At 39.7% G+C, this 144,179-nt stretch overlaps 1 protein-coding gene and 1 long non-coding RNA gene across 2 annotated transcripts; both read right to left on the reverse strand.

The window, feature by feature from the left end:
- Positions 1-4,679: 4,679 nt before the first annotated feature.
- On the reverse strand, positions 4,680-6,159 carry LOC139758419 (uncharacterized). Its single transcript, XR_011714819.1, has 3 exons — positions 6,054-6,159; positions 5,605-5,828; positions 4,680-4,797 (listed from the first exon to the last, which is right to left on the reverse strand). It is a non-coding gene; the product is annotated as an uncharacterized lncRNA (long non-coding RNA).
- A 66,141-nt stretch (positions 6,160-72,300) lies between these two features.
- Positions 72,301-118,006, reverse strand: LOC139758280 (ionotropic receptor 21a-like). The gene is made up of 11 exons (XM_071679490.1): positions 117,940-118,006; positions 111,124-111,248; positions 103,451-103,567; positions 101,923-102,155; positions 98,692-98,820; positions 97,902-98,088; positions 87,380-87,616; positions 83,919-84,235; positions 83,676-83,810; positions 75,748-75,934; positions 72,301-72,629 (listed from the first exon to the last, which is right to left on the reverse strand). The coding sequence occupies exons 1-11, from the start codon at positions 118,004-118,006 to the stop codon at positions 72,369-72,371; spliced, it is 1,995 nt and encodes a 664-aa protein (XP_071535591.1). The 3' UTR covers positions 72,301-72,368.
- Between the last annotated feature and the right edge of the window lie 26,173 nt (positions 118,007-144,179).

The raw sequence follows: 144,179 nt of genomic DNA on the forward strand, positions 1-144,179 counted from the left end.
GGAGCAAATCGAAACTTCAGTGAAGGGGGCTAATGGGGAGGTGATAACAAGTAGTGGTGATGTGAGAAGGAGATGGAGTGAGTATTTTGAAGGTCTGTTGAATGTGTTTGATGATAGAGTGGCAGATATAGGGTGTTTTGATCGAGGTGGTGTGCAAAGTGAGAGGGTTAGGGAAAATGATTTGGTAAACAGAGAAGAGGTAGTAAAAGCTTTGAGGAATATGAAAGCCGGCAAGGCAGTAGGTTTGGATGGTATTGCAGTGGAATCTATTAAAAAAGGGGGTGACTGTATTGTTGACTGGTTGGTAATGTTATTTAATGTATGTATGATTCATGGTGAGGTGCCTGAGGATTGGCGGAATGCGTGCATAGTGCCATTGTACAAAGGCAAAAGTGATATACAGAGGTATAAGTTTGTTGAGTATTCCTGGTAAATCATATGGGAGGGTATTGATTGAGAGGGTGAAGGCATGTACAGAGCATCAGATTGGGGAAGAGCAGTGTGGTTTCAGAAGTGGTAGAAGATGTGTGGATCAGGTGTTTGCTTTGAAGAATGTATGTGAGAAATACTTAGAAAAGGAAATGGATTTGTATGTAGCATTTATGGGTCTGGAGAAGGCATATGATTGAGTTGATAGAGATGCTCTGTGGAAGGTACTAGGAATATATGGTTTGGGAGACAAGTTTTTAAGAGCAGTGAAAAGTTTTTATCGAGGATGTAAGGCATGTGTACGTGTAGGAAGAGAGGAAAGTGATTAGTTCTCAGTGAATGTAGGTTTACGGCAGGGGTGTGTGATGTCTCCATGGTTGTTTAATTTGTTTATGGATGGGGTTGTTAGGGAGGTGAATGCAAGAGTTTTGGAAAGAGGGGCAAGTATGAAGTCTGTTGGGGATGAGAGAGCTTGGGAAGTGAGTCAGTTGTTGTTCGCTGATGATACAGCGCTGGTGGCTGATTCATGTGAGAAACTGCAGAAGCTGGTGACTGAGTTTGGTAAAGTGTGTGAAAGAAGAAAGTTAAGAGTAAATGTGAATAAGAGCAAGGTTATTAGGTACAGTAGGGTTGAGGGTCAAGTCAATTGGGAGGTAAGATTGAATGGAGAAAAACTGGAGGATGTAAAGTGTTTTAGATATCTGGGAGTGGATCTGGCAGCGGATGGATCCATGGAAGCGGAAGTGAATCATAGGGTGGGGGAGGGGGCGAAAATCCTGGGAGCCTTGAAGAATGTGTGGAAGTCGAGAACATTATCACCGAAAGCAAAAATGGGTATGTTTGAAGGAATAGTGGTTCCAACAATGTCGTATGGTTGCGAGGCGTGGGCTATGGATAGAGTTGTGCGCAGAAGGGTGGATGTGCTGGAAATAAGATGTTTAAGGACAATATGTGGTGTGAGGTGGTTTGATCGAGTAAGTAATGTAAGGGTAAGAGAGATGTGCGGAAATAAAAAGAGCGTGGTTGAGAGAGCAGAAGAGGGTGTTTTGAAATGGTTTGGGCACATGGAGAGAATGAGTGAGGAAAGATTGACCAAGTGGATATATGTGTCGGAGGTGGAGGGAACGAGGAGAAGTGGGAGACCAAATTGGAGGTAGAAATATGGAGTGAAAAAGATTTTGAGTGATCGCGGCCTGAACATGCAGGAGGGTGAAAGGCGGGCAAGGAATAGAGTGAATTGGATCGATATGGTATACCGGAGTCGACGTGCTGTCAATGGATGGAATCAGGGCATGTAAAGCGTCTGGGGTAAACCATGGAAAGTTCTGTGGGTCCTGGATGTGGAAAGGGAGCTGTGGTTCGGGCATTATTGCATGACAGCTACAGACTGAGTGTAAACGAATGGGGCCTTTGTTGTCTTTTCCTAGCGCTACCTCGCACACATGAGGGGGGAGGGGGATGTTGCTCCATGTGCGGCGAGGTGGCGATGGAAATGAATAAAGGCAGACAGTGTGAATTGTGTGCATGTGTATATATGTATGTGTCTGTGTGTGTATATATATATGTACATTGAGATGTATAGGCATGTATATTTGCGTGTGTGGACGTATATGTATATACATGTGTATGGGGGTGGGTTGGGCCATTTCTTTCGTCTGTTGCCTTGCGCTACCACGCAAACGCGGGAGACAGCGACAAAGCAAAATAAATAAATAAATAGATAAAAAATAAATATATATATATATATATATATATATATATATATATATATATATATATATATATATTTCTTCTTTTTTTTTGTCGCTGTCTCCCGCGTTTGCGAGGTAGCGCAAGGAAACAAACGAAGAAATGGCCCAACCCACCCCCATACACATGTATATACATACGTCCACACCCGCAAATATGCCTACCTACACAGCTTTCCATGGTTTACCCCAGACGCTTCACATGCCCTGATTCAATCCACTGACAGCATGTCAACCCCGGTATACCACATCAATGCAATCCACTCTATTCCTTGCCCTCCTTTCACCATCCTGCATGTTCAGGCCCCGATCACACAAAATCTTTTTCACTCCATCTTTCCACCTCCAGTTTGGTCTCCCACTTCTCGTTCCCTCCACCTCCGACACATATATCCTCTTGGTCAATCTTTCCTCACTCATTCTCTCCATGTGCCCAAACCATTTCAAAACACCCTCTTCTGCTCTCTCAACCACGCTCTTTTTATTTCCACACATCTCTCTTACGTTACTTACGTTACTTACTCGATCAAACCACCTCACACCATACATTGTCCTCAAACATCTCATTTCCGGCACATCCATCCTCCTGCGCACAACTCTATCCATAGCCCACGCCTCGCAACCATACAACATTGTTGGAACCACTATTCCTTCAAACATACCCATTTTTCCTTCCCGAGATAATGTTCTCGACTTCCACATATTCTTCAAGGCTCCCAGGATTTTCGCCCCCTCCCCCACCCTATGATCCACTTCCGCTTCCATGGTTCCATCCGCTGCCAGATCCACTCCCAGATATCTAAAACACTTTACTTCCTCCAGTTTTTCTCCATTCAAACTTACCTCCCAATTGACTTGACCCTCGACCCTACTGTACCTAATAACCTTGCTCTTATTCACATTTACTCTTAACTTTCTTCTTTCACACACTTTACCAAACTCAGTCACCAGCTTCTGCAGTTTCTCACATGAATCAGCCACCAGCGCTGTATCATCAGCGAACAACAACTGACTCACTTCCCAAGCTCTCTCATCCCCAACAGACTTCATACTTGCCCCTCTTTCCAAAACTCTTGCATTCACCTCCCTAACAACCCCATCCATAAACAAATTAAACAACCATGGAGACATCACACACCCCTGCCGCAAACCTACATTCACTGAGAACCAATCACTTTCCTCTCTTCCTACACGTACGCATGCCTTACATCCTCGATAAAAACTTTTCACTGCTTCTAACAACTTGCCTCCCACACCATATATTCTTAATACCTTCCACAGAGCATCTCTATCAACTCTGTCATATGCCTTCTCCAGATCCATAAATGCTACATACAAATCCATTTGCTTTTCTAAGTATTTCTCACATACATTCTTCAAAGCAAACACCTGATCCACACATCCTCTACCACTTCTGAAACCACACTGCTCTTCCCCAATCTGATGCTCTGTAATTGCCTTCACCCTCTCAATCAATACCCTCCCATATAATTATGTATATATATATATATATATATATATATATATATATATATATATATATATATATATATATATATATATATATATATATATATATATATATATATATATATATATATATATATATATATATATATATATATATATATATATATATATATATACATGTATATATATATATATATATATATATATATATATATATATATATATATATATATATATATATATATATATATATATATACATGTATATATATATATATATATATATATATATATATATATATATATATATATATATATATATATATATATATATTATGTATTTAAAGGGCGACCGAGGTCGAACTCCCATCGGTTCGACCTAGTATAATAGAGGGGATATTCATATCTTGTTGGGAGTTTATCCATGTGTCTCCATGTCTGAATGTTTTTTCCACCGCTTTTACAAGCACAGGAATCCTTATAGGTGATTAAAGACAAGAGAGGTTTCTATATATACAGCCTCAGCATCTATCCTTGTCCCCTTACCCTAACCTTTGAGGATTGTATGGGTTTTGCCACTCCGGTAAGCATCCACATTTATCAGTGAGTGGGACAAACAAGTTTTAAGTTCCATGCAAGCGTAAATCCGCATTTTGCTCCCACAGTTTCTTGTGCAACGCATGTCCCGACTAACCATAAGAGGCGGAATCCTGTATATATTGTTCAGTTTGCTGACAATATGTCTTGTCTTTCTCTCTTTCACCATAACGCCAGTTCATATTCCTGCCGCTACGTTTGAAGTCTGATATTGGAGTGAGCAGAAGTCTTAGACACAGTATTTTACATAGAACTATAACTGGAATAAGAGCGATGCGATTAAGTGTTCAAGCAAGGTCTTGTGGATCTCCTGGCTTTCCTTAAATTCGTATTATATTTTTGTACTTTGGGAGTGCATTTTTATGTAATGATTCAAGTAAGTTTCTGTTAGTATCTTAGTTCCATCAAGCATGATCATTACTCACTTGGAGAACTTGTCTGGGAAGAGCGGGAGGCGTGAGACGAGGGCGAGGCCCCGGTCGGGTGTCCAGGAAGCAACCAGCAACGGCTGAGACCCCGGGAGGCTGTATGGTAGGTGTATGTACATACTGCATCTGTTGAGAAGGTATTGGCTATCCATTATGTTCTCTCACTACGGTAGTCTTGTTTAAGTATTCTATTTGCGTAATGTACACTCGGCAGCAGGAGTTCGCAGGCACGTACCTAGTATGTTTATGTCAACAGAGCTGGTAACACTGCATTGGTGGGAGGGATGCATGGCAGAGTGAACTGTTAGATAGATGGCCACTGATATTACTGTCAAACTGATCTTGCATGTAGATAGGTGTGTTTGTGTTTTGTATAACCGGTAAAGAGCAGGTAAGAAAAATACCCATGAATGTTAATGAACGTAATATTTCTTGGTGCTGCTTAGAACTGCCGTTATCGTACAGAAACTGTTAACCATCAAGCAATAATCATGTTAGATGTCACTATATCAGTTAGTGTCTACTGTGATAGTCCACGCAGTATTTTGTATACTGTATAGCTAGATTTAAACATAGCACCTGTATCAAACAGGAACATGTAACATTTACGAGCAAACTGTCATGTCTTGTGACCTCAATACACTCACATTCTCCCTCTACTGCCCCTCCCAGGCCTCCTCACACCCACTACCCTGTCTTTACCCAACCTTCTCGGGCCAGTGATATAGCTATCTTCATGTATATGTAACTACCTCTGGTCGAATGATAAAGGTTATTATTGCTTACCCTGATAATAGTTATGTTAACAGTTCACCTCACTCTGTTATGTTCCATATATACCTACTCATCCTCCATTTAGTTTTACCAGCTCATACTAGTACGTGCTCGCGCACTTCTGTGGCAGAGTTTACTGAAAACCACAAGCTGAATGACCTATGAGAGCCTGGAGTGCCGTTTACAATGATGAACAGGGCATTCCTCTGAGCGAAGGTTCTGTGGAGGTCGTGCAAGGCCATGACAGGTAGACGGGTGACACCCAGGAGCCTGGTCGGCCACAGCAGGAGTTGGCTTCTGAAGGATCGTCTGGCAACAGCAGCGAGGAAGCTTGGGTCGTCGCTTACCACTACCACCGTCACGCACCATAACACTCGCCGAATCTATGGGATATGTTCTAATGGATGTTAGGTAAAAATGGTCTACTATCCTATGTATTAAGATGAAAACAAACTCTCATCATCTTAGTCGTTAGGTGAGAGTGATTATTATCCTAAATGTAACAGGAGTACACATTCCCTGCTTATCTCTAATATGTGAGAAATTTACCTATATCAATAATAACAGAGTAACTGACCTACATCGGCAGTAATAGGAGGAGAACAGACCTGCAGAGCCGTGTCGACCATGTAGGATATCCTCGCCTGGGTCATATTATCTTCCTGGACACCAGTTTCAACCTCGAAAATCCCAAACTCACAGGGGGTCTGTAACCCTCGTAACACCTATGGTGCAAGGGACAAAAGTTATAGTATCATACAATGTAAACATAATCCCGGCAATATCCAGCTATAGCATCTAAAACTAAAGTAACTTACCTCATAAACACCTGTGGCTGAAGTTCTGCCATCTGTAAAGAGGAGGACGGAACATCGGATGGGACACGCTGCTGACAGTACATCGTCCACTGCCCCCGACGCTAATACGAGGGTATTGCTATCATCTGAAGTGATGCAAACGAAAACTAAATGTTACATTTGCTCACATATTTTCTGGCCGTCAACAATCTCACAAACATTGTCAAGACAGATTCATCATAATGACCAAGACGCTTCCTACTGATGAATATGGACACTTAAATTTTCCTTTGCTCACCCTACAAAGACGCACAAAACGAAACCGCGCTTCACGATGAGTGATCTCGTCTGGTGGACGTGACTGGATTTCTGAGCACTGCAGAAACCCCAAAGAAGGAAATCTTTGGGTAAGGAGGTGGAGCTAAGCTATATGTGCATATGTATTTTCTTTTCTCATAATATTTTGGCCGTTTTTAGCTATAGCGAAGCAGTGCCAGCAACCGACGACAAATGCCTTTCTTCACACCCAATCTCTAATTTTCATGTATGCACCGAAACCAGGGTCCACTGTCCACAGCCATTACCCATGGACCACATCCTGTTTACTTTGCCCTCTTCACATGCACTGGTTCAGCCCACTGACGGCATGTCGTCCAATTCGCTCCATCACTTGTAAACGTAACACCTTCGTGCATGTTCAGGCCCCAAACCTTCAAAGCATCTTTCACTCCATCCATCTATCTTCTCAGCAATCCTCCTTTCCTTTGCCACATCCATTTCTGGTAAGTAGATTCGTCTTCATTGTTCATTTTCTCCATACCTCCAGACCCACTCAAGACATCCTGATCAGCTCTCTTGAATAGACTATGCTTACAGCCACACCTCGCTCTTAAGAAACCATTTCCCACACGATCATCCTTCCTAACTTCCTCGTTGTGCTCAGGAATTCTATTGATAAGAAGCTCATCCTTTTCCCGTTCTCTTACATTTAGTGCCCCAGATTCGCAACCATACAACACCGTCGGACCTACCTTGCCATCAAACATGCCCATCTTTGCCATTGCAAACGGTGACTTCTCCTTACACACTCCTTAATGCAGTCACTTTGCCTCATTTTATGTCCTGTAACTAACTTCATCTACAATCATGGCTCCACCATTGCAATGTCTATTCCTAGGTACTTAAAGCACTCCACTTCCTCCAGGTTCACCCCATTCAAACTCGAACCAAACTTTCTCGCCCTGCCGCAACTTTACTTTTGTTCATATCAACTCTCATCTTCCTCCTTTCGCACATTATCCCACACTCAGACACCAATTTTCTGAGTTTCATGAGCATACAGCGCTGTATCATCTGTAAGCTGTAGCTAGCTCAACTCCCAGGCCACCCCCATACCTTATCCACGTTGTAGACCTGATTCTCGTTTTAAGAACCTTGAATTTGCGTCTCTGGCAACCCTATCCATGAATATATTGAAGAGCCTTATTGACACCACATTCCCAAAGCGGCAGATGCACCTTCATTTGGAATAACTCATCTTCCTCCCTACCTACTCGCTCAAATTGTTTACTCCCCCAATAAAACTCACTGCATTTAATACCGTTAATCCCATAGCACATTTCGTAAAACTTCACCTAGGGATTTCTGTCAACCCTTTCTTACGGTAACTCTAAGTCCATAAATGCTACATGAACACCCATCTCTTCTTCCAAATATTTGTTAATTTTTTCAAGGCAAATACCTGGTCTCCATACCTACCACCACCGAGGCAACACTGTTCCTCCCAAGTCTGATGCTCAGTACATGCCACTATTATCTTAATTATCATTCTCCCTTACATTCTAGCAGGTGCTTTGATCTGAACTTATGATTTTGTAATTTGAACATTTATTTTCTTCTCCCTTGCGTTTATGCAAAGGCATTATGACCGCATTATATGAGTCTCACTTAGATCGCTTTAGGTCTTGCATACAGTGAAAAGCCTCACTAACCAATTAACATTATCATCCCCTTCCCCAAGAAATTTGATTGCAGTCCCTCTCGCACTTCTCTTTGACTCACTTCTTCTTACAAGGCTTTCACCATCTTCTCTCTTTTCGATAAGTCATTTGTCAAAACACTAACTCTCCACAAATCCCCTCGTCCTAAACACACCACATCTACAACCCCATCATCTAGCTATCTCCTTTTCACTTTTTCTTTACCTAACTCCATATCCCGTCTGTTACTCTCTCTCTCTCATAGCCATATTTATTATCTTGTTCGCTTCACACAACTCACTTCTTCCACATCATCTTCTTTATTCCTCTTAGCTTACACTGATACAATTTCACCCTGTATGATTTCAGGAGTTGTAGAGGATGTATGGATCAGGAGTTTGCTCTGAAGAATGTGCGTGAAAAATAATCAGACAGGGATTTGTATGTAGCAATTATGAATTTGGAGAAAGCATATGATAAGGTTGATAGAAATACTTTATGGAAGGTGTTACGAATACATGGTCTGAGAGGAGAGAAATTAGAAGCACTGAAGAGCTCTCATCAAGATTGTAACGCGTGTGTGCGAGTAAGTAGAGAGAAGGATGAATGGGTCTACATGAAGGTGGTTCTCCAGCAGCGGTGCGTGGTGTCATAATGGCTATTTCATTGGTTTTATGACGAGGTGACGAGGGAAGTAAATGCAAGGTTCTGGGAAAGTAGGGAAGGTATGCAGTCTGTAGGAAATGAGGGGAGCCTGCGAAGTGAGTCAATTGTTTGTTGATGACACAGCACTTGTAGTAGACTCGAAAACGAGCTGCAGAAGCTGGTGTCAAAGTTTGGGAGAGCGTGTAAAAGGAGGAAGTTCATCGTAAATGTAAATATAAGTAGTGCAGAAAGACTGGTTAGCTAGTTTCTGAATCTGAATGTGAATATTTGTTGTAAGTGGGATGTTCTAGATATCTGAAAGGTGAATATGGCAGCAATTGGAACGTGGAAGAGGAGGTGAGTCTTAAGTAGGGTGAATGGGTGAGGGCTCTATAAGCATTGAATAATGTGTGCAAAGAGAGCGCAAAAATGGTTATGTTTAAGGGTATAGTAGCTTCAACTATGTTGTATACATGGGTTGTATACATGGGTTATGCGACAGAATATACAAAGGAAGGTGGATGTTTTGGAAATAAAAAGTGTTAGAAAACATGCAGTGTAAGGAGGGTTGATGGATAATTGATAACAGAATAATAGAGATGTATAGTAATGAGAAGAGCATGGTAAAGACACCTGAAGAGATTATGCTGAAATGGTTGGGACATATGAATAAAATGAGCGAGGAGAGGTTGACAGAAAAAGGTAAATGTATCAGATGTGGAGAGGACAAGATGGTGGAGTCCAAACTGGAGATGGAAAGAAGAATGGAAAAAAATATTTCAGTGCTCGTGGCCTGAACAAGCAAAAGAGTAAAAGTTGTGAAAGGTAGAGAGTGAAACGAATTGCATCCATATGATAACCAGGTGACAAAAACCGTCTATGGATTTATTCAAGGAGCATAATGCAGCCTGGAACAATCCAAAGAAAGTTACAAGGGATAAATTTGTGGTCACGCAGCTGTGGTTTAGGTGAATTACGCATGACAGCTGGAGAATGGAGGTGAGAGAATGAGGCCATTTCGTATGATTCTTGCAATCTATTGCTATCGTTTTTAATGACGAACTAGTATGAAAGACAATGTATATATTATCTACATATATCAAAAATTGTCGTTGTCTCTCGCGTTAGCGAGATAACGCAAGGAAACAGACGAAAGAATGGCCGAACCCACCAATATACACATGTATATACATACTCGTCCACACACGAACATATACATACCTATACATCTGAACGTATACATATATATACATACACACACAGACATATACATATTTACACATGTACATAATTCATACTGTCTGCCCTTATTCATTCCCGTCACCACCCCGCCACACATGATATGACAACACCCCCCCCCCTAACCCCCACAAACACCCCCCCCCCCCGCAGGTGCGCGAGGTAGCACTGGGAAGAGACAACAAGGCAACATTCGTTCACACTCAGTCTCCAGCTGTCATGTATAGTGCACCGAAATCAAAGCTCCCTTTCCACATCCAGGCCCCGAAAACCTTTCCATGGTTTACCCCACACGTTTCATATGCCCTAGTTCATTCCACTGAAAGCACGTCGACCCCGGTATACCACATCGTTCCAAGTCACTCTATTCCTTACACGCCTTTCACCCTCCTGCATGTTCAGGCCCCAGACACTCAAAATCTTTTCCACTCCATCTTTCCACCTCCAGTTTGGTCTCCCACTTCTCCTCATTCCCTCCACCCCTGACACATATATCCTCTTTATCAATCTTTCCTCACTTATTCTTACCATGTGACCAAACCATTTCAAAACACACTCTTCTGCTCTCTCAACTACAATCTTTTTCTTACCACACATCTCTCTTACCCTTCCATTACTTACCCGATCAAACCACCTCACACCACATATTGTACTCAAACATCTCGTTTCCAGGATATCCAACCTCCTCCGCACAGCTGTAATTTGAGCACTCACCTTTATCTCCTTTGGCTTTGAACAATTGCATTATGCAAGCATTCCGGCAATCCAGAGACACCTCACCATGAGTCATACATACATTAAATAACCTTACCTACCAGTCAACAACACAGTCACTCCCTTTCCTTTTTTAATAAATTTCACTGCAATACCATCCAATATATATATATATATATATATATATATATATATATATATATATATATATATATATATATATATATATATATATATATATATATATATATATATATATATATATATATATATATATATATATATATATATATACCGAAACAGAAATATAAGAGTCACGCGAGGAGTGCTCATCCATCTCAAAGGCTCAGACTGGGGTGTCTAAATGTGTGTAGATGTAACCAAGATGAGAAAAAAGCAGAGATAGGTAATATGTTTGAGGAAAGAACACTGTATGTTTTGGGTTTAAGTGAAACAAAGCTCAGTGTTAAAGGGGAAGAGTCGTTTGGGAATGTCTTTGGAGTAAAGTCAGGGGTTAGTGAGAGGGCAAGAGCAAGGGAAGGAGTAGCACTATTTCTGAAACTGGAGTGGTGGAAATATTCGACAGAGTGTAAAAAAGTAAACTCTATATTGATATGGGTAAAACTGAAAGTGGATGGAGAGAGATGGGTGATTATTGGTGCATTTGCACCTGGGCATGAGAAGAAAGATCATGAGAGGCATGTGTTTTTGGAGCAGCTGACTGAGTGTGTTAGTAGTTTTGATGCACGAGACCAGGTTATAGTGATGGGTGATTTAAATGCAAAGGTGAGTAAGGTGGCAGTTGAGGAAATAATTGGTGTACATGGGTGTTCAATGTTGTAAATGGAAATGGTGAAGAGCTTGTAGATTTATGTGCTGAAAAAAGACTAGGGTGATTGGGAAAACCTGGTTTGAAAAGAGAGATATACATAAGTATACGTATACAAGTAGGAGAGATGGCAAGAGAGCGTTATTGGATCACGTGTTAATTGATAGGCGCGCGAAAGAGATACTTTTGGATGTTAATGTGCTGAGAGGTGCAACTGGAGGGATGTCTGATTATCATCTTGTGGAGGCGAAGGTGAAGATTTGCAGAGGTTTACAGAAAAGAAGAGAGAGTGTTTGGGTGAAGAAAGTGCTGAGAGTAAGTAAGTTTCGAAACGAGACTTGTGTGAGGAAGTACCAGGAGAGACTGAGTACAGAATGGAAAAGGGTGACAACAAAAGGACATAAGGGGAGTGGGGGAGGAATGAGATGTATTTAGGGAAGCAGTGATGGCTTGCGCAAAAGATGCTTGTGGCATGAGAAGAGTGGGAGGTGGGCAGATTATAAAGGGCAGTGAGTGGTGGGATGAAGAAGTAAGATTGTTTATAAAAGAGAAGAGAGAGGTATTTGGACGATTTTTGCAGGGAAATAATGCAAATGACTGGGTGACGTATGAAAGAAAGAGAAAGGAGGTCAAGAGAAATGTCCAAGAGGTGAAAAAGAGGGTAAATGAGAGTTGGGGTGAGAGAGTATCCTTAAATTTTAGGGAGAATAAAAAAATGTTATGGAAGGAGGTAAGTGCGTAAGACAAGGGAATCAATGGGAACTTCAGTGAAGGGGCTAATGGTGAGGTCATAACAAGTAGTGGTGATGTGAGAAGGAGATGGAGTGAGTATTTTGAAGGTTTGTTGAATGTGTTTGATGACAGAGTGGCAAATATAGGGTGTTTTCGTCGAGGTGGTGTGCAAAGTGAGAGGGTTATGAAGAATGATTTGGTAAACGGAGAAGAGGTAGTAAAAGCTTTACGGAAGATGAAAGCCGGCAAGGCAGTGGGTTTGGATGGTATTGCAGTGGAAATTACGAAAAAAAGGGGTGACTCTATTGTTGAGTGGTTGGTAAGGTTATTTAATGTATGTATGACTCATGGTGAGATGCCTGAGGATTGGCAGAATGACATTGTACAAAGGTAAAGTGGATAAAAGTGAGTGCTCCAATTACGAAGGTATACGTTTGTTGAGTAAACCTGGGAAATTATAAAGGAGGGTATTGATTGAGAGGGCGAAGGCATGTACAGAGCATCAGATAAGGGAAGAGCAGTGAGGTTTGAAAAGTGGTAGAGGATGTGTGGATCAGGTGTTTGCCTTGAAGAATATATGTGAAAAATACTTAGAAAAGCAAATGGATTTGCATGTAGCATTTATGGATCTGGAGAAAGCATATGATAGAGTTGATAGAGATATCCTTTGGAAGGTATTATGAATATATGGTGTGGGAAGCAAGTTGTTAGAAGCGGTAAAAAGCTTTTATCGAAAATGTAAGGCATGTGTACGTGTAGGAGGAGAGAAAAGTGATTGGTTCTTGGTGAATGTAGGTTTACGGCAGGGGTGTGTGATATCTCAATGGCTGTTTAATTGTATGTGGATGTGGTTAGGGAGGTGAATGCAAGAGTTTTGGAAAGAGGGGCAAATATGCAGTCTGTTGTGGATAAGAGAGCTTAGGATGTGTGTCATTTGTTTTTCGATGATGATAGAGCGCTGGTGGATTATTCGTGTGAGAAACTGTAGAAGCTGGTAACTAAGTTTGGTAAAGTGTTTGAAAGAAGAAAGCTGAGAGTAAATGTGAATGAGAGCGAGGTTATTAGGTACTCTAGGGTTGAGGGACAAGTCAATTGGGAGGTAAGTTTGAATGGAGAAAAACTGTAGGAGGTGAAGTGTTTTAGATATCTGGAAGTGAGTTTTGCGGCGGATGGAACCATTTAAGCGGAAGTGAATCATAGGGAGGGGAAGGGGGTGAAATATCTAGGAGCATTAAAGAATGTCTGGAAGTCGAGAACATTATCTCTGAAAGCAAAAATGGGTATGTTTGAAGGAATAGTGGTTCCAACAATGTTATATGGTTGAGAGGCGTAAGCTATAGATAGAGTTGTGCGAAGGAGGATGGAGGTACTGGAAATGATATATTTGAGGACAATATGTGGTGTGGGGTGGTTTTGATCGAGTTAGTAATGAAAGGGTAAGAGAGATGTGTAGTAATAAAAAGAGAGTGGTTGGGAGACCACAAGAGGGTGTTTTGAAATGGCTTGGTCACTTGGAGAGAATGAGTGAGGAAAGATTGACCAAGATGATATATGTGTCAAAGTGAGCTTGGGAAGAAGACTTGTGTGAGCAAGTACCAGGAGAGACTGAGTACAGAATGGAAAAAGGTGAGAACAAAGGACGTAAGGGGAGTGGGGGAGGAATGGGATGTATTTAGGGAAGCAGTGATAACTTGCGCAAAAAATTGGATGTGGCATGAGAAGTGTGGGAGGTGGGCATATTAGAAAGGGTTGTAAGTGGTGGGATGAAGAAGTAAGATCATTAGTGAAAGAGAAGAGAGAGGCATTTGGACGATTTTTGCAGGAAATAATGCAAATGTATGGGAGATGTATAAAAGAATGAGGCAGAGGTGAAGAGAAAGTGCAAGAGGTGAAAAAGAAGACAAATGAGAGTTGGGGTGAGAGAGTATCATTAAATTTTACTGAGAATAAAAAGAGGTTTTGGAAGGAGGTAAATAAAGTGCGTAAGACAAGGGAACAAATGGGAACTTCAGTGAAGGGGGCTAATGGGGAGGTGATAACAAGTAGTGGTGATGTGAGAAGGAGATGAAGTGAGTATTTTGAAGGTTTGTAGAATGTGTTTAATGATAGAGTGGCAGATATAGAGTGTTTTCGTCGAGGTGGTGTGCAAAGTAAGAGGGGTTAGGGAAAATGATTTGGTAAACAGAGAAGAAGTAGTAAAAGCTTTGCGGAAGATTAAAGAAGGCAAAGCAACGGGTTTGGATGGTGTTGCAGTGGAATTTACTAAAAAAGGAGGTGACTGTATTGTTAACTGGTTGGTAAGGTTATTTAATGTATGTATGATTCATGGTGAGGTGCCCGAGGATTGGCGGAATGCTTGCATAGTGCCACTGTACAAAGGCAAAGGGGATAGAGTGAGTGCTCAAATTACAGAGGTATAAGTTTGTTGAGTATTCCTGGTAAATTATATGGGAGGGTATTGATTGAGAGGGTGAAGGCATGTACAGAGCATCAGATTGGGGAAGAGCAGTGTGGTTCCAGAAGTGGTAGAGGATATGTGGATCAGGTGTTTGCTTTGAGGAATGTATGTGAGAAATGCTTAGAAAAGCAAATGGATTTGTATGTAGCATTTATGGATCTGGAGAATGCATATGATAGAGTTGACAGAGAGGCTCTGTGGATGTTATTAAGAATATATGGTGTGGGAGGCAAGTTGTTAGAAGCAGTGAAAACTTTTTATCGAAGATGTAAGGCATATGTACGTGTAGGAAGAGAGGAAGTGATTGGTTCTCAGTGAATGTAGGTTGTTTGATTTGTTTATGGATGGGGTGGTTAGGGAGGTGAATGCAAGAGTTTTGGAAAGAGGGGCAATTATTCAGTCTGTTGTGGATGAGAGAGCTAGGGAAGTGAGTCAGTTGTTGTTTGCTGATGATACAGCGATGGTGGCTGATTCATGTGAGAAACTGCAGAGGCCGATGACTGAGTTTGGTAAAGTGTGTGAAAGAAGAAAGTTAAGAGTAAATGTGAATAAGAGTAAGGTCATTAGGTACAGTAGGGTTGAGGGTCAAGTCAATTGGGAGGTAAGTTTGAATGGAGAAAAACTGGAGGAAGTGAAGTGCTTTAGATATCTGGGAGTGGATTTGGCAGCGGATGGAACCATTGAAGCGAAGTGAATCATAGGGTGGGGGAGGGGCGAAAATTCTGGGAGCCTTGAAGAATATGTGGAAGTCGAGAGCATTATCTCGGAAAGAAAAAATTGGTATGTTTAGAGGAATAGTGGTTCCAACAATGTTGTATGGTTGCGAGGCGTGGGCTATGGATAGAGTTGTGCGCAGGAGGGTGGATGTGCTGGAAATGAGATGTTTGAGGACAATATGTTGTGTGAGGTGGTTTGATCGAGTAAGTAATGTGAGGGTGAGAGAGATGTGTGGAAATAAAAAGATTATGGTTGAGAGAGCAGAAGAGGGTGTTTTGAAATGGTTTTGTCCTATGGAGAGAATGAGTGAGGAAAGATTGACCAAGAGGATATATATGTCAGAGGTGGAGGGAACGAGGAGAAGTGGGAGACCAAATTGGAGGTGGAAAGATGGAGTGAGAAAAATTTTGAGTGATCGGGGCCTGAACATGCAGGAGGTTTAAAGGCGTGCAAAGAATAGAGTGAATTGGAACGATGTGGTATACCAGGGTCGACGTGCTGTCAATGGATTGAACCAGGGCATGTGAAGTGTCTGGGGTAAACCATGGAAAGTTCTGTGGGGCCTTGATGTGGAAAGTGAGCTGTGGTTTCAGTGCATTCTTGCATGACAACTAGAGACTGAGTGTGAACGAATTGGGCCTTTGTTGACTTTTCCTAGCGCTACCCGGCACACATGAGGGGGAGGGTGTTGTTATTCCATGTGTGGCGGGGTGGCGATGTGAATAAATAAAGGCAGACAGTATGAATTATGTACATGGGTATGTATGCATATGTCTGTGTGGGTATATATATGTATACATTGAGATGTATAGGTATATATATTTGCGGGTGTGGAGGTGTATGTATATACATGTGTATGTGGGTAGGTTGGGCCATTCTATCGTCTGTTTCCTTGCGCTACCTCGCTAACGCGGGAGACAGTGACAAAGTAAAATGAATAAAAGAATAGATAAATATATATATATATATATATATATATATATATATATATATATATATATATATATATATATATATATATATATATATATATATATATATGTATATATATGTGTATATATATATATATATATATATATATATATATATATATATATATATATATATATATATATATATATATATATATATATATATATATATATATATATATATAGTGAAAAGTTTTTATCGAGGATGTAACGCATGTGTACGTGTAGGAAGAGAGGAAAGTGATTGGTTCTCAGTGAATGTAGGTTTGCGGCAGGGGTGTGTGATATCTCCATAATTGTATAATTTGTTTGTGGATGGGGTTGTTAGGGAGGTGAATGCAAGAGTTTTGGAAAGAGGGGCAAGTATGCAGTCTGTTGTGGATGAGAGAACTTGGGAATTGACTCAGTTGTTGTTCGCTGATGATACACCGCTGTTGGCTGATTCGGGTGAGAAACTGCAGAAGATGGTGATTGAGTTTGGTAAAGTGTGTGAAAGAAGAAAGCTGAGAGTAAATGTGAATAAGAGCAAGGTTATTAGGTACAGTAGGGTTGAGGGACAAGTCAATTGGGATGTATATTCGAATGAAGAAAAACTGGAGGAAGTGAAGTGCTTTCGATGTCTGGGAGTGGATTCGGCAGCGGATGGAACCATGGAAGAGGAAGTGAATCATAGGGTGGGGGAGGAGGCGAATGTTCTGAGAGCCTTGAAGAATGTGTGGAAGTCGAGAACATTATCTCGGAAAGTAAAAATGGGTATGTTTGAAGGAATAGTGGTTCCAACAATGTTATATGATTGTGAGGCGTGGGCTATAGATAGAGTTGTGCGCAGGAGGGTGGATGTGCTGGAAATGAGATGTTTGAGGACAATATGTAGTGTGAGGTGGTTTGATCGAGTAAGTAATACAGTGTAAGAGAGATGTGTGGTAATTAAAAGAGTGTGGTTGAGAGAGCAGAAGAGGGTGTTTTGAAATGTTTTGGTCACATGGAGAGAATGAGTGAGGAAAGATTTACCAATAGGATGTATGTGTCAGAGGTGGAGGGAATGATGAGAAGTTGGAGACCAAATTGAAGATTGAAAGATGGAGTGAAAAAATTTTGAATGAACGGGTCCTGAATATGTAGGAGGGTGAAAGGTGTGCAAGGAATAGATTGAATTGTAGCGATGTGGTGTACCGGGGTCGACGTGCTGTCAATGGATTGAACCAGGGCATGTGAATCATCTGGAGTAAACCATGGAAAATTCTGTGGGGCCTGGATGTGTAAGCGGAGCTGTGGTTTCGGTGCATTATTACATGACAGGTAGAGAATGAGTGTAAACGAATGTGGCCTTTGTTGTCATTTCTTAGCGCTACCTCGAACACATGAGGGGGGAGGGTTTTTTTATTTCATGTGTGGTGGGGTGGTGATGGGAATGAATAAAGGCAGCCAGTATGAATTATGTACATGTGTATATATGTATATGTCTGCGTGTGTATATATATGTATATTTTGAGATGTATAGGTACGTTATTTGCGTGTGTGGACGTGTATGTATATACATGTGTATGTGGGTGGGTTGGGCCATTCTTTTGTCTGTTTTACTTGGGCTACCTCGCTAACGCGGGAGACAGCGACAAAGCAAAATAAATCTATATATATATATATATATATATATATATATATATATATATATATATATATATATATATATATATATATATATATATATATATATATATATATTCTGAATAGATGAGGCTCTTTTCTTAAACAGAACCAAACTCCCTTTTACTCACCATAAGTACGAGTCAGGTGTGAGGTAACTGTGATTGTCTCAGCCAAGAACAGGATTATCGTCTTTGCTAGCGACATCTGTGTCTCTTAATCTACAATGAAAAATAGCCATTTCTTTACATAACAGTGATATCTTGAGAGAGTTCTACAGTTATTGCTAAAAGAGCATATATCATCTTTATCATATGCAATATAATGTAATTCAGATGCTTCTTTGTCAGTAAGAGTTATGAATATCTGGAAATTATCGTCTCCCTCATAACAAAGTGAAGGATTTCTCCATTAGAATTTACGTGTATTGATATTCATATCTGTGACTTTTTTCCTATATATGTTCCTATCATTTACCTTGATATGATCATTTTTATTATAAAAGTTAAACTAGAACCTCGTTCTAGAAAATTTCCTGGAGCTCTTCAGTAGCCCATGGTTACGCTACTTTCAGTAACAGGGAAATGTGTACTCCTCTCGCTTGAGGAGGTATCTATGTTACGTGATTTAACTTGAACTACTAATTTGGCAGAAACTAAGCTAGAGAGAATATCTTTAAAGCAAGATGGTGCTGCAAACTATAGAGAACAGCATAAAAAAAAAGAAACTACGATAAGGTCGGATCCGCAAAACCTCTCCATTTACACTGTTTCAAAAGCACTGAGAACCTGGAGAAAGAAAGCCCTTGACTTAACGACCTTGGAACCTGGCTGATATAAACAGCTAAAGACGAGAAAGCAGCCGGATTTCTATTTCAGCACCTCATCATAGCTAATCAACGAAGAAACGCAAATTGCATCAATTGCTCATTTCTCTCCTTGAAAATGAAGAGCTTATATACTTATGATTATAGTTAAAAAGTTTACAGTTGTGGTCTATTTATTTTGTTGTATGACTGCATATATGTTCATGTATTTCCCTTGAGTTGGAGAATTTATTCAACGTCTGTATTAGTACTTTGTAATCAAAAGAACCTCAAGGCTCAGGCAAAGCTCCATAAAAGCTCATTCTTTCAATCTCAACATAAAATTGCTTATTTCTTCTCAATAAGACTATTTCTTTAATTTTGGTATATTTTTGCTTTGTGTACTGCCACAAAGTTTAAGCATATCAAATCTTTGAAAAAGGCAGGCAAATAGGCAAGACAAATAGCCAAAGTAGACAAAACTAAGCTGCATAAAACCGAAAAAGGCACCTTTATCCCTCGAAAATTATTATACATACATATCGTATGCTTAATAATGCAACAATATTTGTAAATTAAGTCATATCTAATCACACTGACAACATATCTTGCCACTGCTAATCTGTTGTTTCGTCCATGGAAATCCAAATCATTTGTTTGTGACTTCAGCCTCTATCTTCTGAGTGAAGCCAACATAACAAGTGTCCACATACTTTTCCGTAACATAGCCTCGCTTGGTACACATTTCCCTTGGTGTATTCCTTCAGATAAAGACTTCTGAGACTCATTTTCAAGTCTCCACAAAGGAACGACCGGAAGCTGTAAATATGACGAATACATGCATTCTGTTGACCTTTTTTTGCGAGGGGTAGCAGCTTTGTATTTAAAAGTCTATAGATTTTGAGAAACAAAGATTGATTAATGCTAAAACTGAACATTTCTTACGTCACCAGTCTGGCGGGTACTGGGCAAGTGTACAGTACATCTGAGTATATCCGACAAGGTGCTCCTTCGTACTGTTTGAGTTGGTCAATGTGCTTACAGTAATTAGTTTTTCAAAATGTAACAATTTCTTCAGAGTTTCGCAGTAAAGTGTTATCTACAGATGGGTCAATAACATTTAGTAAGCTACAGGAAACGTCAGTGAACTACGAGAAATTTACTTCTTTTCTCTACAATATGAGACTTCTAAGCACATATCTGCCGCTGGTCTCAAAACTGGTTAACGCCGACATTCTTCTGTAGAAACTGGGAAATCAGTGTCTTCAATCTCTGGAAAAATACATGAAGGAAAATGTACCAATTGAGACTATGTTTCGGAAACATTATGTGACACTTGTTATGCCAGTGTTATCCAGATCATAGGGGATGAGATCACAAACAAAATTATTTAGATTTTCATTGACGAAACAACAGACTATGTAGCAAGGTACGTTGTTAACGTGATTATTGGAACCAGCAAAACTCTCTTTCAATATATGTAAAAAAAAAAAGAAACTGCCGGTCGGTTCCATATTTTCCAGAAGAAAGAGCGCTGAAATGGAAGAATTTGATAAGTTGATAGGGGATTAAGAATACTTCCCACGTATTCCCTGTGTGTCGTAGAAGGCGACTAAAAGGGGAGGGAGCGGGGGGCTGGAAATCCTCCCCTCTCGTTTTTTTTTTTTTCAATTTTCCAAAAGAAAGAACAGAGGGGGCCAGGTGAGGATATTCCAAAAAAGGCCCAGTCCTCTGTTCTTAACGCTACCTCGCTAACGCGGGAAATGGCGAATAGTTTAAAAGAAAAAAAAGAAAAGGTAACAAAAATGTTCTCCTGTGGTATCGCCTGTAAATGTAACTTTTTTTTACCCACGTTTTCCCTCTAAGAAGCAGCAAAGTTTCCAACGAGAAAAAAATCATATGAATCAGCAATTTCTATAAAATGTAAACGGATTAGATATAACTGACGTAATGTTAAGCATAATATATGCATGACTATTTTTGGAAGTAAGATGATTAATGACTCTTACAGTTTAATTTCGAATATTTTTGCCTCTTTTGGCTGCTCGTCTTGCGTACTTGAGTGTTCTTTTAAAGATTATAAGTGCCTGATCATCTGGGCTCTACTCATACCAAAATCACATATAAATCAAAGGTGTATCTAATAAGAATAGGCAAATTTATATTTTGATTACAAAGCTACTATTTACGGCATTTGCTAGAACATTTGTGTTCTAGTGATCCGAAGAAAGGAAATAGGATTCTGTATTGGAATGCGAGAAATAGGAGAGTTTTAAAGACTTTCGAGAATGCAGAGGTTAAAACAATGAGGTGATAGTTGAAAGGGTTAGAACACCATGGTATGTTTCCAAGAAAAAGGATAAGTCTGGGTTTTCAGACGGAGGCAGTAGAGGCGGGCAAGGAAATGAGCTAACTCAGAGGCTCACTCCCGTAGGGCTCATGAGGTATGCCACTTGGGCCATACGCCTATTCCATCTGGAGTTGGGATAGTGTTCAAGAGACCTTGCGCGAGGAAAATGTGGATGATTTAGGTTCGGTGGAAGGAAGTGATACTCGTGGATTAGATGGGAAACTGTCTAGAGTATGATTTTAGATGAATAACGTACAACAGGAGTGGCCTTGTCAGTTGGTGAGTAAGGTATGGATTGATTAGTTGGAAAGAGAAGGAGAAGGGTTCATATACGGAAACTATCTGAGATAATTTGGTTAACGTGCAGAAAGATTTCACAGTACAAGAATAAATCAAATCATAGACGCTTCATGAAGGTGTGACTGACTTATTAAAGAAAGACCTTGCACTACTCTCCAAAGAAGTGAATCTGGAGTAGGTTCAGGAGAAGAAAAGGGTTTCATGGCCTGATGTCTTCTGTTCCTGCTGCAGGGACTTATAACCGTAATCAAGAGAAAAAGATTGAATAGCAAACGGATGTAAGAATTTATTTCGGCCAAAGTAACCTCCGCTATACTTTTTGCACAAGATGAAGCATCCTGACAAGGCAAACAATAACCAGTCCAGAGAAAGTCAGAAAAGAGGCTGCTTCGGAATAACTGATGAGCTTTCCTTAAGTGGCAAAGTTGGCATTTCGAGGGAAGGATAGAAGGTAGATATTTTCCTCAATGAAAAGTGATACAGTTGTGGTGGAAAGACCCTAAAGTGGCAAAAAAAGGTGTATATAGTGCACAGGTCCAGAATGGAAAATCAAGTGTATTGGAAGTGTGATCGTAATGGTCGGGAACTCATACTGGGTCTTATTATTTTCTGTTTCAAATCGGTACGTAGAGAGTGAGAAGGGCCTCTGTTCTACAGGATCATCCTGGGTGGAACCCAGCCAGTTCTTGTTGATTGGCTGAAATGTCTTGCTTAGAGGATCTCAATGTGCTGATGTGTAAGGAGTAATGACACGTGGCAGTAAAACAAATAGTCAAAGATCTATTACATAGTTGGAATAACTTGGGTTTAGGTTAGGTTGTACGAAACAAAAGAAGAAATGCTTAAGGTACATAAACTTAATCCCAAATGATATCAACCTTAGGAGACCAAAGATCGAAGACGCTAGCAATGGGATTTTCTTTAATATCACAATAGACGCAAACGACATCATTAGAGCGGAAACGATGGTGGAGATTAAGTTAGAGATCTGGTATTGTAGAGCGGAAGCAGTTATGGACTGTGAAGTTTCTAAGATATGAAAAAAAAAATAGAGAAACAATATCTAGAAGTGGCAGACCGTACTTCATTCCCTCACATAATCTTCTAGCGCGCAGTCACTTTTTTTTTCTAAGTTGGAGGTTCAAATCATGGAAAAAAGTCCACATCAAGACCGGGCCTTAATCTACATATATAGAGATTCATCAAAGGGAAAAAAAGAAGAGACAAGGGGGAGTATTTAAGAATCTTGGAGGAGCTGAAAAACCTGCCTTTTTAAATGTACCAGGTTATAGTTATCAGGAAAGGCATAAGGTAGAGCCAACCCTTGAGGTGCCAACGACCACACAGTAATCATGTGACGCAATAACTTGCCGAGTATTGAGTGGTCAGGTGGGGGCACACAAGCAGCCAGATCTTGGAGGAGCAAAAAACAAAGTAATACCTATAGAAGAGGGATCCTGAGCCAGCATTGAAGATTTTATAAGTCTGACTGATTTCATCTCTCTCAAGTAAGGATGCAGAGCTAGAACCACTTCAGATGTGAAAGCAGTACTTCGTGCAAGGACGAATCAATCCTTTGCATAAACAGAGCAACTGTTCAAAAGAAAATGAATGTCGCCGTATGAACAAGACTCCCATTTTCATAGAGGCAGACAGCTATTTCCGTGACGTAGCTTTTCCTCGAAAGAGTGGATGTTACAGTGATACCAAGTGTTGTCGTAAAGTCAAGATGGTTGAATAAAGAACCGTCAAGTGGGAGAGGAAATTTGTAAGGAATTTTCCATACAAACATGGGTAGAAATTGGGTCTTAGGGGAATCAAAGTTAACCATATTTCGTCTACCCTATCGAGATATCATGTCCAAAGCTGAGTTTATTGAGGAAGCTGTGTCGAGACGAGATGCAGATGGAATGAGAGAAGAGCGAGCAGCATTGAAGGAAGTGGAAAAATGCAGTGTTGAGTCGTCAGCACATGAATGCATTTGGATATTTCTGGAAGAAGAGGCAATCGTTGAGCAAAGAGAGCGTTATTGGATTACGTGTTAATTGATAGGCGCGCGAAGGAGAGACTTTTGGATGTTAATGTGCTGAGAGGTGCAACTGGAGGGATGTCTGATCATTATCTTGTGGAGGCGAAGGTTAAGATTTGTAGGGGTTTTCAGAAGACAAGAGAGAATGTTGGGGTGAAGAAAGTGAGCTTGGGAAGGAGACTTGTGTGAGGAAGTACCAGGAGAGACTGAGTACAGAATGGAAAAAGGTGAGAACAAAGGAGGTAAGGGGAGTGGGGGAGTAATGGGATGTATTTAGGGAAGCAGTGATGGATTGCGCAAAAGATGCTTGGGGTGAAGAGTGGTGAGAGTAAGTGAGCTTGGGAAGGAGACCTGTGTGAGGAAGTACCAGGAGAGACTGAGTACAGAATGGAAAAAGGTGAGAACAAAGGAGGTAAGGGGAGTGGGGGAGTAATGGGATGTATTTAGGGAAGCAGTGATGGATTGCGCAAAAGATGCTTGTGGCATGAGAAGCGCGGGAGGTGGGTTGATTAGAAAGGGTAGTGAGTGGTTGGATCAAGAAGTAAGATTATTAGTGAAAGAGAAGAGAGAGGCATTTGGACGATTTTTGCAGGGAAAAAATGCGAATGAGTGGGAAATGTATAAAAGAAAGAGGCAAGAGGTCAAGAGAAAGGTGCAAGAGATGAAAAAGAGGGCAAATGAGAGCTGGGGTGAGAGTGTATCATCAAATTTTAGGAAGAATAAAAAGATGTTTTGGAAGGAGGTAAATAAAGTGCGCAAGACAAGGGAGCAAATGGAAACTTCAGTGAAGGGGGATAATGGGGAGGTGATAACAAGTAGTGGTGATGTGAGAAGGTGATGGAGTGAGTATTTTGAAGGTTTGTTGATTGTGTTTGATGATAGAATGGCAGATATAGGGTGTTTTGGTCGAGGTGGTGTGCAAAGTGAGAGGGCTAGGGAAAATGATTTGGTAAACAGAGAAGAGGTAGTAAAAGCTTTGCGGAAGATGAAAGCCGGCAAGGCAGTAGGTTTGGATGGTATTGCAGTGCAATTCATTAAAGAAGGGGGTGACTATATTGTTGACTGGTTGGTAAGTTTATTGAATGTATGTATGATTCATGGCGAGGTGCCTGAGGATTGGCGGAATGCTTGCATAGTGCCATTGTAAAAAGGCAAAGGGGATAAGAGTGAGTGCTCAAATTTCAGAGGTATAACTTTCTTGAGTATTCCTGGTAAATTATATGGGAGGGTATTCATTGAGAGGGTGAAGGCATGTACGGAGCATCAGACTGGGGAAGAGCAGGGTGGTTTCAAAGGTGGTAGAGGATGTGTGGATCAGGTGTTTGCTTTGAAGAATGTATGTGAGAAATACTTAGAAAAGCAAATGGATTTGTATGTATCATTTATGGATCTGGAGAAGGCATATGATAGAGTTGATAGAGATGCTCTGTGGAAGGTATTAGGAATATAAGGTGTGGGAGGCAAGTTCTTAGAAGCAGTGAAAAGTTTTTATCGAGGATGTAAGGCACGTGTACGTGTAGGAAGAGAGGAAAGTGATTGGTTCTCAGTGAATGTAGGTTTGCAACAAGGGTGTGTGATGTCTCCATGGTTGTTTAATTTGTTTATGGATGGGGTTGTTAGGGAGGTAATGCAAGAGTTTTGGAAAGAGGTGCAAGTATGCAGTCTGTTGTGGATGAGAGAGTTTGGGAAGTGAGTCAGTTGTTGTTCGCTGATGATACAGCGCTGGTGGCTGATTCATGTGAGAAACTGCAGAAGCTGGTGACTGAGTTTGGTAAAGTGTGTGAAAGAAGAAAGTTGAGAGTAAATGTGAATAAGAGCAAGGTTACTAGGTGCAGTAGGGTTGAGGGTCAAGTCAATTGGGAGGTAAGTTTGAATGGAGAAAAACTGGAGGAAGTAAAGTGTTTTAGATATCTGGGAGTGGATCTGGTAGCGGATGGAGCCATGGAAGCGGAAGTGAATAATAGGGTGGGGGAGTGGGCCAAAATTCTGGGAGCCTTGAAGAATGTTTGAAAGTCGAGAACATTATCTCGGAAAGCAAAAATGGGTATGTTTGAAGGAATAGTGGTTCGAACAATGTTGTATGGTTGTGAGGCGTGGGCTATAGAAAGAGTTGTGCGCAGGAGGGTGGATGTGCTGGAAATGAGATGTTTGAGGACAATTTGTGGTGTGAGTTGGTTTGATCGAGTAAGTAATGTAAGGGTAAGAGAGATGTGTGGAAATAGAAAGAGTGTGATTGAGAGAGCAGAAGAGGGTGTTTTGAAATGGTTTGGTCACATGGAGAGAATGAGTGAGGAAAGATTGACCAAGAGGATATATGTGTCAGAGATGGAGGGAACGAGGAGAAGTGGGAGACCAAATTGGAGGTGGAAAGATGAAATGAAAACGATTTTGAGTGATCAGGGCCTGAACATGAAGGAGGGTGATAGGCGTGCAAGTAATAGAGTGAATTGGAACGATGTGGTATACCGGGGTCGACGTGCTGTCAATGGATTGAACCAGGGCATGTGAAGCGTCTGGGGTAAACCATGGGAAGTTCTGTGGGGCCATGCCTTCACACTCTCAATCAATACCCTCCTATATAATATCCCAGGAATACTCAACAAACTAATACCTCTCTAATTTGAGCACTCAATTTTATCCCCTTTGCACTATGTAAGCATTCCTCCAATCCTCAAGCACTTCACCCTGAGTCATACATACATTAAATAACCTTGCGAACCAGTCAACAATATAGTCTCCTCCTTTTTTAATAAATTCCACTGCAGTACCATCCAAACCCGCTCCCTTGCCGGCTTTAATCTTCCGCTAAGCTTTTACTACCTCTTCTCTGTTTACCAAATCATTCTCCCGAAACATCTCACTTTGCACACCACTTCGACCATAACACCCTATATCTGCCTTCTATTACTAAACACATTCAACAAACATTCACAATACTCACTCCATCTCCTCATATCACCACTACTTGTTATCACCTCCCATTAGCCCCCTTCACTGAATTTCCCATTTGTTCCTTTGCTTTACACACTATATTTACCTTCTTCAAAAACATCTTTTTATCCTCCCTAAAATTTAATGGTACTCCCTCACCCTAACTCTCATTTGACCTCTTTTTCACCTCTTTTGCCTTTCTCTTTACCTCCTACCTCTTTCTTTTATACACCTATTAATCATTTGCATTATTTCCCTGCAAAAATCGTCCAAATTCCTCTCTCTTCTCTTTCACTAATAATTTTACATCTTCATCGCACCACTCACTACCCTTTGTAATCTACCCACCTCCCACGCTTCTAATGCCACAAGCATCTTTTGCGCAAGCCATCACTACTTCCCTAAATACATCCTATTCCTCCCCCACTCTCCTTACCTCCTTTGTTCTAACCTTTTTCTATTCTATACTTAGTCTCTACTGGTACTTCCTCACACAAGTATCCTTCCCAAGATCAATTACTCTCACCACTCTCTTCACTCCAACATTCTCTCTTCTTTTCTGAAAACCTCTATAAATCTTCATCTTCGCCCCTACAAGATAATGATCAGACATCTCTCCAGTTGCACCTCTCAGCACATCTACATCCAAACGTCTCTCTTTCGCGCGCCTATCAATTAACACGTAATCCAATAACGCTTTCTGGCCATCTCTCCTACTTACATACGTATATTTATGCATATCTTTTCTTTTAAACCAGGTATTCCCAATCACCAGTTCATTTTAAGCACAAAGATCTAAAAGCTCTCCACCATTTCCATTTACAGCACTGAACACTCCAAGTACACCAATTATTCCCTCAACTGCGACATTACTTACCTTTGCATTCAAATCACCCATCACTATAACCCGGTCTCTTGCATAAAACTACTAACACAATCACTCAGCTGGTCACAAAACACTTGACTCTCTTGATCTTTCTTCTCATGCCCAGGTGCACATGCACCAATAATCACCCATCTCTCTCCATCCACTTTCAGTTTTACCAATATCAATCAAAGTTTACTTTCTTACACTCTATCACATACTCCCATCACTCCTGTTTCAGGAGTAATGCTCCTCTCGCTAGGAAAAGACACCAAAGTCCACACTCGTTCACACTCAGTCTCTAGCTCTCATGTAATAATGCACCGAAGCCACAGCTCACTTTCCATATCCAGGCCGCACAGAACTTTTCATGGTTTACCCGAGACGCTTCACATGCCCTGGTTCAATCCATTGACAGCACGTCGACCCCGCTATACCACACTGTTTCAAATACACTCTATTCCTTGCAAGCCTTTCACCCTCCTGCATGTTCAGGTTCCAATCACTCAAAATTTTTTTCACTCCATCTTTCCACGTTCAATTTGGTCTCCCACTTCTCCTCGTTCCCTCCACCTCCGACACATATATCCTCTTGGTCAGTCTTTCCTCACTCACTCTCTCCATGTGACCAAACCACTTCAAAACACCGTCTTCTGCTCTCTCAACCACACTCTTTTTATTACCACACATCTCTCTCACCCTTACATTACTTACTCGATCAAACCACTTCACACTACATATTGTCCTCAAACATCTCATTTCCAGCACATCAACACTCCTGCACACAACTCTATCCATACACCACGCCTCGCAACCATACAAAATTGTTGGAACCACTATTCCTTCAAACATACCTACCTTTGCTTTCCGAGATAATGTTCTCGACTTCCACACACCTTTCAAGGCTCCTGGAATTTTCGCCCCTCCCCCACTCTATGATTCAGTTCCGCTTCCATGGTTCCATCCGCTGCCAGATCCACTCCCAGATATCTAAAACACTTTACTTCCTCCAGTTTTTCTCCATTCAAACTTACCTCCCAATTGACTTGAACCTCAATCCTACTATACCTAATAACCTTGCTCTTATTTACATTTACTCACAACTTTCTTCTTTCACACACCTTTTCCAAACTCAGTCACCAGCTTCTGCAGTTTTTTCACATGAATCAGCCACCAGCGTTGTATCATCAGCGAACAACAACTAACTCACTTCCCAAGCTCTCTCATCCACAACAGACTGCATACTTGCCCCTCTTTCCAAAACTCTTGCATTCACCTCCCTAACAACCCCATCCATAAACAAATTAAACAAAAATGGAGACATCACACACCCCTGCCGCAAACCTACATTCACTGAGAAACAATCACTTTCCTCTCTTCCTACACCTTCACATGCCTTACATCTTCGATAAAAACTTTTCACTGCTTCTAACAACTTGCCTCCCACACCATATTTTCTTAATACCTTCCACAGAGCATCTCTATCAACTCTATCATATGCCTTCTCCAGATCCATAAATGCTACATACAAATCCATTTGCTTTTCTAAGTATTTCTCATAACATTCTTCAAAGCAAACACCAGATCCACACATCCTCTACCACTTCTGAAACCACACTGCTCCTCCCCGTTCTTATGTTCTGTAGATGCCTTCACCCTCTCAATCAATACCCTCCCATATAATCTACCAGGAATACTCAACAAACTTGTAGCTCTGTAATTTGAGCACTCACTCTTATCCCCTTTGCCATGGTACAATGGCACTATGCAAGCATTCCGCCAATTCTTAGGCACGTCACCATGAATCATACATACATCAAATAACCTTACCAACCAGTCAAAAATACAGTCACCCCCTTTTTTAGCAAATGCCACTGCAGTACCATCGAAACCCGCTGCCTTGCCGGCTTTCATCTTCAGCAAAGCTTTTACTACTTCTTCTCTGTTTACCAAATTATTTTCCCTAACCCACTCACTTTGCACACCACCTCGACCAAAACACCCTATATCTACCACTCTATCATCAAACACATTCAACAGCCCTTCAAAATACTCACTGCATCTCCTTCTCACATCACCACTACTTGTTATCACCTCCCCATTAGCTCCCTTCACTGAAGTTCCCATTGTCTAAATGTGTGTGGATCTAACCAAGATGAGAAAAAAGGAGAGATAGGTAGTATGTTTGAGGAAAGGACCCTGGATGTTTTGGCTCTGAGTGAAATGAAGTTCAAGGGTAAAGTGGCTTGGGAATGTCTTGGAGGTAAAGTCAGGGGTTAGTGAGAGAACAAGAGCAAGGGAAGGAGTAGCACTACTACTGAAACAGGAGTGGTGGGAATATGTGATAGAGTGTAAGAAAGTAAACTCTAGATTGATAAGGGTAAAACTAAAAGTTGATGGAGAGAGATGGGTGATTGTTGGAGCATATGCACCTAGGCATGAGAAGAAAGATCATGAGAGGCAAGTGTTTTGGGAGCAGCTCAATGAGTGTGTTATTGGTTTTCATGCATAAGAACGGGTTATAGTGATGGGTGATTTGAATTCAGAGGTAAGTAGTGTGGCAGTTGAGGGAATAATTGGTATACATGAGGTGCTCAATGTTGTAAATGGAAATGGTGAAGAGTTTGTAGATTTAGGTGATGAAAAAGGGCTGTTGATTGGGAACACCTGGTTTAAAACGAGAGATATACATAAGTATACGTATGTAAGTAGGAGAGATGGCCAGACAGCGTTATTGGATTACATGTTAATTGATAGGCGCGCGAAAGAGAAACTTTTGGATGTTAATGTGCTGAAAGCTGCAAATGGAGGGATGTCTGATCATTATTTTGTGGAGGCGAGGGTGAAGATTTGTAAAGGTTTCCATAAAAGAAGAGAGAATGTCGGGGTGAAGTGAGTGGTGACAGTAAGTGAGCTTGGGAAGAAGACTTGTGTGAGGAAGTACCAGGAGAGACTGAGTACAGAATGGAAAAAGGTGAGAACAAAGGAGGTAAGGGGAGTAGGGGAGGAATGGAATGTATTTAGGGAAGCAGTGATGGCTTGCGCAAAAGATGCTTCTGGCATGAGAAGCGTGGGTGGTGGGCAGATTAGAAAGGGTAGTGAGTGGTGGGATGAAGAAGCAAGATTATTAGTGAGAGAGAAGAGAGAGGCATTTGGACGATTTTTGCAAGAAAAAAATGCAAATTAGTGGGAGATGTATAAAAGAAAGAGGCAAGAGGTCAAGAAAAAGGTGCAAGAGGTGAAAAAGAGGGCAAATGTGGGTTGGGGTGAGAGAGTATCATTAAATTTTAGGGAGAATAAAAAGAAGTTTTGGAAGGAGGTAAATAAAGAGCGTAAGACAAGAGAGCAAATGGGACATATATATATATATATATATATATATATATATATATATATATATATATATATATATATATATATATATATATATATATTATATATATATATATATATATATATATATATATATTTTTTTTTTTTTTTATACTTTGTCGCTGTCTCCCGCGTTTGCGAGGTAGCGCAAGGAAACAGACGGAAGAAATGGCCCAACCCCCCCCCCCCTACACATGTATATACATACGTCCACACACGCAAATATACATACCTACACAGCTTTCCATGGTTTACCCCAGACGCTTCACATGCCTTGATTCAATCCACTGACAGCACGTCAACCCCGGTATACCACATCGATCCAATTCACTCTATTCCTTGCCCTCCTTTCACCCTCCTCCATGTTCAGGCCCCGATCACACAAAATCTTTTTCACTCCATCTTTCCACCTCCAATTTGGTCTCCCTCTTCTCCTTGCTCCCTCCACCTCCGACACATATATCCTCTTGGTCAATCTTTCCTCACTCATCCTCTCCATGTGCCCAAACCACTTCAAAACACCCTCTTCTGCTCTCTCAACCACGCTCTTTTTATTTCCACACATCTCTCTTACCCTTACGTTACTCACTCGATCAAACCACCTCACACCACACATTGTCCTCAAACATCTCATTTCCAGCACATCCATCCTCCTGCGCACAACTCTATCCATAGCCCACGCCTCGCAACCATACAACATTGTTGGAACCACTATTCCTTCAAACATACCCATTTTTGCTTTGCGAGATAATGTTCTCGACTTCCACACATTCTTCAAGGCCCCCAGAATTTTTCGCCCCCTCTCCCACCCTATGATCCACTTCCGCTTCCATGGTTCCATCCGCTGCCAGATCCACTCCCAGATATCTAAAACACTTCACTTCCTCCAGTTTTTCTCCATTCAAACTCACCTCCCAATTGACTTGACCCTCAACCCTACTGTACCTAATAACCTTGCTCTTATTCACATTTACTCTTAACTTTCTTCTTCCACACACTTTACCAAACTCAGTCACCAGCTTCTGCAGTTTCTCACATGAATCAGCCACCAGCGCTGTATCATCAGCGAACAACAACTGACTCACTTCCCAATCTCTCTCATCCCCTACAGACGTCATACTTGCCCCTCTTTCCAAGACTCTTGCATTTACCTCCCTAACAACCCCATCCATAAACAAATTAAACAAAAATGGAGACATCACACACCCCTGCCGCAAACCTACATTCACTGAGAACCAATCACTTTCCTCTCTTCCTACACGTACACATGCCTTACATCCTCGATAAAAACTTTTCACTGCTTCTAACAACTTTCCTCCCACACCATATATTCTTAATACCTTCCACAGAGCATCTCTATCAACTCTATCATATGCTTTCTCCAGATCCATAAATGCTAGATACAAATCCATTTGCTTTTCTAAGTATTTCTCACATACATTCTTCAAAGCAAACACCTGATCCACACATCCTCTACCACTTCTGAAACCACACTGCTCTTCCCCAATCTGATGCTCTGTACATGCCTTCACCCTCTCAATCAATACCCTCCCATATAATTTACCAGGAATACTCAACAAACTTATACCTCTGTAATTTGAGCATATATATATATATATATATATATATATATATATATATATATATATATATATATATATATATATATATATATATATATATATATATATATATATATATATATATATATATATATATATATATATATATATATATATTAATTTGTTTATGGATGGGGTTGTTAGGGAGGTAAATGCAAGAGTCCTGGAAAGAGGTGCAAGTATGAAGTCTGTTGGGGATGAGAGAGCTTGGGAAGTGAGTCAGTTGTTGTTCGCTGATGATACAGCGCTGGTGGCTGATTCATGTGAGAAACTGCAGAAGCTGGTGACTGAGTTTGGAAAAGTGTGTGGAAGAAGAAAGTTAAGAGTAAATGTGAATAAGAGCAAGGTTATTAGGTACAGTAGGGTTGAGGGTCAAGTCAATTGGGAGGTGAGTTTGAATGGAGAAAAACTGGAGGAAGTGAAGTGTTTTAGATATCTGGGAGTGGATCTGGCAGCGGATGGAACCATGGAAGCGGAAGTGGATCATAGGGTGGGGGAGGGGGCGAAAATCCTGGGGGCCTTGAAGAATGTGTGGAAGTCGAGAACATTATCTCGGAAAGCAAAAATGGGTATGTTTGAAGGAATAGTGGTTCCAACAATGTTGTATGGTTGCGAGGCGTGGGCTATGGATAGAGTTGTGCGCAGGAGGATGGATGTGCTGGAAATGAGATGTTTGAGGACAATGTGTGGTGTGAGGTGGTTTGATCGAGTGAGTAACGTAAGGGTAAGAGAGATGTGTGGAAATAAAAAGAGCGTGGTTGAGAGAGCAGAAGAGGGTGTTTTGAAGTGGTTTGGGCACATGGAGAGGATGAGTGAGGAAAGATTGACCAAGAGGATATATGTGTCGGAGGTGGAGGGAACAAGGAGAAGAGGGAGACCAAATTGGAGGTGGAAAGATGGAGTGAAAAAGATTTTGTGTGATCGGGGCCTGAACATGCAGGAGGGTGAAAGGAGGGCAAGGAATAGAGTGAATTGGAGCGATGTGGTATACCGGGGTTGACGTGCTGTCAGTGGATTGAAGCAGGGCATGTGAAGCGTCTGGGGTAAACCATGGAAAGCTGTGTAGGTATGTATATTTGCGTGTGTGGACGTATGTATATACATGTGTATGGGGGGGGGGGGGGTTTGGGCCATTTCTTTCGTCTGTTTCCTTGCGCTACCTCGCAAGCGCGGGAGACAACGACAAAGTATAATAAAAAAAAATAAAATATATATATATATATATATACATATATATATATATATATATATATATATATATATATATATATTTTTTTTTTTTTTTTTTTTTTTTATACTTTGTCGCTGTCTCCCGCGTTTGCGAGGTAGCGCAAGGAAACAGACGAAAGAAATGGCCCAACCCCCCCCCCATACACATGTACATACACACGTCCACACACGCAAAATATACATACCTACACAGCTTTCCATGGTTTACCCCAGACGCTTCACATGCCTTGATTCAATCCACTGACAGCACGTCAACCCCTGTATACCACATCGCTCCAATTCACTCTATTCCTTGCCCTCCTTTCACCCTCCTGCATGTTCAGGCCCCGATCACACAAAATCTTTTTCACTCCATCTTTCCACCTCCAATTTGGTCTCCCTCTTCTCCTCGTTCCCTCCACCTCCGACACATATATCCTCTTGGTCAATCTTTCCTCACTCATTCTCTCCATGTGCCCAAACCATTTCAAAACACCCTCTTCTGCTCTCTCAACCACGCTCTTTTTATTTCCACACATCTCTCTTACCCTTACGTTACTTACTCGATCAAACCACCTCACACCACACATTGTCCTCAAACATCTCATTTCCAGCACATCCATCCTCCTGCGCACAACTCTATCCATAGCCCACGCCTCGCAACCATACAACATTGTTGGAACCACTATTCCTTCAAACATACCCATTTTTGCTTTCCGAGATAATGTTCTCGACTTCCACACATTTTTCAAGGCTCCCAAAATTTTCGCCCCCTCCCCCACCCTATGATCCACTTCCGCTTCCATGGTTCCATCCGCTGACAGATCCACTCCCAGATATCTAAAACACTTCACTTCCTCCAGTTTTTCTCCATTCAAACTCACCTCCCAATTGACTTGACCCTCAACCCTACTGTACCTAATAACCTTGCTCTTATTCACATTTACTCTTAACTTTCTTCTTCCACACACTTTACCAAACTCAGTCACCAGCTTCTGCAGTTTCTCACATGAATCAGCCACCAGCGCTGTATCATCAGCGAACAACAACTGACTCACTTCCCAATCTCTCTCATCCCCAACAGACTTCATACTTGCCCCTCTTTCCAGGACTCTTGCATTTACCTCCCTAACAACCCCATCCATAAACAAATTAAACAACCATGGAGACATCACACACCTCTGCCGCAAACCTACATTCACTGAGAACCAATCACTTTCCTCTCTTCCTACACGTACACATGCCTTACATCCTCGATAAAAACTTTTCACTGCTTCTAACAACTTGCCTCCCACACCATATATTCTTAATACCTTCCACAGAGCATCTCTATCAACTCTATCATATGCCTTCTCCAGATCCATAAATGCTACATACAAATCCATTTGCTTTTCTAAGTATTTCTCACATACATTCTTCAAAGCAAACACCTGATCCACACAGCCTCTACCACTTCTGAAACCGCACTGCTCTTCCCCAATCTGATATATATATATATATATATATATATATATATATATATATATATATATATATATATATATATATATATATATATATATATTTCTTTCTTTCTTTCAAACTATTCGCCATTTTCCGCGTTAGCGAGGTAGCGTTAAGAACAGAGAACTGGGCCTTTGAGGGAATATCCTCACCTGGCCCCCTTCTCTGTTACTTCTTTTGGAAAATCAAAAAAAAAAATAATATATATATATATATATATATATATATATATATATATATATATATATATATATATATATATATATATATATATATATATTCTTTTTTCTTTCTTTTAAACTATTCGCCATTTCCCGCGTTAGCGAGGTAGCGTTAAGAACAGAGGACTGGGCCTTTTTTGGAATATCCTCACCTGGCCCCCCTCTGTTCCTTCTTTTGGAAAATTAAAAAAAAAACGAGAGGGGAGGATATATATACATATATATATATATACATATATATATATATATATATATATATATATATATATATATATATATATATATATATATATATATATATATATATATATATATATATGTATATATGTATATATATATATATATATATATATATATATATATATATATATATATATATATATATATATATATATATATATATATATATACGAATAAAGTGTATATGAACGCGCACCTTCATAGAACATACAAAGCTCCAACAGTCAGGATCGAACCTATGAAGGTGCGCGTTTTACCAAGTTTACCAAATTCCCGCTAATGCGGGAAATGGCGAATAGTATGAAAGATATATATATATATATATATATATATATATATATATATATATATATATATATATATATATATATATATATATTTCTTTCATACTATTTTTCTTTTTTCTTTCACACTATTTTTCTATTTTTCTTTTTCTTTCATACTATTCGCCATTTCCCGCCTCAGCGAGGTAGCGTTAAGAACAGAGGACTGGGCCTCTGAGGAAACATCCTCACCTGGCCCCCTTCTCTGTTCCTTCCTTTGGAAAATCAAAAAGAAAAATGAGAGGGGAGGATTTACAGCCCCCCGCTCCCTTCCCTTTAAGTCGCCTTCTACGACACGTAGGGAATATATTTTTTTTTTTTTTTTGCTTTGTCGCTGTCTCCCGCGTTTGCGAGGTAGCGCAAGGAAACAGACGAAAGAAATGGCCCAACCCCCCCCCCCCCATACACATGTATATACATACGTCCACACACGTAAATATACATACCTACACAGCTTTCCATGGTTTACCCCAGACGCTTCACATGCCCTGATTCAATCCACTGACAGCACGTCAACCCCGGTATACCAAATCGATCCAATTCACTCTATTCCTTGCCCTCCTTTCACCCTCCTGCATGTTCAGGCCCCGATCACACAAAATCTTTTTCACTCCATCTTTCCACCTCCAATTTGGTCTCCCACTTCTCCTCGTTCCCTCCACCTCCGTCACATATATCCTCTTGGTCAATCTTTCCTCACTCATTCTCTCCATGTGCCCAAACCATTTCAAAACACCCTCTTCTGCTCTCTCAACCACGCTCTTTTTTATTTCCACACATCTCTCTTACCCTTACGTTACTTACTCGATCAAACCACCTCACACCACACATTGTCCTCAAACATCTCATTTCCAGCACATCCATCCTCCTGCGCACACCTCTATCCATAGCCCACGCCTCGCAACCATACAACATTGTTGGAACCACTATTCCTTCAAACATACCCATTTTTGCTTTCCGAGATAATGTTCTCGACTTCCACACATTCTTCAAGGCTTCCAGGATTTTCGCCCCCTCCCCCACCTTATGGTCCACTTCCGCTTCCATGGTTCCATCCGCTGCCAGATCCACTCCCTATCTGGGAGGGAATATATATATATATATATATATATATATATATATATATATATATATATATATATATATATATATATATATATATATATATATATATATATATATATATATATATATATAATCTTAAGAATCCACAGGGAAAATGAAACACTACAAGTTCCCAAGTGCACTTCCGTGTAATGATCACATTATCAGAGGATATACAAGAATGAAATTTAAGTCAGTTGATATGTAACGAAGAGACTTAGGACGCCATTTGGTAAACACGTTAGTCCGAGACAGACAACAGGGAACAACAAGGGGAATTGTTTACAAATCTTATCAGCAATAAAGCTATCCAATATGTATAAACCTTCACTAATATAAAGGTATTTGGACGAATTTGCGAATCTCGTAGCTGACGAGCACCTCAGTCTTTAGCAGGTGTATAATGCAGACGAAACTGCATCATTCTGGATATGTTCACCTATTAAAACATGGACTTATCAAAACACATAAAAAAAAGTTTCCAGCTAGACCAATAGTTAGTTCAGTAGGCTCCATCACATATGAATTGTCAAAAAGTTTAATTTCTTTATTAAGCCCTTAAGTGGTTAAGATATCAATTTTTGATTTCATGAGCAATATGGATTTATTCGACAAGCCTGGCTTGTGTAAACCACTTTATCTTAGGTCAAACTACTGTTAACTGGAGCTTACCCTGAGTCTGGCTAGTATAAGCTGGAAATGATCTTAAGTCAAAGTAATGGAAGATGAACTTCATCTTGGTTCAAAATACTGTGCACTAGAGTTGAACTTGGGTCAGACTATTGTAAACTGTACTTTAACTTGAAGAGGACCAATATAAGCTGGAGTGTTGCATGGGTCATGGTATCATGAACTGGACTTTCCCTTGTAGCAGACTACTGTAAACTGAAGTTTAACTTGAGTCAGACTGTTGTAAATTGGACTTTGAATTGGTCGGACTTCTGTAATCTTTTATATTAGGTCATATTGTGTAAATTGTAGTTCACTGTATGTCACACCACTGAAATTGGACCTATAGCCTGGATCATATTACTGTAAACTGGACTTTAACTTGGGTTAGACTACTGTAAACTAGATATTTTGTTGTTTAAATTCCGTGGCACTCTCCGAAGGGACTATCAGTTTGGCTGATACAAAGCTTCACTTGATTTAAAGATGTTACGAGATTTTTTTTTACAAGTCCGTAATATTACGTGTCCATGACAAGAAAAATGTGTTTGGTAACAAGGGGAAATAAAATAAGTGTAAACATAATATCTAAAATCATTCTTCTTTTCTATAAAAGTTGGACTGACGCCAGGTAATGCAACACCTGAAGCACAAATATTCACTGCTGGTAACAATAGGTTCAAGTATGGAGATGAAGTAAATCTATAGCCATAAGAAGAAGCTTCTCGTGTATGTCTCCACTTCAGATAATGACCGAAATTCACCTCACTCATACTGGACTGAAGTTCCTTGGAATCTTCATTGGCACGTCTGTTTTTCTGAAAACAATTGTTCCTACCACAACGAAATCTTGTATTCACGTTCCCCTCTTGTAACCATCGCCTTATCCACCTACACACAGTTGTCACGTTTATGCCACACTCTCTGGCAATAGCACGGCAAGACATCCCAGACATCCACAGACGCACGAGCACCACACGCTCAAACAATTGTGTACGCTTGTATAATCGACGGTTCTCCATATTCCTTGGTGTATCTGCAGATGAATAGTACTTCATTATAGAATACCGGTTGAAGGTAAGCAAGTGTGAATATATACACGCCACATGCGTATATATGCATATCTGTGTATGTGTATATATACTTACGTATATATTGATATGTATATGTATGTATATATACGTGTACGGGCGTTTATGCATTTATGTATGTGTATGAGTGAATGGGCCATTCTTCGTCTTTTTCCTGGCGTTACCTCGTTCATGTGGGAAGAGAGAGAGAGAGAGAGAGAGAGAGAGAGAGAGAGAGAGAGAGAGAGAGAGAGAGAGAGAGAGAGAGAGAGAGAGAGAAGCATTTGGACGATGTTTGCAGGGAAATAGTTCAAATGATTTGAGGATGTATACAAGCAAGAGGCGAGAGGTCAAGAAAACGGTGCAGGACGTGAAAAAGTTGCCTAATTTGAGTTAGGATGAGAAAGTATTTCAAATTTTAGGCAGAATAAAAACATGTTTTGAAAGAAGGTAAATAAAGTGCGTAAGACAATAGAACAAATGGAAACATCGGTAAAAGGGGCAAATGGGGTGGTAATAGCAAGTAGTGGTGAAGTGAGAGGGAGGTGTAGTGAGTATTTTGAAGGTTTGTTGAATGTGTTTGATGATAGAGTGGGAGACATAGGATGGTTTGGTCGAGGTGGTGTGCGAAGTGAGAGGGTTAGGGAGAATGATTTGATTAACACAGAAGAGATAGTGAAAGCTTTGCGGAAAATGAAAGCCGGCAAGGCGGCTGCTTCGGATGGAATTGCTGTGGAATCTATTAAAAAAAGGGTGACTGTGTTGTTGACTGGTTGTGAGGATATTCAATATATATACGATTTATAATGAAGTGCCTAAGGATTGATGGAATGCATGTATAGTGCCATTGTACAAAGGCCAAGGGGTTACAGGTGAGGGTTCAGATTAGAGAGGAATAAGTTTGTTGATTATTCCTGGGAAATTATATGGAAGGGTATTGATTGAGAGGGTCATGGCATGTATTGAGCATCAGATTGGGGAGGAGCAGAGAGGTTTCAAAAGTGGTAGAGGATGTGTGGATCAGGTGTTTGCTTTGAAGAATGTATGGTTGAAATAGAAAAGCAGATGTATTCGTATATGATACAGTTGATAGAGATGCTCTGTCTAAGGTATTAAGAGTATATGGTGTTGGAGGTAAGATGCTAAAAGCAATGAAGAAGCTTTTATCGAGGATGTAAGGCATGTGTACCAGTAGGAAGAGAGGAAAGTGACTGGTTCACAGTAAATGTCGGTTAACAGCAGGGGTACGTGACGTCTCCATGGTTGTGTAATTCATTTATGGATGGGGTTGTTAGGGAGGTGAATGCAAAAGTTTTGGAGGAAGGGTCAAGTACGCAGTCTGATGGGGATAAGAGGGCTTGGGTAGACAGTCAGTTGATGTTTGCTGATGATACAGGGCTGATGGCTGATTCGAGTGAGAAACTGCAAAAGCTGGTGACTGAGTTTCGTAAAGTGTAGGAAAGAAGAAAGCTAAGGGCAAATTGTGAATAAGAGCAAGGATATTAGATTCAGTATGGTTGAAGGACAAGTAAATTTGGAGGTAAGTTTGAATAGAGAAAAAACTGGAGGAAGTTAAGTATTTTAGATATCTGGGAGTGGATTTGGCAGGGGATTGAGCCATGGAAGCTGAAGTGTCACAGGGTGGAGGATGGGGCTAAGGTTCTGGGCGTTGAAGAATATGTGGAATGCGAGAACGTTATCTCAGAGAGCAAAAATGGGTATGTTTGAATGTAAAGTGGTTCCAACAATGCTATATGGTTGTCAGGCTTAGGCGATAGATAAAGTTGTGCGGAGGAGGGTGGATGTGTTGAAAATGAGATGTTTGAGAAAAATATGTTGTGTGAGGTAGTTTCATCGAGTAAGTAAATGAAAGGGTAAGAAAGATGTGTGGTGACAAAAAGAGTGTGGATGAGAGAGCAGAAGAGGGTGCATTGAAATGAGTTGGTGACATGGAGAAAAGTAGTGAGGAAAGATTGAAAAAAGAGGTTATATGTGTCTGAATAGACCAAATTGGAGTGCAATAATGGAGTGAAACAGATTTTTAACGATCGGGCCTGAAAATACAGGAAGGAAAAGGCGTGCAAGGAATAGACTGAATTGGAAAGATGTGGTATACCGAGGTCGACAGCTGTCAATGGATTAACCAGGGCATTTGAAGCATCTGGGGTAAACCATTGAAAGATTTGTGGGGCTTGCATGTGTAAAGGGAGCTGTCGTTTTAGTGCATTACACATGACAGCTAGAGTCTGAGTTTAGACGAATGTGGCCTCGGTCATCCTAACCAAGCGCTATCTCGAGCACGTGGGGGGAAAGGGCTGTCATTTCATTTGTGGTACTATATATACATATATATATATATATATATATATATATATATATATATATATATATATATATATATATATATATATATATATATATATTTTTTTTTTTTTTTTTCATACTTTGTCGCTGTCTCCCGCGTTTGCGAGGTAGCGCAAGGAAACAGACGAAAGAAATGGCCCAACCCCCCCCCCCCCCATACACATGTACATACGTCCACACACGCAAATATACATACCTACACAGCCTTCCATGGTTTACCCCAGACGCTTCACATGCCCTGATTCAATCCACTGACAGCACGTCAACCCCGGTATATCACATCGCTCCAATTCACTCTATTCCTTGCCCTCCTTTCACCCTCCTGCATGTTCAGGCCCCGATCACACAAAATCTTTTTCACTCCATCTTTCCACCTCCAATTTGGTCTCCCTCTTCTCCTCGTTCCCTCCACCTCCGACACATATATCCTCTTGGTCAATCTTTCCTCACTCATTCTCTCCATGTGCCCAAACCATTTCAAAACACCCTCTTCTGCTCTCTCAACCACGCTCTTTTTATTTCCACACATCTCTCTTACCCTTACGTTACTTACTCGATCAAACCACCTCACACCACACATTGTCCTCAAACATCTCATTTCCAGCACATCCATCCTCCTGCGCACATCTCTATCCATAGCCCACGCCTCGCAACCATACAACATTGTTGGAACCACTATTCCTTCAAACATACCCATTTTTGCTTTCCGAGATAATGTTCTCGACTTCCACACATTTTCAAGGCTCCCAAAATTTTCGCCCCCTCCCCCACCCTATGATCCACTTCCGCTTCCATGGTTCCATCCGCTGACAGATCCACTCCCAGATATCTAAAACACTTCACTTCCTCCAGTTTTTCTCCATTCAAACTCACCTCCCAATTGACTTGACCCTCACCCCTACTGTACCTAATAACCTTGCTCTTATTCACATTTACTCTTAACTTTCTTCTTCCACACACTTTACCAAACTCAGTCACCAGCTTCTGCAGTTTCTCACATGAATCAGCCACCAGCGCTGTATCATCAGCGACAACAACTGACTCACTTCCCAAGCTCTCTCATCCCCAACAGACTTCATACTTGCCCCTCTTTCCAGGACTCTTGCATTTACCTCCCTAACAACCCCATCCATAAACAAATTAAACAACCATGGAGACATCACACACCCCTGCCGCAAACCTACATTCACTGAGAACCAATCACTTTCCTCTCTTCCTACACGTACACATGCCTTACATCCTCGATAAAAACTTTACACTGCTTCTAACAACTTGCCTCCCACACCATATATTCTTAATACCTTCCACAGAGCATCTCTATCAACTCTATCATATGCCTTCTCCAGATCCATAAATGCTACATACAAATCCATTTGCTTTTCTAAGTATTTCTCACATACATTCTTGAAAGCAAACACCTGATCCACACATCCTCTACCACTTCTGAAACCGCACTGCTCTTCCCCAATCTGATGCTCTGTACATGCCTTCACCCTCTCAATCAAAACCCTCCCATATAATTTACCAGGAATACTCAACAAACTTATACCTCTGTAATTTGAGCACTCACTCTTATCCCCTTTGCCTTTGTACAATGGCACTATGTACGCATTCCGCCAATCCTCAGGCACCTCACCATGAGTCATACATACATTAAATAACCTTACCAACCAGTCAACAATACAGTCACCCCCCTTTTTAATAAATTCCACTGCAATACCATCCAAACCTGCTGCCTTGCCGGCTTTCATCTTCCGCAAAGCTTTTACTACCTCTTCTCTGTTTACCAAATCATTTTCCCTAACCCTCTCACTTTGCACACCACCTCGACCAAAACACCCTATATCTGCCACTCTGTCATCAGACACATTCAACAAACCTTCAAAATATATATATATATATATATATATATATATATATATATATATATATATATATATATATATATATATATATATATATATATATATATATATATATATATATATATATATATATATATATATATATATATATATATACATATATATATATATATATATATATATATATATATATATATATATATATAAATTTTTTTAAATTTGTCAAAAGAAGGAACAGAGGGGGCCAGGTGAGGATATTCCAAAAAAGGCCCAGTCCTCTGTTCTTAGCGCTACCTCGCTAACGCGGGAAATGGCGAATAGTTTAAAAAAATATATATATATATGCATATATATATATAAATAAATATATATATGTATATATATATATATATATATTTTTTTTTTTTTTTCATACTATTCGCTATTTCCCGCAATAGCGAGGTAGCGTTAAGAACAGAGGACTGGGCCTTTGAGGGAATATCCTCACCTGGACCTCTCCTCTGTTCCTTCTTTTGGAAAAAAAAAAAACGAGAGGGGAGGATTTCCAGCCCCCCGCTCCCTTCCCTTTTAGTCGCCTTCTACGACACGCAGGGAATACGTGGGAAGTATTCTTTCTCCCCTATCCCCAGGGAATATATATATATATATATATATATATATATATATTAATGTGATGAAAATGGACTGGTGATTGGGAATACCTGATTTAAAATGAGATATATACGTGTGAAGCGTCTGGGGTAAACCATGGAAAGCTGTGTAGGTATGTATATTTGCGTGTGTGGACGTGTGTATGTACATGTGTATGGGGGGGGGGGGTTGGGCCATTTCTTTCGTCTGCTTCCTTGCGCTACCTCGCAAACGCGGGAGACAGCGACAAAGTATAAAAAAAAAAAAAAAAAAAAAAAATATATATATATATATATATATATATATATATATATATATATATATATATATATATATATATATATATATATATATATATATATATGTATATATATATATATATATATATATATATATATATATATATATATATATATATATATATATATATATATATATATATATATATATATATATATATATATATATATATATATATATATATATATATATATATATATATATATATATATATATATATATATATATATATATAAATACGTATACTTATGTATATATCTCATTTTAAATCAGGTATTCCCAATCACCAGTCCATTTTCATCACATAAATCTACAAGCTCTTCACCATTTCCATTTACAACACTGAACACCACATGTATACCAATTATTCCTTGAACTGTCACAGTACTCACCTTTGCATTCAAATCACCCATCACTATAACCCGGTCTTGTGCATCAAAACCACTAACACACTCATTCAGCTGCTCCCAAAACACTTGCCACTCATGATCTTTCTTCTCATACCCAGGTGCATATGCACAAATAATCACCCACCTCTCTCCATCAACCTTCAGTTTTACCCATATCAATCAAGAGCTTACTTTCTTACACTCTATCACATACTCCCACCACTCCTGTTCCAGGAGTAGTGCTACTCCTTCCCTTACTCTTATCCTTTCACTAACCCCTGATTTTACTCCCACGACATTCCCAAACCACTCTTTCCCTTTACCCTTTAGCTTCGTTTCACTCAGAGCCAAAACATCCAGGTTCCTTTCCTCAAACATACTACCTATCCCTCCTTTTCTTTCATCTTGGTTATATCCACACACATTTAGACAACCCAATCTGAGCATTCGAGGAGGAAGAGCACTCCCCGCGTGACTCCTTCTTCTGTTTCTCCCTTTAGAAAGTTAAAATACAAGAAGGGGAGGGTTTCTAGCACCCCGCTCCCAACACCTTTAGTCGCCTTCTACGACACATAAGGAGTGCGTGGGAAGTATTCTTTCTCCCCTATCCCCAGGATATATATATATATATATATATATATATATATATATATATATATATATATATATATATATATATATATATATATTTTTTTTTTTTTTTTTCATACTATTCGCCATTTCCCGCGATAGCGAGGTAGCGTTAAGAACAGAGGACTGGGCCTTTGAGGGAATACCCTCACCTGGCCCCCTTCTCTGTTCCTTCTTTTGGAAAAAAAAAAAAAAAAAAAAAAAAAAAAACGAGAGGGGAGGATTTCCAGCCCCCCCGCTCCCTTCCCTTTTAGTCGCCTTCTACGACACGCAGGGAATACGTGGGAAGTATTCTTTCTCCCCTATATATATATATATATTATCTATTTTGCTTTGTTGCTGTTTCCCGCGTTAGCGCAAGGAAACAGAAGAAAGAATGGCCCAACCCACCCACATACACATGTATATACATACACGTCCACACACGCAAATATACATACCTATACATCTCAATGTACACATATATATACACACACAGACATATACATATATACACATGTACATAATTCATACTGTCTGCCCTTATTCATTCCCATCGCCACCTCGCCACATATGGAATAACAACCCCCTACCCACTCATGTGTGTGAGGTGGCGCTAGGAAAAGACAACAAAGGCCCCATTCGTTCACACTCATTATCTAGCTGTCATGTAATAATGCACCGAAACCACAGCTCCCTTTCCACATCCAGGCCCTACACAACTTCCCATGGTTTACCCCAGACGCTTCACATGCTCTGGTTCAATCCATTGACAGCACGTCGACCCCGGTATACCACATCGTTCCAATTCACTCTATTCCTTGCACACCTCTCACCCTTCTGCATGTGTTCAGGCCCCGATCACTCAAAATCATTTTCACTCCATCTTTCCACATCCAATTTGGTCTCCCACTTCTCCTCGTTCCCTCCACCTCTGACACATATATCCTCTTGGTCAATCTTTCCTCACTCATTCTCTCCATATGACCAAACCATTTTAAAACACCCTCTTCTGCTATCTCAGCCACACTCTTTTTATTTCCACACATGTCTCTTACCCTTACATTACTTACTCGATCAAACCACCTCACACCACATATTGTCCACAAACATCTTATTTCCAGCACATCCACCCTCTTACGCACAACTCTATTCATAGCCCACGCCTCGCAACCATACAACATTGTTGGAACCACTATTCCTTCAAACATACCCATTTTTGCTTTCCGAGATAATGTTCTCGACTTCCACACATTCTTCAAGGCTCCCAGGGTTTTCGCCCCCTCCCCCACCCTATGATTCATTTCCGCTTCCATGGTTCCATCCGCTGCCAGATCCACTCCCAGATATCTAAAACACTTTACTTCCTCCAGTCTTTCTCCATTCAAATTTACCTCCCAATTGACTTGAACCTCAACCCTACTGTACCTAATAAACTTGCTCTTATTCACATTTACTCACAACTTTCTTCTTTCACACACTTTACCAAACTCAGTCACCAGCTTCTGCAGTCTCTCACATGAATCAGCCACCAGCGCTGTATCATCACTGAACAACAACTGACTCACTTCCCAACCTCTCTCATCCACAACAGACTGTATACTTGCCCCTCTTTCCAAAACTCTTGCATTCACATCTCTAACAACCCCATCCATAAACAAATTAAACAACCATGGAGACATCACACACCCCTACCGCAAACCAACATTCACTGAGAACCAATTACTTTCCTCTCTTCCTACAGGTACACATGCCTTACATCTTTCAATAAAAACTTTTCACTGCTTCTAACAACTTGCCTCCCACACTATACATTCTTAATACCTTCCACAGAGTATCTCTATCAACTCTATCATATGCCTTCTCCAGACCCATAAATGCTACATGGAAATCCATTTGCTTTTCTAAGTATTTCTCACATACATTCATCAAAGCAAACACCTGATCCATACATCCTCTACCACTTCTGAAATCACACTGCTCTTCCCTAATCTGATGCTCTATACATGCCTTCACCCTCTCAATCACTACCCTCCCATATAATTTACCAGGAATACTCAACAAACTTATACCTCTGTAATTTGAGCACTCACTCTTATCCCCTTTGCCTTTGTACAATGGCACTATGCAAGCATTCCGCCAATCCTCAGGCACCTCACCATGAGTCATACATACATTAAATAACCTTACCAACCAGTCAACAATACAGTCACCCCCTTTTTTAATAGGTTCCACTGCAATACCATCCAAACCTGCTTCCTTGTCTGCTTTCATCTTCCGCAACGCTTTTACTACCTCTTCTCTGTTTACCAAATCATTTTCCCTAACCCTCTCACTTTGCACACCACCTCGACCAAAACACCCTATATCTGCCACTCTATCATCAAACACATTCAACAAACCTTCAAAATACTCACTCCATCTCCTTCTCACATCACCACTACTTGTTATCACCTCCCCATTAGCCCCCTTCACTGAAGTTCCCATTTGCTCCCTGGTCTTACGCACTTTATTTACCTCCTTCCAAAACACCTTTTTGTTCTCCCTAAAATTTAATGATACTCTCTCACCCCAACTCTCATTTGCCCTCTTTTTCACCTCTTGCACCTTTCTCTTGATCTCCTGCCTCTCTCTTTTATACATCTTCCACTCATTTGCATTTTTTCCCTGAAAAAATCGTCCAAATGCCTCTCTCTTCTCTTTCACTAATAATCTTACTTCTTCATCCAACTACTCACTACCCTTTCTAATCAACCTACCTCCCACACTTATCAAGCCACAAGCATCTTTTGCGCAAGCCATCACTGCTTCCCTAAATACATCCCATTCCTCCCCGACTCCCCTTACCTCCTTTGTTCTCACCTTTTTCCATTCTGTACTCAGTCTCTCCTGGTACTTCCTCACACAAGTCTCCTTCCCATGCTCACTTACTCTCACTACTCTCTTCACCCCAACATCCTTTCTTCTTTTCTGAAAACCCCTACAAATCTTCACCTTAGCCTCCACAAGACAATGATCAGACATCCCTCCAGTTGCACCTCTCGCCACATTAACATCCAAAAGTCTCTCTTTCGCGCACCTATCAATTAACACGTAATCCGATAACGCTCTATGGCCATCTCTCCTACTTACATACGTATACTTATGTATATCTCTCTTTTTAAACCAGGTATTCCCAATCACCAGTCCTTTTTCAGCACATAAATCTACAAGCTCTTCACTATTTCCATTTACAACACTGAACACCCCATGTATACCAATTATTCCCTCAACTGCCACATTACTCACCTTTGCATTCAAATCCCCCATCACTATAACCGGCCTTGTGCATCAAAACCACTAACACACTCATTCAGCTGCTCCTAAAACACTTGCCACTCATGAACTTTCTTCTCATGCCCAGGTGCATATGCACCAATAATCACCCATCTCTCCCCATCAACTTTCAGTTTTACCCATATCAATCTAGAATTTACTTTCTTTCACTCTATCACATACTCCCACAACTCCTGTTTCAGGAGTAGTGCTACTCCTTCCCTTGCTCTTGTCCTCTCACTAACCCCTGATTTTACTCCCAAGACATTCCCAAACCACTCTTCCCCTTCACCCTTGAGCTTCGTTTCACTCAGAGCCAAAACATCCAGGTTCCTTTCCTCAAACATACTACCTATCTCTTCTTTTTTCTCATCTTGGTTACATGGACATACATTTAGACACCCCAATCTGAACCTTCGAGGACGGTGAGCACTCCCCTCGTGACTCCTTCTGTTTCCCCTTTTAGAAAGTTAAAATACAAGGAGGGGAGGGCTTCTGGCTCTCCGCTCCCGTCCCCTTTAGTCGCCTTCTACGACACGTGAGGAATGCGTGGGAAGTATTCTTTCTCCCCTATCCCCAGGGAGACACAGGGAGACACAGGAGAGAAATATAACAGTTAGTCGAAGAGACGAAAATAGGACGCCTTTGTGTAAACATGCGATTGCTCAAGACAGAGAACGAGCGTTCATAAACTTATTTACAAATTTTATCAAAAATAAAGTTATGATTTTATAGACCATCACTAATATCAAGACTATATTTCCTTTTTGTATTTGATTATAGAAGATTTAATGATATATCTCGTGGTAATAGAGTTAGAGTTAATAACTGAAATGGCATTACTCCAGTGAAAAAAATGATCCTAGTTTTTAACATGATTAAACAAGGTATTTGATTCTTGTCCCGTTATCATATTATATTCATGTTGCTTAATTCTGACTGAAAGATCCTTACTAGTCTGCCCATGATAAAATTTATCACGATTTCCACATGGCACTTATAGATGTATCCAGGAGAATTTTCTGGTGAATTTCTGATTAAGAGATTCTTTATAGTATTATTGTTGCTGAAGGCAACATATGGATATATGAGCATACATTTGTAGGTTTTCTGTATATGTCAAACTTAAACTTGTTTTCTTGCCTATTGATCATGCAATCTAAAAATGTTAACATACCATCATTTTCATTTTCTACAGTAAATTTGATGGAAAGTACTAAATAGTCAAGTGAGAGGAAAAATATTTGTAAATTTTCATTTGTTAACCAAATACAAAGAACATCATCTAAATACCTAAACCAAATTGCATTAGAAGGTAAGATATCCTTTAGTAACTTTGTTTAAAAAATTCTATATAAACGTTACTTGGTACAGGTGAAAGAGATTTACCCATTGCCATACCAAATTTTTGAGCACAATAATCTTCAATGAATTGAAATATACAGTCTTTTATACACAAATTTATCAGTTCAATGAAAACAGACTTTGAAACAGGTAACTGAATATCATTCAACACATCAAATAGATATTCTAAAAGGTCGTCAACTGGTTCTTTTGTGAAAAGTGAGGAAACATCAAAGGTAACTATTTTGAAATCAAAATTAACATTGATATTGTTTAGCTAGTTGACTAAATCTACATTGTTCATGATATCAGAATATGATTCCTTACCCAAGAAAGGTCTTAATAATGAAACTAACCAACTAACCAATTTGACAATTAATATGGGATGGAGCCTACTGAACTTACTATAGGTTTAGCTGGAAAATTTTGTTTATGTGTTATGATAAATCCATACATATATGGCAATGAAGTGGACGAAGATGATAAACTTTTCATAACAGAACCCTTACCTTTCAACAACGACTTCATTTCTTCATTGAAATAGGAATTTACTGCTTCTAAGGGACTTTTACTGAGTTTAGAATGTGTTGTGTCATCCTTTAAAAGATAATTCATTTTAGATAAATATTTACTTTTGTCTAAAATCACAACAGTGTTAGCCTTATCTGCTTTAGTAAGATGCATATCCTTGTCTTTCTTTTAAGGTGTTAATAGCTCTTATAAATCTTTTAGGGCAATTAGGTTCCATTGGTTTTGACAAACTGGTATACACTAAACCCTTACAGATATCAATTTCATCATAAGTTAAATTACTGTATTTCTCTAGATTACGAAACGAATTTGTGACATCAACACAGCTAGTTTCCCTATTAGAGCACACAAAACTTAATCCATAGCTTAATGCATACAAGAAATCCTTATCTAGCTGTTTATTTGACAAGTTTATCACATAAGAAGGGTTTCTGTCCTTAGTCCAGTCGCTTTTTTCATAAGATGGTCCAACTTATAATTTAGTGTCAACTGTAGCCTATTGCGTTCATTCCTTAATCTATCGTAGCAATAGCCCGTAATCCGGTTCTTCTAATACGTAGGTATTGCCTTCAGGCACTATAATACTATAAAGAATATCTTAATCAGGAGTTCACCAGAAAATTCTCCTGGATGCATCTTTAAAGTGCAATGTGGAAATTGTGATAAACTCTATGTTGAGCAGACAGGTAAGGATCTTTCTGTTAGACTTAAGCAAGATAAATGTAGTATAAGAACGGGATAAGAATCAAATGCCTTGTTTAATAACGTTAAAAATTTTGATCACCGTACTGGAGCAATGCCATCAAAGTTATTAACTCTAACTCTATTACCACGAGAAGTATTATTGAATCTTCTATTATTAAATTCTATTATTAAATTCTATTATTAAAAGTTTGTCATCTTTATCCCCTTCATTGCCATATATGTAAGGACTTATCAAAACACATAAGCAGAATTTTCCAGCAAGACGTATCATGAGTTCAGTAGCCTCCATCACATATAAATTATCAAAATTCATTTATCTGTTTCAAAATCTGTTTTCATTAAACTGATAAAATTGTGTATAAATGATTGTGTTTTTCAATTCACTGGAGATTATTATTCTCAAAAATTTGGTAAGGCAATAGGTAACCCTCTTTCACCTGTACTAAGTAATCTTTATATGGAATTTTCTGAAACAAAGTTACTAAAGGATATATAACGTTCTAATGCATTTTGGTTTAGGTATGTAGATGATGTACTTTGTGTTTGGCCAACAAATAGAAATTTACAAATATTTCTCCCCTTACTTAACAATTTCATACCTTCCATCAAATTTACTGTAGATAATGAAAATAATGGTATGTTACCATTTTTAGATTGCAAGATCCATAGGCAAGGAAACAAGTTTAAGTTTAATATATACAGAAAACCTACCAATGTACGCTCATATATCCATTATTACTCACCTCAACATGACAGAGTTAATTATCATTTCAATCTATGTTCCTCAGGTCATTAACTATTTGCAGTCTAGAGTTTATTGATGATGAGTTTGAAAAGATATATAGTATTGGATCTAAGTTAAAGTACCCTAGATCTTTCATTGAAAAATCAATTAAGTTAGCAAAGAAATCATTTCATATAGTTAAGCCTAAAGTCTTTCAGTTTCCCTTTCAATAATAATTTTACTTTACTTCCCATGTTGCTTAGATCCCTTAATGTAAATGTTGCCTTCAGCAACAATAATACTATAAAAATATCTTAATCACGAATTCACCAGAAAATTCTCTTCGATGCATCTATAAAATGCCATGCGTAAATTGTGATAAATTTTATGTTGGGCAGACTGGTAGGGTTCTTTGTGTTATACTTACGCAACATAAATATAGTATAAGACGGGAACAAGAATCAAATGCCTTGTTTGATAACGTCAAATTTTATGTTGGACAGACTGGCAGGGGTCTTTCAGTTGTACTTAAGCAACCGGACCAAGAATCAAATGCCTTGTTTAATCACGTCAAAAACTATGATCATTGTATTGACTGAAGTAATGCCATCTTAGTTATTAACTCTAACTCTATTACCAGGAAAAATATCATTAAATCTTCTATTACTAAATGCACAAAGAATTGTAATCTTAGTATTAGTGATGGTCTATAGAAATTAAATAAGTTTCTTGTTGATAAGATTTGTAAAATAAGTGTATGAACGCTCGTTGTCTGTCATGTATAATTGCATGTTTACCAAATGGCGTCCTAGCTTCGTCTCTTCGATGTATATCAACTGACTTATATTTCTCTCTTGTGGCCCCCCTGATGATGACTGTTCCGCGAAAGTGCACTTAGGAACTTATTGTGTTTCATTTTCCCCGTGGACTCATAGGAAAAAAAAAAAAAAAAAATATATATATATATATATATATATATATATATATATATATATATATATATATATATATATATATATATATATATATATATATATATATATATGTATATCCCTAGGGATAGGGGAGAAAGAATACTTCTCACGTATCCCTGCGTGTCGTAGAAGACGAGTAAAAGGGAAGGGAGCGGGGGACTGGAAATCCTCCCCTCTCGTTTTAAATTTTCCAAAAGAAGTAACAGAGAAGGGGGTAAAGTGAGGATATTCCCTGAAAGGCTCAGTCCTCTGTTCTTAACCCTACCTCGCTAACGCGGGAAATGGCGAATAGTATGAAGAAGACAAAAAAAAAAAAAAATATATATATATATATATATATATATATATATATATATATATATATATATATATATATATATATATATATATATATATATATATATGGTGAGGTGCCGGAGGATTGGCGGAATGCGTGCATAGTGCCATTGTACAAAGGCAAAGGGGATAAGAGTGAGTGCTCAAATTACAGAGGTATAAGTTTGTTGAGTATTCCTGGTAAATTATATGGGAGGATATTGATTGAGAGGGTGAAGGCATGTACAGAGCATCAGATTGGGGAAGAGCAGTGTGGTTTCAGAAGTGGTAGAGGATGTGTGGATCAGGTGTTTGCTTTGAAGAATGTATGTGAGAAATACTCAGAAAAGCAAATGGATTTGTATGTGGCATTTATGGATCTGGAGAAGGCATATGATAGAGTTGATAGAGATGCTCTGTGGAAGGTATTAAGAATATATTGTGTGGGAGGCAAGTTGTTAGGAGCAGTGAAATGTTTTTATCGAGGATGTAAGGCATGTGTACGTGTAGGAAGAGAGAGAAAGTGATTGGCTCTCAGTGAATGTAGGTTTGCGGCAGGGGTGTGTGATGTCTCCATGGTTGTTTAATTTGTTTATAGATGGGGTTTTTAGGGAGGTGAATGCAAGAGTTTTGGAAAAAGGGAAAGTATGCAGTCTGTTGTGGATGAGAGAGCTTGGGAAGTGAGTCAGTTGTTGTTCGCTGATGATACAGCGCTGGTGGCTGATTCATGTGAGAAACTGCAGAAGCTGGTGACTCAGTTTGGTAAAGTCTGTGAAAGAAGAAAGTTAAGAGTAAATGTGAATAAGAGCAAGGTTATTATGTACAGTAGGGTTGAGGGACAAGTCAATTGGGAGGTAAGTTTGAATGGAGAAATACTGGAGGAAATGAAGTGTTTTAGATATCTGGGAGTGGATCTGGCAGCGGATGGAACCATGGAAGCGGAAGTGGATCATAGGGTGGGGGAGGGGGCGAAAATTCTGGGAGCCTTGAAGAATGTGTGGAAGTCGAGAACATTATCTCGGAAAGCAAAAATGGGTATGTTTGAAGGAATAGTGGTTCCAACAATGTTGTATGGTTGCGAGGCGTGGACTATGGATAGAGTTGTGCGCAGGAGGATGGATGTGCTGGAAATGAGATGTTTGAGGACAATGTGTGGTGTGAGGTGGTTTGATCGAGTATGTAACGTAAGGATAAGAGAGATGTGTGGAAATAAAAAGAGCGTGGTTGAGAGAGCAGAAGAGGGTGTTTTGAAATGGTTTGGTCACATGGAGAGAATGAGTGAGGAAAGATTGACCAAGAGGATATATGTGTCGGAGGTGGAGGGAACGAGGAGAAGAGGGAGACCAAATTGGAGGTGGAAAGATGGAGTGAAAAAGATTTTGTGTGATCGGGGCCTGAACATGCAGGAGGGTGTAAGGAGGGCAAGGAATAGAGTGAATTGGAGCGATGTGGTATACCGGGGTTGACGTGCTGTCAGTGGATTGAATCAAGGCATGTGAAGCGTCTTTGGTAAACCATGGAAAGCTGTGTAGGTATGTATATTTGCGTGTGTGGACGTATGTATATACATGTGTATGGGGGTGGGTTGGGCCATTTCTTTCGTCTGTTTCCTTGCGCTACCTCGCAAACGCGGGAGACAGCGGCAAAAAAAAAAAAAAAAAATATATATATATATATATATATATATATATATATATATATATATATATATATATATATATATATGTAAGTTATTGTAAGTGTAGATTTTATTATTATCATTATTATTACTCAGTTGAGAAATTTTGCAGTCCAACATATTTGCTATCAATTCTGTGTCTTCATCACAAAACAAATACCTCACTTCCCAGGTTTCTTTAATTCCTGTAGACTGCATGCCTACCGAAAGACTTCTATTACTTCTCTCAATTCTTCGTCTATAGACAATTAGAATAATTGATGCGATATCACACACCCCTTCACTTGGCACCATTCACCCTCCTCTCTTCCTACTCTTACACATGCCTTATGCCATTGATAAAAGAATTTCACTGCGTCTACTATTTTTTCTCCCAAACCATATATTATTAAGATCTTGTATACGTCATTTCTCAGATATTCCTCACAAGCATTCTTCAAAGCAAGGTTCTGCTCCAATCATCTTCTTCCAGCCCTGAAGACTAATTGTTTCTCACTTCCTGCATACCATCACCCTTTCCGTTACCATGTCGTGAATGTATTCCCACATTGAATGTTTAATCCCTATCGATTATAAACGCAACCTTGTTGTAACATAAGCCACACGATCATTTCACGTACGTTATCATGATTTTCGGTTCTATACTGGGATAGAATAACTGAACTGAAAAGTTCATATTGACGGTTTTTCCATAAAATTTGACCGATGATCATATTAGTAAAAGACTAAGGTGATTATTTTTGCCCTACAGTGAAATAACGTATCGCACTTACGGATGTATAACTCTCAATTCTGTTGACTGGGACGGTTATGCACTTCGGAGGAAACCGACTATTTCATCACGTGAGTTTGTTGCACATAGTAGTTAGTGTACGTTTAAAGGAAGGTATACAGTGCCATCATTCTCTTTAAGTTTAAGGATGCTATTCCTGTGGAGTTGCAGTTGTCAATCGCCTACCAGAAAGAATATAACAAGTTGATGCTTCACACAACATGAAACGGTACCTTAGGACACACATCCATGAACACCTCAGGCAATCAGTATGAAAGAACCGCCGAATTGCCAAGCCGCATTTTCTGCCACACAAAATTTCGAATTATAATTACTACAATGATGGCCTAATGTTGGCAGCTTGCCCCGCAGTGGTGAGTAGCAGCTCATCCAAAAGCGATACGTTAGTACTCTCTCACCAGCCATACAAGAACAACACATTATAAGTAGCATTGACGTGTTGATACATTTGTTGTGCTTTTATATACGTTCTATCAGATTTACATTAGAACTGTTCGGTTGATTTTCAAAAAAAGTTTCAACATTAGGACATTTAACTGTAAATTGTAGGATTTTATCTTGACTAAAAATTATTGCCTCTGATTATTTTGATACAATTTACGTTCTAATTCATTTAAATTAGTCATTATCGATTCTGCTTAACTGGGTTCTTTCTTTAATGTTCATCCCACGTTGAAATTATATAATATATTTATAGCTAAGGCACATAACATAGATATTACATGAGTATCATCTCTCCTTTATAAGCTCTGATAATGGTAAAAAGATACCAAAACGTAAGCTAATCAAACTAAAGATGTTCCTCTAATCCTGGTGATTAATTTCTACTGTTTCACTAGTAACATACGAGAACACTTTCTTCCTCTCCAGTAACTAACTAAAACAGCTTGTGATTCACCAACAGGAAGATGTAACCACTACTGTTTCAAAGGAAACAAGTTAAAACTGCTTTTGCATCCCCATCTAAAGGTTAGATCCACTCCTGATCCATCAGTAATAAGCTAGAACAACTTCCGTTTCCCCAGCACAAGCTAAAGCCACTTATGGTTCACAGTTAACATGGATGAAATATTTCTCTTTAACCAGTAAGAAGAAAGAACCATTTCTTTTTCACAATTAAAAACGAGAGCCACTTGTAGTTAGCAGCTAATATCGTAGAGCAAGTTGTGTTTCTCCAGTAAGAAGAGGGCACTACTTCTGCTCTAACAGTAACAAGCTAGAAAAACTTCTGTTTCACCAGTAAGAAGCTAAAAATCACCTCTGTTACGCTAGTAAGAAACTAGAAGCACTTCCCCTTGACCAATATAAGCTAGAAACAATGCTCTTTCAACAGTAGCAAGCTAGAATACCTCCTTTTCTAAGACAACGAAGGTAATACAAATTTTGCTTCACAAGAAGTTAAATCCACTTATGTTTGACCAATAATAAGCTAGAAACCAACCTGTTTCATTATCAATAAGATAGAACCAAGTCTTTTTCACAGGTAAAAAGATACAACCATTTCTGATCCACCTGCAACAATCTATGAGAACTTTTGTTTCACCAGTAACAAGTTAGAACCACGTTTGTTTTACGAGCAACAAGCTAGAAGCACCTTTTTTCTTTTTAATTGGGAGAAAGTACACTCTCATTTTTTCCCCAGCTAAAACCACGTCTGTTTTAAAAACAAAAGTGATAGATTCACTTTTTTTTACAGCTAGCAAGCTAGAAACACTTTTCTTCCACTAGGGACAAACTAGACCACTTTTGTTTCAACAGCAAAAGCTGAAAATAGTTTTGTTCCAACAGCATAACCAGAAACAAGCTAAATCGACTTCTCTTTCACCAGCAACGAGCTGAAACCAATACTGTTTCACCAGCAAGAACTTATTATTAATAAACTGCTACCAGCTAATAATAGAAAGATATTTCATTCATCTTAAGACTTTGCTCTAAAGTTCAGTGCTATATTGGATTGAGCATAGATAGAATGATAACATCAATGAGCCAAATAATTCTTAATTTCACTGTTGGATGGTTCGTTTGCGTAAAGATGCCGTCTTTACTCCTTTCATAACAGAGTCTATCGGTATAACATATACCTTGGCATATCCAGAAACTCATTTCTGTATAGGATAGGAAATGCAAAGATCATAATATGCAATGACAGGATATTAACTGAACTTATACTCAAAGTGATGAAGCACTCTGAACGTTATGTAAAGAACTTTCCCCAGGTATAGTTCTAGTATTACATTTCAGACATTCAAGAATCTTCATAACCCTTCCTGGATATAAAACTAACATTTGCAATTGAAGGAACAATTACGTAAAATTTTACATTCTACCCCACCGTTAAAACCAGTATAGTCTTCAGAATACGAAAAGCTTCCGCCCACCTCGTAGCCCAAACGACGACTGAGCAGACACCATCCACACCAGATCTTATTTACCCGAAATAACCCACCCTTTAAATGTCACTGGTTAGGGTCCTCATGTCTGTAAATATAATGTCTGTAAATATATATATATTTTTTTTTTTTTTTTTTACTTTGTCGCTGTCTCCCGCGTTTGCGAGGTAGCGCAAGGAAACAGACGAAAGAAATGGCCCAACCCCCCCCCCCCCCCCATACACATGTATATACATACGTCCACACACGCAAATATACATACCTACACAGCTTTCCATGGTTTACCCCAGACGCTTCACATGCCTTGATTCAATCCACTGACAGCACGTCAACCCCGGTATACCACATCGCTCCAATTCACTCTATTCCTTGCCCTCCTTTCACCCTCCTGCATGTTCAGGCCCCGATCACACAAAATCTTTTTCACTCCATCTTTCCACCTCCAATTTGGTCTCCCTCTTCTCCTCGTTCCCTCCACCTCCGACACATATATCCTCTTGGTCAATCTTTCCTCACTCATTCTCTCCATGTGCCCAAACCACTTCAAAACACCCTCTTCTGCTCTCTCAACCACGCTCTTTTTATTTCCACACATCTCTCTTACCCTTACGTTACTCACTCGATCAAACCACCTCACACCACACATTGTCCTCAAACATCTCATTTCCAGCACATCCATCCTCCTGCGCACAACTCTATCCATAGCCCACGCCTCGCAACCATACAACATTGTTGGAACCACTATTCCTTCAAACATACCCATTTTTGCTTTCCGAGATAATGTTCTCGACTTCCACACATTCTTCAAGGCCCCCAGAATTTTCGCCCCCTCCCCCACCCTATGATCCACTTCCGCTTCCATGGTTCCATCCGCTGCCAGATCCACTCCCAGATATCTAAAACACTTCACTTCCTCCAGTTTTTCTCCATTCAAACTCACCTCCCAATTGACTTGACCCTCAACCCTACTGTACCTAATAACCTTGCTCTTATTCACATTTACTCTTAACTTTCTTCTTCCACACACTTTACCAAACTCAGTCACCAGCTTCTGCAGTTTCTCACATGAATCAGCCACCAGCGCTGTATCATCAGCGAACAACAACTGACTCACTTCCCAAGCTCTCTCATCCCCAACAGACTTCACACTTGCCCCTCTTTCCAAAACTCTTGCATTTACCTCCCTAACAACCCCATCCATATATATATATATATATATATATATATATATATATATATATATATATATATATATATATATATATATATATATATATATATATATGAATGTGGCACTTGAAGAATAATTGATGTACATTGGATGTTCAGTGTTGTAAATAGAAATGGTGAAGAACTTGTAGATTTATGAGCTAAAAAATGACTGGTGATTGGGAATGCCTGGTTTAAAAAGGGAGATATACTTAAGTATACGTATTTAAGTCCACGAGATGGCCAGAGAGCGTCATCGGATTATGTGTTAATTGATAGGCGCGCGAAAGAGGGGCTATTGGATGTTAATGTGCTTAGAGGCGCAACTGGAGGGATGTCTCATCATTATCTTGTGGAAGCGATAGTGAAGATTTGTAAAGGTTTTCAGAAAAGAAGAGAAAATGTTAGGGTGAAGAGAGTAGTGAGAGTAAGTGAACTTGGGAGGGAGATTTGTGCGAGGAACTACCAGGAAAAACTGTGTACAAAATGGAAAAAAGTGAGAGCAAAGGACATAATGGAAGTGGGGAAGGAATGGGATATTTAAGGAAGCAGTGATGGCTTGCTCAAAACATAATTACGGCATAAGAAGCGTGGGAGGTGGGCAGATTAGAAAGGGTAGTGAGTGGTGGGAAGAAGAAATAAGATTATTAGTGAAAAAAAGAGAGAGAGGCATCTGGACGATTTTTGCAGGGACATAATGCAAATGACTGAGAGATGTATAAAACAAAGAGGCAGGAGGTCAAAAGAAGGGTGCAAGAGGTGAAAAAGAGTGCAAATGAAAGCTGGGGTGAGAGAGTATCATTAATTTTAGGGAGACTAAAAAGATGGTTCGGAAGGAGGTAAATAAAGTGCGTAAGACAAAGGAACAAATGGGAACACAGGGGGCTAATGGAAAGGTGATAACAAGTAGTGGTGATGTAAGAAGGATATGGAGTGAGTATTTTGAAGATATGTTGAATGTCTTTGATGATAAAGTGATCGATATAGGGTGTTTTGGTCGCGGTGCTGTGCAATGTGAGAGGGTTGGGGAGACTGAATTGGCAAACAGAGAAGAGGTAATAAAAGCTTTGTGGAAGGTGAAAGCCGGCAAGGCAGCAGGTTTGGATACTATTTCGGTGGGAATCACTAAAAAAGGAGTTGATTCTATTGTCTGGTATTAATGTTATCTAATGTATGTATGACTCATGGTGAGGTGCCTGAGGATTGGCGGAATGCTTGCATAGTACTATTGAACAAAGGCAAAGGGAATAAGAGTGAGTGCTCAAACTACAGAAGTATAAGTTTGTTGAGTATTCCTGGGAAATTATATGGGAGGGTATTCATTGAGCGGGTGAAGGCATGTACAGAGCATCAGATTGGGGAAGACAAGTGTCGTTTCAGAGGTAGCAAAGGATGTGTGGATCAGGTATTTCCTTTAAAGAATGTATGTGGGATATACTAAGAAAAAAAAATGGATTTCTATGTAGCATTTATGGATCTGGAGAATACATATTATAGAGCTGATAGAGATTGTCTGTTGGATGGTATTAAGAATATTTGGTGTGTGAGGCAAGATGTTAGAAGCAGTGAAAAGTTTTTATCGAGGAAGTAAGGCATGTGTACGAGTAGGAAGAGAGGAAAGTTATTGGTTCTTAGTGAATGTTGGTATGCGGCAGGGATGCGTGATGTCTCCTTGGTTGCATAATTTGTTTATGGGTAGAGTTGTTAGGGAGGTTAATGCAAGAATTTCGGAAAGAGCGGCAAGTAGGCAGTCTGTTGTGGATGAGGGAGCTTGGGAAGTGAGTGAATTGCTGTTCGCTGATGATAGAGCGCTGGTGGCTGATTCGGGTGAGAAACTGCAGAAGCTGGTGACTGAGTTTGCTAAAGTGTGTGAAAGAAGAAAGCTGAGAGTAAATGTGAATAAAAACAAGGTTATTAGGTAGAGTAGGGTTCAGGGAAAAGTCAGTTGCGAGGTAAGTTTGAATGGAAAAAAATTGGAGGAACTGAATTGTTTTAGATATCTGGGAGTGGATTTGGCAGAGGATGGAACCATAGAAGCAGAAGTGAATCATAGGGTGGGGGAGGGGGCGAAAGTTCTGGAAGCGTTAAAGAAAGTTTGGAAGTCGAGAACATTATCTCGGAAAGCAAAAATGGTTGTTTGAAGGAATAGTGGTTCCAACAATGTTATATGGTTGCGAGGCGTGGGCTATAGATAGAGTTGTGCGGAGGAGGATGGATGTGATGGAAATGAGATGTTTGAGGACAGTATGTGGTGTGAGGTGGTTTGATCGAGTGAGTAATAATAGGGTAAGAGAGATGTGTGGTAACAAAAATAGTGTGGTTGAGAGAGCAGAAGAGGGTGTTTTGAAATGGTTTGGTCACATGGAGAGAATGAGTGAGGAAAGATTGACAAAGAGGATATATGTGTCAGAGGTGGAGGGAACGAGGAGAAGTGGAAGACCGAATTGGAGGTGGAAAGATTGATGGATTGAAAAAGATTTTGAGTGATCGGGGCAGTGAACATGCACGAGGGTGAAAGGCGTGCAAGGAATAGGGTGAATTGGAACGATGTGGTATACCGGGGTCGACGTGCTGTCAATGGATGGAACCATGGCATATGAAGCGTCTGGGGTAAACCATGGAAAGTTCTGTGGGGCCTGGATGTGGAAGGGGAGCTGTGGTTTCGGTACATTATTACATGACAGCTAGTGACTGAGTATGAACGAGTGTGGCCTTTGTTGTCTTTTCCTAGCGGTACCTCGCACATATGTGGGGGGAGGGTTTCATTATTTCATTTGTGGCAGGGTGGTGATGGGAATGAATAAAGGCAGACAGTATGAATTATGTACATGTGTATATATGTATATGTCTTTGAGTGTATATATATGTATACGTTGAGATGTATAGGCATGTATATCTGCGTGTGTGGACGTGTATGTATGTACATGTGTATTTGGGTGGGTTGGGCCATTCTTTCGTGAGTTTCCTTGCGCTACCTCGCTAACGCGGGAGAAAGCGACAAAGCAAAATAAATAAATATAATATCGAAGATGTAAGGCATGAGTACGAGTAGGAAGAGAAGATAGTGATTGGTTTTTAGAGAATGTTGGTTTGCGGCAGGAGTGCGCGATGTCTCCATGGTTGTTTAATTTGTTTATGGATGGGGTTGTTAGGGAGGCGAAGGCAAGAGTTTTGGAAAGAGGGGTAACGATGCAATCCATTGTGGAATTAGAGAGCTTGTGAAGTGAGTCATTTGTTGTTCGCTGATGATACAGCGCTAGTGGTTGATCCGGGTGAGAAACTACAGAAACCTATGACACTTTGGTAAAGTGTGTGAAAGAAGAAAGCTTAGATTAAATGTGAACAAGAGGAAGGTTATTTGGTACAGTAGGGTTGAGGGACAAGTTAATTGGGAGGTAAGTTTGAATGCGTTTTAAATTTCTAGGAGTGAATTTGGCAGTGGATGGAATAATGGAAGCGGAAGCGAATCATAGGGTGGAAGAGAGGGCGAAAGTTCTGGAAGCGTTGAAAAATGTGTGGACGTCGAGGACGTATTCTAGGAAAGCAAAAATGGATATGTTTGAAGGAATAATGGTTCCAATAATGTTATAATGTTGCGAGGCGTGGGCTACAGATACAGTTGTGAGGAGAAGGGTGGATGTGCTGGAAATGAGACGTTTGAGGACAATGTTTGGTGTGATGTGGTTTGATCGAGTAAGTAATGAAAGGGTAAGAGAGATGCGTGGTAATAGAAAGAGTGTGGTTGAGAGAAGCAGAAGAGGGTGTTTTGAAATGGTTTGGTCACTTGGAGAGAATGAGTGGGGAAAGATTGACAAAGAGGATATATGTGTCAGAGGTGGAAGGAACGAGGAAGTGGAAGACCAAATTGGAAGTGGAAAGATGGAGTGAAAAAGGTTTTGAGTGATCGGGGCCTGAACATGGAAAGGGGGTAAAAGGCGTACAAAGAACAGAGTGAATTGGAACGATGTGGTATACTGGTGTCGACGTGCTGTTAATGGATGGAACCAGGACATACGAAGCGTCTGGGGAAAACCATGGGAAGTTTTCTTGGTTCTGGATGTGGAAAGTGAGCTGTGGTTTCGGTGCATTATACATGACAGCTAGAGACTGAGTATGAACGAACGTGGGCTTTCTTGTCTTTTTCTAGCGATACTTCACGCATATACTGGGGGAGGGGGTTGTCATTTCATGTGTGGCGGGGTGCCAACGAAAAATGAATAAGGGCAAACATTATTAATTGTTTACATATGCATATATATATGTATATGTTAGTGTGTGTATATATATATGTATAGGTTGAGATGTATAGGTATGTATAGGTGCATGTATCGACGTTTATGAATATACATGTATATATGGGTGGGTTGGGCCACTCTTTCGTCTGTTTCCTTGCGCTTCCTCGCGAACGCGGGAAACAGCGAAAAAGTATAACTAAAAATTATATGTATATATATATATATATATATATATATATATATATATATATATATATATATATATATATATATATATTCTTTTTTTTCTTTCTTTTTTTGCTTTGTCGCTGTCTCCCGCGTTTGCGAGGTAGCGCAAGGAAACAGACGAAAGAAATGGCCCAACCCACCCCCATACACAATGTATACACACACACGTCCACACACGCAAATATACATACCTACACAGCTTTCCATGGTTCACCCCAGACGCTTCACATGCCCTGTTTCAATCCACTGACAGCACGTCCACCCCGGTATACCACATCGATCCAATTCACTCTATTCCTTGCCCTCCTTTCACCCTCCAGCATGTTCAGGCCCCGATCACTCAAAATCTTTTTCACTCCATCTTTCCACCTCCAATTTGGTCTCCCACTTCTCCTCGTTCCCTCCACCTCCGACACATATATCCTTTTGGTCAATCTTTCCTCACTCATTCTCTCCATGTGCCCAAACCATTTCAAAACACCCTCTTCTGCTCTCTCAACCACGCTCTTTTTATTTCCACACATCTCTCTTACCCTTACGTTACTTACTCGATCAAACCACCTCACACCACACATAGTCCTCAAACATCTCATTTCCAGCACATCCACCCTCCTGCGCACAACTCTATCTATAGCCCACGCCTCGCAATGAGAGTTGGGGTGAGAGAGTATCATTAAATTTTAGGGAGAATAAAAAGATGTTCTGGAAGGAGGTAAATAAAGTGCGTAAGACAAGGGAGCAAATGGGAACTTCAGTGAAGGGCGCAAATGGGGAGGTGATAACAAGTAGTGGTGATGTGAGAAGGAGATGGAGTGAGTATTTTGAAGGTTTGTGGAATGTGTTTGATGATAGAGTGGCAGATATAGGTTGTTTTGGTCGAGGTGGTGTGCAAAGTGAGAGGGTTAGGGAAAATGATTTGGTAAACAGAGAAGTGGTAATAAAAGCTTTGCGGAAGATGAAAGCCGGCAAGGCAGCAGGTTTGGATGGTATTGCAGTGGAATTTATTAAAAAAGGGGGTGACTGTATTATTGACTGGTTGGTAAGGTTATTTAATGTATGTATGACTCATGGTGAGGTGCCTGAAGATTGGCGGAATGCGTGCATAGTGCCTTTGCACAAAGGCAAAGGGGATAAGAGTGAGTGCTCAAATTACAGAGGTATAAGTTTGTTGAGTATACCTGGTAAATTATATGGGAGGGTATTGATTGAGAGGGTGAAGGCATGTACAGAGCATCAGATTGGGGAAGAGCAGTGTGGTTTCAGAAGTGGTAGAAGGATGTGTGGATCACGTGTTTGCTTTGAAGAATGCATGTGAGAAATACTTAGATAAGCAAATTAATTTGTATGTAGCATTTATGGATCTGGAGAAGGCATATAACAGAGTTGATAGAGATGCTCTGTGGAAGGTATTAAGAATGTATGGTGTGGGAGGCAAGTTGTTAGAAGCGGTAAAAAGTTTTTATCGAGGATGTGTGGCATGTGTACGTGTAGGAAGAGAGGAAAGAGTTTGGTTCTCAGTGAATGTTGCTTTGCGGCATTGGTGCGTGATGTTTTCATGGCTGTTTAATTTTTTATGGAAAGGTTTGCAGTCTATTATGGGTGAGAGAGCTTGGGAAGTGAGTCGGGTGTTCTTCGCTGTTGATACAGCGCAGGTGGCTGATTCAGATGAGAAACTGCAGAAGCTGGTGACTGAGTTTGGTGAAGTGTGTGAAAGAAGAAAGCTGAGAGTAATTGTCAATAACAGCAAGCTTATTAGGTACAGTAGGGTTCAGGGACAAGTCAATTGGGAGGTAAGTTTGAATGGAGAAAAACTGGAGGAAGTGGAGTGTTTTAGATAAGTGGGAGTGGATTTGGCAGCGGATGGAACCATAGAAGCGGAAGTGAATCATAGGTTGGGGAGGGGGCGAAAGTTCTGGGAGCGTTGTAGAATGTGTGGAAGTCGAGAACATTATCTCGGAAAGCAAAAATGGGTATGTTTGAAGGAATAGTGGTTCCAATAATGTTATATTGTTGCAAGGCGTGGGCTATGGATAGAGTTTTGCGGAGGAGGGTGGATGTGCTGGAAATGAGATGTTTGAGGACAATATGTGGTGTGAGATGGTTTGATCGAGAAAGTAAAAATAGGGTAACAGAGATGTGTGGTGATAAAAGAGTGTGGTTGAGAGAGCAGAAGAGGGTGTTTTGACATGGTTTGGTCATATGGAGAGAATGAGTGAGGAAAGATTGACCAAGAGGATATATGTGTCAGAGGTGGAGGGAACGAGAAGTGGGAGACCAAATTGGAGGTGGAAAGATGGAGTGAAAAAGATTTTGAGTGGTCGGGGGCTGAACATGCAGGAGGGTGAAAGGCGTGCAAGGAATGGAGTGAATTGAAACGATGTGGTATACTGGGGCCGACGTGCTGTCAGTGGATTGAACCAGGGCATATGAATTGTCTGGAGTAAACCATGGAAAATTCTGTGGGGCCTGGATGTGGAAAGGGAGCTGTGGTTTTGGTGCATTATTACATGACAGCTAGAGACTGAACGTGAATGAATGTGGCATTTGTTGACTTTTCCTAGCGCTACCTCGCACACATCTGGGGGCAGGGGTTTGTTATTTCATGTGTGGCGGGGTGGCGATATATATATATATATATATATATATGAAGTCTGTTGGGGATGAGAGAGCTTGGGAAGTGAGCCAGTTGTTGTTCGCTGATGATACAGCGCTGGTGGCTGATTCATGTGAGAAACTGCAGAAGCTGGTGACTGAGTTTGGTAAAGTGTGTGGAAGAAGAAAGTTAAGGGTAAATGTGAATAAGAGCAAGGTTATTAGGTACAGTAGGGTTGAGGGTCAAGTCAATTGGGAGGAGAGTTTGAATGGAGAAAAACTGGAGGAAGTGAAGTGTTTTAGATATCTGGGAGTGGATCTGGCAGCGGATGGAACCATGGAAGCGGAAGTGGATCATAGGGTGGGGGAGGGGGCGAAAATTCTGGGGGCCTTGAAGAATGTGTGGAAGTCGAGAACATTATCTCGGAAAGCAAAAATGGGTATGTTTGAAGGAATAGTGGTTCCAACAATGTTGTATGGTTGCGAGGCGTGGGCTATGGATAGAGTTGTGCGCAGGAGGATGGATGTGCTGGAAATGAGATGTTTGAGGACAATGTGTGGTGTGAGGTGGTTTGATCGAGTGAGTAACGTAAGGGTAAGAGAGATGTGTGGAAATAAAAAGAGCGTGGTTGAGAGAGCAGAAGAGGGTGTTTTGAAGTGGTTTGGGCACATGGAGAGAATGAGTGAGGAAAGATTGACCAAGAGGATATATGTGTCTGAGGTGGAGGGAACGAGGAGAAGAGGGAGACCAAATTGGAGGTGGAAAGATGGAGTGAAAAAGATTTTGTGTGATCGGGGCCTGAACATGCAGGAGGGTGAAAGGAGGGCAAGGAATAGAGTGAATTGGAGCGATGTGGTATACCGGGGTTGACGTGCTGTCAGTGGACTGAATCAAGGCATGTGAAGCGTCTGGGGTAAACCATGGAAAGCTATGTAGGTATGTGTATTTGCGTGTGTGGACGTATGTATATACATGTGTATGGGGGTGGGTTGGGCCATTTCTTTCGTCTGTTTCCTTGCGCTACCTCGCAAACGCGGGAGACAGCGACAAAGCAAAAAAAAGGAAAAAAAAAAAAATGTATATATATATATATATATATATATATATATATATATATATATATATATATATATATATATATATATATATATATATATATATATATACATATATATCTATGTTGGAAAGGATCACAATTTTGCGCGTGATCAAGATATTTCTATGAGTCCACGGGGAAAATGAAACACGAAAAGTTCCCAAGTGCACTTTCGTATGATAATCACATCATCAGGGGAGACACAAGAGAGAAATACAACAATCAGTTGATATACATCAAAAAAAAATATATATTTATAAGAGTCCAACGGGAAAATGAAAGACGATAAGTTCCCAAGTGCACTTTCGTATAATAATCACATCATTAGGGGAGGCATAAGAGAGAAATATAACAATCAGTTGATATACAACGAAGAGACGTAGCTGGGACGCTGTTTGGGAAACATGCAATTGTTCAAGAGAGACAACGAGTTATCATAAAGTTATCATATTACAAGTTTTATCGACAATAAAGTTATTCCTTTTGTGTAGACAATCACTAATATTAAGATTGTAATTCTTCATGTTTTGAATAATAGAAGATTTAATAATATTTCTCGTGGTAATATAGTTAGAGATGATAACTGTAATGGCATTACTCTAGTCAATACAATGATCATAGTTTTTAACGTGATTAAAGAAGGTATTTGATTCTTGTTCATTTATTATACTATGTTTTTGTTGCTTAAGTCTAACAGAAAGATTCTTACCAGTCTGACCAACATAAAACTTATCGCAATTTCTAGATGGCACTTTATAGTTTAACCCAGGAGAATTTTCTGGTGGATTCCTGATTATGATATTCTTTATAACATTATTGTTGCTGAAGGCAACATTTACATTCATTGATTTAAGCAACATGAGAAGTAAAGTAAAATTATTATGAAAAGGGAGAACTAAAAGATTCTTGGTTTCAATGGGAGGTTTGGGCTCAACTCTATAGAATGATTTCTTTGTTAACTTAAGGGATTTACCAATGAAAGATCTAGGGTACTTTAACTTAGAACCAATGGAATATATCATCTCAAACTCATCATCAGTATACTGTGGACTGCAAATACGTAATGCCCTAAGGACATAGACTGAAATTATGATATATCCATTATTGCTGATCTCAAAATGACAGAGTGTAATTATCATCATTATTATCATCATTATCATCATGGTTATCATCACTATTACCCTTTCATTATTAATTCGATTAAACCACCTTATACCTTATATCGTCTTCAGTCATTTCATTTCCAACATATCCACCCTTCTCCGTAAAACCCTATCTATAGCCCATGCCTCGCAACCATATAAAAGTGTTGGAACTACAACTCCTTGAAACATATCCATTTTTGCTCTCCCAAATAATGTTCTCTTTCCAGACATTCTTCATTGCTCTCAAAAGCTTCGCCCCCTCCACTACCTTGTGAGTCACTCCCAGATACTTAAAACAATTCACTTCCGCAAATTTTTCTACATTCAAACTTACATCCCAACAACCTTGTCCCTCAACCCTGCAGAACCTAATAACCTTGCTCTTATTCACATTTACTCTAAACTTTCTCTTTTCACGCACTTTTCCAAACACAGTCACCAACTTCGGCAGTTTTCACTCGAATCAGCTACCAGTGTTGTATCAACGGCGAACAACAACTGACTCACTTCCAAGGACCTCTCATCCCCAAGAAACTGCATACTTGCCTCTCTCTCTCCAAAACTCTTGCATTTACCTCCCTAACTATCCCATCCATAAACAAATTAAACAACAATTGGGACATCACACACTCTTGTTGCAGACCGAAGTTCACTGGGAACTAATTACTCTCCTCTCTTCCTACTCGTAAACATATACTGCATCCTTGAATAAAACTTTTCACTTCTTCTAGCATCTTACCTACCACAATAAATACTCTTAAGACCCTCCTCAAAGCATCTCTATCAACCGTATCATATGCCTTCTCCAGATCCATACATACAAATCAGTGTGTTTTTCTAAATACTATTCACATACATTCTTCAGAGCAGACACCTGATCCGCACATCCTCTACCACTTTTGAAACCACACTGCTCCTCCCCAATCTGATGCTCTGTACATACCTTCGCCTTCTCAATCGATACCTTCCCATGTAATTTTCCATTATTACTCTACAAACTTTGTCTCTGTAGTTTAAAAACTCACCTTTTTGCCTTTTGCCTTTGTCCAGTGGCAATATATATGCATTCTGCCAATACTCAGGCACTTCACTTTGATCGATACATACAGTGAATACCCATAGCAACCATTCAACAAGACAGTCACCCCATTTATTAATAAATTCAACTGCAATACCAACCAAACCCACCGCCTTCCCTAATTTCTTCTTTCACCATCTCTTCTTTCTTAACCAAGCCATTCACCTTGACCCTCTAACTTCGCACACTATCCCGACCAAAACTCCCTCTATCTCTTGCTCTATTATCAAACATATTCAAGAAACCTTCAAAATACTCACTCTATCTACTCACTTCCTCCCTTCCTGTTAGTACTAAACTCCCCCCCCCCCCTCAACTGATGATCCAATTTGTTCTCTTGACTTACGCACGTTATTTACCTCCTTCTAAAACATCTTTTATTTTCCTTAATTATAACGATACTCTCTCACACCAACTCTCATTTACCCTCTTTTCCATCCTTTGCACCTTCCTCTTGCCTTCTTGCCCCTTTCTTTATACATATCTCAGTCATTTGCCCTCCTTCCATGTAAATATCGTCCAAACGCCTCTTTTTTTCTCTTTCATTGACAACTTTATTTCTTCATCCCACCACTCACTACCCTTTCTGATCTGTCCACCGCCCAATTCTGTCGTGCCACATTTATCTTTTGCACATGCCATTACTGTTTTTTCTGAATACATCCTATTTCTCACCCACTCCCCTCACGTCATTGGTTCTCACCTTTTGCCATGGTATACTCAATATATCCTGGTACTTTCTTATACATATCTTCTGTCTAAGTAAACTATCTTTCACAACTCTCTTCAACCCAACATTTGACATTACCTCCGTAGTGTTTGGAGAGCTTGTTGACGGTGCTACTTTCCATACCTCTACATGCACACGCTCACAGACACACACATGCATCTACACCAATTTGTACTCTCATTTCTATAAGATGTAACAGAAGAACAAGCAAAGCAGGGAGTGCTCATTCTCCTCGAAGGCTAAGTTTGAGGTGTAAAAATTTATTTGAAGGTAACTAAGATAAGTAGAGAAAATGTAAGTTTAAGGAAAGAGACCCACAGAATCTGGCTCTAATTGAAACAAAGCTCAACGGTAAAGGTGAAGAATGTTTGGATATGTCTGTGGAGTAAAGCCAGGAGTAGATGAAAATACAAGTGCTAAGGAAGGAATAGTAGTACTCTCGAAGCAGGAGCTGTGATAATGTGTAAAAAACTGTAAGGAAGTTAATTCTAGACTATGTGAATAACACTGAAAGTGGATGGAGAGAACTGGGTGAATATCAGAGTCTCTGCACCTGGCCATTAGAATAAAGAAATGAGACAAGTGTTTTGAAGGCAGATGATGAGTGTTTCAACAGTTTGATATAGCAAACCGGGTATTATTGATGGATTCTTTAAATGCGAATGTGAGTGAGTGGCTGAATGCATAAGTAAAATTGTTAATGATAAACAAAACAGAGGAGTTTGGGCGATACTTACAAGAAAGGAGTACAAATGATTGGGAAACGTAAAAGAGGAAGCGGCAGGAAGTTAAAAGGGTTGAAAAAAAGAGCAAATGAGAGTTACGGTGAACGATTATCGTTGATATTTAGGAAGAAAAAGATGTTTTAGAATGATGAAAATAATATGCGAAAGACAAGAACGTATGAAAATGTTGGTGATGAGCAAAATGGAGAGTGATAACAGGTAGTGATGAGGTAAGGAAATGAATTGAGTATTCTGAAGCGCTGTTGATGTGTTTGATGGTAGAACGGCAGATGTAGGGTTTTTGGGATTAGGTGGTCTGCGACGTGAGGCAGTCATGGAAAGTGGTTTGATGAAGAGAGAAGAGGTGGTGGGGGCATTACAGCTGAATCTATCATGAAAGGGGAGACTACTGTTGATTGGTTAACAAGAATTTTCAGTGTATATATGGATTATGGGGATGTGCTCGAGGATTGGCGGAATGCATAAAGTGTAATTGTATAAAGGCAAGGGGAATAAACATGAGGTTTTAAACTAAAAAGGTATAAGTTTTTTGAATGCATGGGAGGGTACTGATTGAGCTGGTGAAGGCATGTACGCAGCATCAGACTGGGAGGGACAATGTGATTTCAGAAGTAAACGATATGTGGACCAGGTGTTTGAGGTAAGATATGTGTTTGAGAAGTACTTCCAAAAAACATATGGATCTGCATATGGCATTCACTGATCTGGAGAAGGCATACGGTTGATAGAGATGCTTTATGGAAGAAAAACTGATAGAAAGCAGCAAAAAGTTTTATCAAGGGTGTGAGACACGAGTAGGAAGAGTGAAGTGTGAGCTGCTCCAAGTGAATGTTGGTCTGCGGCAGGAGTAGGTAATGCCACTAAGGAAGTTTAATTTGTTTATGGGTGGGCTGGTGAGGGAGGGAAATACGAGTCTTAGAGAAAGGGTGAGTATGAAGTCTGTTGGGGATAAGAGGACCTTAGAAGTAAGACAGTTGTTCTTTGGTGATGGTATAACACCAGTGGCAGATTCAAGTGAGAAACTGTGAAAATTGATAATTGAATTTGGAAGAGTATGTGAAAGGAAAAAGTTGAGAGTAAATGTGAATGAAATCAAGGCTATTAGATTTAGCAGGGTTGAGGGACAGGTTAGCTGGGGTAGGAGTTTGAACGGAGAAAACTTGGAGGAAGTAAAGTATTTTAGATTCCAGGGAATGGACATGATAAGGAATGGAAATATGGAAGATAAAGTGATTTGTACTGTGGGTGGGGAGGCGAAGGTTCTGGGCACGCTGAATTTCTGGAAGGAGAGAATGTTATTTAGGACATAAGTGGATATGTTTGATTGGTCCCAATAGTATTATATGGATGCAAAACATGGGTTATAAATAAAGCAATGCGGAGGATGAAATGTCTGACGACAATGTATAGAGTTGGGATGTTTGATCGAGTAAGTAATGAAAGAGGTAAGTGAGAGCGTGTCGATGAAAAGAGCGTGGTTGAGAGAGCTGAAGAGGGTATACTAAAATGGTTTTTGAGCATCATTGACAGTTTATTCATTTTCTTCACAAAGTGCAGTTTATGAACAACAATTAAGATGAACACATATAACCAAATTTATCATCCCTGGAGCTCCTGACTGTATGATGCTTTTCGTGTCTCCGCAATGAAAGAGAGCCCAGCCATAACGAGGCCCAGGAGGAGGAGCATGAGAGGCCCCTGCATGTGGACGATGGTGAGGGCCTTGATGCCGAGGGCGTCAGGTTGTGCTATATTCATACTATCCATTCCCTGATGTAGCTGCCTCTTTCTGGATTTTACTCGACCATTTCGCCTAGTTTCCTCCAACGTATCCTCTGTCCACTTATCATATAGTCCTGCCTATAAACATATGCCTTTATCAGTCAAAGAATTATTACATATCAACATGTAAAAGGCAATGCGACCTGGAGAGTAACTTTAAATCATTTTCAACATTAAACCTACGGTGTTTTGTGGAGAAAATAATATAGTTTGATGTGATATTACGGTGATATTTCAATTCGGCAATCATCATACCATTCACAGATATAACGCAGAGAGAGTTTATATATATGATTTTTGTTATTATCATTATTCATATAATCAACCACCGTCTCCCACGTTAGAAAGGTACCGCAAGAAAACATAAATTTTGCAGAACCAATCCATATACACATGTATATACATAAACGCCCACACACGCGCGTATATATATATATATATATATATATATATATATATATATATATATATATATATATATATATATATATATATATTTATTTATTTATTTATTTTGCTTTGTCGCTGTCTCCCCCGTTTGCGAGGTAGCGCAAGGAAACAGACGAAAGAAATGGCCCAACCCACCACCATACACATGTACATACATACAAGTTCACACACGCAAATATACATACCCTTACATCTCAATGTACGCATATATATACACACACAGACACATACATGTATACACATGCACACAATTCACACTGCCATCATTTATTCACATCGAAACCCCGCCACACATGAAATAACAACCCCCTCCCCCCGCATGTGCGCGAGGTAGCGCTAAGAAAAGGCAATAAAGCCCAAATTCCTTCACATTCAATCTCTAGCTCTCATATAACAATGAACCGAAACCACAGCTACCTTTCCAGATCCAGGCCCCAGAGAACTTTCCATGGTTTACTCCAGACGCTTCCTAGGCCCTGGTTCATTCCTTTAACAGCGCGTCAAACACGGTATACGACATATACGACAAATTTACTCTATTCTTTGCACGCCTCTCACTCTCCTGCATGTTCAGGCCCCGATCACTTAAAGTCATTTTCATTCCATCTTTCCACCTCCAATTTGGTCTCCCACCTCTTCTCGTTCCCTCCACCTCTGACACATATATCCTCTTAGTCAATCTTTCCTCACTCATTCTTTCCATGTGACCAAACCATTTCAAAACAACCTCTTCTGCTCTCTCAACCACACGCTTTTTTTTTTCAACTAAACATCTCTCTTACCCTATTATTACTTACTCGATAAAACCACCTCACACCACATATTGTCCTCAAACATCTCATTTCCAGCACATCTACCCTCCTCTGCACAACTCTACCTACAGCCCACGACTCGCAACAATATAACATTGTTGGAACCACTATTCCTTCAAACATACCCATTTGTGCTTTCCGAGATAATGTTCTCGACTTTCACACATTCTTCAACGCTCCCAGAATTTTCGCCCCCTCCCCCACCCTATGATTCACTTCCGCTTCCATGGTTCCATCCGCTGCCCCCTTCACTGAAGTTCCATCCGCTGCTCCCTTCACTTAGCCCCCTTCACTGAAGTTTCTCTTTGTTCCCTTGTCTTACGCACTTTATTTACCTCCTTCCAATACATCTTTTTATTTTCCCTAAAATTTGATGATACTCTGTCTCCCCAACTCTAATTTGCCCTCTTTTTCACCTCTTGCACCTTTCTCTTGACCTCCTGCCACTTTCTTTCATACATCTCCCAGTCATTTGCGTTATTTCCCTGCAAAAATCGTCCAAATGCCTCTCTCTTCTCATTCACTAAGAATCTTACTTCTTCATCCTACCAGTCACTACCCTCTCTAATCTGCCCACAACGCTTCTCATGCCACAAGCATCTTTTGCACAAGTCATCATTGCTTCCCTTAATACATCCCATTCCTCCTCCACTCCCATTACGTCCTTTGTTCTCACCTTTTTCCATTCTGTACTCAGTCCCTCCTGGTACTTCCTCACACAAGTCTCCTTCCCAAGCTCTCTTACTCTCACTACTTTCTTCACCACAACATTTTCTCTTCTTTTCTGAAAACACCTACAAATCTTCACCTTCGCCCCCACAAGATAATGATCATACATCCCTCCAGTTGCACCTCTCAGCACGTTAACATCCAAAAGTCTCTCTTTCGCGCGCCTATCAATTAACACGTAATCCAATAACGCTCTCTCGCCATCTCTCCTCCTTACCTGCGTATACTTATGTATATCTCTCTTTTTAAACCAGGTATTCTCAATCCCCAGTCCTTCTTCAGCACATAAATCTACAAGCTCTTCAACATTTCCATTTACAACACTGAACACCCCATGTATACCAATTATTCCCTCAACTGCCACATTACTTACCTTTGCATTGAAATCCCCATCACTATAAACCGATCCCGTGCATCAAAACCACTAACGCACTCATTCAACTGCTTCCAAAACACTTGCTTCTCATGATCTTTCTTCTCATGCCCAGGTGCATATGCACCAATAATAACCCATCTCTCTCCATCAATATATATATATATATATATATATATATATATATATATATATATATATATATATATATATATATATATATATATATATATATATATATATATATATATATATCCCTGGGGATAGGGGAGAAAGAATACTTCCCACGTATTCCCTGCATGTCGTAGAAGGCGACTAAAAGGGGAGGGAGCGGGTGGCTGGAAATCCTCCCCTCTCGCTTTTTTTTTAATTTTCCAAAAGAGGGAACAGAGAAGGGGGCCAGGTGAGGATATTCCCTCAAAGGCCCAGTCCTCTGTTCTCAACGCTACCTCGCTAATGCGGGAAATGGCGAATAGTATAAAAAAAAAAAAATATATATATATATATATATATATATATATATATATATATATATATATATATATATATATATATATATATATATATATATATATATATATATATATATATATGTATATGAATGTATGTATGTGTATATGCTAGAAACATTGGAGAAAAGTTTATGTCAGCTCACACACTTTATCTACCTGTCGTGTTATGCAATATACTGATTCAGAGCTTCCTCTCTGCATCAAGGCCATTCAGAACTTTCCAAGAAAAAAAAAAACAAGTAACAGTTTAACGGAAAATGAACATTTGGGTTTAACAAATGGCGCTCCCGTTAATGAAATGTAAAAATAATTAAACTCACCTCATTCACGGCAATCATTATATTGTCCAGATTAGTTTTGTATGGGGCGTCATGAGGGATTGGCCACCCAGAGGTACCAGGATCGATAATCTGTCTTCCGAAATAAAGCCCTATGGTCCCATCTGGTCGTGTGAGATATTCAGCCGTCCAGTATCCGAACACGAGGCGAGTTGTTAAGTGTCCCTGTCTGAAAATGCCAAATAAAAGGACAAAACAAGCAACATATTCACACTCCGTCTCTAGCTGTATGGACACAGTTATTCCTGGGACAGTTCTTAATAATTATTTCAGCTAAATGTTTTTCAATGGCTAAAGGACATATTTACGTTATCATCAAGTGTCCCAGTGTACATGATTCAATTATATTTCTTTCACTTGATTTGATTTAGCTATGGTTTTAGCTCCTTCCCAGTCGATATGGCGATCAAAGGCAGTTTTATGTTGGAATAGGCAGCTATTCTGTTGGGCCGTCCTGACGCTATACTTATGAGATGCTAGTCTCCAAGTCTTTCCCCACATTTTCGAGTATGAAAGTGGTCACATTCTTTAAATGGGACTTTATAAACAACACCTGTATTATTTGATGGCTGTTTTTGATGAGGGCTTTCTGAATGGTGTTGTCATATTTGAATACTGCTTGTACATTAAGTGTTTAAGAATGTGAGCACATTCGAGAAAATTCTCATGGAAGGGAAGAACAAGGGTTCTTTGGTAACCTTACGTTCTGGCTTATCATTTTGGTTACTATAGAAGCCTTTCCTTGCTGTGTTCTGACATTGGTTAAGTATATTCTTTGGTTGTCTTAGCTTTTGTCCAGTGTACTGACTCATTTTCATTTCATGTTTTAACAGTTCAGGATCGGAAATCTTATATGATCAGGTACATAGATATGAAGACCTCCCCTCTCATTTTTTTTTAATTTTCCAAAAGAAGGAACAGAGAACGAGGCCAGGTGAGGATATTCCCTCAGAGGCCCAGTCCTCTGTTCTTAACGCTACCTTGCTAACGCGGGAAATGGCGAATAGTATGAAAGAAAGAAAAAGAAAGATATTGTTTAGTTAGTAAGGAGCAAATTATCATATTGTAAGAATGATTTAAGGAACTTGTACGTAAAATAACCCATGGCAAGTATCAAGAGTATAGCTGTAGGTTGATTATAGAGATTAGATTGTTAAACTCATAAGGGACATGTCTTCGTTCATAACAGTTCGTATATGACATTAAGCTAAGTGATACAGTTAATGACAATGACTCTACGAAAATGTTTCGAGTGTCAATAAGTGACATAGTGACATAGTGAAATAATTAAGCAGGGAAACTAAAATGATTGCCTTGGTAACCCTCTGCTTATCCCAAGAGCATGATCCTTCTCAATAGCTACTTGTTCATCGACTCATATAAGGGAAGTGTGAAAGCGGTGCTGCTCCACGATGGGAACAAGAAACCCTCGTTCTTGTAGGGCATTTGGTGCACATGAAAGAGTGTTATGGGAACATGCAGGCACTCCTAGCTGCCATAAAGTACAAAGATTACAACTGGAAAATATGTGGGAGCTTGAAAGTCTTCGGCATGCTGATGGAAATGCAGTTCGGATTCACGAAATACTATTGTCTGTTATGACTTTTAGATAGTCGAGCAACTTCCAGGTATTATATGGAGTCGAACTAGCCTCACTGAAGATCCTATGAGCCAGGAACTTCGAGTGTCCAGGATAAACCTCTGGTTGATTTACAAGATGTTTTTCCTCCGCTCCACGTACCGCTTGGTCTCATGAAGCAATTTATGAAAACACTAGCCAAGAGAGACTCGAAAGGATTCGAGTATATGCTGGAAATTTTTTCTAAAGAACACTGAGGCTAAGTTGAAAGAAGGCATCTATGTCTGTCATTTAGATAAAGGAAATCCTGAAAGACCACAGTTTCAGCACACATGGTGATGACTTGGAGCTAGAAACCTGAAACTCTTTCGATTGGGTATGTGAAAACTTCTCGGGAAACATAACATATCCATATTTTGAAGGAGATGTGAAAAGACTTCTGAAATCCTATGCTGCTATGGGATGTAGGATGTCGCTCAAGGTTCATATCCTCCATTCACATCTGGAATTTTTTGCGGAGAGTCTTGGCGCAGTGCCTGACGAGCGGGGAGAGTGCTTCCGTCAGGACTTCAGCAAGTTGGAGCATCGATACCAGGATGTCTGGAATGAAGGAATGCTTGCACATTGCTGTTGGGCACTATACGAACCTGAGTCAGAGCACCACAGGAGGTCCAAAGCTCAGCGCTTTTAGTTTGTGAAGATCGCCGTAGAAGGTTAAAAGATCAACGTTATTAGCATTCCTTCTGAATGGTATATTCTACCTAGGAATACTGAATTTCTGCAATAAAAAGTTTGAATTAGTGCAAGTCTTATCATTTTGCCTTCGCTCATGCATCATGTAGCTGCAGTTGAACAGAAGAAGTATGTATCCGTAAGAAAATTGGACGAGACGTGTTGTACTGAAACATACTAGAAATCTGTAATCTGCATCGGAAATACGTCTAGAAAATTTACACTGCGTCCTTAGTGAGAAAAAGAAATCAGTTTTGTAGACCAGTGCTATGCTATGCTTCACTGAATCTGTCGTAATTGCTAATACTCAGAACTTTGATCTGTCCCTAGGGAATTTTCAAGCACATTCTATTATACAAAAAGATCATAATGAAAGCATGATCAAGAAACTGAAAACTTCAAAAAAAATCTCGAGCACACATCTTTTCAACCAGGCGCGCGCGCACGCACACACACACACACACACACACACACACACACACACCACTTTCTCTTAAACAGTCGGGCCAGTGTGTAGTCGAGAAAGGCAGAGGACAGACGGAATTTTTGTGGTGGTGTTGGGATGTAAAAAACATTACGTATTGTTTGTACCTAATGAGGAGGTGTGTCTCCGTGAAACATGTTGTGCCTCATGTATGAAATAACTAAATGTTAAGTAAAATCATATGCACTCCTACTGAATTACTGAAGCCCGGGGTAGCAATGCTGTTTCCTGTTGGGCGGGGTAGCAACAAGAATGAATGAAGGCAAGCAGGAGTGGTGCGAGTATGTGATAAAGTGTAGGAAAGTAAACTCTAGATTGATATGGGTAACACTGAAAGTGGATGGAGAGAGATGGGTGATTATTGGTGCATATACACCTGGGCATAAGAAGAAAGATCATGAGAGGCAAGTGTTTTGGGAGCAGCAGAGTGAGTGTGTTAGTAGTTTTGATGCACGAGACCGGGTTATAGTGATGGTTGATTTGAATGCAAAGGTGAGTAATGTGGCAGTTGAGGGAATAATTGGTGTATACGGGGTGTTCAGTTTTGTAAATGGAAATGGTGAAGAGCTTGTAGATTTCTGTGCTCAAAAAACGACTGGTAATTGGGAATACCTTGTTTAAAGAGAGAGATATACATAAGTATACGTATGTAAGTAGGAGAGATGACCAGAGAGCGTTATTGGATTAGGTTTTCATTGATAGGTGCGCGAAAGAGAGACTTTTGGATGTTAATGTGCTGAGAGGTGCAACTGGAGGGATGTATGATCATTATCTTGTGGAGGCGAAGGTGAAGATTTGTAGAGGATTTCAGAAAAGACGAGGGAATGTTGTGGTGAAAAGAGTGGTGAGAGTAAGTGAGCTTGGGAAAGAGGCTTGTGTGAGGAAGTACTAGGAGAGACTGCGTACAGAATAGAAAAAGGTGAGAACAAAGGACGTAAGGGGAGTCGGGGAGGAATGGAATGTATTTAAGGAAGCAGTGATGGCTTGCACAAAGGGTGCTTATGGCACGAGATGCGTGGGAGTTGCGCAGATTAGAAAGGGTAGTGATTGGTAGAATGAAGAAGTAAGATTATTAGTGAAAGAGAAGAGAGAGGCATTTAGACGAGTTTTGCAAGGAAATAGTGCAAATGACTGAGACATGTGTGAAAGAAAGAGAGGAGATCAAGAGAAACGTGCAAGAGGTGAAAAAGAGGGCAAGGGGAGTTGGGTTGAGAGAGTATCATTAACCTTTGGGGAAGATGAAAAGATGTTTTGGAAGGAGGTAAATAAAGTGCTTAAGATAAGAGAACAAATGGGAACATCAGTGGTAGGTGATCACAAGTAGTGGTGATGTTAGAAGGAGTTGGAGTGAGTGTTTTGAAGGTTTCTTGAATGTGTTAGATGATAGAGTGGCAGATATAGGGTGTTTTGGTAGAGGTGGTGTGCCAAGTGATGGAGTTAAGGAGAATGATTTGGTAAACAGAGAAGAGGTAGTAAAAGCTTTGCAGAAGATGAAAGCTGGCAAGGCAGCAGTTTTGGATAGCATTGCAGTGGAGAAGAGGGTGCCTGTGTAGTTGACCGCTTGGTAAGGATATCTGATGTATGTATGACTCATGGCGAGGTCCCTAAAGATTGGCGGAATGCATGCATAGTGCCATTGTACAGAGGCAAAGGGGTTAAAGGTGGGTACTCAAATTACAGAGGTATAAGTTTGTTGAGTATTTCTGGGAAATTATATGGGAGGGTATTGATTGAGAGGGTGAAGGCATGTGCAGAGCATCAGACTGGGGAAGAGCAGTGTGGTTTCAGAAGTGGTGGAGGATGTATGGATCAGTTGTTTGCTTTGAAGAATGTTTGTGAGAAATACTCAGAAAACAAATGGATCTGTATGTAGCATCTATGGATCTGGAGAAAGCATATGATAAAGTTGATAGAGATGCTCTGTGAAAAGTATTAACAATATATGTTGTGGCAGACAAGTTGTTAGAAGCAGTGAAAAGTTTTTATCAAGGATGTAAGGGATGTGTACGAGGAGGAAAAGAGGACTGTTTTCTCAGTGAAAGTCGATTTGCGGCAGGGGTGCAAGAAGTCTCCATGGTTGTTTAAGGTGTTTATGAATTGGGTTGTTAGGGAGGTAAATGCAAGAGTTTTCGAGATGGTGGCAAGTATGCAGTCTCTTGTGGATGAGAGGGCTTTTGAAATGCTTCAGTTGTTATTCACTGATGATACATCGCTGGTGGCTGATTCGTTTGAGAAACTGCAGAAGCTGGTGACTGAGTTTGGTAAAGTGTGTGAAAGAAGAAAGCTGAGAGTGAATGTGAATAAGAGCAAGGTTATTAGGTACAGTAGGGTTGAGGGACAAGTCAAATGGGAGGTAAGTTTGAATGAAGAAAAACTGGAGGAGGTGAAGTATTTTAGATATCTGGTAGTGGATTTGGCAGCAGATGGAACCATGGAAGCAGAAGTGAATCATAGGGTGGGGGAGGGGGCGAAAGTTCTGGGAGTGTTGAAAAATGTGTGGAAGTCGAGAACATTATCTCGGAATGCAAAAACAGGTATGTTTGAAGGAATTGTGGTTCCAACAATGTTATATGGTTGCGAGGCGTGGTCTATAGATAGAGTAGTGCGGATAAGGGTGGATGTGTTGGAAATGAGATGTTTGAGAACAATATGTTTTGTGAGGAGGTTTGATCGAGTAAGCAATTAAAGGGTAAGAGAGCTGTGTGGTAATAGAAAGAGTGCGGTTGAGAGAGCAGAAGAGGGTGTTTTGAAATGGTTTGGTCACATGGAGAGAATGAGTGAGGAAAGATTGACAAAGAGGATTAATGTGTCAGAGGTGTAGGGAACGAGAAGTGGGACACCAAATTGGAGGTGGAAAGATGGAGTGAAAAAGATTATTAGTGATCGGGGACTGGACATGCAGGAGGGTGAAAGGCGTTCAAGGAATAGAGTGAATTGGAATGATGTGCTATAACGGGGCCGACGTGCTGTCAATGGATCGAAATAGGACATGTGAAACGTCTTGGGTAATCCATAGAAAGGTTTGTAGGGCCTGCATGTGGAAAGGGACTGTGGTTTCGGTGCATTTTACATTACAGCTAGAGACTGAGTGTGAACGAATGTGGCCTTTGTTGCCTTTCGTGGCGCTACTTCGCGCGCATGCGTGGGGAGGGGGCTGTCATTTCATGTGTGGCGGGGTAGCGACGGGAATGAGTGAAGACAGCAAGTATGAATTATGTACATGTGTATGTATGTATATGTCTGTGTATGTATACATATATGTATACGTTGAAATATATAAATATGTTTATGTGCATGTATATGCATGTGTATGTGGGTGGGCTGGGCCATTCTTTCGACTGTTTTCTTGCGCTACCTCGCTAATGCGGGAGACAGCGACAAAGTGTTTGTGTGTTTGTATATAAAACTTAATTATATACTGGTCATATATAACTGATGGCAACAATCACCACTAAGAGCACCCAAGGCAACGATATGATAGAATAATAAGGGAAACCCTTGGACTATCATGGCGCAAAAGCTCTTCTCTTTGTCCAGCTTGAGACGTCGTTGATGTAACCGTTGTAAAGGAGTACCTGTAAGCAATCGTTGAGGGTCGTTGTGGATGAGCAGGCTCTTCTCTTGATGTATTAGCTCATTTTTGGACTCATACATTGCCCTTATGTGGTATAACTTCTTTTGATACCATTGATGATGACTTAAAAGTTGTGTTGTTCCTGCACTAAGTCATGTGATTACTGTAACGTTTTGCATTAATCATTTTCATAAGAGTTTCCTAATGTTTCTCATCATTTGTCGAAAGATTTTCAATTCAGTGGATACAAACCTGTGGTCTGAATCTCATGATACAAGTGATGTACCTTTCATCTCCTCAGAAATAAGAATATCATTATTAATTGACTGGTCAATCACAGCTCAGTCACAGCTCAGTCAGTATATGCTAGGTAAGTGGAGTTCCATTTTGCTACGTCCATTTCTGACTCTAATAATGATTTTGATAGGTGTTCAGTACTGACAGTCGGTTTCCCATATGATCGTAACGAGATGTTTTCCCCTCCCAATTTCTTTTACTTTCTGTTTTGTGTCAAGTGTCATCATAGTTATTTTCTCTGTGATATTATGCATCTCCTCCTCCTTTGATACCTGAAAGAAAACGAGATTTGTTATGTATCCATCGCAAAGTTGTCACCCTACCCCTGTTCTACAGCTATAACTTTGACCTTTGCTTTAATATGTTGTTGGCTTGTATTCTCACTAGTAGGGCTTGGACCCGTAGCATTCTCTTAGCTGCTGCTTTCTCTGTGGAAATTCCCCACACGTGGATTGGCCGTTGTGATATCTCAATAATTTTTTCTCTTTCTCTCTTTTGAACTGCAAAGTTTTGGATTTCTCTTCCCTATTTCGTCTTTCCTTCTTTCTACGCCTATTAAACCTTTAATGGTCAAGTCTGAAAAGACTTAAGGATTTATATTATTTTTACTAATTTCCATGTACTCCATGTTTATTCCACCAGTGATGGTCATTATTAGGCATGTTTCAGCCCACGCAAGGTTTGATACTATGGTAAAAATGGTAAATAATTATGATAAGCCTTATCGACATGCGCCTTCTATGTTCTCCGAACTTCACTGTTAAACTTAGTGTTCTCTAAAATTTCAAGTGTTCCACCCTTTCACCCACTTCCTTCCTCAGCAAAAAAGAACGCCATGTATTGTATCAACTTTGTCTTTCTATGATAACTGATAATCATCATGTATGATCTTAGTTCCCTCTTCAGATTATCTTCTTTCATATAGTCTAGCAATTTGGAAGGTCCTAATGATCCAATACCCTCCTCCTTCCCCTTCATTGTAACCATATATATTGTGACAGTGTGTAGTAATTTTTTTGTTTGATGAAATTTTCAAAATGTCCATATTCTTAGTTTCGAGTCTTATATACATGTAACTGAATCTAATTTTTTGAGGGGTCATCGTACATTTCTTGAGGAAATCATCATATGTCATCGGTTTGCTAAACGTGTCAAGATAATAATTGACAATGGATGTATCATGTGAAAAAGGCTACAATGACTACATATATCTAACCCTCTCAGACTCAGTCTTAATCACTTACTTCTCAGTAACTTGCGTCAAACCTTCAAGGACTGAAGGACCGAGGTACATTAGATCCGCCAGCCTCTCTAATGTCCTTAGTCCAGACTCTCTGAAGTACTTCTGCCACTCTTTCCCAAACGGAGGCATTGTGACTCTGTGAAATATCATTACGTTTGGCTCACTAGCACAGAATATTTACATTATCGCGTAAATGCAAAAAAAGAAAGATAAAATCTATATCATTGATAGATATCGCTCTTACCTGTCGACTTGATTGACGAGTTCCTCCACAGTCTCAGGACGAGGTGGGTACTTGGGAAGTGTAAGAGCGGCGGTGAGGTTGCCACGGTAAGCTGTCCCAAAGATAAAGATGAAGACCAGCCAAGCTGACATCAGTATTCGGCTTGGACTATCGCGTGGTAGCCACGATGAGAGATTCTGGCCTGTAAATGTCCCAAATATCTCTTGAATCATCGCCCCAATACCTCTGCTGTTACGGTGATAACTAAATTCACCTGATACCATGACGTTTCCACCCAGTTGGACTTCATGACTACGCCACCTGCGCATCTTGCTAATCTAGAAAAGATAAGTGGTATGTTTCATTTATGAAAAATACACGTAGATAACTTTAAGATTTATATGAAGTACCCTTGACCTTGAAACTTACCCATCAATATATCCTTAGCATATCCTAGCAAGATGACTGTACAGAAAGCAATCTACTTTATACTTCTGTTCCAGCAGAATTACTCAAAATATCCTGCAAGCGAATACTCTTTAAGCTCATGTACTCTATCTTATCCCAGCAACCAAACATGGTCACTCTTTATCCCATCTTTTCTTTGATTCTCACCATCTACGTGTGAGAGGTTATATATATGTATATATATATATATCTTTTTTTCTTTTCTTTTAAACTATTCGCCATTTTCCGCGTTAGCGAGGTAGCGTTAAGAACAGAGGACTGGGCCTTTTTTGGAATATCCTCACCTGGCCCCCTCTGTTCCTTCTTTTGGAAAATTAAAAAAAAAAACGAGAGGGGAGGATTTCCAGCCCCTCGCTCCCTCCCCTTTTAGTCGCCTTCTACGACACGCAGGGAATACGTGGGAAGTATTCTTAATCCCCTATCCCCAGGGATAATATATATATATATATATATATATATATATATATATATATATATATATATATATATATATATATATATATATATATATATATATATATATATATATACATATATATATATATATATATATATATATATATATATATATATATATATATATATATATATATATATATATATATATTTTTTTTTTTTTTTTTTTTTTTGCTTTGTCACTGTCTCCCGCGTTTGCGAGGTAGCGCAAGGAAACAGACGAAAGAAATGGCCCAACCCACCCCCATACACATGTATATACATACGTCCACACACACAAATATACATACCTACACAGCTTTCCATGGTTTACCCCAGACGTTTCACATGCCTTGATTCAATCCACTGACAGCACGTCAACCCCGGTATACCACATCGCTCCAATTCACTCTATTCCTTGCCCTCCTTTCACCCTCCTGCATGTTCAGGCCCCGATCACACAAAATCTTTTTCACTCCATCTTTCCACCTCCAATTTGGTCTCCCTCTTCTCCTCGTTCCCTCCACCTCCGACACATATATCCTCTTGGTCAATCTTTCCTCACTCATTCTCTCCATGTGCCCAAACCATTTCAAAACACCCTCTTCTGCTCTCTCAACCACGCTCTTTTTATTTCCACACATCTCTCTTACCCTTACGTTACTTACTCGATCAAACCACCTCACACCACACACTGTCCTCAAACATCTCATTTCCAGCACATCCACCCTCCTGCGCACAACTCTATCCATAGCCCACGCCTCGCAACCATACAACATTGTTGGAACCACTATTCCTTCAAACATACCCATTTTTGCTTTCCGAGATAATGTTCTCGACTTCCACACATTCTTCAAGGCTCCCAGAATTTTCGCCCCCTCCCCCACCCTATGATCCACTTCCGCTTCCACGGTTCCATCCGCTGCCAGATACACACCCAGATATCTAAAACACTTCACTTCCTCCAGTTTTTCTCCATTCAAACTCACCTCCCAATTGACTTGACCCTCAACCCTACTATACCTAATAACCTTGCTCTTATTCACATTTACTCTTAACTTTCTTCTTTCACACACTTTACCAAACTCAGTCACCAGCTTCTGCAGTTTCTCACATGAATCAGCCACCAGCGCTGTATCACCAGCGAACAACAACTGACTCACTTCCCAAGCTCTCTCATCCCCAACAGACTTCATACTTGCCCCTCTTTCCAAAACTCTTGCATTCACCTCCCTAACAACCCCATCCATAAACAAATTAAACAATCATGGAGACATCACACACCCCTGCCGCAAACTTACATTCACTGAGAACCAATCACTTTCCTCTCTTCCTACACGTACACATGCCTTACATCCTCGATTAAAACTTTTCACTGCTTCTAACAACTTGCCTCCCACACCATATATTCTTAATACCTTCCACAGAGCATCTCTATCAACTCTATCATATGCCTTCTCCAGATCCATAAATGCTACATACAAATCCATTTGCTTTTCTAAGTATTTCTCACATACATTCTTCAAAGCAAACACCTGATATATATATATATATATATATATATATATATATATATATATATATATATATATATATATATATATATATATATATATATATATATATATATATATATCCCTGGGGATAGGGGAGAAAGAATACTTCCCACGTATTCCCTGCGTGTCGTAGAAGGGAAGGGAGCGGGGGGCTGGAAATCCTCCCCTCTCGGTTTTTTTTTTTTTTTTTTTTTTTCCAAAAGAAGGAACAGAGAAGGGGGCCAGGTGAGGATGTTCCCTCAAAGGCGCAGTCCTCTGTTCTTAACGCTACCTCGCTATCGCGGGAAATGGCGAATAGTATGAAAAAAAAAAAAAGTATATATATATATATATATATATATATATATGTATATATATATATATATATATATATATATATATATATATATATATATATATATATATATATATATATATATATATATATATATATATATATATATATATATATCCTTCCTTCTTTTGGAAAAAAAAAAAAAAAAGAAGGAACAGAGAAGGGGGCCAGGTGAGGATATTCCCTCAAAGGCCCAGTCCTCTGTTCTTAGCGCTACCTCGCTAATGCGGGAAATGGCGAATAGTATGAAAAAAAAAAAAAAAAAAAAAAAAAAAAAAATATATATATATATATATGAGTGTGTGTGTGTGTGTGTGTGTGTGTGTGTGTGTGTGTGTGTTTGTGTGCGTGCGTGCGTGCGTGCGAACTATGTATGTATGCATGTTTGCTTTTGCTTCTGTAGTTTTCCATGTGTATGTATCACATTATATTTCCAAGATTTGCAAATGATGCTGGTGTTATGGTGCATCTAGAGTTCAGGAAGATATATTCATTTTATTGAATATAACAAAGTGAAAGGTGAAGCAATTGTTTAGAAATCTAAACCTTATTTCTGAACTTGTGATAGATATTAAGCTCTGACAGCCATCAGAGAAAGGGCTATTGACTAAAAACACATTCACTTTAAACATATCTCAAGCAAAAGTTTAATAATAATGGTCATCACCACTTCAACATCCACCCATTACCATGTACATGAGGCCAGGCATCAGCAGGAGCGCCGCCAGAGTGGAGGCCCACACCTCGTCAGCCAGAGGGTAGTACAGGCTCTGCCACTGAGGCTTGAGCACAGGCTTAGCCAACCCGAAGCCAAAGGATGTAAAAGTGTAGGCATATGTAAAGTCGTATCGTTCTGCTCGAGTTTGCAACAAGACGTGGTATATAACCAACATGAAGGAATTTCGCTCCACAACTTTGTCTGCTGCCTGTGAAAATAGTAGAACAGAATTATCACATAAACTGGAATGTATTTAGATGTAATAAAACTATTGGCAAAAAGTAATTGGAAGCCTCTTACATAGCTTCATGATGTTTGTCAGAGAGATTAAGAAATAGCATGATGTAATATAGTTAGTGAGTATCTCTAAAGGAAATTATATATGCAATATATATTGACACATTCGATGATATAATTCCACATAACGAAAGAAAAATTCAACACCTAAATTACCAATATGTATTTGATACCTTTTGGAGCATTAGCATCACACAGTATTTTTTCTTGCTTTTATATACTCTTAAATATATATTGAAATGTAATACTACAAAGTCGCCACAACTTAGATTGATCATTTTCTTATATCAAGTCGTTTTTCAAACATTAAGAAATATGTCATTAAAAACCAATTTAACAAATGTTAAATCATGGAGAGCTGGAAAAAGAAAGTAAGCTTTCTAAAAGACTAAAATCATAATACATAGAGAATGCCACCAACTGTTTAAATACAGTCATACTAAAATTACCAGAGCATAAAAGGCCTACAATTCTTTAAGTGAAAAATACAGTAAAAGGAATATGGACTCGAATACACTGTAAAAAAAAATAGTTTTAATTCACTCATGTACGGTATCATTATATATATATATATATATATATATATATATATATATATATATATATATATATATATATATATATATATATATATATATATATATATATATATATATATATATATATATATATATATATATATATTTTCCAAAAGAAGGAACAGAGAAGGGGGCCAGGTGAGGATATTCCCTCTAAAGCCCAGTCCTCTGTTGATAACGCTACCTCGCTAATGCGGGAAATGGCGAATAGTACGAAAGAAAAAAGAATATATATATATATATATATATATATATATATATATATATATATATATATATATATATATATATATATATATATATATATATCCCTGGGGATAGGGGTGAAAGAATACTTCCCACGCATTCCTCACGTGTCGTAGAAGGCGACTAAAGGGGATGGGAGCGGAGGGCCAGAAACCCTCCCTTCCTTGTATTTAACTTTCTAAAAGGGGAAACAGAAGAAGGAGCCACGCGGGGAGTCCTCATCCTCCTCGAAGGCTCAGATTGGGGTGTCTAAATGTGTGTGGATGTAACCAAGATGAGAAAAAAGGAGAGATAGGTAGTATGTTTGAGGAAAGGAACCTAGATGTTTTGACTCTGAGTGAAACGAAGCTCAAGGGTAAAGGGGAGGAGTGGTTTGGGAATGTCTTGGGAGTAAAGTCAGGGGTTAGTGAGAGGACAAGAGCAAGGGAAGGAGTAGCACTACTCCTGAAACAGGAGTTGTGGGAGTATGTGATAGAATGTAAGAAAGTAAATTCAAGATTGATATGGGTAAAACTGAAAGCTGATGGAGAGAGATGGGTGATTATTGGTGCATATGCACCTGGGCATGAGAAGAAAGATCATGAGAGGCAAGTGTTTTGGGAGCAGTTGAATGAGTGTGTTAGTGGTTTTGATGCACAAGACCGGGTTATAGTGATGGGTGATTTGAATGCAAAGTTGAGTAATGTGGCAGTTGAGGGAATAATTGGTATACATGGGGTGTTCAGTGTTGTAAATGGAAATGGTGAAGAGCTTGTAGATTTATGTGCTGAAAAAGGGCTGGTGATTGGGAATACCTGTTTAAAAAGCGAGATATACTTAAGTATACGTATGTAAGTAGGAGACATGGCCAGAGAGCGTTATTGGATTACGTGTTAATTGACAGGCGCGCGAAAGAGAGACTCTTGGATGTTAATGTGCTGAGAGGTGCAACTGGAGGAATGTCTGATCATTATCTTGTGGAGGCTAAGGTGAAGATTTGTATGGGTTTTCAGAAAAGAAGAGGGAATGTTGGGGTTAAGAGAGTAGTGAGAGTAAGTGAGCTTGGGAAGGAGACTTGTGCGAGGAAGTACCAGGAGAGACTGAGAACAGAATGGAAACAGGTGAGAACAAAGGAGATAAGGGGAGTCGGGAAGGAATGGGAGGTATTTACGGAAGCAGTGATGGCTTGCGCAAAAGATGCTTGTGGCATGAGAAGCGTGGGAGGTGGGTTAATTAGAAAGGGTAGTGAGTGGTGGGATGAAGAAGTAGGATTATTAGTGAAAGAGAAGAGAGAGGCATTTGGACGATTTTTCCAGGGAAAAAATGCAATTGAGTGGAAGATGTATAAAAGAAAGAGATAGGAGGTCAAGAGAAAGGTGCAAGAGGTGAAAAAGAGGGCAAATGAGAGTTGGGGTGAGAGGGTATCATTAAATTTTAGGGAGAATAAAAAGATGTTTTGGAAGGAGGTTAATAAAGTGCGTAAGACAAGGGAGCAAATGGGAACTTCAGTGAAGGGGGCAAATGGTGAGGTGATAACAAGTAGTGGTGATGTGAGGAGATGGAGTGAGTGTTTTGAAAGTTTGTTGAATGTGTTTGATGATACAGTGGCAGATATAGGGTGTTTTGGTCGATGTGGTGTGCAAAGTGAGAGGGTTAGGGAAAATGGTTTGGTAAATAGAGAGGAGGTAGTAAAGCTTTGCGGAAGATGAAAGCCGGCAAGGCAGCAGGTTTGGATGGTATTGCAGTGGAATTGATTTAAAAAGGGGGTGACTGTATTGTGACTGGTTAGTAAGGTTATTTAATGTAAGTATGATTCATGGTCAGGTGCCTGAGGATTGGCGGAATGCGTGCATAGTGCCATTGTATAAAGGCAAAGGGAATGAGAGTGAGTGCTCAAATTACAGAGGTATAAGTTTGTTGAGTATTCCTGGAAAATTATATGGGAGGGTATTGATTGAGAGGGTGAAGGCATGTACAGAGCATCAGATTGGGGAAGAGCAGTGTGGTTTCAGAAGTGGTAGAGGATGTGTGGATCAGGTGTTTGCTTTGAAGAATGTATGAGAGAAATACTTAGAAAAGCAAATGGATTTGTATGTAGCATTTATGGATCTCCAGAAGTCATATGATAGAGTTGATAGAGATGTTCTGTGGAAGGTATTAAGAATATATGGTGTGGGAGGCAAGTTGTTAGAAGCAGTGAAAAGTTTTTATCCAGGATGTTACGCATGTGTACGTGTAGGAGGAGAGGAAAGTGATTGGTTCTCAGTGAATGTAGGTTTGCGGCAGGGGTGTGTGATGTCTCCATGGTTGTTTAATTTGTTTATGGATGGGGTTGTTAGGGAGGTGAATCCAAGAGTTTTGGAAAGAGGGGCAAGTATGCAGTCTGTTGTGGATGAGAGAGCATGGGAAGTGAGTCAGTTGTTGTTCGCTGATGATACAGCACTGGTGGCTGATTTGGGTGAGAATCTGCAGAAGCTATTGAGAGAGAAAAAAGCTAATAGTAAATGTGAATGACAGAAAGGTTATTCGGTACAGTAGGGTTGAGGGTCAAGTCAATTGGGAGGTAAGTTTGAATGGAGAAAAAGTGGAGGAAGTAATGTGTTTTAGATATCTGGAAGGGGATCTGGCAGCGGATGGAACCATGCAGGCGGAAGTGAATCATAGGGTGAGGGAGGGGGCGAAAATTCTGGGAGCCTTGAAAAATGTTTGGAAGTCGAGACATTATCTCCGAAAGCAAAAATGGCTATGTTTGAAGGAATAGTGGTTCCAACAATGTTGTGTTATTGCGAGGCGTGGGATATGGATAGAGTTGAGCGCAGGAGGGTTGATGTGCTGGAAGTGAGATGTTTGAGGACAATATGCTGTGTGAGGTGGTTTGATCGAGTAAGTAATGTAAGGGTAAGAGAGATGTGGGGAAATAAAAAGAGTGTGGTTGAGAGAGCAGAAGAGGGTGTTTTGAAATGGTTTGGTCACATGGAGAGAATGAGTGAGGAAAGATTGACCAAGAGGATATATGTGTCAGAGGAGAAGTGGGAGACCAAATTGGAGGTGGAAAGATGGAGTGAAAAAGATTTTGAGTGATCGGTGCCTGAACATGCAGGAGGGTGAAAGGCGTGCAAGGAATTGAGTGAATTGGACGATGTGTTATACCGGGGTCGACGTGCTGTCAATGGATTGAACCAGGGAATGTGAAGCGTCTGGGGTAAACCATGGAAAGTTCTGTCGGGCCTGGATGTGGAAAGGGAGCTGTGGTTTCGGTGCATCATTACATGACAGCTAGAGACTGAGTGTGAACGAATGGGGCCTTTGTTGTCTTTCCTAGCAATACCTCGCACACATGAGGGGGGAGGGGGTTTTTATTCCATTTGTGGCGAGGTGGCGATGGGAATAAATAAAGGCAGACAGTATGAATTATGTGCATGTGTATATATGTATATGTCTGTGTGTGTATATATACGTGTACATTGAGATGTATAGGTATGTATATCCATGTGTATGTGGGTGGGTAGGGCCATTCTTTCGTCTGTTTCCTTGCGCTACCTCGCTAACGCGGGAGACAGCGACAAAGCAAAATAAGATGAATAAAATAATATATATATATATATATATATATATATATATATATATATATATATATATATATATATATATATCTTTCTTTTTCTTTCATACTATTCGCCATCTCCCCCATTAGCGAGGTAGCGTTGAGAACAGAAGACTGGTCCCTTGAGGGAATATCCTCACCTGGGCCCCTTCTCTGTTCCCTCTTTTGGAAAATTAAAAAAAAAAGTGAGAGGGGAGGATTTCCAGCCCCCCGCTCCCTCCCCTTTTAGTCGCCTTCTACGACACGCAGGGAATACGTGGGAAGTAATCTTTCTCCCCTATCCCCAGGGATAATATATATATATATATATATATATATATATATATATATATATATATATATATATATATATATATATATATATATATATATATATATATATATATATATATATATATATATATATATATATATATATATATATATATATATATATATATATATATATATATATATATATATATATATATATATTAAAAAAGGAGGTGACTCTTGTTGACTGCTTGGTAAGGTTATTCAATGTATGCATGACCCATGGTGAGGTTTCTGAGGATTAGCGGAATGCTTGCATAGCACCATTGTACAAAGGCAAAGGGAATAAAAGTGAGTGCTTAATTACAGAGGTGTAACATTGTTGATTATTCATGGGAAATTATATGGAGGGCTATTCATTGAGAGGGTGAAAGCATGTACAAAGAATCAGGTTGGGGAAGAGCAGCGTGGTTTCAGAAGTGGTAAAGGGTGTGTGGATCAGGTGTTTGTTTTGAAAAATGTATCTGAGAAATACAAATGAAAGCAAATGGAATTGTATGGATCTGGAGAAGGCATGTGATAGAGTTGATAGAGATGCTCTGTGCAAGAAATTAAGAATATATTGTGTTGGAGACAAGTTTTTAGAAGCAGTGAAAAGTTTTTATCGAGGATGTAAGGCATGTGTACAAGTAGGAGGAGAGGAAAGTGATTGGTTCTACGTGAATTCTGTTTACGACAGGTCTGCGTGATGTCTCCATGATAGTTTAATTTGTTTACGGATGTTGTTAAGGATGTGGATGCAAGAATTTTGGGAAGAGGGGGAAGTATGCACTCTAATTTGGATGAGAGAGCTTGGGAAGTAAGTCAGTTGTTGTTCGCTGATGATACAGCGCTGGTGGCTGATTCATGTGAGAAACTGCAGAAGCTGGTGACTAAGTTTGGTAAAGCGTATGTAAAGAAGAATGCTAAGAGTAAATTTGAATAAGAGCAAAGTTATTACGTACAGTATGGTTGAGGGACAAGTAAACTGGGAGGTAAATTTGAATTGAGAAAAACTTGAGGAAATGAAGTGTTTTAGATATCTGGGAGTGCATTTGGCAGCCGATGGAACCATGGAGACGGAAGTGAATCATAGGGTGGGGGAGGGGGGAAAGTCCTATGAGCGTTGAAAAATGTGTGGAAGTCGAGATCGATATCTTGGAAAGCAAAAATGGGTATGTTTGAAGGAATAGTGGTTCCAACAATGTTATATGGTTGCGAGGTGTGGCTATAGACAGAGTTTTGCGGAGGAGGGTAGATGTTATGGAAATGAGATGCTTGAGTACAATATGTGGTGTGAGGTGGTTTGATTGAATAATTAATGAAAGGGTAAGAGAGATGTGTGGTATTGATAAGAGTGTAATTGAGAGAGCAAAAGAGGATGTTTTGGAATGGTTTGGTCACATGGAGAAAATGAATGAGAAAGATTGACAAAGTGTATATATTTGTCAGAGGTGGAGGGAATGAGGAGAAGTGGGATACCAAATTGGAGGTGGAAAGATGGAATGAGAAAGATTTTGAGTGATCGCGGCCTGAACATGCAGGAGGGAGAAAGGCGTGCGAGGAATAGAGTGAATTTGAACGATTTTTTATACCGGGGTCGACCTACTGTCAATGGATTCAAGCAGGGCATGTGAAACGTCTAGGATAAACCATGGAAAGTTTTGTGGGGCCTGGATGTCTAAAGGGAACTGTGGTATCGGTGCATTATATATGAGAGCTAGAGACTGAGCGTGAACGAATGTGGCCTTTGTTGTCTTTTCCTAGCGCTACTTCGCGCACATGCAGGGGGAGGGGGTTGTCATTTCATATGTAGCGGGGTTGCGACGTAAATGAATAAAGGCAGGCAGTATGAATTATGTACATGTGTATATAAGTATATGTCTGCGTGTGTATATATACGTATACTTTGAGATGTACAGGTATGTATATATGCGTTTGTGGACGTGTATGTATATACATGTTTATGTGGGTGGGTTGGACCATCCTTTCGTTTCTTTCCTTGCGCTGCCTTGCTAACGCGGGAAACAGCGACAAAAACATGTATACACACAGATATAAACATATATACACATGTACATAATTCATAGTGTCTCCCTTTATTCATTCTCGTCACCACCACGCCACACATGAAATGCAAAAACCCCTCCCCACAAATATGCCTGAGGTAGCGCTAGGAAAAGACAGCAAAGGTCATATTTGTTCACACTTAGTCTTTAGCATGTTTAATACACCGAAAAAACAGCTCCCTTTCCACATCCAGGCCCCACAAAACTTTCCATGGTTTACCCCAAACGCTTCATATGCCCTGGCTCAATCCATTGACAGCACGTCGACCCAGGTATACCACATCGTTCCAATTCAATCTATTCCTTGCACGCCTTTCTCCCTCCTGCATGTTCAGGCTCCGATCACTCAAAATCTATCTCACTCCATCTTTCCACCTCCAATCTGGTCTCCCACTTCTCGTTCCCTCCACGTCTGACACATATATCCTTTTTGTCAATCTTTCTTCACTCATTCTCTCCATGTGACCAAACCATTTCAAAACACTATCTTGTGCTCTTTAAACCACATTCTTTTTATTATCACACATCTCTCTTATCCTTTCATTACTTACTCGGTTAAACCACCTCACACCACATATTGTCCTCAAACATCTCATTTCCAGCACATCCACCTTCCTCTGCAAAAGTTTATCTATAATCCACGCCTCGCAGCCATATAACTTTGTTGGAACCACTATTCCTTCAAACATATCCAGTTTTGCTTTCCAAGAAAACATTCTCGACTTCCACACACTTTTCAACCTTCTCAGAACTTTCCCCCCTACCCTACCCTATCATTCACTTCCGCTGCTATGGTTCCATCCGCTTCCAAACAGACTCCCAGATACCTAAAACACTTCACTTACTCCATGATGATAGAGTGGCCGATATAGGGTGTTTTGGTCGAGGTGTTGTGCAAAGTGAGAGGGTTAGGGAGAATGATTTGGTAAGCAGAGAAGAGGTAGTAAAATCTTTCCGGAAGATGAAAGCCGGCAAGGTAGCGGGTTTGGATGGTATTTCAGTGGAATTCATCAAAAGAGGGGGTGACTGTCTTGTTGAGTGGTTGGTAAGATTATCTAATGTATGTATGACTCATGGTGAGATGCCTGAAGATTGGCGGAATTTTTGCATAGTGCCATTGTACAAAGGCAAAGGGAATAGAAAGTGAGTGCTCAAATTACAGAGGTATACGTTTGTTGAGTATTCCTGGAAAATTATATCGGAGGGTATTGATTAATAGAGTGAAGGCATACACAGAGATGAGATTGAGGTATAGCAGTGTGGTTTCAGAGGTGGTAGAAGATGTGTGTATCAGGTGTTTGCTTTGAAGAATGTATGTGAGAAACACTTACAAAAGCAAATGGATTTGTATGTAGCATTTTAGGATCTGGAGAAGGCATATGATAGAGTTGATGAAGGTGCTCTGTGGAAAGTATTAAGAATATATGGTGTAGGAGGCAAGATGTTAGAAGCAGTGAAAAGTTTTTACTAAGGATCTAAGGCATGTGTACGAGTGGGAAGAGAGGAAAGTGATTGGTTCTCAGTGAATGTTGGTTTGCGAGAGGGGTGCATGATGTCTCCAAAGTTGTTTAATTTGTTTATGATGGGTTGTTAGGGATGTGAATGCAAGAGTTTTGGAAATAGGGGCAAGTATGCAGTCTGTTGTGGATGAGAGAGCTTGGGAAGTGAATCAGTGGTTGTTCGCTGATTATACATCGCTGGTGGCCGATTCGGGTGAGACACTGCAGAAGCTGGTGACTGAGTTTGGCAAAGCGTGTGAAAGAGGAAAGCTGAGAGTAAATGTGAATACAAGCGAGGTTATTAGGTACAGTCGGGTTGAAGGACAAGTCAATTGGGAGGTAAGTTTGTATGGAAAAAACCTGGAGGATGTGAAGTGTTTTAGATATCTGGGAATGGATTTGGCAGTGGATGGAACCATGAAAGCGGAAGTAAATCATAGGGAGGGGGCAAAAGTTCTTGGAGAGTTGAAATATGTGTGGAGGTCGAGAACGTTATCTTGGAAAGCAAAAATGGGTATGTTTGAAGGAATAGTGCTTCCAACAATGTTATATGGTTGCGAGCCGTAGGCTATAGGTAGAGTTGTGCGGAGGAAGGTGGATGTGCTGGAAATGAGATGTTTGAGGACAATATGTGGTGTGAGGTAGTTTGTTCGAGTAGGTAATGAAAGGGTAAGAGAAATGGGTGTTTTTAAATGGTTTGGTCACATGGAGAGAATGGGTGAGGAAAAATTGACAAAGAGGATATATGTGTCAGAGGTGAAGGAAATGAGGAGAAGTGGGAGACCAAATTGGAGATGGAAAGATGGAGTGAAAAAGATTTTGAGTGATCGGGGCCTGAACGTGCAGGAGGGTGAAAGGCGTGCAAAGAATAAAGTGAATTGGAAAGATGTGGTATACCGGGGTCGACGTGCTGTCAATGGATTGAACCAGGGCTGTGAAGCGTCTGTGTTAAACGATTTAAAGTTTTGTGGGGCCTTAATGTGGAGAGGGAGCTGTGGTTTCGGTGCATTATACATGACAGCTAGATATTGAGTTTGAACTAATGTGGCCTTTGTTCTCTTTTCCTAGCGCTACCTTGCACACATGTCGGGGAGGGTTTTTTTCATTTCATGTGTGGCGGGGTGGCGAAAGGTGGAAAGGTGAAGTGAAAAAGATTTTGTGATCCGGGCCTGAACATGCAGTTGATTGAACCGGGGCATGTGAAGCGTCTGTGGTAAACCATGGTAAGTTTTGTGGGTCCTAGATGTGGAGAGGGAACTGTGGTTTCGGTGCAATATACATTACAGCTAGAGACTGAGTGTGAACGAATGTGGCCTTTGTTGTCTCTTACTAGCGCTACCTCGTGCACATGCGGGGGGAGGGGGTTGTCATTTCATGTGTGGCGGAGTGGCGACGGGAATGAATAAGGGCTGACAGTATGAATTATGTACATGTGTATATATGTATATGTATGTCTGTGTGTATATATATATATGTATACGTTTAGATGTATAGGTTTGTATATGTGCGTGTTTGTGGGTGGGTTGGGCCATTCTTTTGTCTGTTTTCTTGCGCTAGCTCGCTAACGCGGGAGACCGCAACAAAGTATAACAAAAATAAAGTAAATAAAATATTAGGGGTTTGGGAGAGAACTGAATATGTTTTTTATTTTAATTGAGCAAAAGAAAATCTCCACAGCGCGTACCCAACAACTGCATTTCTCTACAATGCTTATCCGATCTCATGAAATACGTCTTTGTAAGTTCAATCCTGGTCAAGAATATCGAATGCTTGTCTGTTTAACGTTACCTCTCCTTTTGGTAACAAACAAAAGGTCAACACACTCCGAAGTGATCACCATAAAGTGTCATTTCGGCTCTCAGAATCAAATGTTGTTTGTACCTAGACAGTACATATGTCATAATGATATACAGCCAAAACGAACACTCACCTCTATCCAGCTAGTGACTGGGAGGAAACTGTATGTAAAGTTGAGGGTGTCTGCTATAGTTAGGAACAACATCCCATCAGGTCCCTTGTAGTTTTTGATTCTGGTTCCATCAGTGGCCTTCTCCTCATACTCGATGAAATAGGGTGGCCAGGGCAATCCAGTGACGTTCACCGCCATACCATGAAAGCTAAGTAGAATTGATATTCCTTGATTCTATGTGTATTTGTAACCCAAATACAAAGGTATTTCGTATCGTTTCAAAACGTTTCAGAAAAGCTGTGATGAACTGGACGTGATGCGAACGATCATTGACGAACAATGAAGAAAAGAAATTTTGTCAGGAATGTGACTAGCTTAAGGAGACAGTAAGTAGTAAATGATTACAGGTACTGACTCTCTATGGTGTATGCTATGCTGTTTCTGGTGAAATTTTTTTGATAGTAAGGAAAATAGTTTATTTTTTGCCATGATGAGACCATAAGGTGTTATCGTTAAAAGAAATGATCATATATTCAGTGGGAATGATTCACTACCATTTAACAATTCTGAAATATAAATCATAAACTTAATTATTCAATTTACATTATTTTCCTTTATTAATAATTCTGAAGTATTTTCAAAGTCCAAGCCCTCGATATATGTAGGAAACTTTAAAAAAAAAGCCAAGATGCACGTTTAATCCAACAATTTGAACCCTTATGAATACCTAGAAGTCTCATTTATGCATAATGTAAACTGTGAAAAAAAAAGAAATAGTGATATAAAGGAGTTAAGGTCTTCATATCAATACTTAGCGAATTTCTCTGGAAATAGTTTTTGGTGAGGGAAGTGAACGAGTCCCCGGTCGGGGCTCCAGGAGGCAACAGACACAATTTCTTCTCCTCTCGGACTGTACGGCATGTTGGAGTATACCACACACCTGTGGAGGGAGATTCAGCAACAAGTAAACCTGTCATTTCTTCGCTATTTTCGTCAAGGAAGGATATTTTCCATATACCACCTGCTGATGATATCTGTAGTCAGATAACTACAGTTATCATGATCATTATCTTCTTCAGAATTATTCACGGATGATGGTCGTTCATATCAAAATAATACATTCGATTATATGAACTATATGCATGTTAGAAATATTCACGATAGAAATAACATATTCATAAGATAATAAGATTTAATGAAGAGCTCCAAATCATTACCATCATAATTGATATATATATATATATATATATATATATATATATATATATATATATATATATATATATATATATATATATATATATATATATATATATATATATATATATATATATATATATATATATATATATGAAGAAGTAAGATTATTAGTGAAAGAGAAGAGAGAGGCATTTGGACGATTTTTGCAGGGAAAAAATGCAATTGAGTGGGATATGTATAAAAGAAAGAGACAGGAGGTCAAGAGAAAGGTGCAAGAGGTGAAAAAGAGGGCAAATGAGAGTTTGGGTGAGAGAGTATCATTAAATTTTAGGGAGAATAAAAAGATGTTCTGTTCTGGAAGGAGGTAAATAAAGTGCGTAATACAAGGGAGCAAATGGGAACTTCAGAGAAGGGCGCAAATGGGGAGGTGATAACAAGTAGTGGTGATGTGAGAGGGAGATGGAGTGAGTACTTTGAAGGTTTGTTGAATGTGTTTGATGACAGAGTGGCATATATAGGGTGTTTTGGTCGAGGTGGTGTGCAAAGTGAGAGGGTTAGGGAAAATGATTTGGTAAACAGAGAAGAGGTAGTAGAAGCTTTGCGGAAGATGAAAGCCGGCAAGGCAGCAGGTTTGGATGGTATTGCAGTGGAATTTATTAAAAAAGGGGGTGACTGTATTATTGACTGGTTGGTAAGGTTATTTAATGTATGTATGACTCATGGTGAGGTGCCTGATGATTGGCGGAATGCGTGCATAGTGCCATTGTACAAAGGCAAAGGGGATAAGAGTGAGTGCTCAAATTACAGAGGTATAAGTTTGTTGAGTATTCCTGGTAAATCATATGGGAGGGTATTGACTGAGAGGGTGAAGGCATGTACAGAGCATCAGATTGGGGAAGAGCAGTGTGGTTTCAGAAGTGGTAGAGGATGTGTGGATCAGGTGTTTGCTTTGAAGAATGTATGTGAGAAATACTTAGAAAAGCAAATGGATTTGTATGTAGCATTTATGGATCTGGAGAAGGCATATGATAGAGTTGATAGAGATGCTCTGTGGAAGGTATTAAGAATATATGGTGTGGGAGGCAAGTTGTTAGAAGCAGTGAAAAGTTTTTATCGAGGATGTAAGGCATGTGTACGTGTAGGAAGAGAGGAAAGTGATTGGTTCTCAGTGAATGTAGGTTTGCGGCAGGGGTGTGTGATGTCTCCATGGTTGTTTAATTTGTTTATGGATGGGGTTGTTAGGGAGGTGAATGCAAGAGTTTTGGAAAGAGGGGCAAGTATGAAGTCTGTTGGGGATGAGAGAGCTTGGGAAGTGAGTCAGTTGTTGTTCGCTGATGATACAGCGCTGGTGGCTGATTCATGTGAGAAACTGCAGAAGCTGGTGACTGAGTTTGGTAAAGTGTGTGAAAGAAGAAAGTTAAGAGTAAATGTGAATAAGAGCAAGGTTATCAGGTACAGTAGGGTTGAGGGTCAAGTCAATTGGGAGGTGAGTTTGAATGGAGAAAAACTGGAGGAAGTGGTGTTTTAGATATCTGGGAGTGGATCTGGCAGCGGATGGAACCATGGAAGCGGAAGTGGATCATAGGGTGGGGGAGGGGGCGAAAATTCTGGGAGCCTTGAAGAATGTGTGGAAGTCGAGAACATTATCTCGGAAAGCAAAAATGGGTATGTTTGAAGGAATAGTGGTTCCAACAATGTTGTATGGTTGCGAGGCGTGGGCTATGGATAGAGTTGTGCGCAGGAGGATGGATGTGCTGGAAATGAGATGTTTGAGGACAATGTGTGGTGTGAGGTGGTTTGATCGAGTAAGTAACGTAAGGGTAAGAGAGATGTGTGGAAATAAAAAGAGCGTGGTTGAGAGAGCAGAAGAGGGTGTTTTGAAATGGTTCGGGCACATGGAGAGAATGAGTGAGGAAAGATTGACCAAGAGAATATATGTGTCGGAGGTGGAGGGAACGAGGAGAAGAGGGAGACCAAATTGGAGGTGGAAAGATGGAGTGAAAAAGATTTTGTGTGATCGGGGCCTGAACATGCAGGAGGGTGAAAGGAGGGCAAGGAATAGAGTGAATTGGAGCGATGTGGTATACCGGGGTTGACGTGCTGTCAGTGGATTGAATCAAGGCATGTGAAGCGTCTGGGGTAAACCATGGAAAGCTGTGTAGGTATGTATATTTTGCGTGTGTGGACGTATGTATATACATGTGTATGGGGGTGGGTTGGGCCATTTCTTTCGTCTGTTTCCTTGCGCTACCTCGCAGACGCGGGAGACAGCGACAAAGCAAAAAAAAAAAAAAAAAAAAATATATATATATATATATATATATATATATATATATATATATATATATATATATATATATATATATATATATATATATATATATATATATATATATATATATATATATATATATATATATATATATATATATATATATATATATATATATATATATATATATATATATATATATATATATATATGTATATATATATATATATATATATATATATATATATATATATATATATATATATATATATATATATATATATATATATATATATATATATATATATATATATATATATATATATATATTCCTACATATAAGTTCAAATATAAAGAATTTATATGACCTTCATATCATCACAACGTGAGTTCATTCATTTGGTTTTGTTTGTGCAATATTTTGCCAGGGACTGTCACATATGTTTAGAAATAATAAAAATACAAAATAACAATCATTGCATTTATATCTTATTATACTGGTATGGAAGACATCACAGTTATTTACTATTACATTTGATTAGGAATCTAAATCAGACCCTAGGAACACACCTCATATCATATGTGGTATCCACAAGTCTCATGAACATAGCGTTCATCATAGAGTAGGTCCAGTGGCTGCTTAGGAGGTCTTGCAATTTCAGGAGAGGCAGGCGAGTGACGGCAAGGAGCCTCGTCGACCACACCAGGAGACGGCCCTTGAGGGACCATTCGGCGAAGGCGGAGAGGAAGGCTGGGTCGTCGCTCACCAGTACCACCGTCACGCACCACGAAAGCTGCCGCAACTGTTGGTATCAACATGGTAGAAATTTATGGAAAAAGCCTCTCAACAAACTTCATATTAATGGGAAAGTAATCTGTCAACACAATAATGTGAGAAGACTTAACCACCTTGGTAGATATTTGATAAGCTATTCGTCTCGGTAATGATAGAGTGATCTACATACCTTAGTTGTACTGGAAGTGCACCCACTTCATCTTGCAGTATCATGAGAAATAACTCAAACACCTCAGCAGTAATGAAACAGGGTTCCTCAATAATCTGATTGACCTACCTACGTTTATTGTGATATGACAGTCACCTATAAGCCTCGAAATTTGGTGTGAGAGTGACCCGACACCTCAGTAACGGTGTGATCGAAACATGCTGTAGCAGTCATGTTTGGTTGTCCCACACGCCTCAAAGTTGATGTAGAAAAGATTTCTCTATCCTGGAGATGAAGTAAGAGCATCTTACCCGTCTTAGCAGTAACGTGAGAGTACCCATTACGTATGGATGGTATTACTAGAAAGGCTTACACGTACTTTTTTATTAATTTGACTTGACCCATCCCATCTTTGTTAATATGAATGACCTCCATACCTAATCTGAGCCACTTATCTGACTTGTAATGCAATGCTAGAGTTATCTACCTGCCATATCTTTAATATGAGTGATTACCTTCTACCAAACAGAATCTACGTTAACGCAAACATAGCTCAAGCAACTCTACAATAATGTAAGAGTGACATTCCCACTTCAACAGTACATCTGAATGACTTATTAGCCATAGTAGTAATATAAGAAATCTTTTCCAACCTTATAGTAATAACACTATGATGATCTATCTCAGTAGTAATATAAAGCTCACCAAATCCGCCACATCAATTCCAATCCTTCTTAGCGGTACTAATGGAGTGATCTACCCACCTCAACCGAAATGTGAGAAGTACTCACTCACTTTAGAAGTGCCATGAATATTCCACACTAGTCTGATCTGCACATGATTGTTAGGACCACTCTCACAGTGTTCCAACTGTCTCATAGAACGATGGAGGAGTGAGGGACTGCCACAACAGTAAAATCAGAGTGATCTAGACAATAATCAGACCGATTCAGTAGAAATTTGAGGTGCTACTCACCTCACAGAATTGAGGGAAAGACCAAACTGTTTTAGCATTCATGTGAAGTTGACAGCCTTACCTCAATACCAGTATAAGAGTGAAAAATCTGTCAGATTATTCGCATAAGAATGGCCCACCTACCTCGTAGTAACATTTAAGTGATACACCCGCCTGAGCAGTATTAAGTGTGACTTACCCGTCGAGCATGACTGACAACACGGGAGAGCTGCGCCTGCGTTACGTTAGCCTCCTGACCGTCAGCTGTCACCTCGAACATCCCTACCCCCCAGGATGCCCTAACTTCGCCCACAACCTAAAGAAAACGACATAAGATAGAAATATAGTGGAAATAACAATAAAAGAACATAGAATGTGCTAATGTACTATTTCCTCGAGAGGAGTCCTAGGAGATGGATAATATCCTACCGGGAAAAATTGAAAGCAACGCCAAATATACGTTTGAAAATAGACCTCGAAATAGGTCACTCAAGTCCACGACTGGATCTTTTTTTACTCCTGCATACGGGTGTAGAGACTGTAAGTATAACACCTTAAGCCTTCAGTTTACTTCTTCACTTTATCTATATTCCTTCTACGATATTCTCCCCTCCTTGTACTCTAACTTTCTAAATGGGGAAACAAAAGGAGTCAGACGGGGAGTGCTCATCCTCCTCGAAGGCTCAGATTGGGGTGTCTAAATTTGTGTTGATGTAACCAAAATGAAAAAAACGGAGAGACAGATAGTATGTTTGAGGAAAGGAACCTGGATGTTTTGGCTATGAGTGAAACAAAGCTCAAGGTCAAAGTGGAAGAGTGGTTTGGGAATGTCTTGGGAGTAAAGTTAGGGATTAGTGACAGGACAAGAGCGAGGGAAGGAGTAGCACTACTCCTGAAACAGGAGTGGTGGGAGTATGTAATAGAGTGAAAGAAAGTAAATTCTAGACTGATATGGGTAAAACTGATAGTGGATGGAGAAAGAGATGGGGGATTATTGGTGCATATGCACCTGGGCATGAGAATAAAGATCATGAGAGGCAAGTGTTTTGGGAGCAGCTGAGTGAGTGTGTTAGTAGTTTTCATGCACGAAACCGGGTTATACTGATAGGTGATTTGAATGCAAAGGTGAGTAATGTGGCAGTTGAGGGAATAATTGGTGTACATGGGGGGGTGTTCAGTGTTGTAAATGTAAATGGCGAAGAGCTTGTAGATTTATGTGCTGAAAAAGGACTAGTTATTGGGAATACCTTGTTTAAAAAGAGAGATATACATAAGTATACGTATGTAAGTAGGAGAGATGGCCAGAGAGCGTTATTGGATTAGGAGTTAATTGATAAGCGCGCGAAAGAAAGGTTCAACTGGAGGGATATCTGATCATTATCTTGTGGAGGCGAAAGTGAAGATTTGTAGAGGTATTCAAAAAAGAAGAGAGAATGTTGGTGTGAAATGAGTGGTGAGAGTAAGTGAGCCTGGGAAGGAGACTTGTGTGAGGAAGTACCAGGAAAGACTGACCACAGAATGGAAAATGGTGAGAACAAAGGACGTAAGGGGAGTGGGGGAGGAATGGAATGTATTTACGGAAGCAGTGATGGCTTGCGCAAAAGATGCTTGTTGCATGAGAAACTTTGGAGGTAGGCATATTAGAAAGGGTAGTGAGTGGTGGGATGAGGAAGTAAGATTATTATTGAAAGACAAAAGAGAGACATTTGAACGATTTTTGCAGGGGAACAATGCAAATGACTGTAAGATGTATTAAAAGAAGACGCAGGAGGTGAAGAGAAAAGTACAAGAGGCGAAAAAGAGGGCAAATGGGAGTTGGGGTGAGAGAGTATCATTAAATTTCAGGGAGAATAAAAAGATGTTTTGAAGGAGGTAAATAAAGTGCGTAACACAAGGGAACAAACGGGAACATCACTGAAGGAGGCTAATGGGGAGATGATAACAAGGAGTTCTGATGTGAGAAGGAGATGGAGTGAGTATTTTGAAGGTTTGTTGAATATGTTTGATAATAGAGTGGTAGATATAAGGTGTTTTGGTCGAGGTGGTGTGCAAAGTGAAAGGGTTAGGGAAAATGATTTGGTAAATAGAGAAGAGGTAGTAAAAACTTTGCGAAAGACGAAAGCTGGCAAGGCTGCGGGTCTGGATGGTTTTGCAGTGGAATTTATTAAAAAAAAAGGTGATGACTGCATTGTTGACTGGTTGGTGAGGATATTCAATGTATATATGACTCATGGTGAGGTGCCTGAGGATTGGCGGAATACGTGCATAGCGCCATTGTACAAAGGCAAAGGGGATAAGAGTGAGTGCTCAAATTACAGAGGTATAAGTTTGTTGAGTATTCCTGGGAAATTGTATGGGAGGGTATTGATTGAGAGGGTGAAGGCATGTACAGAGCATCAGATTGGGGAAGAGCAGTGTCGTTTCAGAAGTGGTAGAGGATGTGCGGATCAGGTGTTTGCTTTGAAAAATATATGTGAGAAATACTTAGAAAAGCAAATGGGTTTGTATGTACCATATATAGATCTGGAGAAGGCATATGATAGAGTTGATAGAGATGCTCTGTGGAAGGTATTAAGAATATATGGTGTGGGAGGCAAGTTGTTAGAAGCAGGGAAAAGTTTTTCTCGAGGATGTAAGGCATTTTTACGTGTAGGAAGAGAGGAAAGTGATTTGTTCTCAGTGAATGTTGGTTTGCGGCAGAGGTGTTTCATATTTCCATGGTTGTTTAATTTGTTTATGGGTGGGTTGTTAGGGAGGTGAGTTTTGTAAGGAGAGGCAAGTATGCAGTCTGTTGTCGATGATAGAACTTGGGAAGTGAGTCAATTGTTGTTCGCTGATGATAGAGCGCTGGTGGCTGATTCATCTGAGAAACTGTAGAAGCTGGTGACTGAGTTTGGTAGTGTGTGAAAGAAGAAAGCTGAGAGTAAATGTGAATAAAAGCAAGGTTGTGAGGTACAGTAGGGCGAAGGGACAAGTCAACTGGGAGATAAATTTGAATGGAGAAAAACTGGAGGAAGTGAAGTGTTTTAGATATCTGGGAGTGGATTTGGCAGCGGATGAAACCATGGAAGCGGAAGTGAGTCACTGGGAGGGGGAGCTCGGGAAAGTTCTGGGAACGTTGAAAAATGTTTGGAAGGCGATAATATTACCTCGGAAAGCAAAAATGGGTATGTTTGAAGGAAGAGGGGTTTCAACAATGTTATATGGTTGCGAGGCCTGGGATATAGGTAGGTTTGTGAAGAGGAGGGTGAATGTGTTAGAAATGAGATATCTGAGGACAATATATGGTGTTACGTGGTTTGATCGATTAAATAATGAAAGGGTAAGAGAGATGTGCGGTAATGAAAAGAGTGTGGTGGAGAGAGCAGAAGAGTGTTGAAATAGTTTGGTCACATGGAGAGAAAGAGTGAGGAAAGATTGACAAAGAGGATATATGTGTCATAGTTGGAGGGAACGAGGAGTAGCGGGAGACCAAATATGAGGTGGAAGGATGGAGTGAAAAAGATTCTGAGCGATCGGAGTCTGAACATGCAGGAGGGTGAATGGCGTGCAAGGAATAGGGTGAATTGGAACGATGTTGTATACCGGGGTCGAAGTACTGTCAAGGGATTGAAGAAGGGAATATGAACCGTCTGGAGTAAACCATACGGCCTGGATGTGGAAAGGGAGCTATGGTTTCGATGTATTACACATGAGAGCTAGAGACTGAATGTCAACAAATGTGGCCTTTGATGTGTTTTCCTAGCAATACCTCGCGCGAATGGGGTGGGGTTTATTTCTTGTGTGGCATTGTGGCGACGGAAATGAATAAAGGCAGCCAGTATGAATTATGTATATGTGTATATATGTATATATGTATATACATGTGTATGTATATACATATGTATACGTTGAAATGTATATGTATGTATATGTGAGTGTGTAGACGGGTATGTATATATGTGTATGTGGGTGGGTTGGCCCATTCTTTTGTCTGTTTCCTTGCACTACCTCGCTAACGCGGGAAACAGCGACAAAGTACAATGAATAATATCTGTCTATCTATCTATCTATCTATCTACCTATCTATCTATTCATATATATGTATATGTATATATATATATATATATATATATATATATATATATATATATATATATATATATATATATATATATATATATATATATATATATATATATATATATATATATATATATATATATATATATCCCTGGGGATAGAGGATTAAGAATACTTCCCACGTATTCCCTGCGTGTCGTAGAAGGCGACTGAAAGGGGAGGGAGCGGGGGGCTGGAAATCCTCCCATCTCGTTTTTTTTCTTTTATTTTCTTTTTTTTTAATTCTCCAAAAGAAGGAACAGAGGGGGGGGCCAGGTGAGAACATTCCACAAAGGCCCAGTCCTCTATTCTTAACGCTACCTCGCTAACGCGGGAAATGGCGAATAGTTTAAAAGAAAGAAAATATATATATATATATACATATATATATATATATATATATATATATATATATATATATATATATATATATATATATATATATATATATATATTTCTCCCCTATACCCAGGAATACTTCCCACGCATTCCTCAGGTGTCGTACAAGGCGCCTAAAGGGGACGGGAGCGGGTGGCCAGAAACCCTCCACTCCTTGTATTGTAACTTTCTAAAAGGAGAAACAGAAGAAGGAGTCACGCGGGGAGTGCTCATCCTCCTCGAAGGCTCAGATTGGGGTGTCTAAATGTGTGTGGATGTAACCAGGATGAGAAAAAAGGAGAGATAGGTAGTATGTTTCAGGAAAAGAGCCTGGATGTTTTGGCTCTGAGTGAAACGAAGCTCAAGGGTAAAGGGGAAGAGTGGTTTGGGAATGTCTTGGGAGTAAAGTCAAGGGTTAGTGAGAGGACAAGAGCAAAGGAAGGAGTGCAACTACTCCTGAATCAGGAGTTGTGGGAGTATGTGATAGGGTGTATGAAAGTAAATTCTAGATTGATATGAGAGGCCAGTTAGTGGTTTTGATGCACAAGATCGGGTTATAGTGATGGGTGATTTGAATGCAAAGGTGAGTAATGTGTTAGTTGAGGGATAATTGGTATACATGGGGTGTTCAGTGTTATAAATGGAAATGGTGAAGAGCTTGTAGAATTATGTGCTGAAAAAGGACTGGTGATTGGGAATACCTGGTTTAAAAAGTGAGATATACCTAAGTATACGTAAGTAAGTAGGAGAGATGGCCAGAGAGTGTTATTCGATTACGAGTTAATTGATAGGCGCGCGAAAGAGAGACTTTTGGATGTTGATGTGCTGAGAGGTGCAACTGGAGCGATGTCTGATCATTATCTTGTGGAGGCGAAGGTGAAGATTTGTGGGGGTTTTCAGAAAAGAAGAGAGAATGTTGGGGTGAAGAGAGTGGTGAGAGTAAGTGAGCTTGGGAAGGAGACTTGTGTGAGGAAGTACCAGGAGACACTGAGTACAGAATGGAAAAAGGTGAGAACAAAGGAGGTAAGGGGAGTGGGGGAGGAATGGGATGTATTTAGGGAACCAGTGATGGCTTGTGCAAAAGATACTTGTGGCATGAGAAGCGTGGGAGGTGGGTTGATTAGAAAGGGTACTGAGTGGTGGGATGAAGAAGAAAGATTATTAGTGAAAGAGAAGAGAGAGACATTTGGACGATTTTTGCAGGGAAAAAATACAAATGAGTGGGAGATATATAAAAGAAAGAGGCAGGAGGTAGTAAAAGCTTTGCGGAAGATGAAAGCCGGCAAGGCAGCAGGTTTGGATGGTATTGCAGTGGAATTTATTAAAAAAGGGGGTGACTGTATTATTGACTGCTTGGTAAGGTTATTCAATGTATGTATGACTCACGGTGAGGTGCCTGAGGATTGGCGAAATGCGTGCATAGTGCCATTGTACAAAGGCAAAGGGGATAAGAGTGAGTGCTCAAATTACAGAGGTATAAGTTTCTTGAGTATTCCTGGTAAATCATATGGGAGGGTATTGATTGAGAGGGTGAAGGCATGTACAGAGCATCAGATTGGGGAAGAGCAGTGTGGTTTCAGAAGTGGTAGACGATGTGTGGATCAGGTGTTTGCTTTGAAGAATGTATGTGAAAAATACTTAGAAAAGCAAATGGATTTGTATGTAGCATTTATGGATCTTGAGAAGGAATATGATAGAGTTGATAGAGATGCTCTGTGGAAGGTATTAAGAATATATGGTGTGGGAGGCAAGTTGTTAGAAGCAGTGAAAAGTTTTTATCGAGGATGTAAGGCATGTATACGTGTAGGAAGAGAGGAAAGTGATTGGTTCTCAGTGAATGTAGGTTTGCGGCAGGGGTGTGTGATGTCTCCATGGTTGTTTAATTTGTTTATGGATGGGGTTGTTAGGGAGGTGAATGCAAGAGTTTTGTAAAGAGGGGCAAGTATGAAGTCTGTTGGGGATGAGAGAGCTTGGGAAGTGAGTCAGTTGTTGTTCGCTGATGATACAGCGCTGGTGGCTGATTCATGTGAGTGAGAAACTGCAGAAGCTGGTGACTGAGTTTGGTAAAGTGTGTGAAAGAAGAAAGTTGAGTAAATGTGAATAACAGCAAGGTAATTAGGTACAGTAAGGTTGAGGGTCGGGTCAATTGGGAGGTAAGTTTGAATGGAGAAAGACTGGAGGAAGTAAAGTGTTTTAGATATCTGGGAGTGGATCTGGCAGCGGATGGAACCATGGAAGCGGAAGTGGATCATAGGGTGGGGGAGGGGGCGAAAATCCTGGGAGCCTTGAAGAATGTGTGGAAGTCGAGAACATTATCTCGGAAAGGAAAAATGTGTGTGTTTGAAGGAATAGTGGTTCCAACAATGTTGTATGGTTGCGAGGCGTGGGCTATGGATAGAGTTGTGCGCAGGAGGATGGATGTGCTGGAAATGAGATGTTTGAGGACAATGTGTGGTGTGAGGTGGTTTGATCGAGTAAGTAACGTATGGGTAAGAGAGATGTGTGGAAATAAAAAGAGCGTGGTTGAGAGAGCAGAAGAGGGTGTTTTGAAATGGTTTGGGCACATGGAGAGAATGAGTGAGGAAAGATTGACCAAGAGGATATATGTGTCGGAGGTGGAGGGAACGAGAAGTGGGAGACCAAATTGGAGGTGGAAAGATGGAGTGAAAAAGATTTTGTGTGATCGGGGCCTGAACATGCAGGAGGGTGAAAGGAGGGCAAGGAATAGAGTGAATTGGATCGATGTTTTATACCGGGGTTGACGTGCTGTCAGTGGATTGAATCAGGGCATGTGAAGCGTCTGGGGTAAACCATGGAAAGCTGTGTAGGTATGTATATTTGCGTGTGTGGACGTATGTATATACATGTGTATGGGGGTGGGTTGGGCCATTTCTTTCGTCTGTTTCCTTGCGCTACCTCGCAAACGCGGGAGACAGCGACAAAGCAAAATATATATATATATATATATATATATATATATATATATATATATATATATATATATATATATATAATTCCCTGGGGATAGGGGAGAAAGAATACTTCCCACGTATTCCCTGCGTGTCGTAGAAGGCGACTAAAAGGGAAGGGAGCGGCGGGCTGGAAATCCTCCCCTTTCGTTTTTTTTTTTCTTTTTTTTTTCCAAAAGAAGGAACAGAGGAGAGGTCCAGGTGAGGATATTCCCTCAAAGGCCCAGTCCTCTGTTCTTAACGCTACCTCGCTATCGCGGGAAATAGCGAATAGTATGAAAAAAAAAAAAAAAAAAAATATATATATATATATATATATATATATATATATATATATATATATATATATATATATATATATATATATATATATATATATATATATATATATATATATATATATACATATATGCTTATATCTCACCTTGAAGACTGTGTAGTGTGAGGTTGATCCATCTGTGAAAAGGACGACGGAGCAACGAGGCTTTGACACCTCCCCGAGCACGGCGACCACCGCCTCACCAAGCTCGTCCAAAACATCATGACCACCTGTGACGCGATATCGGTACCACCATTTTAATGTATATGTATATGTATTCATATATATATATATATATATATATATATATATATATATATATATATATATATATATATATATATATATAGAAATTAAACAACCATGGAGACATCACACACCACTGCCGCAAACCTACATTCACTGAGAACCAATCACTTTCCTCTCTTCCTACACGTACACATGCCTTACATCCTCGATAAAAACTTTTCACTGCTTTTAACAACTTGCCTCCACACCATATATTCTTAATACCTTCCACAGAGCATCTCTATCAACTCTATCATATGCCTTCTCCAGATCCATAAATGCTACATACAAATCCATTTGCTTTTCTAAGTATTTCTCACATACATTCTTCAAAGCAAACACCTGATCCACACATCCTCTACCACTTCTGAAATCACACTGCTCTTCCCCAGTCTGATGCTCTGTACATGCTTTCACCCTCTCAATCAATACCCTCCCATATAATTTACCAGGAATACTCAACAAACTTATACCTCTGTAATTTGAGCACTCACTCTTATCCCCTTTGCCCTTGTACAATGGCACTATGCACGCATTCCGCCAATCCTCAGGCACCTCACCATGAGTCATACATACATTAAATAACCTTACCAACCAGTCAACAATACAGTCATCCCCTTTTTTAATAAATTCCACTGCAATACCATCCAAACCTGCTGCCTTGCCGGCTTTCATCTTCCGCAAAGCTTTTACTACCACTTCTCTGTTCACCAAATCATTTTCCCTAACCCTCTCACTTTGCACACCACCTCGACCAAGACACCCTATATCTGCCACTCTAACATCAAACACATTCAACAAACCTTCAAAATGCTCACTCCATCTTCTCACATCACCACTGCTTGTTATCACCTCCCCATTTGCGCCCTTCACTGAAGTTTCCATTTGCTCGCTTGTCTTACGCACTTTATTTACCTCCTTCCAGAACATCTTTTTATTCTCCCTAAAATTTGATGATACTCTCTCACCCCAATTCTCATTTGCCCTCTTTTTCACCTCTTGCACCTTTCTCTTGACCTCCTGTCTCTTTCTTTTATACGTCTCCCACTCAATTGCATTTTTTCCCTGCAAAAATCGTCAAATGCCTCTGTCTTCTCTTTCACTAATAATCTTACTTCTTCATCCCACCAATCCCTACCCTTTCTAATCAACCCACCTCCCACGCTTCTCATGCCACAAGCATCTTTTGCGCACTCCATCACTGATTCCCTAAATACATCCCATTCCTCCACCACTCCCCTTACTTCCATTGTTCTCACCTTTTTCCATTCTGTACTCAGTCTCTCCTGGTACTTCCTCACACAAGTCTCCTTCCCAAGCTCACTTACTCTCACCACCCTCTTCACCCCAACACTCACTCTTCTTTTCTGAAAACCCATACAAATCTTCACCTTGCCGGCTTTCATCTTCCGCAAAGCTTTTACTACCTCTTCTCTGTTTACCAACTCATTTTCCCTAACCCTCGCACTTTGCACACCACCTCGACCAAAACACCCTATATCTGCCACTCTATCATCAAACACATTCAACAAACCTTCAAAATACTCACTCCATCTCCTTCTCACATCACCACTACTTGTTATCACCTCCCCATTTGCTCCCTTCACTGAAGTTCCCATTTGCTCCCTTGTCTTACGCACTTTATTTACCTCCTTCCAGAACATCTTTTTATTCTCCCTAAAATTTAATGATACTCTCTCACCCCAACTCTCATTTGCCCTCTTTTTCACCTCTTGCACCTTTCTCTTGACCTCTTGCTTCTTTCTTTCTTATATCCCCCAGTCATTTGCACTACTTCCCTGCGAAAATCGTCCAAATGCCTCTCTCTTCTCTTTCACTAATAATCTTACTTCTTCATCCTACCACTCACTACCCTTTCCAATCTGCCCAACACCCACCTTTCTCATGCTACAAGCATCTTTTGTGCAAGCCATCACTGCTTCCCTAAATCATCCCATTCTTCCCCCATACCCCTTACGTCATTGGCTCTCATCTTTTGCCATTCTGGACTCAATCCCTCGTGGTACTTCCTCAAACAAATTCTCCCTTCCAACTTCACTTACTCTCACCACTTTCTTCTCCCCAGTATTCTCTCTTCTTTTCCGAAAACCTCTACAAATCTTCACCTTCGGCTTCACAAGATAACGATCAGACATCCCTCCAGCTGCCCTTCTCTGCACATTAACATACAAAAGTCTCTCTTTCACACGTCTATCAATTAGCGCGTAATCCAATGACGTCCTCTGTCCATCTCTCCTACTCACATGCGTATACGTATGCATATCTCGCTTTTTAAACCAAGTATTCCCAATCATCATTCCTCTTTCAGCACACACATCCACAAGCTCTTCTCCATTTCCATTTACAACTCTTATCACCCTATGTACACCAATTATACCCTAAACTGCCACATTACTCACCCATCCATTCAAATCACCCATCCCTATAACATGGTCTCGTGCCTCGAAGCTGCTAACACAGTCAGCTGCTCCCAAAGCAGTTGCCTCTAGATCTTTCCTCTCATGACCAAGTGCATAGGCACCAGTAACCACCCATCTCTCTCAATTCACTTTCAGTTTTACTCATATCAAATTAGAATTTACTTTCTTGCCCTCTATCATATATTCCCACAACTCCTGTTTCAGGAGTGCTACCACTTCCTTTGCTTTTGTCCTTTCACCAACCCTGGCTCAAGAGACCCCCCTTTAGAAATTTAGATACTTGATCACCTTGTCTTGCGTTAGCAAGGAAAGTACCAAATGCAACAAACTAAGAATGGCCAGTCGTTTCCCATAAATTCTGGAGGTATCATATGCAATTCAGAGAAACTACAGCTCCATAACTGCGAACGGGACGCACAGAACTATCCATGGTTTACGTTGAACGCTCTACATACCATGATTTACAAATGAATTTCTACGTAGGATTTATGGATCTGGAGAAGGCATACGATAGAATTGATAGAGATGCTCTGTGGAAGATATGAATATAATGTGTGGGAGGCAAGGTGTTAGAAGCAGGGAAAACTTTTTATCGAGGATGTAAGGCATTTATGCGAGTAGGAAGAGAGGAAAGTGATTGGTCCTCAGTGAATTTTGGTTTAGGGCAGGGGTGCGTGATGTCTCCATGGTTGTTTAATTTGTTTATGGATGGGGTTGTTAGGGAGGTAAATGCAAGAGTTTTGGAAAGAGGGGCAAGTATGCAAACTGTTGTGGCTGAGAGAAATGGGAAGTGAGTCAGTTGTTGTTCGCTGATGATACAGAGCTGGTGGCTGATTCGGGTGAGAAACTGCAGAATCTGGTGACTGAGTTTGGTAAAGTGTATGAAAGAAGAAAGCTGAGAGTAATTGTGAATAAGAGCAAGATTATTAGGTACAGTAGAGTTGAGGAACAAGCCAACTGGGAGGTAAGTTTGAATGGGCAATGCCTTATATCCTCGATAAAAGCTTTTCACTGCTTCTAACAACTTACCTCCCACACCATATATTCTTAATACCTTCCACATGGAATCTCTATCAACTCTATCATATGCCTTCTCCAGATCCATAAATGCTACATACAAATCCATTTGCTTTTCTAAGTATTTCTCATATACATTTTTCAAAGCAAATACTTGATCTACACATCCTCCACCACTTCTGAAACCACGCTGCTCTTCTCCAATCTGATGCGCTGTACATGCCTTCACCCTCTCAATCAATACCCTCTCATATAATTTCCCAGGAATAGTCAACAGACTTATACATCTGTAATCTGAGCACTCACTCTTATCCCCTATGCCTTTGTACAATGGCACTATTGAAGCATTCCGCCAGTCCTCAGGCACCTCACCATGAGTCATACATACATTAAATAACCTCGACAACCAGTCAACAATACAGTCATCTCCTTTTTTAAAAACTTTCACTGCAATACCATCCAAATCCGCTGCCTTCCCGGCTTTCATCTTCCGCAAAGCTTTTACTACCTATTCTCTGTTCACCAAATCATTCTCCCTAACCCTCTCACTTTGCACACCACCTCGTCCAAAAAATATGCCACTCTGTTATCAAACACATTCAACAAACATTCAAAATACTCACTCCATTTCCTTCTCACATCACCACTACTGGTTATCAACCTCCGCATTATCCCCCTTCACTGATATTCCCATTTGTTCCCTTGTCTTACACACTTTATTAACCTTCTTCAAAAACATCATTGTATTATCCCTAAAATTTGATAACACTCTCTTACGCCAACTCTCATTTGCCCTCTTTTTCGCCGCTTGCATCTTTCTCTTGACCTACTGCCACTTTCTTTTATACATCTCCCAGTCATTAGCATTATTTCCCTTCAAAAATCGTCCAAATGCCTCTCTCTGCTCTTTCACTAACAATCTTACTTCTTCATACCACCACTCACTACCCTTTCTAATTTGCCCACCTTCCACGCTTCTCATGTCACAAGCATCTTTTGCGCAAGCCATCACTGCTTCCCTAAATGCATCCCATTACTCCCCAATTCCCTTTACATACTTTGTTCTCACCTTTTTCCATTCTGTACTCAGTCTCTCCTAGTAATTCCTAAAAAAAGTCTCCCTCCCTAGCTTACTTACTCTCACCACTCACTTCACCCCAAAATTCTCTCTTCTTTTCTGAAAACCACTACAAATCCTCACCTTCGTCTCCACAAGATAATGATAAGACATCTTTCCAATTGCACCTCTCAGCACATTGACATCCAAGAGTCTTTCTTTCGCGAGCCTATCAACTAACACGTAATCCAATAACGCTCTCTGGCCATCTCTCCTCCTTACATAAGTATAATTATGTATATTTCTCTTTTTAAACCAGGTAATCCCAATCACCAGTCGTTTTTCAGCACATGAATCTACAAACTCTTCACCATTTCAAGGTACAACACTGAACACCACATGTACGCCAATTATTCCCTCAACTGCCACATTACTCACCTTTGCTTTCAAATCACCCATCACTATAACCCGGTCATGTGCATCAAAACTACTAACGCGCTCACTCAGCTGCTCCCAAAACACTTGCCTCTCAGGATCTTTCTCCACATGCCCAGGTGCATACGCAACAATAATCAATCCTCTCTCTCCATCCACTTTCAGTTTTACCCATATCAAACTAGCGTTTACTTTCTTACACTCTATCACATACTCCCACCACTACTGTTTCAGAAGTAATGCTATTCCTTCCCTTGCTCTTGTTCTCTCACTACCCACTGCCTTTACTCCTAAGACATTCCCAAAATACTCTTCCCCTTTACCCTTGAACTTCGTTTTACTCAGAGCCAAAACATCCAGGTTCCTTTCCTCAAACATACGACCTGTCTCTCATTTTTTCTCATCTTGGTTACATCCACACACATTTAAACACCCCAATCTCTCTCTCTCTCTCTCTCTCTCTCTCTCTCTCTCTCTCTCTATATATATATATATATATATATATATATATATATATATATATATATATATTATCCCTGGGGATAGGGGATTAAGAATACTTCCCACGTATTCCCTGCGTGTCGTAGAAGGCGACTAAAAGGGGAGGGAGCGGGGGGCTGGAAATCCTCCCCTCTCGGTTTTTTTTTAATTTTCCAAAAGAAGGAACAGAGAATTGGGCCAGGTGAGGGTATTCCCTCAAAGGCCCAGTCCTCTGTTCTAAACGCTACCTCGCTAATGCGGGAAATGGCGAATAGTTTGAAAAAAAAAAAAAAATATATATATATATATATATATATATATATATATATATATATATATATATATATATATATATGTATATATTTTTTTTTTTTTTTATACTTTGTCGCTGTCTCCCGCGTTTGCGAGGTAGCGCAAGGAAACAGACGAAAGAAATGGCCCAACCCCCCCCCCCCCATACACATGTATATACATACGTCCACACACGCAAATATACATACCTACACAGCTTTCCATGGTTTACCCCAGACGCTTCACATGCCTTCATTCAATCCACTGACAGCACGTCAACCCCGGTATACCACATCGATCTAATTCACTCTATTCCTTGCCCTCCTTTCACCCTCCTGCATGTTCAGGCCCCGATCACACAAAGTCTTTTTCACTCCATCTTTCCACCTCCAATTTGGTCTCCCTCTTCTCCTCGCTCCCTCCACCTCCGACACATATATCGTCTTGGTCAATCTTTCCTCACTCATCCTCTCCATGTGCCCAAACCACTTCAAAACACCCTCTTCTGCTCTCTCAACCACGCTCTTTTTATTTCCACACATCTCCCTTACCCTTACGTTACTCACTCGATCAAACCACCTCACACCACACATTGTCCTCAAACATCTCATTTCCAGCACATCCATCCTCCTGCGCACAACTCTATCCATAGCCCATGCCTCGCAACCATACAACATTGTTGGAACCACTTTTCCTTCAAACATACCTATTTTTGTTTTCCGAGATAATGTATAGTGTCAGGTAGGAGGTATACTCCTATTGAATCACCACAATACTCTGACTGTTCAATGGGAGGTGCCTCTCGAAATGTTGAAGATATATTGATGATCATGGTCAAGAGTCCTCCCAAAGCTCAGAATATACCGTGAAAATGGATGAGGATTACTTCTAGCCACTCAGTGGTATACTAACCTTCAGTGAGGATGAGTCGGGCAACAGAAAAGTCGACGATGTATAGCATCAGCAGGGAGATCTTCATCTTTATATCGTCTGCTAAGTTATTCTACGAAATAAACACATGAGCGACTTGTATGATATATTTGTGAGAGATTCTCTATTCGGAAATGAAGTGTAGCTTGTACATCATTATTGTGAGATGTGATATTATTGGAAATGTAGTGCAACTTGTTCATAATAACTACAAGAATTATCATTCTCGAAAATATAATAAAACTCGTGAATCATTGTTTTGAGAGATATTATTCTTGGAAATGATGTATATCTGATATATATTTGTGAGAGATTCTCTATTCGGAAATGAAGTGTAGCTTGTACATCATTATTGTGAGATGTGATATTATTGGAAATGTAGTGCAACTTGTTCATAATAACTACAAGAATTATCATTCTCGAAAATATAATAAAACTCGTGAATCATTGTTTTGAGAGATATTATTCTTGGAAATGATGTATATCTTATATATCATACTTGTGAGAGATGTTATCCTAGGAAATGTTAGCATAACTAGTATATCATTACTGAGGCAGATCTTCATCGTATTCATCATGTCAATTACCAGCTTGTTTCTTTCACTATCAAATTATTCGATAGTCTTATCGTTAGCTCAAAATGTTCCACAATTTCTACTATACTCGTAAACTTGAGTCAGCATGTGAGAATTTTCTGTCCTTGTTAGGAATATAATGTTTTTTTGCGCCATTATCCCAAATCTGTAAAAACCTAAGGTTAACAAGTTTTTGTTGTGTGAGTTTCATCAGTTATATTTACTAGAAATCAATTCATCGACTAAGAGAAAGTAATGAAGTGAAAGTTTTGAAAATAATTCAAGTGTGATACTTAGTGCTTTCTGTAGGTTAGTGTATATCATGAAACAGATCATAAAGATCAAGATTAATTTTTTCATTTGTGAACGTTTCCTTTGGCACTTTCATTACATGTGAGTTTGTGTTTCTCTATTTCACCCGCGCCCTTTCAACGCTTTCATATCCATTACTTTTAATTACTCATGTCATAATTTCTCGTATGTCCGTCCCAAACCTTTGCAGCTGCCTTTTCTATCACATTTCTAGATCTCTTTTGGCTTTCTTCAGTTTTCCGTGTCTAATTACCTAATAAAGTTTTGCCATTAAGAATGCATCCTCCTCTCGACTATTCGAGACACTTTTAACAAATTTACGCCTCCCAGAGTTTTCATTTCGAATATCATGGACTGTCTCTGTACTCAAACATGAAAATCACTCTCCAACTTTATTTTTACGCTTATATTCAACTATCTCAATCATTTTCAAATCAACATATATCATTTCTTTCTCGCTTATGTCCCGAACACATCTATAATCGCATCAATATTCCTAGCACAGCCTAGTCATGAAATCAACATTTGCTTTTCTCACTACCTCCACTCCCTGTTCTTTCTCTAATCCATCCTCTGTCCTCTCACTTTACCTCCAATTTCCTTCAGAGCAATGTTCAAAGGTAGCTTTATCATCATCTTGAGGAATGGGAATATTGCAATACTCACATCCATGAAGGGGTCATCGGTCTGCCTTGATCCAAAAGGTTACATTCTTGGAATATAATTTTAGTCTCATTTGGAGTTTTGTCACTTATTTTGGAGTACATCAGTAATACATTGCTGTTAGGCTTTACTCAGTCCAGGATGCTAATGCTCCCGTGGATAGTCGATGGATGGAACCCTGGAGTAAAATGAGAAAGAATAGTTTTTCTCACCTCTATACCATAAGTGCGTTAAATGGATCTGTCTACTGCTTGCTCAGGGTCTAAAAAGGTGTATATACCACCATCGTTCAAGAGGAGCATTGCATCATTCTTCGCTTTACTTTAATCCTATCAATGATTACTGATAAATATCTAAGTTATTCATTGTTATCCGTTTTTACAATATTTGGAAAATGTTAAGCTGTCACTCTTTCTTTTAACACTCTCAGCGCAACTCTGATATATATATCCTTTAAACTTTCACGAGCTTTTAATTAAGTTCCATCACCATATCCTCAGTTTCCATCATTTTACTAGCAATCCCTCAACCTCGTTGTCAATCGGTTCAATTTCTTTACTTATACCTCCGTCATTTTCCAATCTTGGATCTTGCATGTTAAGCAAATACATATCATTCATTTAGTTAAATGTTAGTCATGCAAATGATTCTCTTGTATGTCTATTTCTATTTTCTTCTTTTTCGTACCAAATGTTCCCTTATACACCCTCTGATCTCGCAGATTAGTTTTTCGTCCTTATCAATTCGTAGTCTATTATGTGTTCTTCATTACAGTTGTTCGAAGACTTGCTGAAGAGAGTAGTATTGGCTTGAGCCAGAATCTATTCTTCATCCTTACACTATTTCAGTAAAGACATCTATGATCACTGTTCCAGTGACAATGACAAACTAATATTGACAGATGTTAATAGTTGTTGATTATGATTTCCACGAAGCTACCACTAGAGGCCACTAATCGAGGTATTGGATTAGTTGCTCTAGTTTCTTACGCTTGAGAGAATCTGATGTATTGGAAAGGATTGAAAGAAATGTTCGAGGAGTAAATGTAACTTACTTCGAAGAATCTGAAAGACTGTTGGAGTTGTGTTTGTATTTGAATAACGCTGGTTATCTATTGTCATTTGTCTAGACTATTAAAGAATTGTACTTATGATGTTTTAGTTGGACTGGAGGATATGTATATTAGCGTAGATGTGATGCAAAGACCATCGTGTATATGGAGGTGGAAGCTTGACCCATGTAGAGTTTATAAAGGGTCAGAAATATTTTCTCCTATGAAAGAAATATTACAAAAACGATGATAAAGACAGTATTCAGCAGACTTTCAAAGTACTCTTTAACAGTGTTACAAAAAGTATGGGTCCATCGGAGAAGAACCATAGGTCATTAAGTGTAATGATCTTATGGCTGTGTCTATGAGGAGGGAGTGGGGGACATTAGAGCACAAACTGTTAAGTGCCATTTTTATGATAGTTGCATTAGAGTGAAGGGCCTAGTATGTGTTAAGTCAAAATGATACAGCTTATCCAAATCCCAATTGCCCTTGTAGGGAGAAGCAGATTCCTTTTGGGAAAACTGAGCACGTAATTTTACTGCAGCTTTCCATGGTTTCCCCCAGACGTTTCACATGCACTGGTTCATCTATTGACATCACCTGGACTCCGGTATACCACAGCGTTCCAACTCACTGTACTCCTTGCACGTCTCTCACCCCTCTTTCATGTTCAGGCCTCGATCGGTTAAAATATTTTTCATTCCATCGTTCCACCTCCAACTTGGTCTCCGGCATTTCCTTGTTCCCTCCATCTCTAACACATATATCCTCTTTGTCAACCTTTCCTCGCTAATTCTTTCCATATGTCCAAACCATTTCAACTCAGCCTTTTCTGCTTTCTCAAATACACTCTTTCTATTACCACACATATTTCTTACCCTTTCGATACTTAATCGATCAACTACCTCACACCATATATTGTCCTCAAACATTTCGTTTCTAACACATCCACCCTCCTCCGTACAACTCTATCTATAACCCATGCCTCGAAACCATATGATATTGTTGGAAGTACTATTCCTTCAGAGATACCCATTTTTGCTCTCCCAGATAAAGTTTTCTTTTTTTTTTTCAAACATTCTTCACCGCTCCCAGAACCATTGTACCTTCCCTCACCCTATAACCAACTTTTACATCCGTGGTTCCATTCGCTGCTATGTCCAATCCCAGATATCTAAAACTCTTCACTTTCTCCAGTCTTTTATTATTCAAACTCACATCCCTCGTCCATTCCAAGCGCCACCCTTCCCCACAAGAAAGAGCATCGCCACCGTCAGTGTCAGATATGTAATGCCAGGAAAAAACACAAAAAAAGGCCATATTCATTCACACTCAGTCTCTAGCTGTCATGTGTAATGCAACGAAACAACAGCTCCCTATCCATATCCAGGCCCCACAAACCTTCCCATGGTTTACCCACTGACAGCACGTCGACCTCGTTATACCACATCCTTCTACTTCACTGTATTCCTTGCACATTTCACACCTTTCATGTTCAGGCCTAGATCGCTCACAATATTTTTCACTCCATCCCTCAAACTGCAATTTGGTCTCCCGCTTCTCCTTACTCCCTCCACCTCTGACGACATGTACCCTCTTTGTCAACCTTTCCTCACTCATTCTTACTTGTGTCCAAACTACTTCAACACACCTTCTGTTCTCTCAACCACACTGTTTCCATTACCACACAATCCTTTTACTCTTTCATTGCTTACTCAATGAAATCACCTCAAACCAAATATTGTCCTTAAACATTTCATTTCCAACACATCCACCGTCCTCCGTACAACCCAATCTATAGCATATGGCTCGCAATCAGATAATGTTGTTGCAATTAATATTCCTTCAAACTGTTTTTGCTCTCCAATATAACGATATCTCTTTCCACACATTCTTCGTCGTTCCCAGAACCTTTGCTCCCTCTCTCACCCTTTGACACACTTCCACTTCATCGGTTCTTTCACTGCTAAGTCCTCTCCAAGATATCTACACTTCACTTCCTCCACTTTCTCTCCATTCAAACTTACATCCCAAATAACTTGTCCTTCAACCCTGCTGAACCTGAAACCTTGCTCTTACTCACATTTACTCTCAACTTTCGCTTTCACACACATTTTCAAACAATCACCAAATGCCGCAGTATCTCACTCGAATCAGCCTCCAGTGCCATATCATCGCAGAACAACGACTGACTCAATTCCCAGGCCCTCTCATCCCCAACAGAATGCATACTCCCCCCTCACTCCAAAATCATGCACTTACCTCCCTAATCACAACTGCCATAGAAAATTAAACTCCCCCCTGCCACAGACCAACCTTCACTATGAACAAATTACTGCCCTCTCTTCCTACTCGTACACATGCTTTACACAATTGATAAAATCTCACTGCTTCTACCATCTGACCTCCTACACCATATACTCTTAGGGCCTTCCGTAAATCATCTCTGTCAACCTTGCCCTCTCCGGATCTATAAATGCCATTTACAAATCCATCTCTTTTTCTCTGCATTTCTGACACATTCTCCAAAGCAAACACCTAATGAACATATTCTCCACCGCTTGCAAAACCTCACTGCTCCTCAAAATCTGATGCTCTGTACAAGCCTTTACCCTCTCAGTCAATACCCTCCCATACAATTTTCCAAGAATACTCATCAAACTTATGCCTCTGTAGTGTGAACACTCATTCTTACCCCATTTGCTTTTGTACATTGGCACTATACAAGCATTCTAACACTTCCCAGACACTTCACCATGATCCATACATATAATGAACGTCCTTATCTACCAATCAACAAGGTAGTCACCCCCTTTCTTGATAAATTAAACTGCAATATCATCGAAACCCGCCGCCTTGCCAGATATCATCTTCCACAAGGCTTTACCTCTTCTCTCTTCACCAAACCACTATCCCTGAATCTCTTACATTGCACACCACCAGACCAAAACAACCTACATCTGCCACTCTATAATCAAACACATTCAACAAACCTTCAAAATGCTCACTCCATCTCCTCCTCACTTCATCAGTCCCTTTTACCCCCCACCCAGCCCCAACTCCACCCCTGCCCCCTTCACCAATGCTCCCATTTCTCTTGTCTTGGGCACGCTATTCACTTTTCAATAAAACATCTTTTTATTCTTCTTAAAGTCTAATAATACTCTCTCACCCCAATTCTCATTTACCCATATTTTCAACCTTTGCACTTTCCTCCTGACCTCCTACCGCGTTCTCTTGTACATCTCCCAGTCATTTACACTCCTTCGTTGGAAGTATCGTCCAAATGCCTCTTTTTCCTCTTTCACATACAATTCTACTTCTTCGCTTCACCACTCACTACCCTTTGTAATCTGTCCACCTCCCAACTTTCTCATGCTACAGGCATCTCTTGCATATGCCATCACTGCTTCTATAAATGTATCTCATGCCTCACCCACTCCTCTCATATCATTTGCTCTCACCTTTTGCCATTCTACATTCAATCTCTCCTGGTACTTCCTCACACAAGTCTCTTTCCAAGCTCACTTGCTTTCACCACTCTCTTCGCCCTAGCATTCAGATTTTTTTTTCTCTCTCTCTTTTTGGAAACCTCTACAAATTTTCACCTTCGTCTCCACAAGAGAGAGATCAGACATCCAACCTGCTGCACCTCTCCGCACAATAACATCCACTAATCTCTTTTACACGCCTATCAATTAACACGTAATCTAATAATGCCCTTTGACCATCTATCCTGCTCACGTACGCATACTTTTACATATTTCTATTTTGAAAGCACAAGAATCCACGAATTCTTCACCCATCACTAATACCCGGTCTCGTGCACCAAAGCTGCTGACACACTTACACAGCTGATCCCAAACCACATATCTCTCTCCATACACTTTCAGTTTTACCCATATCAATCTAGAATTTACTTTGTCACGCACTCCCACAACTCTTGCTTCATTAATGATGCAACTCTTTCCTTAGCTCATATCCTCTCACCAACCACTGATTTAATTCCCAAGACTTTCTCAAACGATCCTTCCTCTTTACCCTTGAGCTTCGTTTCACTCATAGCCAGAACGTCCAGGTTACTTTCATCAAGCATACCACCTATCTCTACTTTCTTCTCATCTTGGTTACATCCACACACATCCAGACACCCCACTGTGAGCCTTCGAAGAGGATAAGCACAGTGATGCTCTTTATCTAGTATTTACGGACAACTACGAGGAAAAGAAAATACGATAAGCTCACATATGTACTTTAGATTAATGATCGCATCGTCAAAAGAGATACAAGAATAAAATAGAATACTTAAAACAGTCAGTTGATATACTAAGAAGACACGAAACTAAGACATCATTAGTAAACAAGTGTTCCCGTGAACACTCGTTTACAAATAGAGTCATAGATTCATCTCGTCCTTGAATATGAACTAATTCATCTCAGTCTGCTATCTGAATATTCTATCTCACATGACGACATGATCATTACACGAAAGGGCACCTGGGAAGATATTGTGTTCTATTTTCCTCTTAGTAATCAGCACACACACACACACAAACACACACGTACAAATATAAACATAAATATATATTATTATTATTATTTTGCTTTGTCGCTGTCTCCCGCGTTTGCGAGGTAGCGCAAGGAAACAGACGAAAGAAATGGCCCAACCCACCCCCATACACATGTATATACTTACACGTCCACACACGCAAATATACATACCTATACATCTCAATGTACACATATATATACACACACAGACATATACATATATACACATGTACATAATTCATAGTCTGCCTTTATTTATTCCCATCGCCACCTTGCCACACATGGAATAACATCCCCCTCCTCCCTCATGTGTACGAGGTAGCGCTAGGAAAAGACAACGAAGGCCCCATTCGTTCACACTCAGTCTCTAGCTGTCATGTAATAATGCCCGAAACCACAGCTCCCTTTCCACATCCAGGCCCCACACAACTTTCCATGGTTTACCCCAGACGCTTCATATGCCCTGATTCAATTCATTGACAGCACGTCGACCCGGGTATACCACATCGATCCAATTCACTCTATTCCTTGCCCGCCTTTCACCCTCCTGCATGTTCAAGCCCCGATCACTCAAAATCTTTTTCACTCCATCTTTCCACCTCCAATTTGGTGTCCCGCTTCTCCTCGTTCCCTCCACATCCGACACATATATCGTCTTGGGCAATCTTTCCTCACTCATTCTCACCATGTGCCCAAACCATTTCAAAACACCCTCTTCTGCTCTGTCAACCACGCTCATTTTATTTCTACACATCTCTCTTACCCTTACTTTACTTACTCGATCAAACCACCTCACACCACATATTGTCCTCAAACATCTCATTTCCAGCACATCCACCCTCCTGCGCACAAGTCTATCCATAGCCCTCGCCTCGCAACCATACAACATTATTGGAACCAATATTCCATCAAACATACCCATTTTTGATTTCCGAGATAATGTTCTCGACTTCCAAACATTTTTCAAGGCTCCCAGGAATCTCGCCCCCTCCCCCACCGTATGATTCACTTCCGCTTCCATGGTTCCATCCGCTGCCAGATCCACTCCCAGATATCTAAAGCACTTTACTTCCTCCAGTTATTCTCCATTCAAACATACCTCCCAATTGACTTGACCCTCAACCCTACTGTACCTAATAACCTTGCTCTTATTCACATTTACTCTTAACTTTCTTCTTTCACACACTTTGCCAAACTCAATCACAAGCTTCTGCAGTTTCTTACATGAATCAGCCACCAGCGCTGTATCATCAGCGAACAACAACTGACTCACTTCCCAAGCTCTCTCAACCACAACACACTGCAAACTTGCCCCTCTTTCCAAAACTCTTGCATTCACCTCCCTAACAACCCCATCCATAAACAAATTAAACAACTATGGAGACATCACACACCCCTGCCGCAAACCTACATTCACTGAGAACCAATCAATTTCCTCTCTTCCTACACGTACACATGCTTTACATCCTCGATAAAAACTTTTCACTACTTCTAACAACTTGCCTCCCACACCATATATTCTTAATACCTTCAACAGAGTATCTCTATCAACTCTCATATGCCTTCTCCAGATCCATAAATGCTACATGCAAATCCATTTGCTTTTCTAAGTATTTCTCACATACATTCTTCAAAACAAACACCTGATCCACACATCCTCTACCACTTCTGAAACCAAACTGGTCTTCCCCAATCTGATGCTCTGTACAAGCCTTCACCCTCTCATTCAATACCCTCCAATATAATTTACCAGGAGTACTCAACAAACTTATACCTCTGTAATTTGAGCACTCACTCTTACCCCTTTGCCTTTGTACAATGGCACTATGCAAGCATTCCGCCAATCCTCAGACACCTCACCATGAATCATACATACAGTAAATAACCTTACCAACCAGTCAACACTACAGTCACCCCCTTTTTTAATAAATTCCACTGCAATACCATCCAAACCTATATATATATATATATATATATATATATATATATATATATATATATATATATATATATATATATATATATATATATATATATATATATATATATATATATATATATATATATATATATATATATATATATATATATATATATATATATATATATATATATATGTATGACCTTGGGAAGGAGACTTGTGTGAGGAAGTACCAGGAAAGACTGAGTTCAGAATGGAAAAAAGTGAGAACAAAGGAGGTAAGGGGAGTGGGAGAGGAATGGGATGTATTTAGGGAAGCAGTGATGGGTTGCACAAAAGATGCTTGTGGCATGAGAGGCTTGGGACGGTGGGCAGATTAGAAAGGGTAGCGAGTGGTGTGATGAAGAGGTAAGATTATTGGTGAAAGAGAATGGAGAGGCATTTGGACGATTTTTGCAGGGAAATAAGGCAAGTGCGTGGGAGATGCATAAGATAAAGAGTCAGGAGGTCATGAAAAAGGTGCAAGAAGTGCAAAAGAGGGCATATGAGTGTTGGGGTGAGAGAGTATCATTAGATTTTAGGGAGAATTAAAAGATGTTTCGAAGGAGGTAAATAAAGTGCGTAAGACAAGGGAACAAATGGAAACTTCAGTGAAAGGGGCTAATGGGGATGTGATAACAAGTAGTGGTGATGTGAGGAGATCTAGTGAGTATTTTGAAGGTTTGTTGAATGTGTTTGATTATAGAGTGGCAGATATAGGGTGTTTTGGTCGAGGTGGTGTGCAAAGTGAGACGGTTGGGGAAAATGATTTGGTAAACAGAGAAGAGTTAGTAAAAGCTTTGCGGAATATGAAAGCCGGCAGGGCAACGGGTTTGCATGGTATTGCAGAGGAATTTATTAAAAAAGAGCTTGACTGTATTGTTCACTGGTTGATAAGGTTATTTAATGTATGTATGATTCATGGTGAGGTGCCTGAGGATTAGCGGAATGCCTGCATAGTGCCATTGTATAAAGGCAAAGGGGACAAAGGTGTGTGCTCAAATTACAGAGGTATAAATTTTTTGAGTATTCCTGGGAAATCATATGGGAGGGTATTGATTGAGAAGGTGAAGGCATGTACAGAGCATCAGATTAAGGAAGACCAGTGTGGTTTCAGAAGTGGTGGAGGGATGTGTGGATCAGGTGCTTGCTTTGAAGAATGTATGTGAGAAATACTTAGAAAAACAAATGGATTTATATGTAGCATTTATGGATGTGGAGAAGGCATATGATAGAGTTGATAGAGATGCTCTGTGGAAGGTATTAAGAATATATTGTGTGGGAGGCCAAGTTGTTAGAAGCAGTGAAAAGTTTTTATCGAGGATGTAAGGCATGTGTACGTGTAGGAAGAGAGGAAAGTGAATGATTCTCACTGAATGTAGGTTTGCGGCAGGGGTGTGTGATGTCTCCATGGTTGTTTAATTTGTTTATGGATGGGGTTGTTAGGGACGGTGAATGCAAGAGTTTTGGAAAGAGGGGCAAGTATGCAGTCTTTTGTGGATGAGAGAGCTTGGAAGTGAATCAGTTGTTGTTCGTTGGTGATACAGCGCTGGTGGTGATTCATGTGAGAAACTGCAGAAGCTGGTGACTGAGTTTGGTAAAGTGTGTGAAAGAACAAAGTTGAGCGTAAATGTGAATAAGAGCAAGGCTATTAGGTACAGTAGGGTTGAGGGTCAATTCAATTGGGAGGTAAGTTTGAATGGAGAAAAACTGGAGGAAGTAAAGTATTTTAGATATCTGGGAGTGGATTTGGCAGCGGATGGAACCATGGAAGCGGAAGTGAATCATAGGGTGGGGGAGGGGGCGAAAATTCTGGGAGCGTTGAAGAATGTGTGGAAGTCGAGAACATTATCTCGGAAAGCAAAAACGGGTATGTTTGAAGGAATAGTGGTTCCAACAATGTTATATGGTTGCGAGGAGTGGGCTATGGATAGAGTTGTGCGCAGGAGGGTGGATGTGCTGAAAATCGATTTTTGAGGACAATATTTGCTGTGGGGTGGTTTGATCGAGTAAGTAATAATAGGGTAAGAGATGTGTGGTAATAAAAAAAGTGTGGTTGAGAGAGCAGAAGAGGGTGTTTTGAAATGGTTTGGTCACATGGAGAGAATGAGTGAGGAAAGATTGACCAAGAGATGTATGTGTCAGAGGTGGAGGGAACGAGGAGAAGTGGGAGACCAAATTGGAGGTGGAAAGGAGTGAAAAAGATTTTGAGTGATCGGGGCCTGAACATAGGAGGGTGAAAGGCTTGCAAGGAATAGAGTGAATTGGAACGATGTGGTATAGCGGTGTCGACATGCTGTCAATGGATTGAACCAGGGCTTGTGAAGCGTCTGGGGTAAACCACGGAAAGTTCTGTGGTGCCTGGATGTGGAAAGGGTGCTGTGGTTTCGGTGCATTATTACATGGGAGCTAGAGACTGAGTGTGAACGAATGGGGCCTTTGTTGTCTTTTCCTAGCGCTACCTCGCACACATGAAGGGGGAGGGGATGTTATTTCATATGTGGTGAGGTGGCGATGGAATGAATAAAGGCAGACTGTATGAATTGTGTACATGTGTATATATGTATATGTCTGTGTGTGTATGTATATATATGTATGCGTTGAGATGTATAGGTATGTATAGTTGCGTGTGTGGACGTATATGTATATATATGTGTATGTGGGTGGGTTGGGCCATTCTTTCGTCTGTTTCCTTGCGCTGCCTCGCTAACGCGGGAGACAGCGACAAAGCAAAATAAATAGATAAAATCTATAAATATATATATATATATATATATATATATATATATATATATATATATATATATATATATATATATATATATATATATTATCCCTGGGGATAGGGGAGAAAGAATACTTCCCACGTATTCCCTGCGTGTCGTAGAAGGCGACTAAAAGGGGAGGGAGTGGGGGCTGGAAATCCTCCCCTCTCACTTTTTTTTTTTTTTTTTTTTTTTTTTTTTTTTTTCCAAAAGAGGGAACAGAGAAGTGGCCCAGGTGAGGATATTCCCTCAAGGGCCCAGTCCTCTGTTCTCAATGCTACCTCGCTAATGCGGGAAATGGCGAATAGTATGAAAGAAAAAGATATATATATATATATATATATATATATATATATATATATATATATATATAAATAGATATATATGTATATATATATATATATATATATATATATATATATATATATATATATATATATATATTATTTTTACATTTTTATTATACTTTGTCGCTGTCTCCCGCGTTTGCGAGGTAGCGCAAGGAAACAGACGAAAGAAATGGCCCAACCCCCCCCCCCATACACATGTATATACATACGTCCACACACGCAAATATACACACCTACACAGCTTTCCATGGTTTACCCCAGACGCTTCACATGCCTTGATTCAATCCACTGACAGCACGTCAACCCCGGTATACCACATCGCTCCAATTCACTCTATTCCTTGCCCTCCTTTCACCCTCCTGCATGTTCAGGCCCCGATCACACAAAATCTTTATCACTCCATCTTTCCACCTCCAATTTGGTCTCCCTCTTCTCCTCGTTCCCTCCACCTCCGACACATATATCCTCTTGGTCAATCTTTCCTCACTCATTCTCTCCATGTGCCCAAACCACTTCAAAACACCCTCTTCTGCTATCTCTTCTATCTATCTGCTATCTGTTTTGAAATGGTTTGGGCACATGGAGAGAATGAGTGAGGAAAGATTGACCAAGAGGATATATGTGTCGGAGGTGGAGGGAACGAGGAGAAGAGGGAGACCAAATTGGAGGTGGAAAGATGGAGTGAAAAAGATTTTGTGTGATCGGGGCCTGAACATGCAGGAGGGTGAAAGGAGGGCAAAGAATAGAGTGAATTGGAGCGATGTGGTATACCGGGGTTGACGTGCTGTCAGTGGATTGAATCAAGGCATGTGTATGGGGGTGGGTTGGGCCATTTCTTTCGTCTGTTTCCTTGCGCTACCTCGCAAACGCGGGAGACAGCGACAAAGCAAAAAAAAAAAAAATATATATATATATATATATATATATATATATATATAAATATATATATATATATATATATATATATATATATATATATATATATGTATATATATTTTTTCCAAAAGAAGGAACAGAGAAGGGGGCCAGGTGAGGATATTCCCTCAAAGGCCCAGTCCTCTGTTCTTAACGTTACCTCGCTAATGCGGGAAATGGCGAATAGTATAAAAGAAAAGAAAGAATATATATGTATCTATATATTTATATATTGTTTCTATTATTTGAAAGAAAATCGGTTGTATAATGAAAATAATTTCTTTGCTCGGATAGTTGATCCTAAACCCTTTATTACACAAAGATAATTGAAAGCCGACATTTCTTTTCTTTAAAAATTTTTTCATCCCTCTACATACTTTCTAAGGACTGAAAATATTTTTGTCAGGAGAGTCAAAAGGAGAAAACCGATCATTAATTCGATCTTCCTAGATGAATGATACAGATAAGTATATTATAATCATATGCATTATTTAGTATCAACATTACACTTTATACTATCATGACTCATTGAATTTTGTCGAAAATTCTGGAACACATGTTACATTGCTTTCATTACGACCTCTTCCAGAATCTTGCAATGAAATTAATTAATTTAATTGCTGGAGAGTATAACACAATAGAATTGTATACATCCTAAAATGATACAATGATAGAAATATTTGCTTCCTAAATGCCACTCCTACATGCATGAGAGACAGCCTCTTGCTGAATATTCCACTTGACACAGAAATACTCCTAAGATCTTTGTATCACCTCAACGCACTACCAATTACCAGAGAAGTCTTCCCAGTGCATCGTATAATATTTTCTAGCTAGTCCAGATAATTTCCCGTCGTCTGGAGGATGATATCGAAAAATGCGCTGGGCTTCTAACTGCCTCATCAGCAATCACTGCAAATAAGGCATCTTCGCAGGGAGGACATCCGCTGTGGGGCGTCATGAGCGATGTGAGGAATATATGTGGCCTCAGTGTCTCATCCCGCTTGCCAGGCGGGAACTGGTACACTCTCCAGCTGAGAAAGCTTCCATATAAGCTTGACCAGATGGCTGTACTGACCAATTAGATCTCAAGTACTGTGATTTTTCTGTTGTCACAGGTGACGTTGCTAGAGGTCGTCCACTCCTCGGTTTCGTCAAAACATTCCCTTCATCTCGCCACCTTCGTATCCACCTGTATACAGTAGTCACACTGGCGCCTGTCTCCTGAGCAATTTCCACGGCTGACAGGCCAGACTGCCACATCAACACCATCTTTGTTCGGATGTTTAACTCCTGCATCTGTTTTGAGCCCCAAGGATCCATGACGAGCCTGGAAGTGAAGTACTTATGTATCTAGGTGGATAGCTTCTCTTGCCGCAAATAAAGCTTTTTAATGTAAGCAAATGGCATTATTTCTTCTAACCACCTTCAAATCGAGAAAATGTTTTTCCCTCTTGTGTAACAATAGGCAAGACTTAAAAAAAAAAGATATTCATTTATACATTATGGACCTCCATGGTGTAATAGCAGTTAGATTGCCAACATTGACGCATAAAAGGCCAACACGGGTTCCAGTTCTTATGCGTTCGAACCTTGGATGCGGCAGTCGGTCCAAAGCCCACTCGGCTGGTTATCCTCCCTTATGGGGTTTGTCGATGAAATGGATACCTGCCTTAGTTTACGGATGTAGCGATGTAGCGCAGGGAAACAGACGCAAGAATGGCCCAACCCACCCACATACACACATATATACATACACGTCCCCACACGCACATTTACATACGTATGCATTTCAACGTATACATAGATATACATGCACAGACGTATACATATATACACAAGTACATAATTCATACCTGCAGCCTTTATTCATTCCCGTCGCCACACCGACACACATGAAATGACAACACCCTCCTCCTGCACGCGCGCAAGGTAGCACTAGAAAAAGACAACAAAGGCCAAATTCGTTCACACTCAGTCTCTAGCTGTCATGTATAATGCACGAAAACCACAGCTCCCTTTTCACATAAAGGCACCACAAAACTTTCCATGGTTTACCCCAGACGTTTCACATAACCTTGTTGAATCCATTGACAGCACGTCGAAACCAGTATACCACATCGTTCCAATTCACTCTATGCCTTGCACGCCTTTCAACCTCTTGCATGTTCAGGCCCAGATCGATCAAAATCTTTTTTACTCTATCCTTCCACCTGCAATTTGGTCTCCCATTCTCCTCATTCCCTCCACCTCTCACACATATATCCTCTTTGTCACTCTTTCCTCACTCATTCTATCCATGCAACCAGACCATTCCAATACACCCTCTTCTGCTCTCTCAACCACACTCTTTACATTACCACACATCTCTCTTACCCTTCCATCACTTACTCGAACATACCATCTCAGAGCACATATTCTCCTCGGACATCTCATTTCCAACACATACACCATCCTCCGCACAGCTCTATCGATAACCCATGCCTCACAACCATATAACATTGTTGGAACCATTATTCCTTCAAACATACCCAATTTTACCTTCCGAGATAAAGTTCTCTCATTCCAGACATTCTTCAACGTTCCCAGAACCATCGCCCACTCCCCCACCCTGTGACTCACTTCCACTTCCACACACACACACACACACACACACACACACATATATATATATATATATATATATATATATATATATATATATATATATATATATATATATATTTCATACTATTCGCCATTTCCCGCGATAGCGAGGTAGCGTTAAGAACAGAGGACTGGGCCTTTGAGGGAATATCCTCACCTGGCCCTCTTCTCTGTTCCTTCTTTTGGAAAAAAAAAAAAAAAAAAATATATATATATATATATATATATATATATATATATATATATATATATATATATATATATATATACTTCCCACGCATTCCTCACGCGTCGTAGATGGCGACTAAAGGGGACGGGAGCAGGGAGCTAGAAACCCTCCCCTCCTTGTATTTTAACTTTCTAAAAGGGGAAACAGAAGAAGGAGTCACGCGGGGAGTGCTCTTCCGCCTCGAAGGCTCACACTGGGGTGTCTAAATCTGTGTGGATGTAACCAAGATGAGAAAAAAGGAGACATAGGTAGTATGTTTGAGGAAAGGAACCTGGATGTTTTGGCTCTGAGTAAGAAAGTGTAGTGAGTGGTGGGACGAAGAACTAAGATTATTATTGACAGAGAAGAGAGAGGCATTTGTACAATTTCAGCAGGGAAATAATATAAATGACTGGGAGATGTATAAAAGAAAGAGGCGGGAGGTTAAGAGAAAGGTGCATGAGGCAAAAAAGAGGGCAAATGAGAGTTGGGATGAAAGAGTATCATTATATTTAGGGAGAATAAAAAGATGTTTTGGAAGTAGGTAAATAAAGTGCGTAAGACAAGGGAACAAATGGGACCATCAGTGAAGGGGGCTAATGGGGAGATAATAACAAGTAGTGGTGATGTGAGAAGGAGATGGAGTGAGTATTTGGAAGGTTTGTAGAATGTGTTTGATAATAGAGTGGCAGATATAGGGTGTTTTGGTCAAGGTGGTGTGCAAAGTGAGAGGGTCAGGGAGAATGATTTGGTAAACAGAGAAGAGGTAATAAAAGCTTTGCGGAAGATAAAAGCCGGCAAGGCAGTAGGTTTGGATGGTATTGCAGTTGAATTTATCAAAAAAGGGGGGTGACTGTATTGCTGATTGGTTGGTAAGGTTATTTAATGCATGTATAACTGATGGTGTGGTGCCTGAGGACTGGCGAAATGCTTGCATAGTGCCAATGTACAAAGGCAAATGCGATAAAAGGGAGTGCTTAAATTACAGAGGTATAAGTTTGTTAGTATTCCAGGGAAATTATATGGGAGAGTATTGATTGAGAGGGTGAAGGCATGTACAGAGCATCAGATTAGGGAAGCGCAGTGTACTTTCAGATGTGGTAGAGGCTATGTGGATCAGGTGTTTGCTTTGAAAAATGTATATGAAAAATACTTAGAAAAGCAAATAGATTTCTATGTAGCATTTATGGATGCGGGGAAGGCATATGATAGTTTTGATATAGATGCCCTGTGGAAGGTATTAAGAATATATAGTGTGGGAGGTAAGTTGTTAGAAGCAGTAAAAAGTTATAATCGAGGATGTAAGGCATGTGTACGTGTAGGAAGGGAGGAAAGTGATTGCTTCTCAGTGAATGTTGGTTTGCGGTAGTAGGTGCGTGATGTCTCCATGGTTGTTTAATTTGTTTATGGATGGGGTTGTTAGGGAGGTGAATGCATGTGTTTTGGAAAGAGGGGCAAGTATGCAGTCTCTTATGGATGAAAGAGCTTGAGAAGTGAGTCAGTTGTTGCTCGCTGATGATACAGTGCTGGTGGATGATTCGAGTGAGAAACTGCATAAGCTGGTGATTGAGTTTGGTAAAGTGTATGAAAAAAAAAGCTGAGAGTAAATGTGAATACGAACAAGGTTATTAAGTACAGTAGGGTTGAAGGAAAAGTCAAGCGGGAAGTGGGTTTCAGTGGAGAAAAACTGGAGGAACTGAAGTGTTTAGATGTCTTGGAGTGGATTTGGCAGCGGATGGAGCCATGGAAGCGGAAGTGAATCATAGGGTAAGGGAGGATGCAAAAGTTTTGGATATGTGGAAGTCGAAAACGCTATCTTGGAAAGCAAAAATGGGTATATTTGAAGGAATTGTGGTTCCAATAATGTTATATGGTTGCGAGGCATGGTCTATAGATAGAATTGTGCGGAGGAGGGTGGATGTGCTGGAAATGAGATATTTGAGGACAATATATGGTGTGAGATGCTTTGATCGAGTAAGTAAGGAAAAGGTAAGAGAGATGTGTGGTGATAAAAAGAGTGTAGTTAAGAGAGCAGAAGAGGCTGTTTTGAAATGGTTTGGTCACATGCAGAGAATGATTGAGAAAAGATTGACAAAGAGGATATATGTGTCAGAGGGGAGGGAACAAGGAGAAGTGGGAGACCAAATTGGAAGTGGAAAGGTCGATAGAAAAAGATTTTGAGTGATAGGGGCCTAAGCCTTTCGTGTAATAATCATATCATCAGAAGACACGCAAGAGAAAAATATAAGTCAGGTGATATACATCGAAGAGACGAAGTTACGACGCTATTTGGTAAACACGTGTCTGTCCAAGACGTACAACGAGCGTTCAGAAACTTATCATTTTACAAATTTTATCAACAATAAAGTTATCTAATTTGTATAGACTATCACTAATATTAAGATTATAATTCTTTGTGCTATTTAATAATAGAAAATTCAATGATATTTCTCTTGGTAATAGATTTAGAGTTAATAACTGAGATGGCATTACTCCAGTTAATACAATGATCAAAGCTTTTAACGTGATTAAACAAGGCATTTGATTCTTGTCCTTCTTATAATATATTTATGTTGCTTGAATCTAACAGAAAGATCCTTACCAATCTGTTCAGCATAGAATTTATCACAAGTTCCACATGGCTCTCTATAGATGCATTGAAGATAATTTTCTGGTGAAATCCTGATTAAGATCATCTTTATAGTATCATTGTTGCTAAAGGCAACATTTACATTAAAGGATTTAAGGAACATAGGAAGTAAAGTGAAATCATTGATAAAGATAAGAACTAAAAGATTCTTGGTGTCAATGGAAGGTTTGGGCTCAACTCTATAAAATGATTTCTTTGCTAACTTAAGAGATTTCTCAATGAAAGATCTAGAGTACTTTAACTTAGATCCAATAGAATACATCTTTTCCAGCTCATCATCAATAAACTCTGGAATGCAATTATGTAATGCCCTGAGGAACATAGATTGAAATGATGATAATTTAACTCTGTCATATTGAGATGAGCAATAATGGATATTTGAAAATACATTGGTGGGTTTTCTGTATATGCTAAACTTAAACTTGTTTCCTTGCTTATGGATCATGCAATCTAAAAATGGTAACATACCATTATTTTCATTTTCTACAGTAAATTTGATGGAAGGTACGAAATTGATAAGTAAGCGAAGAAATATTCGTAAATTTTCATTTGTTGGCCAAACACAAACAACATCATCTGCATACGTAAACCAAACTTCATTAGAATGTTAGATATCCTTTAGTAATTTCATTTCAAAAAATTCCATTTAAAGATTACTTAGTACAGGTGAAAGAGGGTTACCCATTGCCGTACCAAATTTTGAGCATGATAATCTCCATTGAATTGAAATGCATAGTCTTTTATACACAATTTTATCAGTTCAGTATAAACAGAATTTGAGACAGGTAAATGAATATCATCCAAGACATCAAATGAATGTTCTAAGAGTACTAGTGCCTTTCAAGAACAACTTCATTTTTTTATTGAAATGAGAAAAAACTGCTTCTAAGGGATTTTTACTAAGTTCAGAATATGTTGTGTCATCATTTAGAAGATCATTCATTTTAGTTAAACTTGAAATGGATGAGGCTATTGACATTTGAAGAGAGAAGAAACGTTCCTTTCAAAAGCCAATACCGACATACTGGAAGAACCGGATGTTGGACTATTGCTATATAAAATAAGGAAAGAACGGAATTGGCTGCAAATGTCACTAAATTTCAAGTTGGACCATCTTATCAAAAATAGCTACTTGACACAGACCACAAACCCATCTTTTTGTGATAAACCTCTCTGATAATCAACTAGATAAGAATCCTTGTGTGCATTTGGCTATGAATTAAGTTTTGTGTGCTCTAACAGGGAAGCCAGCTGTGTTGATGTCACAAAGTCCTTTTGTAATTTAGAGAAATACAGTAATTCAAGTAATGATGAAATTAATATCTGTAAGGGTTTAGTGTATGACAGTTTGTCAAAACCAGTCTAACATAATTTGCCCTAAAAGATTTATAAGAGCTATTAACACCTTAAAAAAGACAAGGATTTGCATATTACTAAAGCAGATAAGGCTAAAACTGTTGTGATTTCAGGCAAAAGTAACTATTTATCTAAAATGAATGATCTTCTAAATGATGACACAACATATTCTAAACGTAGTAAAAATCCCACAAAAGCAGTTGATTCTCATTTCAATAAAGAAAGGAAGTTGTTGTTGAAAGGTAATAGTTCTCTTATCAAAAGTTTGTCATCTTTGTCCCCTTCATTGCCATATATGTATGGACTTATCAAAACACATAACAGAATTTTCCAGCAAGAACTATAGTGAGTTCAGTTGTCTCCAACACACAAATATTGTCAAAACCGTTAGTTTCTTTAGTGGGTAAGGTATCAAATTCTAATATCATGAACAATGTAGATTTAGTCAACAAGCTAAACAATATCAATGTAAATTTTGCTTTCAAACTAGTTACCTTTGATGTTTCCTCACTTCTCACTAAAGTTCCAGTTGATGACCTTTTAGAATACTTATTTGATGTCTTGGATGATATTCATTTACCTGTTTCAAATTCCGTTTTTATTGAACTGATGAAATTGTGTGTAACAGAATATGCATTTTAATTGAATGAAGATTATCATGCTCAAAAATTTGGTATGGCAATGGGTAACCCTCTTTCACCTGTACTAAGTAATCTTTATATGAAATTCTTTGAAACAAAATTACTAAAGGATATCTTACATTTTAATGGAATCTGGTTTATGTATGTAGATGATGTTCTTTGTGTTTGGCCAACAAATGAAAATTTACAAATATTTCTCCGCTTACTTAACAATTTAGTACCTTCAAATTTACTGTAGAATATATATATATATATATATATATATATATATATATATATATATATATATATATATATATATATATATATATATATATATATATATATATATATATATATATTTCTAGAACTTTCTAAAACCTGACTTTCTAAAACTAAAAGGCGAAACAGAAGAAGGATTCACGCGGGGAGTGCTCATCCTCCTCGAAGGCTCAGATTGGGGTGTCTAAATGTGTGTGGATGTAACAAAGATGAGAAAGAGAGATAGGTAGTATGTTTAGGAAAGGAGCCTGTATGTTTTGGCTCTGAGTGATACGAAGCTCAAGGGTAAAGGGGAAGAGTGGTTTGGGAATGTCTTGGGTGTAAAGTCAGAGGTTAGTGAGAGGACAAGAGCAAGGGAAGGAGTAGCACTACTCCTGAAACAGGAGTGGTGGGAGTATGTGAAACAGTGTAAGAAAGAAAACTCTAGATTGATATAGGTAAAACTGAAAGTTAATAGAAAAAGATGGGTGATTATTGGTGCATATGCAAATGGGCATGAGATGAAAGATCATGAGAGGCAAGTGTTTTGGGAGCAGCTGAATGAGTGTGTTAGTAGTTTTGATGCAAGAGACCGGGTTATAGTGATGGGTGATTTCAATGCAAAGGTGAGTAATTTGGCAGTTGAGGGAATAATTGGTGTACATGGGGTGTTCAGTGTTGTAAATGGAAATGGTCAGGAGCTTGTAGATTTATGTGCTGAAAAAGGATGTTGATTGGGAATATACGTAAGATATACACAAGTATACGTATGTAAGTAGGAGAGATGGCCAGAGAGCGTTATTGGATTACGTGTTAATTGATAGGCGAGCGAATGAGAGACTTTTGGATGTTAATGTGCTGAGAGGTGCAACTGGAGGGATTTCTGATCATTATCCTGTGGAGGCGAAGGTGAAAATTTTTAGAGGTTTTCAGAAGAGAAGAGAGAATGTTGGGGTGAGCTTGGGAAGGAGACTTGTGTTAGGAAGTACCAGGAGAGAATGAGTACTGAATGGAAAAAGGTGAAAACTAAATAGGTAAGGGGAGTAGGGGGAGGAATGGGATGTATTTAGGGAAGCAGTGATGGCTTGCGCAAAAGATACTTGTGGCATGAGAATAGTGGGAGGTGGGCAGATTAGAAAGGGTGGGATGAAGAAGTAAGATTATTAGTGAAAGAAAAGATAGAGCATTTGGACGATTTTTGCAGGAAATAATGCAAATGAGTGGGAGATGTATAAGAGAAAGAGGCAATAGGTAAGAGAATGGTACAAGAAGTGAAAAAGAGGGCAAATGAGAGTTGGGTTGAGAGAGTATCATCAAATTTTAGGGACAATAAAAAGATGTTTTGGAAGGAAGTAAACAAAGTGCGTGAGACAAGGGAGCAATGGGAACTTCAGTTAAGGGGGCTAATAGGGAGGTGATAACAAGTAGTGGTGATGTGAGAAGGAGATGGAGTGAGTATTATGAAGGTTTGTTGATTGTGTTTGATGATAGAGTGGCAGATACAGGGTGTTTTGATCTAGGTGGTGTGCAAAGTGAGAGGGTTAGGGAAAATGATTTGGTAAACAGAGAAGAGGTATTAAAAGCTTTGCGGAAGATGAAAGCCGGCAAGGCAGTAGGTTTGGATGGTATTGCAGTAGAATTTATTTAAAGAGGGGGTGACTCTATTGTTGACTGGTTGGTAAGGTTATTTGATGTATGTATGTCACATGGTGAGGTGCCTGAGGATTGGCGGAATCCTTGCATAGTACCATTGTACAAAGGCAAAGGGGATAAAAGCGAGTGCTCAAATTACAGAGGTATGAGTTTGCTGAGTATTCCTGGTAATTCATATTGGAGGGTATTGATTGAGAGGGTGAAGGCATGTACAGAGCGTAAAATTGGGGAAGAGCAGTGTGGTTTCATAAGTGGTAGATGATGTGTGGATCAGGTGTTTGCTTTGAAGAATGCATGCTGAGAAATACTTAGAAAAGCAAATGGATTTGTATGTAGCATATATGGATCTGGAGAAGGCATATCATAGAGTTGATAGAGATGCTCTGTGGAAAGTATTAAGAATATATGGTGTGGGAGGCAAGTTGTTAGAAGCAGTGAAATGTTTTTATCGAGGATGTAAGGCATGTGTACGTGTAGGAATAGAGAAAAGTAATTGCTTCTCAGTGAATGTAGGTGTGCGGCAGGGATGTGTGATGTCTCCATGGTTGTTTAACTTGTTAATGGATGGGGTTGTTAGGGAGGTGAATGCAAGAGTTTAGGAAAGAGGGGCAAGTATGCTGTCTGTTGTGGATGAGGGAGCCTGGGAAGTGAGTCAGTTGTTGTTCGCCGATGGTACAGCGCTGGTGGCTGATTCATGTGAGAAACTGCAGAAGCTGGTGACTGAGTTTGGTAAAGTGTGTGAAAGAAGAAAGTTAAGAGTAAATATGAATAAGAGCAAGGTTATTAGGTACAGTAGGGTTGAGGGTCAAGTCAATTGGGAGGTAAGTTTGAATGGAGAAAAACTGGAGGAAGTAAAGTGTTTTAGATATCTGGGAGTGGATTTGGCAGCGGATGGAACCATGGAAGCGGAAGTGATTCATAGGGTGGGAGAGGGCGCAAAAATTCTGGGAGTTTGAATAATGTTTGGAAGTCGAGAACATTATCTCGGAAAGCAAAAATGGGTATGTTTGAAGGAAAAGTAGTTCCAACAATGTTGTATTGTTGCGAGGCGTGGGCTATGGATAGAGCTGTGCGCAGGAGGGTGGATGTGCTGGAAATGAGATGTTTGAGGACAGTATGTGGTGTGAGGTGGTTTGATCGAGTAAGTAATGTAAAGGTAAGAGAGATGTGTGGAAATAAAACGAGTGTGGTTGAGAGAGCAGAAGAGGGTGTTTTGAAATGGTTTGGTCACATGGAGAGAATGAGTGAGGAAAGATTGACCAAGAGGATATATGTGTCAGAGTTGGAGGGAACAAGGAGAAGTGGGAGACCAAATTGGAGGTGGAAGGATGGAGTGAAAAAGATTTTGAGTGATTGCGGCCTGAACATGAAGGGGTGTGAAGGGCGTGCAAGGAATAGAGTGAAGTGGAACGATATGGTATACCGGGGTCGACGTGCTGTCAGTGGATTGAATCGGGGCATGTGAAGCGTCTGGGGTAAACCATGGAAAGTTCTGTGGGGCCTGGATGTGGAAAGGGAGCTGTGGTTTCGGTGAATTATTACATGACAGCTAGAGACTGATTGTGAATGAATGGGGCCTTTGTCGTCTTTTCCTAGCGCTACCTTGCACACATGAGGGGGGAGGGGGTGGTTATTCCATATGTGGCGGGGTGGCGATGGGAATGAATAAAGGCAGACAGTATGAATTATGTACGTGTGTATATATGTATATGTCTCTCTGTGTATATATATGTGTACATTGAGATGTATAGGTATGTATATTTGCGTGTGTAGACGTGTATGTATATACATGTGTATAGGGGTGGGTTGGGCCATTTTCTTTCGTCTGTTTCCTTGTGGTACCTCGCAAACGCGGGAGACAGCGACAAAGCAAAAAAAAAAGAAATATATATATATATATATATATATATATATATATATATATATATATATATATATATATATATATATATATATATATATATCTAATTATTTACTTTTGCTTTGTCGCTGTCTCCCGCGTTAGCGAGGATATATATATATATATATATATATATATATATATATATATATATATATATATATATATATATATATATATATATATAATGTGTCTCTGCGTGCGTGTTGACTAGAGTGGTAAAGTTATCCGTGCTTTCTACCTTTAAAGGACCTGAAGTCAGCTTTTGCTTTCTTGATGTTGATGTATTTTAAGAAAGACTTTAATATTCTATTATCTAATTCGTGCAATTCTTCATACACCTTTTTGGTGCTGTTGATTATTATACAAGAGGAATCAATGATAATATTCTCTATAACTGACACGCAAAGAAATTTTTTTTGTCTACCCCCAATGTATGGGATGTGATGATCTATATTTTTTTGATATTCGTCTGATTCCGAGGATATCCTTACAGAATGAATATCTATGCGATTGATTCCACTTTTTTAAAGATACTCTCGTTTGGCCAATATTCATCTTATTGCAGACTTTACAGGAAACGCAGCAGACTTGATTTTTCACTAGACCTTGGTCTGTTCTTCATCAAGGAATTCCTTATGTGTTTTCATATTTGAAAACAGTATCAAGTTCCTTGAAAATGCCAATAAGAGGTGAAAATTCCTGATGATATAGTAGCATGAGAATAATTTGTTTTTCTAAAAAATTTCTTCCTTCTCACTACAACTGTCAATATTTCTGACTTATTTCATGCATTTATCAATTCTTTTCAGAATAACGAAGTTATCTTACATCATAGATATGGTCAGTTTATTGATTTTAGAATTAAAGATATCAAATTCTTAAGATCCGAAGAAACATACCGGTAAATGATAGAAATTTTGAAAGAATCTTAATCGTTCGAGGGCTGATGAGGAAATGCATGAACTTCTGTAGGTTTTCTATAGAATTTAAACCCCTATCTAATCTTAATGTTAAAGTGTCTAAAATGGGCGATGAGTTACTGACTTCTCCTCTACTTTGAATGTTATAGAGAAAACTAGATCATTAAGCTCTGAAAAGTGTTTCCTGGGATCTTCATTAGGAAGCCATAGACATAAAATATCATATACATATCTGTACTATGTTGAAATGAAGGTACAGATTGTAGTGTTTTAAGAACCTGATTTTAAAGAATACCACAGAATTAAATTGATATGATGGGTCAGAGGGAGTTACAAATTGTTTAGCTAAATATTTGATTGCAAAATTTCCCATTAACTCTGAAAACATTGTTCTTTGTACGTAATTCTATAAGTCTTAGAAATACACTATTCCTAACCACAAGCTCTAATGTATATAGGTAACTCTTCATCAAGTTTAACAAATCATATGCTGAAACTTTCGTGAAAAGAAAATTAACAATAAAACCAAAGTGTAAACAAGGACCACTGTCGTCTTGAGGATGGATTAACAAGCCCTCACTGTGTTTTACATGAGATTTTCAAATAGTACTAACCACGGGAGCTAACAATTCACTAGGCCATTTAGACATTTTATGACTAACGGAACCAACAGACCTAATTACATGGTGTAGGGATGACCTTTATGGAATTTCGCGAGCAAAATATATAGGGCAATCTAGTGTAGACAGATGAAAATGATTTCATGCATTCAGGTTTGTTTCTGTGATAATATCATGGTTAAATTGATTTCAGTTGTTCTTGTTGAGGTTTTGGGATCTTTCCGGAATTCCGTAATTACT

Source organism: Panulirus ornatus, chromosome 30 (genome assembly GCF_036320965.1).
Source record: "Panulirus ornatus isolate Po-2019 chromosome 30, ASM3632096v1, whole genome shotgun sequence".
NCBI classification, from domain to species: Eukaryota; Metazoa; Arthropoda; class Malacostraca; order Decapoda; family Palinuridae; genus Panulirus; species Panulirus ornatus.

Excerpts from the sequence above, each read along its gene's own strand:
- LOC139758280 (XM_071679490.1), bottom strand. The coding sequence starts at position 118,006 with ATGAAGATCTCCCTGCTGATGCTATACATCGTCGACTTTTCTGTTGCC. Across the intron at positions 102,156-103,450 it reads TTGTCAGTCATGCTCGACGG|TTGCGGCAGCTTTCGTGGTG; the intron begins GTAAGTCACACT and ends TGATACCAACAG. Across the intron at positions 84,236-87,379 it reads TGCCTGGCCTCATGTACATG|ATTAGCAAGATGCGCAGGTG; the intron begins GTAATGGGTGGA and ends TATCTTTTCTAG.